At 40.5% G+C, this 131,804-nt stretch overlaps 11 protein-coding genes and 1 long non-coding RNA gene across 17 annotated transcripts; 6 read left to right on the top strand and 6 right to left on the bottom strand.

Moving 5' to 3' along the window:
• The first annotated feature begins 6,955 nt into the window (after positions 1-6,955).
• LOC140305089 (endoplasmic reticulum resident protein 27) lies at positions 6,956-13,856 on the top strand. The gene is made up of 7 exons (XM_072383854.1): positions 6,956-7,120; positions 9,635-9,720; positions 10,573-10,710; positions 10,839-10,955; positions 11,234-11,359; positions 11,481-11,678; positions 13,625-13,856. The coding sequence occupies exons 1-7, from the start codon at positions 7,063-7,065 to the stop codon at positions 13,664-13,666; spliced, it is 765 nt and encodes a 254-aa protein (XP_072239955.1). The 5' UTR covers positions 6,956-7,062; the 3' UTR covers positions 13,667-13,856.
• Positions 13,857-19,787: 5,931 nt separating this feature from the next.
• Positions 19,788-21,309, top strand: bglapl (bone gamma-carboxyglutamate (gla) protein, like). The gene is made up of 4 exons (XM_072383853.1): positions 19,788-19,929; positions 20,027-20,365; positions 20,449-20,545; positions 20,734-21,309. The coding sequence occupies exons 1-4, from the start codon at positions 19,869-19,871 to the stop codon at positions 20,834-20,836; spliced, it is 600 nt and encodes a 199-aa protein (XP_072239954.1). The 5' UTR covers positions 19,788-19,868; the 3' UTR covers positions 20,837-21,309.
• Positions 21,310-28,061: 6,752 nt separating this feature from the next.
• Positions 28,062-36,951, bottom strand: slc34a2a (solute carrier family 34 member 2a). Its single transcript, XM_072383852.1, has 13 exons — positions 36,928-36,951; positions 35,971-36,034; positions 35,762-35,872; positions 34,952-35,080; positions 34,553-34,696; positions 34,296-34,407; positions 32,908-33,100; positions 31,250-31,345; positions 31,033-31,153; positions 30,705-30,872; positions 30,503-30,619; positions 30,218-30,342; positions 28,062-28,628 (listed from the first exon to the last, which is right to left on the bottom strand). The coding sequence occupies exons 1-13, from the start codon at positions 36,949-36,951 to the stop codon at positions 28,062-28,064; spliced, it is 1,971 nt and encodes a 656-aa protein (XP_072239953.1).
• Positions 36,952-40,656: 3,705 nt separating this feature from the next.
• On the top strand, positions 40,657-44,879 carry LOC140304633 (OCIA domain-containing protein 1). Of its 2 annotated transcripts, none has more exons than XM_072383348.1 (8): positions 40,657-40,852; positions 42,822-42,906; positions 43,243-43,296; positions 43,393-43,440; positions 43,684-43,813; positions 43,970-44,142; positions 44,423-44,584; positions 44,705-44,879. In XM_072383348.1, the coding sequence occupies exons 1-8, from the start codon at positions 40,799-40,801 to the stop codon at positions 44,740-44,742; spliced, it is 744 nt and encodes a 247-aa protein (XP_072239449.1). In that variant the 5' UTR covers positions 40,657-40,798; the 3' UTR covers positions 44,743-44,879. The 2 variants fall into 2 exon arrangements, with proteins under 2 accessions (XP_072239449.1, XP_072239450.1); XM_072383349.1 differs by having other exon boundaries at positions 40,658-40,852; positions 43,976-44,142.
• Positions 44,880-45,103: 224 nt separating this feature from the next.
• rhbdd2 (rhomboid domain containing 2) lies at positions 45,104-46,932 on the bottom strand. The gene has a single exon (XM_072383851.1). It carries the CDS (start codon positions 46,660-46,662, stop codon positions 45,673-45,675), a length of 990 nt encoding a protein of 329 aa, XP_072239952.1. The 5' UTR covers positions 46,663-46,932; the 3' UTR covers positions 45,104-45,672.
• A 1,298-nt stretch (positions 46,933-48,230) lies between these two features.
• On the top strand, positions 48,231-53,170 carry chic2 (cysteine-rich hydrophobic domain 2). Its single transcript, XM_072383364.1, has 6 exons — positions 48,231-48,550; positions 49,612-49,666; positions 51,425-51,580; positions 51,668-51,724; positions 51,809-51,868; positions 52,649-53,170. The coding sequence occupies exons 1-6, from the start codon at positions 48,420-48,422 to the stop codon at positions 52,697-52,699; spliced, it is 510 nt and encodes a 169-aa protein (XP_072239465.1). The 5' UTR covers positions 48,231-48,419; the 3' UTR covers positions 52,700-53,170.
• A 4,490-nt stretch (positions 53,171-57,660) lies between these two features.
• On the bottom strand, positions 57,661-64,495 carry LOC140304640 (uncharacterized). Its single transcript, XM_072383362.1, has 6 exons — positions 64,335-64,495; positions 64,103-64,248; positions 63,939-64,000; positions 63,734-63,847; positions 58,404-58,502; positions 57,661-57,923 (listed from the first exon to the last, which is right to left on the bottom strand). The coding sequence occupies exons 1-6, from the start codon at positions 64,449-64,451 to the stop codon at positions 57,736-57,738; spliced, it is 726 nt and encodes a 241-aa protein (XP_072239463.1). The 5' UTR covers positions 64,452-64,495; the 3' UTR covers positions 57,661-57,735.
• Positions 64,496-64,985: 490 nt separating this feature from the next.
• On the top strand, positions 64,986-109,791 carry LOC140304644 (uncharacterized). The gene is made up of 2 exons (XR_011915280.1): positions 64,986-65,028; positions 108,718-109,791. It is a non-coding gene; the product is annotated as an uncharacterized lncRNA (long non-coding RNA).
• On the bottom strand, positions 68,956-71,670 carry LOC140304642 (uncharacterized). Its single transcript, XM_072383363.1, has 6 exons — positions 71,466-71,670; positions 70,584-70,726; positions 69,671-69,732; positions 69,458-69,571; positions 69,255-69,353; positions 68,956-69,160 (listed from the first exon to the last, which is right to left on the bottom strand). Exons 1-6 carry the CDS (start codon positions 71,571-71,573, stop codon positions 69,036-69,038), a joined length of 651 nt encoding a protein of 216 aa, XP_072239464.1. The 5' UTR covers positions 71,574-71,670; the 3' UTR covers positions 68,956-69,035.
• Positions 72,870-81,081, bottom strand: fip1l1b (FIP1 like 1b (S. cerevisiae)). 2 transcript variants are annotated; one of them, XM_072383347.1, is made up of 15 exons: positions 80,809-81,081; positions 80,393-80,447; positions 79,228-79,294; positions 78,976-79,088; positions 78,620-78,684; positions 78,394-78,501; positions 77,952-78,082; positions 77,667-77,782; positions 77,217-77,316; positions 76,891-77,047; positions 76,721-76,802; positions 75,282-75,337; positions 74,918-75,107; positions 74,542-74,688; positions 72,870-73,443 (listed from the first exon to the last, which is right to left on the bottom strand). In XM_072383347.1, exons 1-15 carry the CDS (start codon positions 80,885-80,887, stop codon positions 73,302-73,304), a joined length of 1,608 nt encoding a protein of 535 aa, XP_072239448.1. In that variant the 5' UTR covers positions 80,888-81,081; the 3' UTR covers positions 72,870-73,301. The 2 variants fall into 2 exon arrangements, with proteins under 2 accessions (XP_072239448.1, XP_072239447.1); XM_072383346.1 differs by having other exon boundaries at positions 72,871-73,446.
• Positions 92,681-109,791, top strand: kitb (KIT proto-oncogene, receptor tyrosine kinase b). Of its 3 annotated transcripts, none has more exons than XM_072383355.1 (21): positions 92,681-92,921; positions 94,521-94,796; positions 94,897-95,181; positions 96,353-96,492; positions 97,195-97,363; positions 97,762-97,951; positions 98,027-98,142; positions 98,618-98,732; positions 99,697-99,884; positions 100,582-100,688; positions 101,402-101,528; positions 101,638-101,742; positions 101,831-101,941; positions 102,601-102,739; positions 102,832-102,896; positions 103,009-103,100; positions 104,829-104,951; positions 105,328-105,439; positions 105,670-105,769; positions 108,214-108,319; positions 108,445-109,791. In XM_072383355.1, exons 1-21 carry the CDS (start codon positions 92,867-92,869, stop codon positions 108,586-108,588), a joined length of 2,865 nt encoding a protein of 954 aa, XP_072239456.1. In that variant the 5' UTR covers positions 92,681-92,866; the 3' UTR covers positions 108,589-109,791. The 3 variants fall into 3 exon arrangements, with proteins under 3 accessions (XP_072239456.1, XP_072239455.1, XP_072239457.1); XM_072383354.1 differs by having other exon boundaries at positions 102,829-102,896; XM_072383356.1 differs by lacking the exons at positions 108,214-108,319; positions 108,445-109,791 and having other exon boundaries at positions 102,829-102,896; positions 105,670-105,773.
• A 196-nt stretch (positions 109,792-109,987) lies between these two features.
• On the bottom strand, positions 109,988-127,947 carry clockb (clock circadian regulator b). 2 transcript variants are annotated; one of them, XM_072383344.1, is made up of 24 exons: positions 127,805-127,947; positions 125,602-125,686; positions 125,163-125,313; positions 123,534-123,622; positions 123,035-123,094; positions 122,790-122,938; positions 121,810-121,901; positions 121,441-121,530; positions 121,171-121,291; positions 120,667-120,780; positions 120,279-120,397; positions 120,083-120,165; positions 118,530-118,636; positions 118,291-118,438; positions 118,014-118,089; positions 117,556-117,700; positions 117,282-117,385; positions 116,455-116,544; positions 116,039-116,197; positions 115,439-115,639; positions 114,362-114,555; positions 114,092-114,224; positions 113,600-113,728; positions 109,988-113,368 (listed from the first exon to the last, which is right to left on the bottom strand). In XM_072383344.1, the coding sequence occupies exons 4-24, from the start codon at positions 123,548-123,550 to the stop codon at positions 113,024-113,026; spliced, it is 2,676 nt and encodes an 891-aa protein (XP_072239445.1). In that variant the 5' UTR covers positions 123,551-123,622; positions 125,163-125,313; positions 125,602-125,686; positions 127,805-127,947; the 3' UTR covers positions 109,988-113,023. The 2 variants fall into 2 exon arrangements, with proteins under 2 accessions (XP_072239445.1, XP_072239446.1); XM_072383345.1 differs by having other exon boundaries at positions 125,163-125,310.
• Between the last annotated feature and the right edge of the window lie 3,857 nt (positions 127,948-131,804).

Raw genomic sequence — 131,804 nt, 5'->3', positions numbered from 1 at the left:
CCATCACCATGAAGTTTGAGTGTGTATATTTTATTAAGCTTCAAGTGCAAAGATTCAGATGTGTGACACCATGTGTCTTAAGATATCTGCAGCAGTGCAGTGTCATATGATAGAGAGCACCAAATCATACCACACACAGCAACATGACTGTACAGGAATCACCCACAAAGTACAGTGTGTATAAGAACCCCCATTTATTCTTACGTGCAACATGAAGGGTGTATGCTTCTGTTTTTCATGTTTTATCTTATTGCATATATTCCTTTCGTACATTCCTTTTTAAGGTATGCAGGTTTGTTATTCAGAAAACTAGAGCAAGCTCAGTGCAGAAGCTAGACTGGCCCGGGAAAAGGATCAATGTTTGAGTTTTAACCTTGACCAGGGTCTACAAAGAGCTTTACATTTGGTTTCTGATTCACACCCATACAGTGTATGTGTATTATTGTATGTGTGCATTCTCAGATCAGCGGTGTGCTGTTTGTCACTTTGTTTTGGCATGAAGCCGTGACTCGTCACTCTGAAGCTGGCAGAGCTGGCAGCTTACAGGCTGTAATTGGATTAGGACCTGTCCACATGGGTCAGGGCAGACGGGCGTAGTGATTGCCAGTTTTGTGCTTTTTTATTTGATTCTGGTCTATTGCTTTTCACAGTCAAGCAGTTTTTACCATTCTTACAATGAAAACTTTATACCATCAAAACTAGAGGAAACCTTTGTTGTTTCAAATGTTTTCATGCATACCAGTACATAACTTATCTGTGATTAAACATGCAATCAAAGTTTCTCTTCATTTTCTTCTTTCAGCACTCCCCGTTTAATTCCCTTAATGTAAAACATAGACGCTTAAAATGATTTGTTCCTAGAACGGCATCAAATATCACAAATGAAATAAAATGTAGCAGTTACCATGCAGTAGATGCTCCCCAAATGTTACTATAGGCTACAACATAAGCTAAGACAAAAGCAAAAGGGACAAACGCTGACTTGTTAACTTTGCCTTTCCTTTACATGCTTTAATGAATTAAAATGTAAACAGCTACTGAAAATGTTCATATTGTGTCACACTAAAAGCATTATGTAGATGGAAGTGGTTACATATTTCCTGTTAAATGTTAGCCAGTTAGGTTGGTTCTGCTCTTCTTTACTGTAGCTGGATTTGAGCATGCTGTCATTATTTTGGGAGTATTGTCTGAATTATCTTCTTGAGCCTTTAGCTGTACAAGGTTAATTGTATCAATATGATTCACTGATACTCAAACAGACGAACAAACACTGAACCTGCAGGAAAGCTTTCTCTTACACTTAAACAGTGAGACTTTTGACTTTCCCCCTGTGATCTGTAGCATTCAGACCTAACAGCAATCTCCCCTGTCATCAAATCTTTGTTTGAAACTGAGACTGATAATGATGTTTGAAGTTACACACATACGTACAATTAGTTATTTGAGTTTCATTTTCGTTTTGCTGGGAACTTCTTCCATCATTTCACCCAAGTGATGGTCTATTTGCTGGGTTTTTAGTAGGTTTTTTTTCCGTTGTCTAACTAGAAAACAATTGAAGACATTTCACAACATTAGCTGGCAGATAACCTGACCAAAAACAGCCACAGCAAAGACACCCCTCAAAAAAATCCAGACACGTGTTCATTTAAATGATTTAGTAGATTTATTTTCACTGTATCGTGTTTGACAGAAGTGCTTTGCTTACACTGCATGGGTTGTTGTTGTCTTTAGGCTTTTGTTGCAGTTGTTTTTGTGTGAGTAAACCAGTCTTCAAATCTTCGCCTTGCTTCAATTGTAATCCATGTTCCCTTCTCTCACTTCTAATTAGCATTCTTTCTTTCTTTTTTTTTTACTGATCGCAAGCTAGAAATGACAATTTCCCATTTCTCAATAAATCCACCATTAGTACCCGAAACTGCCCTTAAAATAACAAACATTGGTGAAATCTTGGCCCTATAAACTGTAGTTCTTAAGGTTAGTCAGTAAATTCATCTATACTGTTACATTCCGCAGTGCATGTTTTAACAACTTGGGCTACTTGGGCTACAAGATTTTGAGGAAAAGACAGATTGGCAGCCTTCCAGCTGTCCATGGTGGAACTGTGTACGGAGGAAAGTATTTGAGAAAAAACTGCCTGTCAAATATTGTTTGGTTTGTGGTCTCGTGCTCCAAGAGTTCTACTACATTTCTCAAAAAAGGACAGACCTTGAGAAAGAGAGGGGTGGAGTGCAGTCATATGGGTAACTGCTCACCTTCACATGATCTTCTTGAATAGGTGTAAATTAATGGATGAAAAATAAGTTGTTGTTCTATTTTTCTGTGTTGACCAAAAATGTCACATCTATTGCGTGTAGACCTCGCGAAAATGTGTCAGCTTGTAAAAATAGGCTGTTTTATATATCTCCTTTAATTTTCTTATTATCTTCCTGCCAAATCTTCAGGGTCGTGTGTGCAGATTGCATAAGAGAGCCACCAACAGAGTCAGAAGAAGCTTGTCCATAATGGGACAGTGACGAAGCCTAACAGGGTTAAAACTTGTGTAACTGATGGTTGAGAAATAACCTGGCCATAGTCTTATTAGCAATAATCCATCAGCCTCAGGTTTACCTGGATTACATCACTGATCTTTCTGCTAAACTCTCCGTCTGTACGTATGTCAACCCTTGGTGTGACGGGACTGCACACGTATGTCTTCAGAGAACAAGATTAGAGTAAGAAAGCAAAAAGATATTATTCTTGCTTCTGTATTAAAGTCTGTGAAAGTTTACTGTGCATAATGTGTATTTCTGCTCATCTGTACATTAAACATTTGAAAGGAGACAAAAAAAACGTTATTATCTTGTTGTATCAAATAAAATGAAAGCTACATGTGAAATAGGTAAATTGCCTGTGCATTTATGTTGTGTAGAGGCTTAGGTGCATGTCTGTTGTACATCAAAAGAAGTCTTTCAGCATCAAATGTAACGCATGATCGTCGTGAAATAATTAATTAAATAGTGAAATAATTATGATATTATAATAGTTTATTTTTATATAAAATGAATTGGTATTTTAATGAATTAATGAGACATTTAAGTAATTATTTAATGATGTATTGATTTATTTAATTTACTCCTCCACAGTAGTCTGGTGATCATGTGACCTGTTTTGCATTCGTGTTCTGCAAAGAAGTAACAGATTGAGGACAACAAGCTTTCGTGTTTGTTTTTAATCCCTACAGGACTTTGGTTATTATCTAGAATAAAATGATCTTCTTGGTGTGTTAGTTATAATTTGGATCACACAAATTGATATAATTGTCTTGAGTTTATCAAATGTAACAGTTTTGTTGTGCAATGAGTTTATTTATGATCTATTTTAAAGTTAACTTGATGTGGGTCTTGTCTCATCATAAATCCCTGTAGGAAAACACAATGCCTGTGAAACAAAGCTGATGGGTTTTTTTCTCCTTTTTGTGTCCATCACTTCAGCTTTGTTCCTTTGAAGCACCAGCTATATGAGCCACTGGACCTCTAATTTCATCCTGAACTTGGACCTCTGTCAGCCTGTTGAACATTTAACACAAGTCCACAATGGGGAAATGACTGATTTATTCCTGTCCTCCCTTCTCTTTCCAGCTTGTCTGGCATGCTTTGTGTCAGGAATGTTACAAAAAGAAAATTTTTTGTGGAAAGTGTATGTGTCAGTGCTCTTGAAACTTTAAGATCGGAAAATGGCATTATTGCCTTGAAAGAAATACCACATGAGACATTTATGCAGAGCTAAACACAAGTAAGATGGTTAAATTAAACTCATGAGAAGGAATCACACATAAGGAAATGTGGAATACTTAAATCAAAGACACATTTATTTGATTTTCCTGCTTGGAGTCAGTAGAACATTTTATTTCTGTCATAATCTTCACATTAGTTATATTGTCAATTATTAAGATTCTAACACACAAGTTAAAGTGTAATTTGTACAATATTCGCACAACAAAATATTTCAGTATTCCATTTGAACAATTACAAAAAAAATGAATAAATAAATTGAACTTTATGAACGGGTTAGTCTGCATGGTTTGGAGATTTAAAATAATAAAAGAACCTGCAGAGGTTGTAATTCTCACTGATTGTGCATGAAATGTAAAGATTAGGTTAATCTGCTCTCAGTCTGATTTCCTCTGTTGTGATGTTTCAGGGCATGTTGCCATAACCAGGCTGACTCACATGCAAGGGTACTCACTCACATAGATGTACGTATGATGTACTGTTACACTGTTTGGTGCATGAGTAATTGTGTGTTTTCTCAAGTATTTTTGTGCAGTTCCTTCAGTAGTAACCTAAAGCGTTAACCTTGTGATGCACCACTTTGTTGTTTACATGACCTAGAATTGCTGGTAAATGTTTGTCATCTTTTTTTTTATATATATGTATCTTTGGCGATGTAGTACTGAGCACTTCCCAATGTGTGCATCCTGCATCAGACCAGCCTCGGAAGTCACAAAGCAACAAATACAGAAGTGGATATATTTGTCCTCAAACCCTTTTACTTATCGGTAAAGGGCAGAGTTCAGTGATGTAATGTCAAACTGAAACCATGTCCAATATCATCAATATTTAAGCCAAACCAAGTTTTTTTTTCATCCCCAACCCTAATTATCTACGTATTGATATCTGACCCTAACCAATTCATTTTTTTTATTGTTTTGGACATTTGCCACTCTTTAACATAAGACTAAATGTAATCTTGATTCAGTTTTCAAATGAAAATTCTGTAATGTAATGTTCTTTGGAGCTGTGAAAATTGTGTAAATTTGACTCATTTTAATCATACATGACACTTTCAGATCATGTGATAGTTAGACATTGTTCAGCTCTAAACAGCATGCATGGGTGTGTCAGAAAGTGCAGTTATTTCTTACGTTGTTGAGCCTTTATTTTAAATCCTTATCATGTAAATGTGCGCTGTGGACCGAAGTAGTTGTTACACATTCTGGAGACAGCATTGCTTAGACGTTTATAAAATCATACCAAATAATCTTTTTTTTTTCACTTTGAATAAAATATTAGCAGACCTTAAAATGTTGCTGCTAATTACACACACACAAATAAATACATATATATTTCCAAATATTATGGTGTTAATGAAAAGAATAACTATGCGATAGCTTTCAGTAACTGACAGTATTTCAAACTAATCTGACTTGGTTCATACACACACATTAAACAGGGGGTCAAGTGTTTATGAAGCTTTAATGTAGTGTGCCCTCCCGTGAGAACAGCTTCGTTCTCACCCTGCAGGTGTGAAGGCAGCTTTGAAGTGTTGCCCTAATCTGCAGAATTAGTGTCTCTCTGCTCCCTGCTCAGCCTCATGGGAACACACATCATACACTCCTGACCTGTAAATAACAAAAGACTATATGGAGCCGCGTGTTTAGAATACCTTTGAAAAGGGAAATGCCTTTCTTTCAGGATTTCAAACATATTTGCTGAACAAATGAGGAAATGTTCATATTTTGTGGAGTTTCTGCCATGCTACAGCCAAGCTACAGAGTTTAGTATTGTTCCTGCTCCCATACTGGTATAATCCTCTTGTGTTTTAGCTTGTTTCTGTTCTGATTATTTGGGCAGTTCGCATTCTGGTCTTTTTTCTTTGTATATCATATGGACTGCCTCCTTTCTTTTGTGGTATTTTGTCTTTTCTTAAACTACAGCAGTGTACGAGTGGACTTCCTCATCGCTGCATTCAAGTCCGCTTCTTACTTTTAGAAACACCCTTTAGAGTAACTCAAAGCAACAAACAGCAAAAATGGGATTTTATTGATATGAAAAAATAAAATAAAACAAGGTAATGAAATTCAAGCAAAACTATTTTGTCCTGTCTTGTATTTTTTGTTCCTTTGGTCGCTTTTTTTTTTGTGCAGCGCAGATGCCGTTTTAACAGTGTTGTTGACTCAAATATCCGACCTCACATAAATTGTTAGCTGAATTATTTATATAGTTTTGTTTGACAATTGCTCTGGTGCCTCTATGAATAAACCTGCATTTCAGAAGAATTTTTGTGGTTGTGGGAGCTGCTGTACAGTTGTGGGCTTTTTCCTGTTTCTCTGTTTAATCTGTTGACGATAAAGAAAAAAAAAACATGTTTACATCAGAGAGGGTTTGATGACATTATTATAAATTCTTCACAGCCCATCCACAGTCAAATCATACATTTTAAGACCTGACAATGACAAAGCATTACAGTCTATTTTAAAGATGATGAGCATACGTTACTTCAAACTGTAGGGGTGATGCGTACCTGAGAATTCTTAAGAAAGCCTGCTTTAAGCTGATTTTAGTATTAAGACACATTATTCAGTTGAAAAAAAACACATTTTAGTGCACTAAGATGAACTTTTCAGAATGGAAACATAACAATAGAAATGATGTGCAACAGAAATCAATGGTTTCATGTCATAAAACTGTAGCTCGTATCCCTCACATCACTGTTAGGTGCAAAATTGGCTTTGACAGTGAGTTGATGGATAAATAGGATTTGTGTCCCTCATGTGGTGACAATACAAAAGTACAGCCCAGTTAATCTCTGGTCCTCCACAGGTCACACAAGCCTCCTCACAAACCGCTTGCAGCCAGCCAGTACGTGTGTAAATCATTAGTATCAACCAACCTGTTCTGCCTACAGATTTATGTGACACGTTTAAAGACAAAGTTAAGACAATTATTCTAAGGAGACGTCAAGACACAAGAAAAAGTGTGTGATGCTGCTCAAAAGACTGACAGGACTAAATTTCTCAGATTACCATAGAGGTGACAAACACAGGCGTGTCCCCTGTGGCACAGTGACACGTAGTCCAACGTCCCTGCACCCCTAACTTATCAAGAGCACCTGGCTTTTTCCCACAAGGCTTCCAATCACAAACCACAAAAGTTGCAGCAGCCCCAGCCGGCTGCCATGTTGCGGCCATCACAGATAGAGCCAAGGTGACAAGCGTCTTTGTTAAAGGTCAAAAAGCCACAGAGTCTCCTGGGCTTTCCTCGATTTGTCATCTGTTTCTTCCTCCGTGTGGGTTAAAACAACATGCTGATCACTCTGGCTCTTACCCTCCTGGTGTGTTCTGTAACTGCCAAAGAGAAAGGTAACCTGTTTTATGTGTTCTCTGACCTCTCCGTAGTTGTTTTCTGTGATTCTTTTCAACTAATGTTCTGTACAATTTAGTGCACCTTCTCCAAAGAAGGTCTGCCTAGTGTGGCTTTCTTCACGTTGGAAAAATCTGAAAAAGTAAAGAAAAGATAATCATAACACTTTTTACAGGCATTCTCAAAGGACAATGTGATCAACTTTGGTGATCTGCAGATTTTCCCTTAAGCCTCAATGAGTGAAAAACATTGATGTATGTATATGTGACAGGTATACAGGTCAGAATTGTTTTATTTTTTTTAATCTCATATATGATCACCTCCTTGAAAAATTAAATATACTTCCACTAGTCTCAGTTTTTAAATTGAGCTCATATATATAAGCATACTAACAGGCAATGCAAGGATGGTCACTACTAATTTTATTGTAAAAATCCTTTAGTAGAGTAGAATTGTTTGCAAACCAGCACAAGTCTTGATTCTTCAAAGACTTTGTCATCATATCCCTGTCAAAATATGAAGTATTATTGTGTATTCATTAGCCATGCTATAAAGATGACTTTTAAGTTTGCTATGTAACTCACCTGCTGAAACTGTATCAGGCTTAAAGTTATGCCTAATTAAGATCTTGGCTGCTTTGAGTGACAGGGAATGCCAGGAATGCCACCAACATTAACCCTACCCAACCCAACGCATTATTTCTGTGAGTTCTCAGTGTGATCTCTCCCTTGCAAATGTTTTTTAGCTTCACATCTAAAATGGCAACAGCTTTCGAAACCGTTTTTCACAAACCAGTGGCTAACCAGAGTGTCTGTCCTCTGCAGTCTGTAGTTGTTGGTCCACCAATTTGTGTCAAACTGAAATATTTTAACATTTATTTGATACATTTTGTTAAAGGTTTGTACTGTCAAATTTGGCCCCAGAGGATAAATGCTACCAATACAACACATTCTTACTCAACCGGTTGCATACTGATTTAAATCAGGAGGGGAGCACATACATCAGTACGACACCCAGTAATCCCATTTTTCTAGGCCCATTGGCCTGACTGCCTATTGCTCCGACCAAAGTAATCTCTGTATTCCGACCAGAGCATCCAGAATTCGGATTTTAGAAAGGCTCGAGGCGAAGGAGACTCACAGTTTATGTGTTTGTTTGTTTCTTTTCTTTTTGTCACCAGCTTTACTGTTTGTGTTATTTTGTGGAGCAGTGGTAAATTTCTCTGCTGCTCTGCTCATGCCACTCTCACGCGCTCTCTGATAGACAGATCGTTGGGATTTTTGTGCGTATTATGGAGCCGTTTTGGTCCGTGTTTGTGAGCCTTTTTTTTCCTGGACTAAATTTTCTTAAATTGCAACATTTGGGGTCTTCTCGTTCAAGGCATCTCCTCCTTCTGATGCCGAGACTTTGTGTTTATTAATTAAGCTTTTATGTCTTCAAACATGAAAGGAAGAGGAACAGGAGCAGGATCCACGCGCTTTTGACTAGACTGTGGCGCCGTCAAAATACAGGAGATTAAGTTGATATCTCAGTCTATATCCTGCTTCTGGGCCGGACAAGTCGGCCTAATACACTGTCGTAATTACTGGGAGTCGGAACACATACTTAAATCACACTACCAGCCTATCGGTCGGAGAAATGGGAAGTCGAACTTCTGGGTAGTCGGAGAAATAGGAAGTCGGACAGACGCCATGCGCCCAAGTCTGGAGCCCTTGGCGTTATCTTTTCTGTTTCATCCGTTTTTATCATTTATATATTTGCAGGGTAAAGATCTACAGCAGCATCTGACTGTGCAAATATAAGGACACAAGACTTTCAAGCTTTCAAGGAGTTTTGTGTCTTGTGTGGGATATTATTAAAGCTTAAATGTATTTTTTTACCACGTAATAAATTTGCAACCAGAACTGTAACCCTTTGACAACGTCTACATTTACATTGACAAATATTTGGCCAGTCTGATTGAAATCATTCTGAATATAGACAAAACCAAAGGATTTACAACAACACACAATAAAGAGATACAAGCTATTTGTTCACATGCTCCAAAGCATTTAATCAGAAAGAAACTATGTGAAACATCTGCCATTTTGGTGGAAAATACAACAACAAAGAAGGATGAAACCTTTGTTTACTCAGACTATATTAATGAAAGTCAGAGAAGAAAAATCAAGTGAAAACAGTTACATTTCCTTGCTGATTAGAGTAGACCATGGAGTCTCCCATACAGCCACCATCCACACAAGATTTTTTGTTGTTTTTTCTTTTTCTATGAACACTTTAGTTTGAGATTATTATTCCTACGCGGTAGGACAGTGTTATGTTTCACGCGTTGTCTTGTGAGCGTGTATATCTATTCGCGTTAAGCCCAAACAATTGCTCTGTCTTCGAACTGCCTCAGTTTACTGTTAGCAGAACTGTGGACCAAGCTTCTCTGTTTTGTCAAAGACAGTAAAAAGCTAACAATCTGTGCTGGGTTGTGTGTGTGTTGTGTTTCTCATGGCTTTCTTTCTCAGATGGTGCCCTTCCCAGGCTTAATGACACAAAAGCTGTTGAAGCCTTCATTGACTCTGCTGAAGTGACGGTCATCGGATTCCTTGAGGTCAGTCGAGTAAATTGCACATAAAAGGAGGTTTCCTCTTTTAGCCTAAACGGCCTGCTAGATTAGTTACTTTATTGTGCATCATGAATGTGGCAAACCAGACATGAACAGACAAAGTAGCAAAGTGTGAGTGGTGAAAGCACTCATTTGCACCTTGATCTTGGTGATGCTGCTGTCACAAATAGATTTTGGAGAGGAATATATTTCCTGTGGCCACACCTTTGGCAGTGCCCGGGCTGCGAGGACAGAGTGGAGCTTGCTATTCCACGGAGGCAACTTCTTTGGCCAGACTTGTGCGGAGGAAGATGGCAGGCTTGACAGGAAGTACATACATATCTGAAGACTTGTGGGATTGGCTCAACTGACCCTCATGTAATCAAAGTTCAGGAGAGGAGAGTGGAGGAGAGAGAGAAAGAGAGCACATAAGGATAGCGCATAGCTGGACCGTGTTGCTGAAGACAACAACAGACCAAAATATTGGTGCTGTGACTCACTGAGAATGAACGCATAAAGGCTTCAAAATGGGGAAAATAAGACTGCCAGAGCTCATGAAACAGTCTCACAGAAATAGCTATGATTCACTGTTCTTTGAGGCAACCACATTCCTCCTCTTTCTATATTTCTAATTTTTTCCTTCCACCAAGAGTTTCTCGTGTTCCCTCCAAACAACAGGCTTGGTCAGGCTGCATAAGATTTATATAAGTTGTAAGAATAATTGCAATTTTTAAGGAAAAAGAGTAGACATTTTGCTGAAACAAATCATCACAAATGTTAGAGAATTTAATGTGCATGGGTTGACTACAGGCTTTCCCAAAGGAATGGCAGCTGAAACTATCTCACTCTCTGTTTCAGGGTGAAGAGAGTCAAGGCTATAAGGAGCTTGTGGCAGCTATGAAGCGAGTTCACTCGGTTCCTGCAGCCATTTGCACTGTGAAAGAGTTGTGGGCTGACTACAGCCTCTCCTCGGACACCATCAGCCTCTTCAGAAAAGTACTCTATGCCATCACCACCATGCAGGATTTTCTGTGCACGTTTTCAATAACATCAGTACTGAGTACTGATGGGAGGATGACTCGTGATGGTGACTATGATGATGATATGTGTGTTCTGTTATCCAGGCAGATAACCACCAGGAGAACCTTGTTCTCGCTGAGGTTAAGAAGATAGAGGCCGATGGATTTGTTTACTTCATCACCATCAACGAGGTCCGATACATCACAGAGTACAATCAAGTGGTAGGTGAAATGCTCTTATGGAAACAAGTGTCTGCTTCTCTCTTTTGTTAACTCTTGAGCATCTTTTTTATTCTCTATTTTTTCATTTAAATTGGAATATTAGCAGAAATCAAACAACAGTTAATAAGCACACAAAGCCAGTAGAAAGACTAAAAACATACTCCTGGACTATTTGAGGTGAGAGGTCTGAAAAGCAAGATCATTACAAGTGCGAACACTATTTCTGCCATTTTAACACTTTTTCTCTACTCTTTTTCTCTCTCTCCGTGTCTTCTCAGACAGCAGTGGGCCTGTTCAACTCAGAGGTGAAGTCACACCTTTTGCTCTTTGCCAACAGGGGGAGTAAAGAGTACACTGAACTCAAAAAGCTATTGGGCGCTCTAGCCCCTGACTTCACAGGAAAGGTGAAGATATTCAGAAACTAAATTCACCCACAGCAGTTTCAACAGTTGCAAATCAGTCTGCGCATTTTAGAGGTTGAGTTCAGTACGTGTTTAATTGATATCTATATCAATTGTGTTCCAGCTCTTATTCGTGCTGATTAATGGAGCTGTGAAGTCCAACTTCAAGTCACTCAACTACTTTGGCCTTAAGTCCACGGACCTCCCACGAGTTGGCATCTATGATGGAAATTCTGACATGAAGTGGCTCCTACCTGAAGGAGAGATTTCCACGGAGCGAGTGCAGGAGTTCTGTCAATCCTTCCTGCGAGGAGAACTGAAAGTGAGTAGCCATTACTGAAAAAAAGTCACTGGGTTTCCATCAATGTTTCACTATGCAGTGAAAAAGGGAAGAAAGAAAAGAAAAACTACATTTCATGAAAGCATTTTCACACTTGTCTTTTTTAGTTACTATAATTTTGACAAAGAATTCATGGGGAAACATCTCAGACATTTGTATCACATGACTGATGACATGAACTATCAGCTTCTCCACTGCCACAAAAATGAACATGACCAATACTCAATAACAGGTTCTACATTTACTATCAAAGGAAATCTGAAGCAATATTTTTAAAAGCCACAAAAAGGAAAGAAATTTGACACTTTCCCTTTGACTGTTTTGAAGCCAGGAAATTACGCAATGTAGTGTTGGTAGAGGCTACAAGCAACATATCCCACTCTGCAACCGACATAGTAGAAGGTGTCCTAACTGGAAACTGACCTCCAGGAAAAAAATACAACAATGTTTTTTGAATTTTTGCCAATTCAATTCATCTTTTTTTTGTTATATCTAATCAATAGAATTTTTTTTTTAAAAGCCTAGTTTATTTGCTTCAAACTGTTTTTGGAAACATGTCAGATTTCTACAACATCTCAGAACCTCAAACTTGTTTGACATTTGGACAGAAATACAGCTACAGCTGATTTGTGTACGTATTGCTTACATTGTAATCTGTCAAGTAAAACCACCTTTTACTACTACTAGTTTGAAATGTTTTGCCACAGGGCAAAAGTTTTCAATTTTATTATGAATTCGTGATTATGTACAATTTATTTTTACCTTTAAAAAAAACAAAAACAGTTACCTGAACATGAGCACTTAAAAATATAAATAAGCAACATAAAAAGATTTATCAAAAATACACATATTCTAATACCACTTGACGTTACAATACAGTAACAAAAGAGAAAAGATTTACAAGCAGTCATGCCTGTGACTGTGTTTGCACCAATGAAAATAGAGGAAACGCCTCACAGTTCTGTTAAACTCTGGAGCCAATAGATCTGAATTCAGATACATTATATTCTGCGGATAAGTGCAAATTAATAGTATTTAAGAAAGTATTTAGATATGTTACTTGAATTAAATCATTAAAAGAAAATAACCATCGCTCTTAAAAGCTTCTCTCGCAGGAACTTCTTTTTCATCAGTAACAGTCACATTATGTGACTGACAAACTCACTATGATCACAAACAATTCAACAAATAAGTGAATGAATTTTTCATTGTTTTGGTGAAGTCAGGTTTCCAAAAGCATGACCCTTTCTTAAACTTAAACCACGTAGTAATAACCTAACTTAGCAGCAGTTATAATTACACCCTTAAATAACACCGACTAGAGCAGCCATAAAGTCTACAAGTGACATACATAACACAAACCCTGGTCTACTCTGAAAAGCATGTCTTAGAAGGCTGCAGCCATTTGACATATTTCTATAAGACCCAGATTTCAAATGAATTGAAAAGCTTATAGAGTGATCATACATTTGACATGGAGGGGTCGTGGATCAGGACTCATCGTGTTCCACTTGCAAGATCGGTTTGAGAATGAGGGATCTCAAGGCCCCTAAAATCATTGATGGGTCATTTGGGAAGACTTGGCAGGAATCCCTCATTGCCTCTGATGTGCTCCCAGGCGAGTGATTGTGCAGAAAAAAGTGTTGCGTATCCCTTTAATTTCCTGCTCTTTCATTTAGATTCGAGCCCATTTTTCAGTGACTATATTATATCTTATTAAAAATTTGTGGTAGCAAACCTGCCAAAGCTATCTTTACTATTTGATTTCAGTATGTAATGCTAAAAGTGAGTACAGTATATCTCATGCAATTCATTTTCGCTTTTTCGACTTCATTTTGATCTTTTTGTCATGAAGTGCAAACCCAGAAAAACTTTGTGCAATGCTATTGTTTGCCGTCTTTAACCTGTCGAATTTCTGCATTTTTCAGGAGGTGAAGCAAGCTGGAGAACAGCCCAAAACAGAGCTTTAGGATTAAAAAAAACAAATGTAAATTAATTGTTTTACACTGAATAAAAATGGAAATAAATGGGGAAAAAAAGAAGCATCTGACTCTCTTGCAAGTTCGTCCTTCCAGCACAAGAAAAATTTGCAAAGTTCACACTACCAGCCTCACTTATGTCCCAGTGCATGTTAAGTTTTGTATGTTTACGCAAGTGTGAGCCCGTCTGTGGTCTTCTGAGCTGACCACAGGTCACTGGCCACAATTCCCAGTGATGTGGCGGAGTTTGTTAGTCTATCCACAAATGTTAGTGTCCAAACCACAACACACCAACCTCAGAGAGACTGACAGAAAGCAGAGGGGGAAGATGAGGATCGAAGCAGTCCGGACAGTAGTCGGGGCTCGTTTATCATATGATTCAGTCTGGATTAGAAAGAATGTAAAAATGACAATAAAACACTGAACATGCTTCACTGTCCGAATGTAGAATGTTAAGAAATTGTAGTTAGTACCCACAGTCAAAATTAGAGCATCTAATTTAAATTCTGCTCAATATTTTGACTCAAAGACTTATCTGGCTGGTTAAAAATGGACTAGAAGGGAGATTATTTAGCTGTAAAGGCTGTAAAAGCTCTATAAAAGAACAACAGATGGGTTGTAGACATCAAGAGAGAAAAAGTTTGGGCTTGTCCCAAAAACATTCCCTCAAGCAAGAAGGGAATTTCAAGGCCCAGACTGGGATCAGTATAATTAGTGGTGCAGCACTGCCAAGCGGATACATCCGGCGGAATTGGGAAAGCCTGGCAGGTGACTGTTTCTCAGGGAGCAGATGGAAATGTTCTGTAAGTGCCGCCTGCCATCTGAGCTTGTTTACAGCTGCAAGTGAGACGGCTGACAGATTAGACAGCACTGACTGAGGAGCTGATGGGGTCGAAGGGGGACAGAGTTGAAGGTGTGTTTTTAGTTTTATAACATCAGAAGGCAATGTTGAAATGCCCCCTAGCAGTTAGCTTCTATTTACATCTGATTTAAAATAATGGACCCAGAAACACGACGCAGGGAGGCAACAGTGATAAGCAATGACCTACATGCACCTTTAGCCATTTTCTAACATACAGTACATTGACATTTATAATGTTGTGACTCCTAATGTTTTGTGTTCATCCGTTTTTACTTTGAAACTTTCCAAATTCCAAATCAAAACAAAGAGAAAAAAACTTTACATTTATTAAGTGAGTATTTTTTCTGACTGTCATAACAGGAACACACATTTTTTGTGTACACACCTCAGTGAATGAGGAAGGTCACGGAGTGCTGTCAGATCACAGGAACTTTTTCATTGTCCCTCAGCTATTTGAGGACCTTTTTTTTTATGCCCACGCCTCAGGAACATAGGCTGTAGTTTCAAGAACCTGGTCTGTGGGGTCTGTTTTTACTTTTACCTCGGTGAAAGTCCTCTCCCAGCATTGGGGGAGCAATCTGTACGGTGACTGGTCCAGATGGGATTTTACCTTGACTGATGGAACACATAAATGTAGTATTGACGGCTCCCATTACAAAAACCATAAAAGCATCAGTAAGGTGTCGGCAGCACTTAAAGTGGACTTTAAAAAATTTAATGTAGAAATAGGCTGACAGTGAAGTCCAGGGTTGAGTTTGTTTGCTTTGTGAGAAATGCAACATCATTTTGATTTGTCACTGCACTACCAGCCAGCTGTTACATCACCTCAGCGTTCTCTTCAAAGGTGCAAATGCACAGGAAAAGACGAAAAAAAGCCTTGAAGGTTTGCTGTTGTAAATGGAGCTTGCAGCGCCCTGGGTGTTTATTATCGGTTTAAAAGTGCCCACATCCCCCAAAAAACACCCAGCCACTATTACACTTTTTCACGACATGCTCTGCTTGTTCAGGAGACATTTTGACCACAATGACTTTCAAAATCTTTTTGAAAGTTTTATATACTTTTAATACATAAATTATTTATTTATTCTTTTCTAGAAAGTATTCTTAATACATGTCACTTATTTGACTCAAAGCGTTTCACTCTACCAATTATGTAATGTAAAAATTCATAAAGTTTTATATTTTTGATACACTACTAGTTTCATTTTGGTTATCAGTGAAACAAAAGCAAAAGAATATGTTGATGAAGATTCTCAGTCACCCAGGTGATGGTAATCATCAGAGTTTGAACAGGGGCAACTGAGATCCAAGAAGCAGTCCAGTTGCTCTTATTCAAGCTATTATAAAACAGAAAAGAAAGTCACAAATCCTTTTTTCTATTTGAACTATTGGGAGTGGAGTTTATGGGTTACATCATAAAACTCTGATGTTTACGCTACTCTTTTACGGTTCACGAATGTAAAGAGCTATATTGGAACTTTTAGAGTTAAGAGAAGTTGAGTGATAATAATTTTTACCTCTGCATCTCACCTAATATCCAGACTCTGAGAGCGAGGCAGTGGTAAAAAAATATCTGAAGAGTAGGTTTTACTAACATCCTGAATTATTTTACCATCACGAAAGCCGTCTGCAGGCGATGCTATTTCAAACGTCTTCAAGTTCATCAACCCAAGGGCGGAGTGTTCATTGTTGCTAAATAAATGATAGAAAAGTAAAAAGCATTCATTGTTCAAAAAGAAAATTAGAGCAACGTGACTTGAATATATAGACTGAGTTGTCCCACTACAGTAACAGCAACAAATATATTTGAAGAAGCTTAAACCGGATGTGGGACATTGTAATTTAAATGGTATAGTTTGAAGTTTCACTGCTTCATGGAGGATGCTGACTGCTCTCTTTAGTTTAATCATAAAAAAGAGTGGTTTATGGAAAGGTCTAGTCAAAGTTCAGAGTCACATCCTGGAAAAAAAATGTTACTCTGAGCAGAAGTATTTTCAGCCAAATATTTCTGTACCAAATATTTTGCAAATGAGAATGTTTTTCTGTGAACTTTGGTTTCCCACATAATGTTCCATCTTGTGATATTTGTGTTCAATAAATGGTTGAAAAAGCCATTTCACTTGTGGTTGCATTAATTTACACCACCTTTATCTGTATGAAGTGTGTAAATGAAGTGTGTAATCTTTGCTTGTCAAAATATATATTTTTTTAAATTAAACTATCAACTTGACTGACTTTATAACATGCACAACTCCAGTTCCCTAAAAGGCTGGGACTTTGTAAAATGTAAATGACTTGCAAATACAGTACATAAAGCAATATTGTATTCACAATAAAAGCATATCAAATGTTGGAAACGGGACGATTTCATGAAAATGAATGGCTTGTCTCGCAATTTATGGCAACAGCACATCACAAAAAAGTTGGAAACAAAAAGCTGGCAATGTAGGTGGTGCGAAAAAAGAAACAGCTGGAGGAACATGTTGCAACAATTAGGCTAGTTACAGCCGAGTCTCACAAAAAAACAGAAAATAGGCCCAGCAAAGGAAAACTATGTATTTTATAAGAGCCTGTCCAGGGCGTACCATGCCTCTCGCCTGATGGCAGCTGGGATTGGCTCTGGCACTCTCACCCCTAACCCTGAATATGATAAAGCGGTGCGGGACATGAATGAATAATATCTGAAAAGATTTCTATTTACACGAGACACAGACGAGAATCAGCATCTGATATTGGTGATCTTTGGGCCCTCAGAAAGCACAGCGTAATCAAATAGCAGTTAGTGACATTTGCAACTTTACGTTTTCACGTATATTTTGCACAGCGTCCCAAACTGTTTGGAATTGAGGCTATATTTGGCTCAGAACAGTCAATTTATTTAACAAAATGATATCAGAGTTATTTTACAGGTTATTTTTATGACTGACTAAATATAACTTTACCTAGAATGAGTGATAAAATTAGGAGTAACTCTATCTGAGGCAAAACCATATTTCAAAATAGACTGAGACTCAAGGTTTGTAAATGCTGAGGAACTAATAACGTTAAACAAACTAAAAACAAAACCGTGAAAACAGTTTTAATACATTTGCATATTCAAATTAGTTATCTGACCCAATTTCAGATTTTGCTTATAAGACGGTTTGATAGATCCACTCATAGATCCACATAAATACCTCTTGAAAGGTTTTCTCATTGATTTTTTTGCTCTACGCTTTAGAACGACTAAAGAACTCAAGACAGAGAGTATGATGGACCTCAGGGAAAGTGAATCAAAAACAAGTGAGAATAGAGTCTTTCAAAAAGTGTGGAAAACTGGCACAGTCCATATGGCTTAGTTCAAATGGACAGCACTGACTCTGACTTTCCTGCCTCCTCTTCTTCCCCTTCATCCTCATCAGTCAGCCAGTGCTGAGGATATGTAGATGTTTGTTATCAGAAAATGTTAAGTAAAGTAGTTATGAAGGACAGAATTATTTTTCACCCACCAGGGTTACAGATCATATTATATAAAAGGAAAAAAGGATGTTCACCACTGAAAGAGAGCATTCATTGCCCAGCATCTAGGACATATAGTCAGTACAGTGGATAGGTCAGGGCCGATAGAAACCTGGAAAAACAGTCAAACAGAAACAGCATAATTCACTGGCGAGCAACAAAAACAGAACTCATCCAAAGCAGAAATTCCCTAGACGCTGTATTTCCTGCCTTCAGGGACGTTATGGCAATTGTTTTCTACTGCTGTGTCCCCCACACACTGAAATGCATCCACGAAAAGGGACACTGAACCAGACATTGAAATTACACGGCACATTGTCCAAAACAAATCACTGACACCAGGAATAACGCTAGACTATGATACATTGAGGACACAGAGGTCACTCTGCAGCAGGCTGAATCTCCCACTACATGACAGATGAGGCTGGTCGGAGGCCCTCGGAGGTATTTATATGTTAAGTGATACGAGTGCATAAACTGTTTCTAATCTAGACACTATTCAAGATGCACTATAGTTTGAGTCGGAGCTTCAAAGTCTACATTTCACTTTTTATCAAAAAACCGCAGCTAAAGCCACATTTGGACCGGATCGTACAAACAGAAAGCTGCAGCCAAACCCGCGTGCATAACGCTGTGCATCCAACTCATGGAGGTTGCCTAAATTTGCTTCCATATATGCTGAAATATCTCTAGAGAGGCTGTGTGCCGGGCCACCGGTTGGCGTTTGTAAGCTGTGGCCGTGTCCTGGATCTGTCCCGGACCTGGGCCGAAATGGATCTGTAAATAGCGACCGACTGCGGTTCAAGCGGGACTCTGCAACACTCTAATTAAGCTCTGTTGCATAATGAGGCTCTCTGCTCTTCCGTGTCACTCGATTAGTAGCTTGTGGTCATCCCAGGCTGTAGTTTGGGGTTTGTGGGGGTGGGAGATCACATCTGGGGCAAAGAGTATAGTAACACAACACAAGTGGCAACCTTGATGTTAAAAGACGCGGCCCTGCATTGGGTCTCGTAGATTAAAATCCAATTACATTTTAAGGGTATTTTATAGAAATCTTGTAACACCACCAATTTGGACTTTCAGGGTTTGTTGCATTATTTATACCTCAGCATTTAGGGGTGAGGATTGAAAGGAATTTGAAGGGGGGGGGGGGGGGGTGTACGGGATTGGCAAACAGGACGGGTATTAAAAATGATTGGTCTGACCACAGAAAATGATTGGCAGGGAAAATATGTCATTTTTGTTGAGGTAAATATGACAAGAAAATTGTTCATTTTACCCACAGTGTGAGAAAGAAAGTCATTTAAGCTGATGGTTTAGGGAAATAATTTTGACACTTATCTACAGCTCATATGACCTCTTAGAGGTTAAGAAGAGAAATATTTATTCTATTTTACTTTTTTTATTTTTTTAAAAAGCAAACTTGTGTATCATAGAGAGGGAGAATCTGCTGAGGAAAGAGTGAAGTTAATAACTCTCCTTTTTTACCCTTACAGTCAACTGAAAGTTTGCAAACATACATAAAGGATTACATGCCATACTATGTACTGTACCTACAATGTCAGGAATGCTTGTGGCTGAGCATAGACTCGGTGCCAGGGGATGCGTGGGTGTTTGTGGGAGCTTTCATGACAAGTGGAAGCGGAAACGTTGATATTTGATTCCCCAGCCAATCAGAGGGTTATCTCATTGTGTGGGTCTGGTCTGACAAAAGAGGTGGACTTCAGTATATATTGACCTGGACTTAGGGCAAAGAAACAGAACACACCACCGAAGCGAAGCAAAGAAATACAAGCAGAAACGAAAGCGTTGAGTCGCTAACTGCAAGTCAACATGAAGACTCTGGCTCTCCTCTCCATCTGCGCTCTTCTGTCAGTCTGCTGGTCCATGGGAGGTAAGAACAAACTCCTCTTCTTCTCTCTGCGTTATTTGGGGCAATGCAAGCTCCTCTGCAACGTTTAACAAATGTTTTTGCTTTCTGTGTTCATCAGCCGTGGAACCTGAGGTTGTCGTGGATCCTGCTGCTGACACAGCTGCTGAAGCTGCACCTGCTGACCCCACAGCTGCCGCCCCAGATTCATCCTCCTCTTCTTCTTCCGAGTCTGATTCAGCTTCATCCTCTGCATCGGACTCTTCCTCAGACTCTTCAGCATCTGATTCCAACTCTAGCTCAGACTCATCAGCCTCCGATTCAAGCTCAGAGTCCTCCTCCTCCTCATCTTCCTCTGAATCGTCCTCCTCTGAGTCTGACTCCTCAGCGTCCGACTCCACTTCCTCTGAGTCCTCTTCTTCATCTTCCTCGTCGTCATCAGAGTCAGCCAGTGTTGAAGGTGAGTCGCTGTTTGTTGCATGGTTTTGAAATTAAAGTTGTTTAACTATGACTGCAAAACAAAAAAACGTCTTGTTCCTTTAGCTTCTCAGGTGATTATGAAGAGAGACCTGGCCGCTGTTCTCCTGAGGAGTAGAAGAGCTGCTCCAGGAGGAAACCTCAGCCCTCTGCAGCTGGAAAGGTACAGTCAGTGGATAAAACAGGCTCAAAGAGCATGATCACCCATTGTACAGTCTTTGTTAGCTTTTGTTTTGCTTGACCTTTTTGACAATTAATTTAGGGGATCCTACCTTGTCAAATCAAAACATTTCTTTTTTAAATAAGTGTATCACATTTTGTCTGACCATCTTTCTTCCCTGTGTGCCCTAGCCTTAGAGAGGTGTGTGAGCTGAATATGGACTGCGATGAAATGGCTGACACTCAAGGCATCGTCGCTGCATACACCGCCTACTACGGACCCGTCCCTTTTTAAGTTAAAGGCTCCTCTTTCATCTGCATGCAGACAGTTTTTTTCTGTCTCTTGATAATGGTAACAATGCAACAATTCCCCCAAATCTAAACAAGGAGCTGGAAAGCAAAAGAATGGCACTGGCCCATCTTCTGGTGCTAAATGGATATCTTTATTTGCTGCAAATGAGTGCACTAGTGAAACACCAGCCTGTGAGCAACTTAGAAGCCCATATCAGTGTAAATTATTATTTTGTATTATACAATTATACAATGAATGGTGCTAAAAAAGCAAATGTATTGTATGTTATGTGTACTGATGTTTTATCGTGCCTTGGTTTTTACTTTAGTGGCAGTTCTAGTGAGTAGTGGATGTAGTAATGCGCTGATAGCGGTCCTGTACAGTATTTGTAAAACACATATCAGCTATCTGTAATGACTGTAACCACAAATTGCCTCTGGTTTTGGAAATAATAAATTATTTTTGTTTTGTCAAAACGTTGAATTGTCCTGAATGCAAGATGAATATGAATCTTTATTGCTTCAAACCTTTGAAGGTGCACATACAGGGAACATTTTTTGTGTGTGTTTTGAAAGGATTTTCAAAAAGCCCCCCAGACTTCTCAAGCATATGCTCACTAGAGAGACACAGACGTATTCTGGGGACTTTGTCTGCTGTTTTGTCCTCAGATTTATTATTAATTTTTATCCTGCAGCTGTTATAGTGAGAAGAAGAGCTCAAAGAACCTGCAGAAGAAGCAGGTGATGATTTTCATGAGGATTCACACCTCGTTGGCACCTTCCAAACTCAAGAAGTATACATATATATATATATATATATATATATACACAGGGAAGCCACATTAGCAGTGCTAGTTTTGATGTCCTGCAGGTGCAGTTAATGTTTTCATACAGAGACATGTCCAACATAAAGGTCACAAACTGTTCGTTTCTCACAATGACCATTAGATGGCAGTGTTGGTCAGCCAGGCAGATTTCTATCAGAATAGTATTTCACCAAAATACACACACATAAGAAAAAAAAAACATCTACAGCAGTTTTATTTGATGTACTAAAAGGCCAGATGAAAAAGCAAATGAAGTGTTGTAATGTTGCTGTGAGTCCATCAAGGTGAAATTATCGGCAGAGGCAAAGAGGCATTTTCTGCTGTTTATCTAGGACAGGTTTAACAGTCTGAGCTGAGATATTGCTCTCCCCAGCCACCTCATCCAGCTCTACCAAAGGGACTCTGAAGCTTTCCCAGTCCAGCTGAGAGATACACTATATTGCCAAAAGTATTCACTCATCTACCTTTACACGCATATGAACTTAAGTGACATCCCATTCTTAATCTATAGGGTTTAATATGACGTTGGCCCACCCTTTGCAGCTATAACAGCTTCAACTCTTCTGGATAAGCTTTCCACAAGGTTTAGAAGTGTGTTTATGGGAATTTTTTAACATTCTTTCAGAAGCGCACTCTGATCTAATTCATCCCTAAAGTGTTCTATCTGGTTGAGGTCAGGCCTAAAGTTCTTCCACACCAAACTCACTCACCCTTATCTTTATGGACCTTGCTTTGTGCACTGGTGCACAGTCATGTTGCAACAGGAAGGGGCCATCCCCAAACTGTTTCCACAAAGTTGGGAACATGAAATTGTCCAAAATCTCTTGGTATGCTGAAGCAATCAGAGTTCATTTCACTGGAACTAAGGGGCCAAGCCCAGCTCCTGAAAAACAACCCCACACCATAATCCCCCCTCCACCAAACTTTACACTTGCCAGGAGAACTTTTCGTTCACCAAACCCAGACTTGTCCATCAGATTGCCAGATGGAGAAGTGTGATTCGTCACTCCAGAGAACGGCTCTAGAGTCCAGTGGTGGTTTACACCACTGTATCTGACGCTTTGCATTGCACTTGGTGATGTATGGCCATGGAAACCCATTCCATGAAGCTCTCTATGCTGTTCTTGATCTAATCCACAGAGAGCTTGGAGGCCTGTAGTTGGCGATCTCTGCCCATTAGGCACCTCAGCATCCGCTGACCCTGCTCTGTCATTTTACATGGCCTTCCACCTCATGGCTGAATTGCTCCAAACACTTCCACTTTGTTATAATACCACTGACAGTTGACTGTTGAATATTTTGTAGCGAGGAAATTTCACGAGTGAACTTGCACAGGTGGCATCCTATCACGGTACCAAGCTGGAGTTCTTGAGGGCAACCCGTTCTTTCACAAATATTTGTAGACGCAGCCTGCATGCACAGGTGCTTGACTTTATACACCTATGACCATGGAAGGGATTGGAACACCTGAATTTAATTATTTGGATGGGTGACTGAATACTTTTGTCAATATAGTGTATGAGCTCACTGGCGCATGCTAGATCTGCCCTGAAGACTCCTCACAGGGAACATGTGTCTGAGTGTTGCTTTAAAACAAGTAGTTTATAATTCTTTGTTTTACACCTCAAATTCAGGGAATGTAGTCTATTAATGTAAAATCTTGTGATTGGGGCTGTGAATATGAATTATAGGTAAAGAAACTACAAATATGCTTGGTTGGGAAGAAGCATTTGGAAATGGAAATATGGATACTTCCGAAGTGAAGTTAAGCTGAAAACAAAAGCTTAAAGTGAAAACCTGGCATATATAATAATTCACACTTTACAATTATGCTAAAGCCCAGTCTTTGTGTGTCTAAGGGGAGGTGAATTTTTTCACACTCGACTCCCTAAACCCAGCGATATATATATTTGAAATGTAAAACAAAAGCCAATTAGGGTGTGAGCCTGATCTACAAGTGCGGATGTGTCACCTAATGACATTGATAGTGTTAAGGAAAACACACCCTGTCAAATGCTGATGTTGGATCGGTTCAATGTACAGCCACTTTGTCATTAACAGGAAGGGCAACCCACTCCCAATCCCGGCAGATAGATGTGCCAGCTTCTCCTTTTAATCTAATCTCAGTCTTAGTAACATCATGAAAGCCTAACTGTAAAAAAAAAAAAAAAAAATTCTCACATCCAGGTAAGTTGCAACTCATTTTTTACTGTTATATACTGTCAGTTGAGAATTGCCCATAGAAGCTTGGTCCACTTCACAAAGTGGGGCAGTTTAACAATAAAGAGCTCATAAAACTACCAAACCATCTGGGCTGCAAACATGCATACATGCCTATATTTTGCATTATGTGAAACTGGCAGTATACTCAAACATAGTAAAATGACTGCATTTTGAAGACTCCAAAAATGGAACAAATGGAATCAAGCACAACTGTAGCATACTCAGAGGCCTTTGTAATATTGAGGAGGTAGAAAGTGGTGAACAAATGTACATTGATGACTGTCATGCAAGAGATCCAAGGTTGAGAGTGCCCTAAAATCATCTAATAACTGTTTCCTTGTTTGACTTTCCTATGAGGACTTCACAGTGGTGTGGTAGTTAGCACTGTCACCTCACAGCAAAAGGGTTCTAAGTTCAAATCCCAGCTGGGGCCTTTCTGTGTGGAGTTTGTCATGTTCTCCCCATGTATGCATGGGTTCTCTCTGGGTACTCCGGCTTCCTCCCACCATCCAAAAACATGCATGTTAGGTTAGTTGGTGACTCTAAATTGTCCTTAGGAGTGAGTGTGAGCGTGCATGGTTGTGTGACCCTGTGATGGACTGGCAAACTGTCCAGGGTATTCCCCCTTGCCCCACCCCTGAGGACTGCTGGGATAGGCTCCAGCCCCTCCGTGACCCAACTGACAAATTAAGTGGGTATAGAAAATGGATGGACTTTGCTTTAAATCACTGCAGGTTGGGGTTTGGCTTAAATATTTTTTTTAAACAGGTTACAGGTTTGCATCGCATCACATCACCTGAATGCTTCCTCCTACAAAACAACAGGCAATAAAAAATGCTCCCATCTCACACTTCTGTTGTGTTCATTACTATGATGCTGCGATGTTTCCACCATGACAAAGTCTCTATTACTATGTTTTCGTGTTAGACTGGGTTAGTTTTCTTCATCCACAAATGTTCAGCCAGGTCTAGTTTGGTTTTACCATGGCCTGATTTTATTTTTGGATTGCTGTTATTTTTAAACTACCAACTTTACTGTAATTTAATTTTAGTTTAATAAAAGTTTATTTCTTCTTCATCCTCCTGCCTCACATCAATGTTTGGATCATCTCCTGACACGATGTTCCCAGGATCCTGTGTTCCTCAGTTCTATGCTAATCCAATCCAGAAACAGATTAACTCCAACATGAGCTGATGTGAGAACTCATTAAAGGGGCTCAGGTTATGGGCACCTTGTGATTTTGAGGAACACAGGGTTCAGGTAAGCAAAAATCAGAAATCTAATTAAAGTAAAACCCCTGGTTTTATCCTGTTCATATAGATGTTTTTGTTCCAGTGAATAATTTTCCACTGACTTTCGATATCTAAATATGTAAATATAAAATATATAATCACTTTAAAAAAATGATGGACATGTTTAATTTTTAATTTACCCTGCTAAAACTGTCATTTATGAGTTTGTCTAGTTTACATACTCAAGCTTTGTTTGTGTCACAAGATGTGTCCTAGAAAAGAGTTACAACACCTCTTAAATTAAACAAAAACTAATGGGGGGTTAAAGAGCTGCATGGTGGTGTTATGGTTGGCACAGTCGCCCCAACAGCAAGGGGGTCCTGGTTCAAATCCCAGCTAGAGCTTTTTCATTTGTTTGTTCTTCCCATGCATGTGTGGGTTTTCTCCAGGTGCTACAGCTTCCTCTCACCACCCAAAAACATGCATGTTGATTGATGAGTTTAAATGAACCCTATGAGTGTGGGAGTGCATGGTTGTTAGTCTCTGTGTGACCCTGTGATGGACTGGCAACACATCCAAGGTGTATCCTCCCCCTCGCACAATGACAGCTGGTATAAGCTCCAGCCCCCCTCCAACCCTGAATACGTTTAAGTGGGTATAGAAAATAGATGGGTGGATGATTGGATAGAGTTTAAAACACTAATATATTCACACAAATTTAATAAAATTGTGGATATGTGTGTCTGTATGGCACATGAGCACATTAGAGTGTCAGTGGAATACATAGAAACCATCTTGTGGCTGTTGTGTCATGCATAGTTGTGCATCTTCAATACTGGCATATTGATTATCTACTTCACAGTCTTTGTACATGGCTCAATGACATGTGACAGTTTTCAGCCCAACTATGTGCAGTTCCTGGTCATCAGCACTTTTTAACTGTCGCAAAATGTAAAGAAACAGCCTGTATCTAGAAAATGTCCTGATACAAAATCTGTAAAACAGTTATTTGATAACCACAAGGATTTTAATAACGTTTGTCACATGTTTTGATATAGAGCATGTCTAATTATCTGACCTTTTTACTGTCTTGATAACGTATCTGTTCACTCCCACCTTGCTTTCATTTACATAACACTGACAAGAGGGCAATAAACACAACTACAGAGTCAGGGTAATACTCAAAATGATGAGTGTAGTGATTTCTGCCAGGTGTCTTCCAAATGGACTCAGTCGGTCAAGTATATGGTTTATTTTTTAATTGCAATGAAATCCTTTTGAAGACACAATATACAATTTAAAAAGAAACAATAAATATATAAAACATTTTTATATGCTCATTCATCTCATGTTTAGACTACATATTCCTTGAATACAATTTCAAATTGCAAATTTTTTAATTACAAAATTATTGTACACCTTAAAACGATGCGTCAAGGTTCTCTGTAAGCATCTCTTACACAGTATAAAAAAAATACAATAGAGGAACCCTGATAGAAATGTGGCAACATGATCATTCTTTGTCCTTCGAACTCTCTACGGTTGGATTTGGGATCTCACCGAGTCTTAATCCCTTTAACACATGGCCCATTTTGGGATTATTTTCGGTTTGAATACGCAAAAACAAATAGAAGATAATTGGGTGAAAAACAAAACCACAAATTATACAGTAGTCATATGTGAACACCAAATTACACATACATAAAATGTATACATTTGTACACCACAGATAAAATAATTTTTGTTTTTTTTAAACCCGTAACCCATGTTCAAGTAAGACTTTAGTAAGTAAAGTCAGTCTTACTAATGCTAACACATTAACTGCTGACTGTCCTTAAACTGACTGAAGCCACTGACTTTGATGACCCCTGTTCTCTAAAGAGAGAAGCTGATTTCGTCTTTGTTTGGTCTCACTAAGAAAAATAACTTGTCAAATGCATCTAGTTAGTTATTTACAACTACCTGAACTTATTACGAAGCAACTACCTGCACTAGTCTAGATTAGCTGGATGGAATTTACTTTAAAAGGCAAGAATGAGTCAAGACAGAATTTATATTTGGCACTAAAACACCAGTCATAAAGTCACAGCGGTTTAAAGGTTGTTAGATTAAGTCACAAAGACGTTAAGCTCGTACCAACAGTTGGGTTTCCATGAACTTTTTGGAATTTGCATTGAGACTCGCCTGAATTTGTTTTTCCCCTTTTTTGGCGGGTTATGCCACATGAGAATTGAAACACCTCAAATCAACTCTGACATACTGAAGATGTTACTCATATGACATGAACAATCAGCTGTTTCTTCTTCTTGAGAAAAAAAAAGAAAATATACCAAAACACCCGCAAACATGATAGAATATGTGCAACATACCCAGTTAACAGGAATTCCTGAGGAATTATTTCCATCCTCTGCCGCCACTGCTTTTTGTTGGGTCTTCTTCAAAAGTTCTCAAGCCAATTAGCAAATGCTTGTCAGCCATATTATCAACACCACCACCGACACAGCCCGATTTAGTCATTCCAAACCAGTTATGGTAACGAGCCTGATATGTATGCCATCTTCTGTGAAGGAAGAAATTCCCTTCAAATTTGCTTGATCACTGAATGGAAACACAGCTACTGCTACACAAAAACAGTATTAATCCATTCATCCAGCATATGCTCTATTTCTTTACATCTTTGGCCAGGATAAACTGGGAGCTACAAAGAGGGTTGGGTCAGTAAGAAATAACTTAAAGACAAACAAACATGTTCTTGGTTTTGGTCTTTTCAAGGCATTTGTTGAAAACAACAAAGACTACAAATGACCCATACGGAATCTGCAATTTAAGGGTAACTTCTGTTAGCATCATTGTATTTTTGTTTTCTTTTTTTTTAATGTTACCATATTCAGCCATTTCTCTTTCATTGCACCATACATGGTTTCACACACGCAGTGAATATAGCATTCTAAAGCCGGGTCATTTTCAGGATATTTAGCTCTATCTTTATCTCATCTTCTACTTCTTTCTCTGCACTCATTGCAGGGTTGTCATACACAGTCATGTGCATCCTCTTGTCATTTTCCACAGATTCTTGTACTTCATGTTCTTGGTCATCAGATGTAATTTGGCAGCATTTACAGCAGCAACAGCATTTGGCTGTGATCACACCAACCACTTTATCCCAAGGATCCAGAGAGTGTGCCCAGAGAGGGAGAAAATCCCAGGAACGCAGTACTGCAGGCAAACACCCAGGTTTTCGTTTCTGAAGCGTGTTGATGACCACGATCACAATCAACATGACCAGCAGAGGCACACCCACGCCCACCAGTACCTGCCAGCCAGCTAGTGACAGGCTGAATACAAGCAGTGGTAAAATGAAAAAACACAACATTATGTAGACAGCAGCAAACCAGCGGTAGGAGGCGGTGATATTCCCCAAACTTTTAGCCATCCGGATGGGAAAGCGGGTGAAGGGGATTGGGTACCACAGAAGGATGCCAGAGATGTTGAATAGGAAGTGCACAAGGGCAATCTGTAGGGATCAGCAGAATACTTCATTGATTATCTTTATCATACAAATCATTACATGAATTAAGTCTGAGTTTAAGTGCTTGCACGTTTCAACTGAGGTGTGACACCAGCTAGAAAATTCATATTAGCTCTTAATTTTGCATCAGTTTTTCCACTGGATAGTCAATAACCCCTCATCTGGAAAACATCATGGTGATATTTGAGAGTTAAATAGCTTATTTGAATTGAAATGGACGTTCCCTTTGAAATAAATGACTATTTCATCCTAGTTTGTCCCAATTATATACCTGTTTCAAGAAACGTTTGAGAGTAAACATTACCATATTGAAACTGCGTAAAGTAAATGCTTGGATTTCACACTTATTGGTATCAGTTATGGCAGAGGCGTCTTAAAAGAGACAGATTTAATTACACTAAACAAAAATATATTTGCAACACTTTTGTTTTTGCTCCCATTTGTCATGAGCTGAACTCAAAGATCTAAAACATTTTCTACATACACAATAGACCTATGTCTCTCAAATAGTGTTCACAAATCTGTTTAAATCTGTGTCTGTGAGCGCTCCTCCTTTGCCGAGATAATCTGGTCAAAATCATCCCCCAAACTGGACTTTGGACATATTTAACTAATGGGTTAGCACACAGCTCAATACAGGGTATTAGTAGTTTTGTCATGTTCCATTTCAAAATCTGTCCATTTTTTATTTAAATCTGTTTCGTGCACTTTAGTTTAAGTTTGTTTCCAGGATGACTTAGTTTATTATACTCAGTGGGTCTACATGATGAGCACAGCACGCTCGATCCGATCCACTGTCGTCTACATGCACGTTTAGTGTACATTTGGATCAAAATATCTTAAGGTCTTAGTTCAATTGCGAGTAACCCGATCTGATCCGATTAGTTTTTTTGTCAGATTAAGGTGTCTACATGAAGTGAATAATTCAATCTTATTGTAATTTAGTCATTAATGCGATCCGATGGCACTCATATTACTGCACTAAATGACTAACATGTGTCACTCAAGACCACTTTTGGTCAAAATACAATCTGCAATTTTTGTAGCAATTTCTATCTTTATTAAACAATATGGCTCTAAAGTGTGACATCCCCTAACACATACGAAAGGTGAGCATAAAATACCCTCAGAGTAGAAAACAAAGTTAAAATATTTTCATTTTTGTTAGTTTGGTTTGTTTTTTGTTGTTTTTTTCAAAAATATTATTTTATTTGAGTCAACTAAAAGGTTTCGTCACACATAATTTCTTCATGTTGGTTTCGTTTTTAAATATTTACATTAACTTTGTTTCAAACACCATTCATTTGAAATCAGTAATTTAAACATTGAGATTTTGGTGATCCCAACTATGAAAGCAAACACAGGGAATGTGATCAAACTATATTCACTATGATAGTTACAATGATATTTAAACAAATATATATTAACAACAAACAGCATTATTCAGCTTTACAAATACCTGATCAATCCTAATAAATCAAAATATAACCCATTAAGGAAGCATCTTGAACAGTCACTCAGAAGACTGCAATCGCCACACATCAACAACAAGCATTTCTGTATTGATTACTCACTTGTAGAGCATCAGCCAGCGTTTCTCCTGGACTTGCCATGGCTGCCAGAATGGCTGTGGTGGTGGTGCCAATATTTGAACCCAAAGACAATGGGTATGCTCTCTCTATGCTGATGACACCAATACCTATTCACACAAAAGAGGCACTGGTTCAAACATATAAGCTCTTGTGCATTCCTGTTCTTTCAGAAACACAATTATTGGCTTAAAGTTTTTGATCATTAGAGAACATTTACGGAGATAATGAATGAAATGGCTGAACTGATGAATGGATGATAGGCCTCACCAACAAGCGGTGTAATAGCCGATGTGAACACCGAACTACTCTGTACAATGAAAGTCATTCCAGCACCGACCAAGATGGCAATGTAACCCGTGACCCAGCCGAATGGAAATGGGAAATCTGCACACATACACAAACATTAATGTTTTTCTAACCAATGCACCTCATTCAACTAATTGAATGTGCTGTGTGAAGTGACGCTCACCCGTATTGAGGATCTTCTTGATGACTGAAGCCACCTGTCCCTTCAGCATAGAGTTAAGCAACTTGACAATAAAGACCAGGCAGGAACAGAGAACCAGCAGAGAGAGAGTCAGCAGGATTAGACCCACTGCCAGGTCGGAAAGATTCACATTTACAAAGAGATGATTGCCTGCAGACACAGAAACAGACAAACAAAGATCCTTAAGTTCCATTAAATCATGTGTAAGACAGAGATTAGAATAGAACACTATTGCCTTATATACAAAATAGCATTTTTTTAATTCAATAAGACAAAAAGAGTGTATGAATTCTCTATATATTAGTCTTACATTTCAGTACGTTGTATGTCTCAGACACATTCATCAGTGTGACTGTGTTGTTGCCATCAACCCAGCAGAGAGATGGAGAGGTGCAGTTCTCCGGACCGGGAACTGTGACATTCGTTAAGGTCTGAAAGATAGTGGCAGTTTAACAGTAAATATTTTCTCATCAGTATTCTACATTATCAGATTTAGCATAGTTGACATGCATTGCTACCACTCTTACTGCGTTGGTGTAGGTTTGGCACCATTTCAAAATGAGACTCTTATTTTTGGCTTCTTCATCTCCGGTGGCAATTCCCCTAATGACAGAGTCATCCAGCTGAGTCAGAAGGAAAGAAAAACTGAGTACAATGACAGTAAAGATAACAACCTCATATATTTATATCTTATCTTGCTGATGAACTTGAGGTCATCAAAACAACACAATTCCAGGGATTGCAAGTATCACACTTTAGTGTCCATTTTACACAAAATTATTCATTACGCCCTGTGTGTGGTGGCCCTGAGGTGTAAAACAAAAACAACTAAACAAGAGAGGATATACAAGCCACTGCTGACTGCATGAGGTCAGCGACTTGTCTTTAAACTGTAATCCCACCACGCAGTCAGCAGGTGCTGACTCCAGGCGTCAGAAGGGTTCTGCACAATGTGTGTGTGAAGAAAGCATCTGATCCTGATTGTACTGATTAGCTGTCGGAGGCTTTCATCCACCGTCAATCTTTCTTCAGCCACTGAGCTCCTCAGAATCATAGCTGTATCTATATGACTAACCAAATAACTTTTATGACTATTATGGCACTTAAAGCAACCATCCAAGTGAGACAAGAAGCTAATGCTAAATGCATCAAGCCTGCTACTCTAGACCAGTATCAGTCCACCTATCAGGCAAATAAATCTTCAGAGGATCTGCTGTTTCACAGTACACTGGAACAGATCGTTGGGCCAAATGCTTTTATCAAAATGTTCTAATTGACTGTCTTTCAACACAGTAATCCCAAACACACCGAAGTCCAAACTCCACAGCCTAAAGAATCAAGAGTTGCATGTTAGTATGACTTTGATTTGTGTTGCGTTCATGTTTCAGTTGAACCGCACCAGAGTTAATTTGGTCGTGATGTGCACTAGTGAAGCAGTCACAACAAGGGTTTAGTTTAATTGAACTATTAAGTGTGGACACACCCTAATATTAGAAACCCTACTCGCCCCACACACACTGATCCCCGCCGACAGACGATAGGACTTCAGCCCCTTACTAGTAGCATTAAAATCTCTTTTGTTTCTTTGATTATTTTACTATTCTTGACATTCTTATCCTTGTGTCTGTTTTATATCTTGTCTGTTGTTTGCTTTTGTTGCCTGAGAACTCAGGGATGTCTTCCAGTTTTTGTTGTTTCTGCACAGTAGTACAATGACTATAATACTATACTATATAGGCTTGTTGACTGATTCTTGTGATTGTTCCCATAAAACCATTTCAAGGAACCCAACAAAACAGAGAAAAATCCAATATTACAGGAAACACAATAAGGAAATAGATTACACAACATTTCAACAGTATTGTTTTTATGAAAAATGGTTTTGTCATTATGCTTTATCAATTTTTGTGTTTTGCACCTTATGGACACTGTGCCATAGCTTTGTGTATCATATTTACCTATGAAACTAATTTTAGCATTGACATTCAGTATTTCCTACATTACTGATGCAACATTATCTCTTATACTATACCAGTGTGAACCAAATCTGTAATTCACAATTGCTGTACAGGTCTTTTGTCAAAGATACACATTCCATGTTGCTCTAGTTTCTAACACTTTACTTCAGACTTGAGAAAGAAAGACAGTCTGTAAAAGTAAAAATGATACAATCATGAGACCTTACCTTTATGATGGACTCGGTGAGGGGGTCAGTGATCACATTTAACAGGTCTGGGGCCTCTCCACTTTCAATTTGAAAGGAGTCAATGATAAGCTTGGTGACCTTGTACAAATAACCAGAGGCGACTTCCAGGGGCAGCAGAACCAGCACAGACAGCCAGTTAAAGAAGTCATGCACTGTGGCACCTGCAAAAGCCCTGGAAACATGGTGAAAAGAGGAAGATAAATGCAGAATAACCGAAGATATTATCCATTCATAAAGTGGCTGTTTGGGTAAAAACAAAGCGAATGGACTGCATTTATTGGAGCTTTTCTTGTGTTGTTGACCACTCACAGTGCTGTGTACCACAAGTTACAATCACAACTTCACACACATTCAAAAAAGCATTTTTCAGTCTGTACAAGCCTATGAAGTGCTTTTTCTCCATCATTCACACATGCACATATTGTGAACTTGGAAAGCCAGGAATCAAACCACTGACCTGCCAGTTTACAGGTGATCACTTTCACTTTGAGGCACCTCAGTGACAAGGGAAGTCTAATAATTATTGTTATAGACCAGTCTAACATGAAAATATCTATTAGGTTGTATTTGTATCTATTTGTTAACATGTCCAGCATGTAGTAAAATGTTACTAAAGGTCTGAAAATTGTGAGATGATAACGGTTTTCAATGTTTCAAGTTGTTTTATATAGGGAAGCTTTCCAAACCTTTTTTATTTCCAATACTTTCAATATTTCATCAACATGTCACCAAAAGCCCATATTTTTTATGTCCGGGCCTAACCAACCATGAGTGACAGCAAAAGTCAAAAAAAGAAAAGTTGTTGGATAATGTCGGTCAGTTAATGAATCTAGTGCCCTGGCTATGACAGTCCATGGTGCAACACCATCACTGAGCTGCCTCTGCCTCCACATGAGCATTTTTGAACATCTTGTAGTTCTGTAATATCACGCCTGTGATCGTTTCATTTTGAGCTTACATTAGGAAATGCTTTATTTTTCACGGCAGTTTGCAGTGTTTCCAGGTTGTCTAATCTGATGTTGCAGTATTTCATACAATGATGAGAAGCATAAATACAACACTGTAAAATCTTGCCACAATTCAGCCCCAAGTTCAAACAGGACTTTTTTCTGCAGTGTTGTGCTTCTACTGATGTTGGAATTTGTGACCAATTTACAAATGAACCAGAGCATCAAAACCAGAGCTCAAACCAGAGAATCAAAATGAATTAATTTATTCTAGCAAACAACGTGTATGTTATCCCTTTGGTGACAGATCAGTGTAGTGTACGTGCTGCATGACGTTCATAAGAAGAAAAGGTATTGCAACGTGGCGCTTCAGTGCCTTCTGCTTGAGAATGTCAGCAAGATGAAACAGACAATCATTACCTGCGAAAGGTACTGCGGTCACCAGCTTGCGTCATGGCCACGAGCGTGTTAGTTACAGATGTGCCAATGTTAGTGCCCATGATGATGGGAACAGCCACCGGGACCTTTAGCACTGTTGAAACGCACAGATCTTTTTTAACACTTCTCCCCCTCCTCCTGCAGACCCACAATCTCGTTCATCATTTCTCCATGTGCACTGTGTGCATGTGCCAGTGTGTGTGTTTGTGTGATGTTGTGATGTAGAGGCTCATACTCACACCCGGCGGAGACCATGCTGACAATTATTGAGGAGGAGGTGGATGAGCTCTGGACCAGGAGGGTGACTAAAACACCGATAACCAACCCAGCCAGTGGGTTGGACAAAACCGAGTTGTCCTGAAAGATTTCGCCTGCCGTTTTACCTGATCAAGGTGAACATCAAGGCGTGTGCACAGTCATAAACATGTTTTTGTAAACCATAGTGTCAGGAGAGTGTGTATTGATGTCACTGGAATATTACAGATTTTAAAAGGTAGAATTGATAAAGGCTGAAATCAATTTCAATTGCTCCAGTCGCTGTATCCCAGTGCTGTTCAGACAACTACATTGAGACTCTTGAGAACAGTTTGGTGTGATAAAAAGCCTGTAACATGGGTCCAGACAATAAGTGAATTTACCTCCAACAAGCTGAAAAGCTGAGCTGAGGATGTCGAGGGAACAGATGAACGTATAGAGGAGGCCCAGCAGCACAATCAGCTTCAACACTGACACCAGCACCCTCAGCACCTTCCCTTTGGTATCCAGAGCTGAAGCAAACAAGGACAATTAGTCTATGTGGGATCAAATACAGGTAAAAGGAATCAAAAGGGGAACGTGTTCATCATTTTGTAGATGTGTTAGAAATATAAAGAAATACTATTTTCTGTTTTTAGAGGTGACCCTTATAACCTGGGGCAGTAAAGGACAATTGGGACACACTCACCTCGCTAATCTTAACTTAGACTCACTGTCAGCGATACGTTGGCAAAGACTCTGGATCATAAAATGTTATCATATCTATGTTTTCTAAATAATCAGACCAACCATTGATTGCCCTGCAAATGGCATCACGATATCCTGGCAGATGTTTGCAGGATTTATCATATACTTTATTGAATCAGTTTAAACTAAATGTGACTTTTCTGGTGACAATAAACAGATTATTGCACTAAATGTTAATAGTTAAACAAATCTCTTCACAAAGTTAATTAATGACAAATTGAAGACCAAGAAAAAAAATGTTCATATGTGTATCTATGCACACACCTAAAAGTGGAATGTGTAGTTTGAGCTGATTTTTGCTGGATAATAATTAGTTGATGGATTTAATACCGACACACATTACTTAGTGTCTGTGTGTGCATCTTTACAGGACACATACAAATCATTTGTACAAACACGGATAAAACAATACTTATATGGAGCATAGGCACAGCGCAAATCTTTACCTGACCACGGGACCCCACTATCCTTCAGCTCTGGAAGGTCCCATGGGTCTATGCCCTCTGACTCATGCTCTATCAAACCCACAGTGGAGTGTGAAGGGCTCGCCATGACTTCTACAACAGACAAAAGGTGAACAGCTACATTCAAATGGTCAATTCAATGGTAGACCTCATGTGCGTGTAATACAGCTTTATGTAGTCTGTCAAAATACCTTTGCTTTTCTCTTCACATTTCTCATTGTGGTCTTCCTTATTCTTGCTTTGAGGAGCCATTGGCTGAAAAAAAAAGACAAACTATACGTGAGGATTTGTTTCATGGAGACAGTTTTTTTTTTATCAGTCAGTATTTACAAAGAACATTTTTTCTTGTGCTTTTAAAATGTTTCCCCTTTCGTCCAAATCCTTGTAAGTACCAACAAACCAGTAGGGATAGATGGGGATTTGCACAGATATTCTACCACTTATATAACAGTGTTTGGAGTCAGTTGTCAGTAAATATTACAGAAAACCTAAAGAACCACTGAATGTATTTTAGCTGATGGCCAACTCTAAGTAACAGGCATTAGTAAAACCACACACACACACACACTTTTGCTCACGTGCCAGGTTATTGATCTTTCTGTCACGTGCTGCGGTTGCAGTAAAATTCCATCCGTGCAACAGTATGACAGAAGGAAAGCTGAATCAATGTGTCAAAAGCATCAAACTTGCATTAAGATATTCATTGTTGCCTTTGAAATTTAGATGGAATCATTAAACTTTAAATAAAAAATTCACATACATAATAATGTTGTTTTTTCTATACATTTTACTATATTTCTATATTATTCTCTTCTGTGTATAATTTATCAAAGTCCTGAATTCTATATTTACTTGTCCATAGGAATATCTCGACACAGATTTTGCATCAGATCTATTTTCTGTTCCACATCTTGAGTGTCAGTGGCCCACAACCAATCCCTTTTTAAGCTAAATTCCTATGTGCACGATCATCATGCAATAAACATTACATCAATACTGATCATAATCCAATACATCACTTGAGTATCAAATCTCATGCAAACTCTGAGAACTTTCTGGTTTGTTTCCAAACTTGTCTGTTTCATTAGTAAAAATTGGAAGCATTGAAAGCAGTAATAAAGTATTAAGATTGGCATAGTTGTCCTCACCTGTGGCAGGCGCAGTGAGTCCATGAGTGCTGAGCTCACCTTTGCTTCAGACTTAGAAATGCTGCCTCCGTGCAGGTGGAGTGGAAAGTTTGGGAGGCATTAGAGGAGTGTGTTTCTTGTAGCTTTCAAACCACCAGGAACACTTCAGTCTTTTAGATAAGCAGAACACACCTTTCAAACCTTGATTAGTCTTACCTGACGTTGCTTTAACCTCTTCCCCTGATGTGTTGTAATCCTACTCACATTGTGCCTGATAATCACTTGAGTTTGTGGTGTCCACATATGCCTCCACTCTCACTGTTAAACTTTACAGCTCACCTCAACCTCTTGACAACTTCTGCGGTTTGTTTGTCCAATTTAAAAACATGTACATGCATTTCACACAACTCCTTTTTTGCCTGTGTCCAGTAACAAATACTCTGTTCTGTCTGTCGGACGCATCCTCAAAGTGACTTTGGCTCCAGCTGGTCGACCCGTCGATTAACCATGGGAGAGTGGAAGAGAGGTTGGTTCCCCTGGCAAACATTTATCCAGACCTCACGCGGTTGTTTGGGGTCAGAGAGGGGTGCGGGATGGGCCCAGTGTCACATGGGCCCAACTTGAGTTTGTGAATGCAGCTATGATCTATTTTTGGAGCATTTATTGTAAGATTCTATTGATTTTCTTAATATAGCAAGCCACTTGTCAATACTTCAGATTTTCAATTGCCTAAGTTCCGACCTATAAAACTGTTGATGGTGGTTTGAAGTCATCCTGGGCCAAACTGAGGTCCTGGCTTTCCATGGAGGCTGTAATCAGACAATGATGGGTGACGGGACGGGAATCCACCTCTGTCTCTGTATCAGTGGAACCCACGTCAACATTTCCCCACTGCAGAACAACATTCTTAGGTTTGGCTCCTTTTCTAATCTTGTTGCCAGCTTGTTAGGTGCATCTTGATAAAACAATTAGTCCTGCAATAAATCCAACCTTCACAAACAAATCCTGTACAGTTTAAGAGATAATGATTTAGCTTTGTGGACAGACAGTTAAACAAACAAACAGAACTGAACACAAAAGCCTAATAAATAATAAGGAACACCGCGGGCATGTGGAACAAGACTGCATTTGCTTTGATTTTTGTTTAATTGTTCCATACTTGATGCTGAGTTTGTTCATTTGGAGCAGTGACTTCGTAATCAAACCTAGTTTTATTTATTTTTTCAAATCTATGTAAACGTGAAAGGGGTTTCTGAGAAGGTCATTTTCCTTTATGTCTGAACATCTCACACCTGAGATACTTCAGAGGTCTATTTAAATGTGGTTCTGGTTTGCTCATTTCACTCTTCAGTGACCCAGTGACACCTGTGTCGTTACGGATCGTACTGGCTGCCCCAAAGTGCCAATGTGCAGTCCAATACACCGATGGACCCATCAGGTCGTCTGAAGGGCACAACTGCTCCCCAGGTGCAGCTGTGATTGGCCACTGTGGTTTGACCTCACCCCTGCAGTGGAGGTATCCCATCACACACACCAGCACAGTCAGACAGACAAAAATTATTTTTAGTCTATTCTCTCCTGTCATGCAGTTAAACTGGATGGATGATAAATGGAGAAACTGAATTTCGGGCTAACAGTAGATATTAGACTATGTATTGTTATGTAATCTATCTTTCCTCTGCCTTTCACTTTACAGAGCTGCACAGGAAAAACCTAGTCTTACCGTTTTTTTTTTAACTTAAATGTCAGTACACACAGAAATCCTCTGTTGTCATTAGCAGACAGTTTGTAGGTGCAACAGCACCACCTAGGCTCCATGCAGTGCTACTACAGCATCTACTTTTTGCAACCTCTTGGTGTCAAACGCGTACAACTGACCTAAGAAACATTTTCTTTCTTGACTCTTGCCTTGTGGTTAAAATAGAAATAGAAAAATAGAATTTTACTCTCTGGCCGTCACATGTCATGTCAAAACAATGTCAACACATTCAATGATTCATTATGCTGGATAAGTGTGGCAGGTATCTAACATATTCAAAGAATATCCTGCATCTTTGGAAGTTTACATTTCTGATGGTTGTATGCAATGTTTGGCCTTCTCAGTTAAGTGCATTTTTATCTGTTTTTTTCAGTACCCAACATTAATGCATGTAGACAGCAACAGGGAAAAGTAGAATAAATTTTGCACAAACACTGGATAAGTGGTGACAGTTTTCTGTCTAATTAATGAAAGAAGAAAGACAATAGGAAGATATATTCTGTAGGTCTGCAAATTAGACAATTGATGCTGCTCTTCAGTCTGGGAAGGGTTATAAGACCATTTTTAAAGCTATTTGTAGTCCATCATTCTATAGAGAGAAATATTATTTACAACTGGAAAACATTCAAGACAATTGCCAATCCTCCCAGGGGTAGACTTCCAGCAAGTTTACCAAAAGGTCAGACCTTACAATGCTCAGAAAAACTGTAGAATACGCCGAGAGCTGCAGCTCAGACTCTACAGGCTTCAGTTAGCATGCCAAATGTTAAAGTTCATGACAGTACAATTAGAATAAGGCTGAACAAGTATGGCTTGTTTGGAAAGTGCAACAATGGGAAAGTCTCTTCTCTCTAAAAAGAACATGACGGCGCAAATAGGTTTGCAAAGTTGCATTTGAACGGACACCAAGACTTCTGGAACAATGTCTTTTGGACAGACCAGATGTCTGGTCGAAATGCATCTCACCGTGTTTGGTGAAAACCAAACACAGCATGTTAGCACAAAAATCTCATAACAACTGTCAACCACAGTGGTGGAAGGGTGATGATTTGGACTTTTTTTGTTTTGTTTTGTTTTGTTTGCAACCACATGACCAGGACACCTTGCAGTCATTTAATCAACCATGAACGATTCTGTTTGCTAAAGTATTCCATAACCAAATGTGAAGCCATTTTCTCCAACAACCAAGCTTGGTCGTAAATGGGTTATGTAACAGGACAACAATCACACGCCACCAATAGCCACAACAGAATTGCTGAAAAATAAAAGAATCCAGGGTTTGCAAAGGTCTGGTCAAAGTCTAGACCTCAACCTGGTTGAAATACTATGGTGGGGCCTGTGAATTATTTCCCACAGACTTAAACAAACTGAAGCAACATTGTAAAGAGGAGAGAGCCTGAATAGACTACATCATTTCTGCCAAATGTTGTTCTCCAAACGCATCCTTCTTCCCTATTTTGGCTTAGTTTTATTAGTTAGATAAATAATGACACAGTGTAAAATGTTATATGTTATTGCTCATCATTGTAATGTTTTTATAGATTGTATTTCCTCATTTTAAGATCTGGTAGGGACTTTTTAATCTCTTTTTTCTTATCATGTCCTCAATGCATAAAACTTTATAAATTAAAAAGTGTGAACTTTCTTTTACACATGTCATATACTGTTGAACAACAAACTTAATGTCAGAAAGCCAATGAGTCCATTGTTATGAATGGTATGATTTGGTTTAGTTGTTTTTACACCAGTGACTATGTGAATAATATTGTATATATCAGTGAAAGGCAAACAGTAGGGAGGAAGTGATTCACAAGCTTTTAATTTTCAAAATAAAATAAGCCGTTAAGCTCTTGTACGCGGATCAAACAGGACTGTATCATCATTTCATAAGAATAGTTTGGCTCAAATTGTTCTCCGTGACTGTTCACTTCTGGGCAATAATAATGACGAGAACACATCCTTTAGAGTTAAGTAGCACACAAATGTGTGTTTTGTTTCTACTTCCGGGTTATACAAGTGTAGCAGAAGCAATGACATTGTACCAAACATTAAATAAGTCAGTCTGTCGAGTGGCAAACACTTTTATAATCTACATGCTTTTAAACCTCAGTGAGCACTGGCATTGCCGTTAACATGTCGTCTACCGGTACAAGTTTCTCGGAGGAGCAGCAGCGCCAAGCAGCACAGGTAAACACCTCGATAAATGTGCTTAATCTGAGGTGCTAACGTGTTAGCTAACGTTAGCCAGCGTTGACTTTGGATGAAGCCCAGATACAAAAAGACTCACTACACCCTCTGTTTAAAATCTTATCAGTCTGAGGGTGGGACTGTTTACATTGGTTAAGTTATCTGGTGCCAGTTGACTAACGAAAAGTTACATATTTCAGCCAGTTCTTGAGTTTCTTCATTATATATAAAGCTCCGAGCACACGTTTTTGTTGTGAATCAACGTTATATAAATTAAATCAAGTTAAGTGAACCCTCTCTGATGATAGCGTGAATGTTATGGGGGAAAACTGAACACGTTCATGGCACCTAGATTAAATTCAGCCGTCAGTTATCGTAGTTTAACCCTCGGAACCCAATTATGTAGCCAAATAATGGTCCACCTCGTGAAAATAACTGTGGGGAGAAAACATGAGGAACATTTTAAATTGTAATGCTGGCCAGTACCCCACCACCACTTATTATGATGGCCACTGTGGCCAACTATAAACGTTTAGTAGAATTGTCACCTTTGCGAAAGAGCGAGCAAGTAGAAAAGTATCATTTGAGGCAAAGATTATGTATTTGAATGCATGAGATTTCATAAGTGGAATTGATAAAGATACAGGTGATTTAAGGAATAATTCTGAGAAGGAAAATCTTGAAGTCAGCATCTGATCGAGTAGACTAAAAACCAATAAATGTAGCACTGCAGTGAATGAGAAGCAGTATTAAAATGTACTCTCAAAAGATGAATAAATAAATTGGGGTGATGGTTTTTATATATGAACTCCATATAAAGCCCTTTTTGTATTATGTGTGACAAGTCTGCATACTAAGTAGGCATTTTCTGATATCTCAGAGTTTATGTGACGTTAACACAACTTTCACATCAGCTTTTGAAGATCAGAGGAGCAGTGTGTGGCAGTTAGTGACATCTGAAGCTGCAGATTGTAACCAGCAGAGTACAGAGACGAGGACTGCTAAAAACTAAAACCTGAGACTACAGGATTCTTGGAGCCAATATCCATCCATCCATCCATCCATCCATCATCTGCCGCTTATCCGGGGGTCGGGTCGCAGGGGCAGCAGCTTGAGCAGAGAAACCCAGATGTTCCTTTCCCCGGCCACTTCCTCCAGCTCTTCCGGGGGGACCCCGAGGCGTTCCCAGGCCAGCCGAGAGACATAGTCTCTCCAACGTGTCCTGGGTCTCCCCCGGGGTCTCCTCCCAGTGGGACGTGCCCGGAACACCTCCCCAGGGAGGCATCCAGGAGGCATCCTAACCAGATGCCCGAGCCACCTCATCTGACTCCTCTCAATGCGGAGAAGCAGCGGTTCTACTCCGAGCCCCTCCCGGATGACTGAGCTTCTCACCCTATCTCTAAGGGAGAGCCCAGACACCCTGCGGAGGAAACCCATTTCGGCCGCTTGTATTCGCGATCTCGTTCTTAGTCTCGTTCCATAGTCTCGGAGCCAATATGGTATTATTTTATATAGATGTATCTTGATGAAGGAACGTTGTGAGGATCATTGTTTATTAAGTCTCCAGCGATGTGTTTCCTTAGCAACAGTATAAACAATTGAATCTGAGCTGATCTACTGGATGGCACCGTTGCTGGATTACTTTAAGGCGCTTTTTATCTGCATTGTGTTCTGTTGTATAAATTTATTGTGCTTGATTGATATTTGCTAATCAGATATTGTCAAAAAAGTCAAATTGGCCTCTCAAAAGCCAGCGTTTGATTTATCTTTTATGTGCTACTGTACAAACATGTGGGAGTGACAAGTAAAAAAAACAATAGTTTTGTATTTTTACATAATTGTACACAGATGAAAATATGGCTTTTAATATTTTATAGCATCTCTACTAATAGATCCACTTTAAATCCTACACACTACAGCTTTCAAGACTTTTCACTCCAGTAGATAACTGTTTATGTGTTATCTGCAGATGCCAATGGGTGCGGACTACGTCCCCACAGAGGAAGAGAAGGGGGTGTTGAGAGAGTGCAACCAGGAGAGCTTCTTTTACAGATGTAAGTTTTTTGTCTCGCACACACGGGTCAAGGTGAATACTAAGTTCAATCCAAAACATACAGTCCCTTAGTGGCAATAGACAAAGAAATTTAGCACTTCGAGGCCAAGTTTTACAACATTAAGCAAACAAATGACTATTTTTGTGACAAGTGAAGCTCGGTTGTGTTGACTCTTTGTATTTATTCTTACTTCCTGCGCAAAAATAAACTAAAAGATGCAAACAAAATAGCTTAAATGTCCAAGCAAGTTGTGTCTTGTCCACTCATGGCCACTAAAAGATTCTGTAAATTCTAAAGAATAAGTTGCAGTCTTATAATGGTTTGCTTTCTTCACAGCGGTGCCCTTCTCCATGGTCACCATGGCTATAACTCAAGCCCTTGTTGCCAGAGGTAACATCTATTGTTGAGCAATCAACAACCTATTTGTAGCTTGAATTTTGACAGTTTTTGAGCTTTAAACGGATACATATCTGTTTCAATTTTTAGGGGCTCTGTCCGCATCTCCAAGGTTTGGATCTCTACCTAAAGTGGCCTGTAAGTTCATGATTTTATATCTGAGAAATATATATATATATTTTAAACTGCAGCCTCTAGAACATTTTACAAATGTTTTATCTGTCTCACACCAGTTTGGTAAAACCTTATAGCATATTTTATGAGTTGGAGTTAGTGCAGGACCTTTTGGCAGTATTAGTTCAAAGTAAGTTGAGTTGTTTTTTGTTTTTTTCTGAACACTCTGTATTGAAAAGTCATTTTTGAATCCATTTGACCCTACAGTTGCTGGTTTCTGTGGTTACCTGGCTGGGAAATTGTCATACATGAAGACATGTCAGGAGAAGTTCAAGAGGCTGGAGAACTCCCCTCTGGGAGAATTTCTCAGACAGAGGGCAGGAATGCCTCCGCATTAGTGAGTCGCGCACACACCAGAAATCGGTTCAGTTTTCTGTGTGTACTGGCCTGTTGTTACACACTGTGTTTGTTTGGCAAACCTTTGGATGATTGTCTCTGTCAGCCACAGTCCCTTTAGCCATATGCTGTTTGTTTGCTTGCTTTCCCCTCCTAGTTCCAGTGCTGCCCAGTCAGAGCTTAGTGACCCAAACGCCCAGTCGTTTGACTCCATGTTCCAGTCCGAAAAAGGCCGGAGCTCCATGTCCAGCAACAGCAAAGATGATGGATTTGGCTATAATCCTGAGTCGCCGATCCAAATGGGCAGGACAGATGACTTCAGTGCCCCAGGTACCACATAGAGACATGTACTCACAGTGACTACAGCTCTCGACAGTAGGTCACCACTCACTTTAACTGAACCATAGGACACTAATATTATCTGTGTGTTTTTTAAATGACAATTGGAGTGATATAAGCACGGGCTATACAAGTTCTAAGGCTTTCAAGTGGGCGTGAGGTGAAGATCGAGATTTAGCTATTGGCCTAAATGATAGTAACAGCTGAGAGATATATTTTTTTAACCTATTCTGAGCCATACCGAATAATCTCCTGTCTCTGCCATCGTCAGCCCAGTCATATATGGATGACGAGGAGCCCAAAAGGAAGGGCACCCTCTATGAAGACCTTAGGCTGAAAAACAGGGAGAACTACGAGGTTACGCTCATTCAGAAGGCCGACACAATGATCAAAGCAACACCGCAGAGAGAGCCAGAAAGGCCCAAGAAAGACGGTAAGCTGCTGCTGCGGAGATGGTTGAGGAAAAGTAAAGAGGGAAATATTCAAGTTAATTCATTGTTTTTTAAATGAAATCTGTAAAAGACTTTTATTTCCACTCTTTCTTATGTTGCAGTTAAGAAGAACGTCTACGGAGATGCGTGGGAAGAATGAGTCCTTATTAATTGAAGACGTGATGTGTGCTCTGGTGTCACTGATGACGTGGAACAAAGGGGTCTCAGTGACTGCTTTTCATGTAGCTGTGTGAGATTCTATCCATGTGAATAAAACCAAACTGCTTGATAACTGAAGTGTTGTTGCTTAGACACTAATTTGAATGTACAATCCCTCCTAAACTTTCCTCATGGCATTGATTAAACCCAGTAAAACCTCAGTGATCTATTTATAAAAAAAAATAAAAATTTAAATCTTTAATCCATGAAGTAATCACTCTGCCTTAAAATGGCTTAGTTTTGTTTACCTTTAATTATACATGAATTGATGAATGCGCAAATGAGCCCTGATAATTCTACTCATGTTTTGTCTTATATGGCATTTAACAAACTCATAGACGTGTTAAGAAGGTAAAAATCTTCATTTTAATGGAAATCACAACACTAAAGTCAGCAAACTAGAAAACAACATTTAAGCAAAATTTTACCCCACTAAGAACACAGATTTAAGCATTCAAGATAGTTTTCTTGCTGTTTGTGTTAACCCTTTTGATACCATGACATAAGCAAAACTGAAGAACTATTTACTTGACAACAGCTGAACTTACTGATATTGTGGAATGAAAAATATCAAAAGTCTGTGTTTTAGGGGCATACGATCCAACTGGATTTATGAATTAACTGGACTTACTTGTCTTTTACTACAGTACAAATACAATTTTTTAAAAAAGGTAGAATTTTTCAGTGTATAAAAGGCAGCCATAACACTATGACACTTAGAAAAAAAAATCCTCATTACGAAAGTAACCAAATATTCCTTCACTTTAAATATGGCAAAATTCATATGATAAGACACTACAAAAGCCCACAGGTGTTTCATAACAGTAATATAGAGAAGTCTGGAAGGTTATCCAACAAATGACCACAGCTACTATTGCTGGCCGTGACTGTGACTGTGACTGTGGTTGCAGCTGTGGCTAAAACTCTGCTCTGTAAAATGTCCGTGAGTGTGGCCAAAGTTATGAGCTGAGAGATGCCCGTGTAGATTGTGAGGTGGTGTGTAACTGGACAAAGAGCTGCTCACGTTTGGCCAGCCTTCATATGTCACGGCGGTGGTATCAGCAGTGTTAACGCTGGAAACTGGAGCATAAGCTTGGACTGGGTAAGACCCAGGTGTGGGATTTATTTGTGGAAGCAGGGTCTTCCTCCTCTCTTCTGCAGAGGCAGGGATAAACATGCCACCACTGATGCTCCTCAACAACCTGAATGGCATCATCTTCTCCAGAACTCCAGCCCTGGCCTCAGACACTTCGACAAGGGAGAACCATCCTTTCCCACACATCCAACCAAACAGGATCCCAATGACATTGCAGGGCAGCACGCTGTGAGGGATGAGGGCAGTGCAGATTATGAGGAGTACCCAAGGGAGGACAATGGTAGGGAAGCTGACTCCACACAGAAAAGCTTTGGTCGTCTTTGTGTGCAAGGTCGTCAGAGCCACACAGGCCAGAGTCACAGGAAGCAAACCCTCGGCGCGACTCTGCATGCCGACATCCTGCAAGACATCCAAGAAACTGTAAAACAAGCCTGTTGCGGAGGACAGCAGGAGGAACAGGAACACGAAGCGCACCGTGCCAACACCTTTCTCCACACTGCCACACAAAAACAGCACGGCTGTGATGTTCAGGAGAAGCTGAGCCAAAGTCTGGTGGTAGAAGGGATACAGAAAGAGCCTGTGGATATGTCCATTTTGAAAAACATTCGCACCTATGCTCAGGATGCCTTGAGTGAAGTTAAAATATGTGTGGATACCAAACACAACACAAGACAGTAGGGCCACTCCAACAACCCCGCTCGTGAGAACAGGAGTAACGTCTTTGAAAACAAAAAAGATTTTCTTCAGGTGTTCAGTCGACATCATCTTGAGAAACAACTTGTAACGTCCAGGGATTGCAAGGTAGGACACAAGGTTAATAAGTTTTACCAAACTGAATCATCTGCGTCCATACTTCCGGAAGTATTCCCATCTTCAGACCGCTTTGAGCCGATAGCTACTGTTAGCCTCTCGGATTGAAGGAGTTCTAAAGAGCAACATAAAGGATTTATAGGCAACAGTGTAATAATGACATAATAACTCTTAACTATTGTTGAACTGACTTCCTTAGCAGAACCGGGAAATTTAGCTTTCGATGTTAAAAGAAACTTCCCGTTAAAAGTTTCAAAATAACACTTTTTGACGGAGACTTGTGAAATATTGGTTGGAATTTATTCATACTAGTGTATCAAATACTCGTATATACATATATATGCTCCATTTAAATCAGAAACGGTCAAATCCATATATATATATATATACACGGCAAGATTAAGAGGAAGGCTTAATAAGACTTTCACTAACAACGCTATTTTATTTTGAAGGAAGTGTTACCAAACATCCGTTTTTCTTCTTCTACGGTTCACATCCTGCTCATATGACAAAACTTTTGCTAAAATTAGGTTAGATTGTATATCCATTTGTTCTTCTTCTCGTCCTTTTCACTTGTTTCTTCCTTTACCACTGCTTGTAATTAAGTTAAAGTAGTTGATTTGTGAATATTAGAGAACATCGTGTATTGATTGAACTCCTCAGTAATTCAGTCCTTTTTTTATATTAAACTGCACGTGGACAAATAGTTTTTTTTTATTTTAAATACTACAAACACTCCCTGAAGTAGGTGACATAAAAGCCTTGATTTGGTAGTAAGAGGAACATCGTTTGTTGTTTTTAATATTAGACAAATTAAATATATTTACCCAAGGTTACATTTGTAAATAAATATTGTGCAAATGAATAATTAAGGATTGCTTTCAATTTTACAACCCCTTCAAAATACACCAACAACGATCAAATTTTTTTAAAAAAAACAAAGGTCTGTAAGGAATATTTGATAATTTAATCCGAGTTTTGGGGACAGAAAGTATAGTAATGGATATAAAACGTTTTTTAACTGCTTCTATTTTAAGGTGCAATATTTCAACAGTTACTTTTGAACTCATCAAAAATTAGATGACATCTTTTATTTTCTTCACAAACTGACTTTACTTTAAAACTCTTATCTCCACTTGGATCAGTATATTTTCATTACCACTCAGATTAGGCCATACAGTAGGTTTTTATTAATTTAGATTTTTGTCAATCAAGCCTACGATTATTATGAGCTATTACCATCTCCTTTTATTTGCAAATGCATTAAGGGCCAAAAATGAGCACTATATAGATGAAAATGACAACAGATTTACGACAAACAAACAAGATGCTGACAAATAAAACTGTGAAGAAGCTTTAGTTTTAGAGAACAGATCTTTTTATCATTGCATTATAATATTTGATAATATATATGTTTAATTATAAATGAAATATTATTAATAATAAAAAATTGTAAAAAAGATTTTATTAAAAAATAGAGCACGTAAGTGCGTCTGTCCCCCTTCCGGTGTCGTACGGTTACTGCGGCGGATGTTGATGTTTTGTTTCGGCGCTTGTAGGATGATGTGAACTAGCTGGTCTTTTTTTTCTTGTGGTCATCCGCTCCATTCTGTCTGTTTGTCTGTCTTATTTTTCTCGGTAAGGTTTGACTGTTCAACGGCATCGTGTCTCTCCCGGTGTCTCTGCCGGGAAGCGCGAGACCGAGTCGTGCGATGATGGAGGACTTTGATGAGATCTACGAAGAGGAGGAGGAAGAAGAGGACGAAGACAGGGCCGCGGAAGAACAGCTACTCAAATACGCTCCGGATCCGGTGGTGGTGAGAGGGTCCGGCCACGTCACTGTGTAAGCACACGGGGGGGCTTGTGGGGATATGGAGAGAAGTTTGTCTTTGTCGAGGAAAGAGTAGCAGCCGCGGTCACTGTGGAAAAGCGGCTGCTAACTGTTTTAGCCGCCGCCTGGTGACCTAGCGAAGTCAGCTAGCTGCTAACTTAACATTAGGCTAAGTGAGCGAGCAAATGGCCCTTTAAAGTGGCCGGATACAAACTGACCTGTTGTGAATCTACCACGTAATGCGTAATGTTGTTATTTTTGCCACTGTCAAGTCCAGGTAGGAAGACACTAGGTATCTGGAAGCACTAATTCCAGACTACATTACAAACCCACACGCGCGCACAAACGCACGCATAGGAGTGTGTGGGTGCGCGCACGCGCGTGGTATAGAAGCTAAAGACAGATACTGTTTGGAAATGAAGCAATGAAACTGAAAGCATTTGACACTTTGTAGTAAGAGTTTATTAGGCTCGCGTCGTTCAGTTGAACATAGACTTTGTTCCGATTATTAAGTCTCTAATAACTGATTGATCGATGAAAAAGAGCATCTGTTCAGAGGGGACCGACTAACTTTGGTATTCAAAATGCAGTAGTGACTGTCATAGGAGGAATGATTTGAGAGTGGCAACATAATATAGGGTTCTGGAAAGGCTGCTACCTCTATTCATGCAATTCAAGAAGGTGCCAGATCAGGGTGTTGTAAAATCCAAGTGTCTGCCAAGGACTGATTTGATTTTTATTTGTTTATTTTTGAATGCAGCATTTAAATGAAATGAATTCATTGTCTCAGAAAATGTTATTATTTGGTTCCCTGTGTAGATGGGTGCTAGCAGTTCAAATTAATCTCTTTCCTGATTCGATTTGATTTCTTCATAATTCTGGCTGCGTTGTAGTTACAGATGTGTCTAACAGGACTGTGTTGAGGCCATCTGATGCAATTGTACATCTCAGAAATGTCTGTACTGATGGATATTAACTCTAAGCAACAATAATATGTCTTGAATGCTGGTGGGGTTTGCAGTTGTATCTGTGATTCAATGGAGTGAAATGTTTTGTTTCTTTTTACCCCACAGGTTTGGACTTAGTAACAAATTTGAGTCCGAATTTCCTTCAGCACTTACAGGAAAGGTGAGTTTTGTTCCTCTACAGAGCAAATGAACAGATACAAAATGAGCTATGTCTGCTTGAAAATAAGATGCGATTTTTAATGCATAGACACTGCTGTAGCTACTTTTATTTGGAGAGTGAAACCTGTGGGATTTCTATAAAAACTCCTCAGAGGCCCAGGAGACACGAGGGCCTAATATGTTGTTTGATCGTTAGGCCGCCAACCTCCGAAAGCTTGAAAATAAGCACTTTCTCTAACTTTATCTGGCACACGATAGGAGAAAACCCCTGCATGTCATCCTGTCTTCCGGCTTTACTCTTGGCTCATCTCTCAGCACTTCCCAATGCATTTGTGCACTTGCAGGCTTTCCTCAGTAAAGATTTGAAAAGTTTCAGATTGAAATTCCCCTTCATGCTCACTCCTAATTGAATAAACAGTTTATTTTTACATTCTGCTACTTTTTATGAAATTAGAAAAGGAGGTGTATTGTAATCGTAGAATTTAGCAAAAGTCACATTTCTCACGTTGTCACAGGTGGATAGACTGAGGATAATGTATTGATCCCATGGCTGTTGGAGCATCTGTAGCTGCTTCGATTCCATTCTTCTTCGACTCCGCTTGTTCAAGTGTCCTTGAGCAAGACACTTCACCTCACATTTCCTCTGATGCAATCATTGGTGTGTGAATGTGTGTAACAGAGAAAAGAGCGCCGTGCAGCCTGAAACGCTTGATAGACTGAGCCGTGCTGTACGTGTGTGTGTGTGAATGTGGGTGTGTGTGGCATGTGTTGTAAAAGTGCTTTGAGTGCTCAACTAGACTGGAAAAGTTCTTTGTAAGTACGTTCATCATGAAATAGTCACGGCAGGTTAATCTGACCACAGTTAGCCAAAGTTTGTCAGCCGATCGTGGACAAACTGTAACACCGTATCGAGACTGTGGTCTGTGTTGACGGGTCTTGAGTTTAAGTGGTTTACAGAAAACATTGTACAAGAACCACGATGAAGAAATTCTTTCCGGATGTCTTGTATTGCAGGCACTCTCTGTCCTTGCCACACACACACACACACACACATTTTTTATCTGCTGCGCCTTCTCTGAGGTATTTTTATAACAATGTAATTGCTATCTCTGGCATGTCTCCTGTTTATGGCAGGTTTAACAAATAACAAGCTAGTTTGTTGCTATAGCTTGCTTCCAGCATAGCCAAATGCTGTCCTGTGTTGCATTTGAGAAGCCCTAAGTCGGTTTCTTATTTCTTTTCATCATCTACAAAAAGATCAAGTCCACAGGAGGATTTTTAAAAAGACTCTCCAAACTATATCGACTCTGACTTGGTTTAGTAAAACGCTGACTGGTGGCCAGGGGGAGTGATTGGGAATGCTGTGAGTTGTCTGTTTCTGGGTTGGTTTGCAATAACATAGCTTTACTTCTCAGAAAATCACCAAACATTCTGTTTATATCCTGTCTGAGTTCAGTATCTGTACCGTTTGTGACATTTTTATACTAGCTTGATAAATACATATTTGAAAATGAAAAATGCTTATTTCAGCCACTAAACAGTACGTGGCACATCCAGTTTAGTCTAATGAGAGCTGAAGCCTCCTACACAGCACACACGTGCAGAAACACACACGTCACATTCGCTTTTCACCAGTTAATTTTTTGTGACACCTGTTGCATTTTCTTTTTTCTCTGTAAAGAACACAAAAGAAAACCACATAAATGTGAAGTTAAAGCTGAAACTGTGTTGGAGTTGTAAGACTGTGGGCTTCCTTCAGGTGGCACCAGAGGAATTCAAAGCCAGTATCAACCGTGTGAACAGCTGCCTGAGGAAGACGCTCCCGGTGAACGTGCGCTGGCTCCTGTGCGGCTGCCTCTGCTGCTGCTGCACTTTGGGATTCAGCTTGTGGCCCGTCATCTGCCTCAGCAAAAGAGTGAGAAAACCCAGCACACTGTCCTGCGTCCCAGACTGAATACTGGTTCAATAACAATAGAAACTGACATAAGTTTTTGCCTTCCAGACGAGAAGATCGATAGAGAAGCTTTTGGAGTGGGAAAACGGTAGACTTTACCACAAGGTGAGCGGATATGCAGTGATTGATTGTGAACCTTGTTGAGATTAACTCAGCGTTTGCCTGATCGTTATCGCCCTCTCTTTGCAGCTGTGTTTACATTGGAAACTTAGCAAAAGAAAGTGCGAATCCAACAACATGATGGAATATGTAAGTATAAGTCGTGAGCTCTGTATGTTGTGTTGGAACCTCAAACAAACAACCAAATTAGTTCTTATACATTATGCTGTATATAATGTGGTTAATAATTCAGTGTTTCCTCTCACATTCACTGACACACAACATAGGTGGTATTACGTGTTAAAAGTATGAAATAAATTGATTTTTATTAACTAATCAAGTAAATAAGTCCAGTTTCTTTATAAAGCACAGCTGATACTGAACCATATAGATGGCTACAAAAAGATGAAACGTGTGTGTATGTTTTTCTTTTGTGGTTTAAAATCTCATTTTCTCCTTGACTTCGACCACAGCTTGATGAAAGAGGCATCTTTTATCTGCCAGAACGAGAAGTCTGACCATAGTTACACTGTCAGACTTCTCTGTCTGTTTTAGGACGAGGCAGCGGTCATAATCCTGGAAATTGAGGCATTGAAGTTTGTAAAAAGTGAGCCAAATAAGCCCAACGTGAAATTAAATTCGATTCTAAATCAATTAATCCCAGAAGGAACATAAAAGTTTAACTTTGTTTTTTATTCCTTTTATGTTTAAAATAAAGTGATAACTTGTTTTTGGTCATTTCATTGTCTTTTTAATAAGGAAACTAAACGTACATTGAAATCAAAAGGGAAAAATCTGATTTACAGCTTTGCCCACGGTGGCCATTGTTGGAACAATCTGCACCACTTGAAAGTGTGTCCTGCACCATGTAGCATTGAAACACTATTCCCTGACTTCACACTAAGAGTCTGTTTCTTTTCCCACTTGCAGGTAATCCTAATAGAATTCTTACCTAAGATCCCCATCTTCAGACCGGATTAGCCCGACCGCAGCTGAGCTCAGACTTCGCTGCTGCTCGGCTCTGTCGCAGAATCCTGGTGGCTGAGTAACCGCTCCCCTTGAAATATTCCAATGTTGGTGTTTACATTGGTCCTCCCTCTTTTTTCTTTGACTCTTGCCCTCACACAGACCTTATATACATCTTTGTTTACAAACTGAAATGTCCCACGCAGTGTTTTTGGAGTGGATTCGATGTCGACTGGTGCGCCATGAACCTGCTGCTGTCTTGCACCAGTTCATGGGATGTAAGGGGAGAAGCAGCCGTGGGCAGTGTTATGGATTTAGGAACGAACACGTAAGACTGGACACTCCCACTGAGTTATGTGTGAGAAACAACTGGAATATATTGTCACCTTTATGTTCCGTGACCTAAGCACATGGCACAGACAGACCATGATAAAACAAACACTTTCATATATCACATCCTGTCGACTTCACCTGCAAAAAAAAATACACCCCAGTGCTTTCTGAACAGTTGGAATGGTGCTCTGGATCCGTACAAGAGGCCGCGGAAGCAACACGAGATGGAACAAAGGAGCCTTCATCCAAATCAACATTGTAGCGGACCGACTCGTCCTACCGCAGCACGCCGGGCCTGTGGCCAGAACGGCTGAACTCTGATGTCGCTCTCCAGCCAGCAAACAGTGACAATCGAAGGCTCTGACTGCACTCTCCTGTGTGTGAATGGCTGTTTGTGCCACACACTTCACCTTATGGGGGTCCAGGTGATGGACTGGCTGCCTGGAAAGCATTTTGAGCTGCGGTGGAGCAACCAAGTTGAGAAGACAGCCACACGAAGAGAGAAATTATTATTATTATTTTTAATAATCCAGATTTTTTTTTACCGTCTTGGTGAAAGAGACTGTTTTTGTTTGCAGTACGGTGTGTGTTTGTGTGGGCGTCACACAGAGAAACAAATGAAAAAGAAAAGAACAGACAAATCGTACATGAAGACAAACTCTCTTTAGTCTGTAAAGCAGGGGTTCTTTGGGATATTTCTTTGCCATAACTTCTTTTTTAAAAAGAAATTCCATGATTGTTTAGTTTTCAGCTGCGGTCACGTGTCAACCTGAAGCACACAATTACTACGTCCTTCACTCCTTTACACGGCCCGCCTCGTTTAACTGCTGACCTCGGATCACTCATGAGTGAGGACGTTCGTCAGGAGAAACCCATTTTCTCTTTATGCGCACGGCTTTGGGTTCTCTAAGAGAATGAAGTGGTCTCTGTACCACGACGCAGGATTACAAAAGTTAGCCCAGAACCAGACTCCGACAGCAGGAGCTCTGGGTGCAAAGTTGCACAAATCAGTGTCAACGACCGCTTTTTCTGCTCAGGCCTGTTGCCAACTTTTCCTTCTTTTAGTCTGACAGGAAAGCTGCTTTAACAGTAAAACGCTCGTTAACAGACTAGCTGCTGAGTGAAGAACCAGAGAACAGAGCAGTTAGCAGCTCGCTGGTGAACAAGCAGCACGGAGCTTCTGAAGATGGAGGCTTCTCCATCAGCAGTCTGCGGACCGACAACAGAACAAGCTGGACACAGAGTTAAAAGATATCAGGCTAATTCATGGAGTGAAAAGAGTTGTCATTGAAGTTTCCTAGCCAATAGCCTTGCTTCATGATCAGGATTAGGTGTTTTTTTTTTTTATTTGTTTTGTTTTAAAGGCTGCTTCCACGTTGTAAATGTGTCATTTTGATTTGATACATTTAACATTTTAAAGGAACAGAGACGCCTTTGTGGAGTAAGGTCTACGTTCAGTTTCTTCCTACTCTGTCTGCACGCCTGTGTCCGAACATCCAAATACGGAGACTTTTTAGGTTATGCGAGTTAAGAATTTTAAAAAAAGCCATCTTGTTTCGGGTCACTCGGCTCAGGTGATTGCGTGGGTGGCACTCAGGGGAGATAGACGACAAAATGTAGCGTTGCAGAAACCTCACCGCCAGGTATGTTCCAAAGTTACACCAGGGTGTCGAGTGGAATTCACAAATCACACATTGTTTGAATAGTTGGAAAAAAGGATGCGTTTGGTGCAGAAAAGTCAGCGCCACTCTTTCCCACGCGTCTGTTCAGACAGCGATGGAAGCACACGGACCCACACAGACAGATGTAGTGTTAGTTTGTGCGTTAAAAGACCCAACGTCACTCCATTGACGCTGATTTGCCTTTTGGTTCCTCTGTCACTTTTCTACGTATCGGATGGGGCTCTGCTCTGTGTGGACCACAGCATGAGGCCGTGTGCATTTACTTGTGGTATGTTTGCGTGTGTCTGTGCACGATGTGTGCAGAACGCTCTTCTAAAATCTGACTGTGATTAAATCCTGTACAGAAAATGAATCTTTTTTTTTTTTTGAGTGTTCTGTATGTGCAAGTGTGTGTGTGTGTGTGTGTGTGTGTGTGTGTGAGGGAGAGAAATGTGTAGATGAGTCACGAGCAGATGTATGTACAATAATAAACTATCAATAAACAAGGTTATGGGCAGCCTCCTTTGTGCCGCTGTATCCTTTTTAGTTTGACTGTTCTGCTTTTCTTCTCATTAGTAAAAGGTGTCAAAAGACTTTGAATCACTGTTGTGTACCAAAGACTTTTAGGTTTGCTGTTCGCCACAGAAGCTTAAATGCTGTTTGTTTTTTTTAAATTCCTTACCGGGGAGTTCTGTACTTGAGTATGAGGGCAGGTGACAACGTTGAATTTTTTGTTAACAAAATGCACCTCCCAACAGGCCACATCAAACACAGTCCACGGTTGCAAGAATTATCCAAACTCGTATGTCTAAATGTTCTCTTGTATGAAATAAAAACTACGCTGAACACACAAAATAATCATTAGATTAGTGTCCCTTACTTCTTTGCAGTCGTTTGAAGTATCACCTTTTTTTTTTCCCCCAGACTCTGACTCTTCCACCTTTAACACCATCTGTTCAGTGTTTTTCTCAGACCAGAACTAAGATTCTTTCCGGACTCAGATGTACCAAACACACCATTCAGTACAAGACAGGGACTGCTGTCTTTGAATGTGAAACAGCTGCATGTTCTATAACACCGATGAAAGGTCAGCAAAGGGACCCAACACTGTGTGCCTCTCCCCTGTCTGTGGCCTGATGTTTTCTCTGCTAATTCGAGTGACCCGACTGCCGAGCAAATACACCACACCTCATATGCAGCAGCGGGGGAAGTGACACTTCTTAACTGAGCCAAAGACAACAAATTAAGGGAAAACTTTTCTGATTCGGCAGATCTGTCAATATGTAAACAACCAGAATGGTATTAAACAAGCCGGTCATTCATTGAATATTCAGCCAAGAGGGGTTTTTTTTGTTTGTTTGTTTTTTTTTTTATATATGTGATTTATATGGATATTTAAATTCGGTTCTTTAGTTTTGCAGTTCATAAACAATATAACAGAGCAGCCTGCCTAATATGGAGAAAGAGAACAAAACAACTTTGTGGAATCGCAAAGTTTAAAGAGACGTGACTCAGCGGTTAGTCTGGGCCAACAAACAAAGTTTTCCCAGATGTATCATTTCCCAGTTATTCCCGGAGATTCAAGTAAATTTCTCTGTTTTCTTCATGTAGATGCCCACTGCAATTGTTGTTTTTTCTTACTTCTTGATCTTTAAGTACTTATTTTACTTAATTATAGTCTCTTGCGTCGTTGCCTGCACTGCTGCCATATGGTGGCGCTACACAGCCTGTGGAATTGTGTCTGTTTCAGTTTCTTTTTGGCAACTTTTCAAATAGAAACCAGGTAACTGAGCCCAACGTCAAACCATTATTTTCTGCAATAACTTTACAAAATATTTATTATTCCAGCACGTGAGTGCTACTAAACTAGTTCTGATAAAAACACACAGACAGACACACACAGCTTGATTTGATTTTGTTGCAAAGCATTGAGAAAATATTTACAGGATGGGGTTGTACCAGGATTTCTACGAAAATTTCTACGGAAATCCTGGTACATGGGACAGGTAGCAGATAATGCAGGGCCTCAGAAATAAGCGATCATCAATGACATTGTGTTTTGTGAATATGGGGAAAATGATTTAGTGCTGTTCCACGAACTAAACCACATCCTTACTTTGGAGAAGTTTTAGAGAGTTTCAGTAGAGGACCAGTTTCAGCCGGCAGCTGTGCCTGTGTGTCATATGAGCCAGAAACAGAACAGTCACACGCACACGCACACGCACACACACACACACACACACACACACACACACACACACACACACTTTATTGTTTTAAAAAGGGTCTAAACTGTGTTTCTTCGGGAGGGGGAGCCCTTGTCGAATGAGGCCAGGGTCACATACTAGTGCCATTGAAATCTGTACATATTGTTAATATTATTGTTAACTAAACGCTTTAGATGTTTACTTGGATTTGTCATCATTCTTAGTATCTAGCTGAAACCTTCCCGCCTTACACAGGGAAACGTGTCTTTGCAATAACAGTTTGACAAATGGACTTTTTCTTTTCTTTACTTAAGTGATGATGCAAATTCTCTACTTGCAGGATGCATTTCATATAAATACTGCCTTAAAACTAAAAACCAACTGTAGTCATTGCCCTTACAAAATGCAAAGAGAACTCTATGTGATGGCCACAGCTATTAGATAAATCTATAAAGTCTGCACCACAAACTCCTAGCAGGTCATTTCAATTTATAAGTGAACTGTTTCTGTTGTAAAGCTTGTCTCGTTCTGCCCTAAAAAGGTTAATCTGCCCACGAGGGGATTCAAAGCTTAGATCTATACGTGCACAGGCACTGCCTGTAAATATATATTCGAACAGCACATTTTCAAAACAATAACAAACTGTCTGACCTAATTTATCAAGAATTGCTGTCTTTCCCTGGTGCCTTCATAATGAAACAAAAATGTTAGATGATGATGAAATTAAGTTAATTAGGCCATCGACATGACATAAAACAGAAGTACAACATATTGCTTCTTTTACATCGTGCATCTTTATTTTAGTGCAACAGTCTTTGCAGACGCTCATGGGATTTCTTACGTGGCATTATTAGTTTTTCATCACTTTTGCTGTACTGCCGAAGAAGGTGTTGAGTGTGTCGACAAGCATCATGACGCCTTTTCCACTTCTGAACATCTTGTCCATTTGGTTCAAATCGTCAGAGTCAATGCTGTTGAAGCTACTGGTTAGATCAAAAGTAGTTCCTTCTTGGGAAAGAGATGGATCCGGGCAAAAACCTGAGAAATGGAGAACTGAGTGTTCTGTCTTTTTGATTGGAATAACAGTGAAGCATGACCCCATGAACTATTGTGTTTTTTAGGAAAAGAGGATGGAATAAGCATCGATAACGGACTTTGTTTCAGTGTTATCACAGGTACGTTTTAGGAAGTGTGTGAAAAGCTTTACCTTTTTGATGCTTGTGTAAAATTGATATGATTTGTTATATTGATATTCTATATTCAAAATGTAATTTGCTTTCTTTGCTCCAAACAACAGCATAAACTCAAACTATTTGTGCAGCTGCTGCTCAAACGAAAAAACACTGTCCTCACTGGCTTCCTCACTGTAAAACTTCAGGTATATCTCCTTTACATACACACATTAAAAACATGTCATAAACATTTCACATCATGAGAAAAAGAGAAAACTGCATATTTACTGTACAACCTAAAGGAATGGGATTTTTTTAGCCTTGCAACCTGATTAAGAGCTTGTACCTTTTTCTGGATCAAGGACGGTAGCTGATGGTAAGTTCAGACACTCCAACTGCTTAGAAAACTCTTCCAGTTCAGCAGCAGACACCTTGGGTCTCCGACCTGAAAGGCAAAACAAGGACTCATGCAGGGACCTACGGGTGATTTAAGTGCTGAAAATACAAAGACCTTACTGATGCTGGAGGCATAGCAATTGGGACGGTGATGTTGATCTGTCCACGTTTTGACTTAGTTGATCATCAGTATGTGTGAGCACCTCTCTAAAAGAAGTTTTGGCACTTTGCTGGCCTGGAGCATTCAGGTGTGTTGTTGCGGCCCAATAATTGTTGCTGCCCACCAATCTGGGAGGGGTTATAAAGCCACTTTTAAAAACATTTGGAGTTCATCATTTAACAGCGAGAAGGATTATTCACAAGTTGTCATTCCTCCCAGGAGTGGACGTCCTGGCAAGTTCAGCCCAAAGTCAGACTGTGCAGTGTTCAGAGAAACTGCAAAAAACCCAAGAGATACATCTCAGACTCGACGGGCCTCAGTTAGCATTTTAAATATTAAGGTTCCCAACAGTACAATTAGAAAAAGACCGAACAAGTATGGCATGATTGGAAGAGTTGTGGTAAGAAAGTCTATTCTCTCTAAAAGAAAATATATGGCAGCACAGTTTAGGTTTGCAACGTTGCATCTAAGCAACCCACAAGACTTCTGGTACAATGTCCTTTGGACAGATGAGACCAAAGTGGAGATGACTGGTCATAATGTACGTATCACTTTTGGTGGAAACCAAACACAGCATATCAGCACAAACACCTCATACCAGTTGTCCAGCCCTGTGGTGGAGGCATGATGATCTGGGCTTGTTTTGCAGCCACCAAACCTGGAAACTTTGCAGTCATTTAATCAACCATGAACTCCTCTGTATACCAAAGTATTCTAGAGTTAAATGTGAGGCCATCTGTCTGCCAGATGAAGCTCGGCTGTGATTGGTTCATGCAACAGGACACCAAGCAAAGTTGCACAGAACTATGCCTGAATTTCTGAAAAAGAAAATAATCAAGGTGTTGCAATGGTCCAGCCAAAGTCCAGACCTCAACCTGATTGTAACTCTGTAGCGAGACTTTAAGAGATCTGTGTATGAACTAATGCCTGCAAACTACAATGAACTCAGTTGTTGTAAAGAACAGTTAGCCAAAATTCTGACACAATGATGTGAGACTGACGACATCATAGAAAAATACTTCGAGTTATTGATGTTTAAGGTGGCTTTACAAGATAATCATGGGGTGTACTTATTTTTTCACACTAATTCTGGATTTTGGCTTGGTTCTAAGAACATAAGAAATGGCACAGCATCATATCACATGTGTTGTTGGTTGAAGTTCTGAGTCAAGTCCAAAAGGCTTTGGAGCCGCTAGTTAAATTTTAAATTTTTTTGTTATTCTCAGCTCAGTTTAACCAAATAGAAAATAACTTTAGCAGAGAAGAAGCATAAAGTCGAGCAAAAACAAAAATTTGAATACCTCAATACCTCAGGATGCAGAGTTGTAGTCTTACACACTTCTCTGCGGCTTCCCACCTGATGCTGCCCCCCCCCTCAATCAAAAAACACAAAAGGAGCAAATCCTCTTGTGCAAAAAAAATTTAAAACAAAAACTTTAACTGAACAAAAACATCAAACTATTAAATGTGGTTTGCTGAATATTAGATCTCTCCCTTTGAAGTCTCTGTTAGTGCATGATTTGATTTGTGATCATCATATTGATATATTTTGTCTTACAGAAACCTGGCTGCAGCAGGAGGATCATGTTAGCAGTAATGAATCAACTCCCTCTGACTATTTAAATGTTCACGTTCCTAGAACCACAGGTAGAGGAGGAGGAGTGGCAGCTATCTTCAGATCAGGGTTACTAATCAGTCCTAGACCCAAGATTAGTTTTAGCTCTTTTGAATCTCTGATTCTCAGTTTTTCCCACCCAAAGTGGAAATCACAAAAACCTCTTGTGTTTGTTGTTGTGTATCGTCCACCTGGCCCTTATTCTGAGTTTCTCTCTGAATTCTCAGAGTTTTTATCCCAGTTAGTGCTGAGTACAGATAAAGTCATTGTAGTGGGTGACTTTAATATTCATGTAGATGTTGAAAATGACAGCCTAAATATTAACTTTAATTCTATATTAGACTCTATTGGATTTTCTCAAAGTGTTCACAGACCTACTCACTGCCTTAATCATACCCTTGACCTTGTGCTGACTTATGGCATTGAGAGTGAACAGTTAACAGTGTTCCCTCATAACCCTGTCTTGTCTGACCATTTTTTAATAACTTTTGAATTTACATTATTTGACTATACGGCTTCTGAGAAGAATTCTACATATAGAAGGTGTCTGTCAGAGAATGCTGTAACCAGATTTAAAGAGTTGATTTCATCATCCTTTTCTTCACTGCCATGTGCTGATATGACACAGGATGGCTACCTAAATTTTACTCCAGTAGAACTTGACTCTCTTGTTGACAGCACTACAGCTTCAATGCGTACAACACTGGACAATGTTGCCCCTCTGAAAAGGAAGGTAATCAGTCAGAAGAGGTTGGCTCCTTGGTATAATTCACAGCTGCGTGCGTTAAAGCAGACTGCAAGAAAGCTGGAGAGACAGTGGCGTTCCTCTAATTTAGAAGAGTCTCAATTAGTCTGGAAAGATAGTTTAATAACGTATAAGAAAGCACTTCGTAAAGCTAGAACTGCTTATTATTCATTATTGATAGAAGAGAATAAGAATAATCCCAGGTTTCTTTTCAGCACTGTTGCCAGGCTGACAAAGAGTCCGAGCTCTGTTGAGCCATGTATTCCTTTAACTCTCAGCAGTGATGATTTCATGAGATTCTTCATCAATAAAATTGTTTCTATCAGAGAGAAGATTAATGGAATCCTTCCCATTATTATCACTGATGTATCATCAAGTAGAGCAGCTTTAGAAGTATCTTTCGAACCTGAATTGTATTTAGACAGCTTCTGTCCAGTTGATCTTTCTGAGCTAACAACAGCAATAGTCTCTTCTAAACCATCAACTTGTATGTTAGACCCAATCCCAACCAGACTGTTCAAGGAGGTTTTCCCCTTAATTGACACTTCCATATTGGATTTGATCAATCGGTCTTTGTTGATAGGATATGTACCTCAGACTTTTAAGGTTGCTGTAATTAAACCTTTACTTAAAAAACCTACTCTTGATTCAGAAGTGTTGGCTAATTATCGACCTATATCCAATCTCCCTTTTTTGTCCAAAGTTCTTGAAAAAATAGTTGCAGTTCAACTTTGTGATCATTTACATAGAAATAATCTGTTTGAAGAGTTTCAGTCAGGATTCAGAGTGCATCATAGCACAGAAACGGCACTGGTGAAAGTTACCAATGATCTCCTGTTAGCTTCTGATAGCGGACTTGTTTCTGTGCTTGTCCTGTTGGATCTCAGTGCTGCATTTGATACGATCGATCACAGCATTCTGTTACAGAGACTTGAACATGTTATTGGGATTAAAGGAACTGCATTAGGCTGGTTTAAGTCATATTTATCTGATAGATTCCAGTTTGTTCTTGTAAATGAAGAATCTTCCTCACACGTTGGAGTAAGTCATGGAGTTCCTCAGGGTTCTGTGCTTGGACCGATTCTTTTTACTTTATACATGCTTCCATTAGGTAACATTATCAGACAGCATGGCATAAATTTCCATTGTTATGCTGATGATACTCAGCTGTACTTATCTATGAAACCAGATGAAACCTACAGGTTGGTCAGGCTACAAGCCTGTCTTAAAGACATAAAGACCTGGATGACTCAGAACTGTCTGCTTTTAAATTCAGACAAAACTGAAGTTGTTCTCTTTGGACCTGAGCGCTTCAGGGAGAAATTGTCTAGTTATATAGTTACTCTAGATGGTATTTCCTTGGCTTCTAGTTCTACAGTGAGGAACCTTGGAGTTATTTTTGACCAGAATTTATCATTTGACGCACATATAAAACTGGTTTCTAGGACTGCCTTCTTTCACCTTCGTAATATTGCTAAAATCAGGAACATCCTGTCTCAAGGTGATGCAGAGAAACTAGTTCATGCATTTGTTACTTCAAGATTGGACTACTGTAATTCCTTATTATTGGGCTGTCCCACATATTCTCTGAAAAGCCTCCAGCTGATCCAAAATGCTGCAGCCAGAGTTCTGATGAGAACTAACAGGAGAGATCATGTTTCTCCAGTTTTAGCTTCTCTTCATTGGCTCCCTGTTAAATTCAGAATAGAATTTAAGATTCTTCTTCTCACATATAAAGTTCTTAATGACCGAGCTCCATCATATCTTAAAGATTTAATTGTAAGATATTTTCCTAACAGAGCACTTCACTCCAAAACTGCAGGTTTACTTGTTGTTCCCAGAGTTTCTAAAAGTAGAATGGGAGGCAGAGCCTTCAGTTATCAGGCCCCTCTCTTGTGGAATAAGCTGCCAGTAAATGTCCGGGAAGCAGACACCCTTTCCACTTTTAAGATTAGGCTTAAAACTTTCCTTTTCGATAAAGCTTATAGTTAGGGATGGCTCAGGTAATCCTGAAACATCCCATAGTTAAGCTGCTATAGGCTTAGACTGCTGGGGGACCTCATCTGTCACACCTTTCCTCACTTTGCTCTCTTTTTCCCCCTGTTTAATTTCAAAATTGATTTTATGTACATGTGACATTATTGTGGTTATTAACCTATGTTTCCCTGTTCCAACAGATATCCTTTGAATGGCGTTATGGTGTTTTTCCCCCCTCTTTTCCCTCTTTTCTGTCTTCTCAAACCCCAGCTGGTCGAGGCGGATGGCCACCCTTCCTGAGTCTGGTTCTGCCAGAGGTTTCTTCCTGTTAAAAGGGAGTCGTTCCTTTCCACAGTTGCCACAGGCACGCTCAGGACGGGAGATTGGACTGAAGACACATTTCGGTGCAATCTGTTGGTTTCCTTAGCTAGGATATTAATTTTTTGAATTGGCTCTATATGAATTAATTGGATTATGATTACAATGAATTGAATTCCAATTGGCTTGAATTGAACTATATTACTTAAGTGCCTTGAGATGACAATTGTTGTAATCTGGCGCTATATAAATAAAATTGAATTGAATTGAATTGAACACCGAGCTGAGTAGTATTAGTATTTCCAAACTAAATTACTTTCCACTGCTGCCAAAACACAGCAAGGTAGCCTAATATCTGCCAAGGGGCTTTTTTGATTTGACAGGTAATCACGTTACTGACCTAGATGAAAAGGAATAAGGATTTTCTTTAATTTGTGTGAGCAGTCTTGGTTAGTTTGTTCTTACTTAGGAGCTGTAGACCGTAGTAGGAGTTTCTTCCAAGAGTGTAGTTTGAGTACAAAACCATGCAGTCAGGACAGCCAGTATTCAGCAGAGCAGCAATGGATTGGAAGGGTTTCTCTGGAGATACATGTATACATACACAATATATTCAAAAGACAAAAAGTTCAAATCTGTTAGTGTAGTTAAATGGTCAGCAATGGTCTCTCACCCATCTGAAGAGTGTTGCTTTCCAGACTCATGTTGGATGTAAGACTGAAGCAAAGGCCCATCCTTCAACAAGAAAAAAGAAGAACTGGTCTTTTACTTCTTTTATCCATCAGTTAGCATCCATAGGTTAAGAAATAACTTTAAGAACTGTTGGTTTGAAATTACATTTTAACACTCTGAAAGCTCGTGAGGACATTTATCTGGTCAGCAGCAGTGATGTTCCACCAGCTGGTTTCTGCAAACATCTTTGTCAGTATTTTGGATCCGGGCAGATCTGTGCTCTCTGCTATGTACGTCCATTTTCCAAGCAGCTGAAATAGATGGTGTGTTTCTCAGTCCAATGAGACGTCATATCGATGATTGTCTTAAAAAAAACAATGAGTGAAGAATGTCTTACCTGATCCCTTCCTTGGACTTCAAGACGTTGGGTTAGACTTTCACAATTGGTCACAGGAGCAGTCTGTCCAAGAGACAGAAGACTGAACACAGCAAGAGCGACGGGAACAAACTCCATGGTGGCTCGCCTGCTGATTGCGTATACCCGGGGTTCACGGTTGGTGCTTTAGAGCAACACGGTTCAACCCACATGAGCTGACAGACCTTGACTTTGGTTGTTTACTTTGGTGTTGCAATGCTCACGGAGAATTTAAAAAAAAAATATATATAAGACAAAAAAATTATCCCACATCCTCCTGACACTGGCATGAGCCCGTCTCCCACTTCTTTTAGGTGGATAACATTTTCAAATTTTGAAACTGGAGTAAAAAGGTCAAGTCTGGCTCAACATGGACCAGCATCCATTTCTCTCTGCATCCTTACACATCATGAAGTATAATCACACATCGAAATATAATTCAATACTGTTAAACAAAGTGAATCTTTACATCTTTACTTTGGTGACAATGTAACCCTTTAAATGGCCTTGGCAGTAGAGAAAAGCAAGACCAGTGAAAGGCCTGTTCAGTATGTTTCTGTGGAGGACCAGTTTCAGCCTGCAGCTGTGCCTGTGTGTCATATGAGCCAGAAACAGAACAGTGACACACACACACACACACACACACACACACACACACACACACACACACGTTATTGTTTTGAAAAGGGTCCAAACTGGATTTCTTCAAGAGGGGGAGCCCTTGTCAAATGAGGTCAGGGTCACATTCTAGTTCTTGAGAAGAACACAGTTCCATTGAAATCTTTACATATTTCTTAAAATGTCCATTGTCCAGACAGTTTTGGAAAGAAATATCACAGTTGAATTTTCAAAATGCTTCAGATGTTTGCTTGGTGTTGTCATCATTATTAGTATCTGACTGACAGTTCAGGAAACATGAACCTTCCTGCCATACACACGGAGATGTGTGTATCGAAAGCATCTGCACTAACATGCTGATTCAGCTAAATCAACTTTTGTTTTCCATTCTGAATTATCTGCTGCTTTATTTTGTATTCTTATTAGATAACCTCATAGTTACAGTCAAACCAGTCGTGTAAATATTCCTGAATGCCTTCATTATTTACACGGATTAAAATAATTGTATTTTTACTTTAAAAAAATATATTACTGGTCAATCTTTTGTTTTGCACAGTTTTTTCATACTGGATATCTTGAATAATGCTTGTCCCAAATGGAGTGTGGATATCTAAAAGTGTGAGTTCAGTGCCCCCACTGCCAAAGCCCCTCTGTCAAAAAAAAACAAACAACCAAGCACAGCTGAGTCACTGAGCTGGAGGGGATGTGAAAGCTTAGTCAAAAAACAAAGAGGACATGCACATACTTTCTTACAGAGAATGACAGTGATTTGGTGGTGAACTATTCAGATTTGTAATTTGGGTGAAGCAGAGAGTGAGGAAATTTGGCATAAATAACTCGTCTTCATGCAGCATTGTGACGTAATAATTTGGCATATGGACTTTTCTTTTATATAATAAAGAGGCAATGCAAATTATTTACTTAAGACGCTTCACCTATAGCAATTGCCTCAAAACTGAAAACCAACTGCACTCATTCCCCTTACAAAATGCAGATCTCTGCAAAAAAATTTCTAGATCCAACATAATGTCAAACAAATATGACACAGAACTACAACAGTCGTGCTTCTATTTCACCCTGCATCTTTACTTTAATGGAACTATCTTTCCAGACTCTCACATGACTATGTTAATATTCAGTCAATTCGTGTATGTCAGGTGTGACGAGCATGTCGGGCAGTTTGAAAAAGGGCTTCATAACCATTTGAACCATTGTGGGTTTTTTTTTTATAAAAAAAGAATGGAATAAGCATTAATAGTTAATTTTGTTTTATGGTTATTCACATGTTGCCATCCATCCATTTTCTATACCAGTCTAAACCAATTTAGGGTCGCAGGTGGGCTGGAGCCTATCCCAGCTGTCATTGGACGAGAGGCGGGGTACACCCTGGACAGGTCACCAGTCCATCACACAACCATCAACACTCATACTCACGCCTAGGGACAATTTAGAGTTACCAATTAACCTAACGTGCATGTTTTTGGGTGGTGGGAGGAAGCCAGAGTACCCGGACAGAACCCATGCAAACTCCACACAGAAATCCCCAGCTGGAAAACAAACCCAGAAGCCTGTTGCTGTGAGGCGACAGTGCTAACCACCACATCAACGTGCAACCCTATTCACAGGTTACCAGTGCTGTAATACAGCAAAGACAACACAGCAAAAACACTACAAACAACTCATGTCACGGTCAGACCATGATGAAGCATTTCTGCTTCTGGGGTTCTGAAACAGTTATTGATGATAAAAAAACATATCTGCCGCCTCTGGGGCCTTTCAGAAAAGCTGTATTTATACTGACAAATGTTAGAAAAATGATATAGTTATACTATGAGAAAAGCTGCAAGAATAAGAGTTTCTGTGATGGGGGGAGGCCTCCTCCTGTCTTTTGGTTCTCATAATACTATGTAGCAAGCAAAAGTGTTTTGACTGTCTGAACTCGTCTTCCCATAACATTAAATGGCTAGTAATGCCTTTTCCCATAACATTGAATGTCCCTTTCCCGTAACATTGTGTGGCCAGCAAACATAAACAATATAAATAGCAATACTACCATTTTGTGAGTCAGACAACTCTGAGCCAGCTTCCTGACAGGTTGTGCGGACTTGTCTCTTTCTTGCAAGAAATAACTGTTTTGTGTTAATCGTATCCAGCGACTCTGAGCCTAATTTTGAGATAATTTTTCTGACATATTGGTCCTTCGAACCAAATCCTAAAAATTCCTAATTCTACAAACTGAATTGCATCATTATTATTATTTTTATTGTTTGACTATTCCTGATTATTAATTTTTTCCATTTAATATCCATTTCATATTATTCATTAATTGCATTTAATCATATCTTAATTTATTATTCATTATTCTTATTTTCATTTCATTCATTTTTTGTTTGTGTATTCATTTTGTGTTTGCTAATCACAAAATGCCATTCATTGGAATCAACTGTTCGGAGTGCGACCTTTGATACTGAGTGAGTGGTTAAGCGGTCAGTCGCCAGGGGGAGAATGGGGCCATAGGAGAATTTTCCCATAAATACAACAAATGGGTTTTTCGCTCCTATGCACTGCGAACAGTGGAAAATTTCAATGTTAATGATTTTGAATTATTCAATGTTAATTGTACAAGATGCAGAGTTTTAACGGTGTTTAATCCCTTTCTCCTCATAGCATAAACAGGAGGGAAATATTAGAAAAAGGATATAGTTATAGTATGAGAAAAGCTGCAAGAATAAGAGTTTCTGTGATGGGGGGGAGGCATCCTCCTGTCTTTTGGTTCTCATAATACTATGTAGCATGCAAAATTGTTTTGACTGTCTGAACTCATCTTCCCATAACATTAAATGGATAGTAATGCAACACTTTAATTGAAGTTACAAAAAACAATGAACAGGTAAAGACTCTGTAATCAGTAAGAAATCAATGTGACTATTTGATAATCTTGATATGATGATGTAATACAGGGCTACCAGTCTTTTCTCTTATATATTCAGAATATCTACCCTATGGTCCTACTTTGGGAATTATTAAAGAGGTATTAAGAAATACCTAATTATCAACTATCCAGATGTTCCTGATTAGTTGTTGCATTTTTTTAAGTGATTAATGAAAATTCTGCATATCTTATTGTGAGGCATTAGATGCCCCTAATGTTTCTGGTGTGTGTTTATATTTAATCCCTATAAGCTTGTTTTTAGCCACAGTCAATATTAACTTGAGCAGGAATACTTATTTGAGGATCATTGGATGGTATGAATTGATCCCCGGCTCTATACCAACAGATTGGTAAAACCACAAAGTGAAGGTCATGGCAATGAAAGCATCCTGAACAACATTGGAAAAGTCTATAAAGCCTTAGGGCATGATGCATGTCCCACCTCTCGCCCCAAACAGCCAGCTGTGCATGAACCAGGAAACAAATCCAGCCAGTCATATTGTTTCACCAACGTTTGTACATAGTTGAGATTCCCAACAGTTTCAGCTGTAAGGTGGCAGGAATCAGACTTATTTTTTTGTGATTAATCAAGATATTATAGAAATCATGATATCATGCAGCACTGCCAGAACAGACCTGAGATAAGTATAAGAGATGTTGAAGTAGACAGAAAAAAGCCTAATACCAGCTCTCTGAAAAAGACCTGAGCGGGTGAGGCAGGGAATACAGACCACAGCTAACTTCAGAGGCCCTGATATGACTTCTGTAAATTACAGCTACCCAACTGGCAGAGGAGCTGAACTGTTTCTTTGCATTTGCACGCTTTGAGGCAACGCAGCAGTCCTCAGTCAGACCACCTCAGCTGGAATCTGTTCCCAGCAGCCACACTCTCACTTTAAAGGAGGACAAAGTCAGAACAGTGTTCGGGTAGGTGAACCCCAGGAAAGAGACTAGCCCAGATGGAGCTCAGTAGCTCAGGAGGAAGAACAGTTGTCTGCTAATCATAGGGTTCGACTTCCAGCTGCTACAACTAATTATCATGAAAATAATGCATTCTCCGTGTTCACTTTATTACAACTTTTCCTTACAAAACCTCCCAAAAGCATTTTGCACATGTCAAAACTAATCAAAAATCAGTTCACAAACATGTCGAAAAAGGAATCCAGAAGTCTTGCGACCCGATGTCCCATCTTGGCCTCGAATAAGGAGTTTAGGGCGCTGAGCCCCTCCAGTGGCGTGATGTCGTCTGGGCAGATTTCTGTGTACATACAAAGATAAGAAATATAACAACCAACTGTGGAGGCACCGCGCCATATGTGGACAGACATGAAGAAAAGCTTTCGCATTCTCACCATAGTCTGTGTCCATTATTATCGGTGGTGGCATCTGAAGACATTCTGCTTGTTTCTTTAACAATGCCAATGCAGCAGGTGAGACGGTCCTGCTCCTGCCTAAAAGTACAGATTTTCAATTTCAACGTGAATCACAAACAAACACACAGATACTACTGTTGCCATCAGAAATGTGACTTTGCCTTCCACTGTGTGTTTCTTACTAAACATGAGAAGACTTTTAAAAGAATCTCTCCCAGAGACAATGTCTTCATTGGCCACCAGACAGTCGGGGCAGTCGTTTGACAGGTAGACCTCTTTGAGGTAGAAAGGTTCCTCTGCACGGAACACACAACACAAACAGCAGAGCGGAATGAATAACATAATGTTGGTGTCCATCATAAAATGATCTCCCTGTCTGGCTCCTCCTGACTCACCGATTAACATTGTGCTGTTCTCAAAGAGCACATCGTATGCATAGCTGGAACATCTGCCATATCTGTGAGGATGAAGATAGCAGAGAATGATGTCATTTCAGGTTAGTTCGACATCTAAATTTCTGATGTGTATATCATCAACTGATCAAACGTAAGTTATATGTAAAAGGAGTTTTTTTTAACTTTGTTATATCAAATGCATGTTTTCAGTTAATTTGTTTCCTCTACACTCGAGTTGCCTAAAATCTGCAGCTTTAAATGTACAGTGGATGTGCTTGAATGTACATAACTGTCACAGTTTATGTTCAGGTCACAGTTTATGTTTTAATAGTCATGTTTTTCCTCTGCCACCTAGTTTCACTCACGCCACCTGCGTCATTGTTCACAGCTGCACCTCATTCACTAATCACTCCCTCCACAGTATTTAGTCTCCTGGTTTCCTTTCACCCATCGCAGAATCCTCATCAACCCCTCATGCCTCAGTCACCGAAGATAAGTTTGGGTTCCTGCCTCATAGTCCTGTTCGTAGTTATTTATTCATAGTCTTGTTATCATAGTCTTGTCACAGTCTTGTTTTGTATTTCATAGTCTTGATTTTTGTTCCACGTTTAAGTACTTCTTTCTGTTCTTGCCTTTCACTCCCTGTTTTTTGGAATAAACCTGTTTTTGAATTCGAAGAACTGCCTCTGGGTCCTACCTCTCCACAGTCTCTGACAATAACATTAGGAGGTAAACAATATGCACTATTTGTGGCACGTTCATAATCAAAATACAGTTGGTCAAATAAATCTAAGTTAGTCAAAGGCTTCCAAATATGAAATCATGCAGTTTCTGTGATGCTTCTGTACTGGAAATGCATTTAGAAAATGCAGCAGTCAGTCCTGTGGTGCAATGGTGTGAGAGCCAATCTTACATTCTGTGAGTCTGGACGAGATTGTGGACGTTGCTCCGGGAGGTTTCAGTCAAGTCCACCCAGGCGCTGGTCATAAGGTGGGCGAGGGAGCGGCTTCCTGGGATGTTAGAGCTCCCCCCGATGTAAAGCCACCTACCCAAAATCTGGAGCAGAAAGGCACAACTCACAGTGAACTGTTTTTGTCAGCGTCTCTGAAATTCATGTTGATGTATACTGGAGCACTGACAGAGGCTTAATACAGTGCATAACAATGGTTTTGTACAAGTAGAGCTCCCATCACACTCATGTCGGGCATCCGTCCACCTATCTGGACGTGATCATGATGTTTTGCTTTAAAAAAAAAAAAAAGGTCGATGGACACCTCAAAATTCAAACTGATTTCATCAAGGGTTTTATGCCAGTAACATTTGAATAAACATTTTAGTGATGCCACACACTAAAGCTTTGCTTTACACACTCTCTGTGTATATAAGGTAGTTTAATTTACAGCAAATTTTACAGCAAGACGGAAGGAAAAGCAGGTCAGCTGAGAATGCAAAACAAAAATTTAAATTTACCAACAGATAAACAATCAGTGAGAATTCTTAAAGTGTGTCAAAATCCCATCATTTCTGAGAAGTACCCCATGCTCCGCCTTAAAGTGAAGGCGCAGTAAGACAACCTGTTGAGGTGATTTATATGATCCACAGAGATTATTTAAAAGAACTCGTGGTATTTAGTGTACATTTAATTTAACAATATCTTTGATCTCCTGATCTTACTTTGCTGAGATTCCTGACTTTTTTCCCTGGTCTTGTAGGCTTTGTGTTCAGTCAACAACAACCTCTAAAGAAGCCTGTGGCACGGCGCTTATGATGCAAAGCAAAGCAGGCGATAACTTACTTCTTCGTTGCTGATGGTTATTGGTTTCAGCAGGGTGTCACAGTCGCTCAAAGGAGCGCAGTTTCCCAGCGAGAGAAGACTCAGCAGCACCACAGCAACACGATTCATCGTCTCAATGGCAGTTTTATTCTTCTCCTCAAAATTTTCCTTCTGCGACTCCCTGTTGGTCTCCACTCTCTGTCCACTTCACTCTCTGTCCGTCAGCGTTTCCTCTGGATGCATATATTCATGAGTCTGAGCTGATGTAACCAAAGTAAACAGCCCAGGGGAAGAGAGAGGGCAGACTTTGGCCAATGTTTTTAGGAGGGTTGATCCCATCACATGGAACTGGGAGGCTCATAGAGGGAGTCATATATAATATTTGTGTCAATCACATCAATATAAACCCAAAGCATAATTGTTCTCTATAATAGACACTTTAATGTTCAGTGATTTGCAGGTTTTTCCATTTTCAGTACACAATGATTTACTTAGTAAAAACTAGTGAAGCCTCAAAGCGTGTCCCTCATGGGAAGTATTGTGAAAGTACCTCCTGTAGCTCCTGTTCAGCAATGCACAGCAGCACAATCAGCTGTTCCGTGTTTGTTATTGTAAAAAACTGACTCCTACAGACAAGAAGGCCAGAAGTATTATTAAATACTGTATCAAGCAAAACGTCCTTATAACTTGGTCATGGTGCTGATGTCGAGATTCCATTTGGTTAAAAACCTTTTATCAAATGTTATTAATGTAAAACAAAGGGATTAGATTTGAGTGCAACGAGAATAATAAAAGCACAGAATTACAAGCCGCAACTACTGCAAACTTCTCCATTTTGTTAAAGGCCGACGTGTCATCAACCTCGGGTGCTTTGCAGCGGAAGAAAAAGAGAAGCTTGAACATAGTTAAAAGCAAGCTGCTTTCAAAAGGAAAAAAAAAAAAAAAATGGAAGCAGTATTTTTATTTTGCACAGACATAAAGTGGAGAAACTGAGAAGCCCTCAGCTGGAGCAAAGACTTTAGAAGCATTGAGGTACTGAAGTCAAACCCTTCCAGCAAAATATTTCGATGTGTGCCGTTACATAATCAGAGCTCATCTGAACTCTGTACTCGTCTGTTGATAATCACAGCTGTGCTCTGCGGATTGAAGCCTTGAAAATACGACCGGAGCTGGAAAAGCACATACGAGATGCAATGAAGGAAATGCACTCTCCTGCAGTAAGAAGGTCTTTCTCCCATCTAAAGGCATACTCGGCTTGGAAGAATCAATTCCACAATGAAAGAAGAAAAAAAAAAAAAAAGAGGTTGAATAATGTGTAGACCACATGGGTATTAAGCACCTCCGATAAACAAATTCGTGTGATATTTAAACTATTTATTCCAAAAAAAATAAAATCACAAAAAGACATCGTATGAATGTTTTTTTAATCAAACTTAACCGACAGCTTTCTATAAATGTCTTCATACGGAACAATCAAACAAACAATAAAGACAACAAAAAAAGAAGAGCGCAATGGGCTGATCATCCCGACGAGTCAGTGAAATCTGAGTGGGACCTAATTATCACTGACGGAAGGGTTGGGAGAGGATGGGTGTGGCTGGAGACAGACCGAAGCTCAGCCTGACGTGAACTACTGATGGAAACAGGGATGAGGACCAACACCCCTCCATCAACTCTGAGGCCATGGTGAGGATGAGTGACAGGGGGATGGGAGGGAATGCAGATCGATGGAGAGGAGGGTGACATGATGCGTCGACGACTCTGGCGTTCCGGTTCTGTTGGTCTCTTGCTCATTTCTTCCCCTCCCCCCGATCAGTATGAAGACAAATGAAGAGGAGAGACAGGAGGTGGCCGTCACTACTCCATGGCCTCCTGGTTCTCCTGGTCTGCACCGATATCCTCACTGGCCTCTTTGCCCTCTTTGCTCCTCTTGCTCTTTTTGTGTTTGTGCCGTCGGTGGCTGTCACCCTCCTCACTGTCGTGCCTCCTCCGGCTGCTGCTGCTGAGGGAAAGGAGAAAGAGGAGGGTGTGACAACGGCCGAGGGGGTGAGGAGCGGTGAGATCATAAATCAGCAGGAGAGCAAAGGGCAGATGTGGGGAGAAGAGATAGAGGGTGAGAACCAGAAAGAAATAAAGATAGATGGGAAGATCAATAGGAAAAAGGGGCAAAGAATGACAATAAGGTGGCAGGAAGGGTATTTGGAAATGGAGGAGGGTGGGAGGAAGGAGAAGACAAAGGGTGACAGAAAGAAAAATACATGATGCGAATTCATGACTTTAAGCCCTTTATACTTTATAAAGAAAGCAGCTGCTGTCACTCTGTCTTTCCTTTCCATTCTAAAGCCACAGCGGCAGACTGACGACTCAACACTCGATCACTATTTTCCACCAGCAGAAAGCGGTCACCGCTCAGAAATGAACGAAGCAACCCAGCCAACCTCAGGGGTTTGCTGAAAACACAGTGTCCAGCTGAAGAAATCTTTTCTGAAATCCGTGTGACGTCTTTCCAGGATGTCGCACTCAAACACTCAAAGGAAGGACGTCTCATGGTAAAAATAAAGTAAATCTGCATCATCACCAGCTGATCGTCCATGTAAAAGAGACAGAACTGGCCCCGTTTAATCTGACAGCTCCTTCAAATTCACTGATCATAATTATTCTTACTATTATTGGCTCATTAGATGATGCATTTTCAAACAAAACTGAAGCTAATGATCTGTGATCATGTCCAACACATAAGTTTATTTCTCCTGTGGTCATGGGCTCTCTTCTTCCTTTTATATCACACCACAGAAAAGTCGAGTATATCTGAGTTAATTAGCCCGGCTTTACTTTCTTTGTTGTGATGACAATTCATTCAGTCCAATGATGTAATTCAAGCTTTCTTTTATTTCATTTTTTTATTACAGCTGTGAGAACCAGCTGGTGTGTCAAAGAAATGGCTGTGGTTTCAACCCAGTAAGGATCAATAAAGAGTCGTGAACACTAGAAATGTGGCGAGTAAACAGCACGGCCCTGCAAACACTTGTTTCTGCAGTACGAGAGGATGTTTTTATTTAGAAGAAATTAACTAAAATGACAGAGTGTGTTCGTATACCTGCGAGAGGACTTGTGGCGTCCCTCCTCTTTCTCTCTGTGTCGCCTCTCTCTGTGTCTTTCCTCTTTCTCTCGGCTCGACCGGTCACGATGGCGCTCTCCGTAACCTCGCTCCTGGTACTCGCGGTAACGATACCGCTCTTCGTCGCTATGGAAACAGACCGGACACGCGCTTTTGCTTCATTGAGTTGTCTTTGCATGCAGACCAATCGACCCGTATGAGGGTACAGCACAACACAAACAGTCTGGAACTGCACAACACATTCAGTATGGCTGCTTTCAGACTTCGTGGCTGCAGTCCTGAAATGTTCAACAGATGTTCCAGCAGGGGAACATCTGCAGTATAAACCACATATCGTTGAGTTTGGGCCTCTGACCTGGTGTAGCTCATAGCTGAAGGGCTGTGCTCTCTCTCTCGCTCCCGCTCATGTGTCCTCTCTCTGGGTCTTTCTCTGTCTTTCTCTCTTTTGTCCTCTCGACGGGAATAGTAGTCCCAGGATTTGGTGTTGTCCATCATCGGGGGCCAAGGAGGAGGAACACCTCCAGCCATGGGTGGAGGGTAAGCACCTGGAAATATACAGAAGTGTGACGTGAATAGACAAGAATGTACTTTTTCTTTTAAGTTGTTATAAGCACATATCATGGAACCCTTTATTGCTCCATCTCTCCTTATATTTAGCTGCAGCATTTGTGATGTAACTGATGCTGGAAAAGAAGGCCGTGCTGTGGAGATTTCTCTACCTTGAGGGAATGGATACGGAGGGACAGAGCGGCCATCATAACCTCCAGAGTGGCCACTGTGGAAACAGAGGAAGAACACCGTGTTAAACTGTTTAACTGCTTAACAAAAGCATTACTGTGACACTACAGTGTTAAATCATGTCAAATGTATTGAAGAAAAAACCATAATACCAAGAACTTTCTTTTAAGATTGGAAATACAGCTATTGGCTCAAGCCCTGGATAAGAATAAAACAAAAGCACGAGGACGTGTATCCCCTTACACGTGAACTCTGGAGTTCCAAAGTAAACTTATATTATGTAACGCTGAAGAGTGAGTAAAACTTTAAACCCCAGCCAGGGGTCAGAACCAAATTAATTGCAGCAAAAAGGGAAACATTCTACAACAGAATCCAAATCTTGATTGTTATAAAAATAATATTTTCATACATCTAAAGAAAAACAAGCCCAGACAAGAACATACAGCGTATAAATAAATAAATACATTTTAGGAAAACAGCACTACTGAGAGGAATAATATGAAAGTGACATGATGGGAGCTGGGGGTGAGGCGCTGAAGTGAGGAGGCCAGACGGCAGAAAGGCCCCCATATTCTCTCAAATCTATCCTGAGTGTTGGAATCACAGCTTCTCCATCTGTATTACAGACGAGCCAGAGAACACAGCAGGGCGTAGTGAGAGACTTCCAAATCAAAAGTGCACAAAAGCCTCTGAAGAGCGTGTAAAAATGACCCGGTTAGTGACCGATTTAAAAACAAATATATGTTAAAAAGCTCCTGTGACCCCTGCCAGCGTTCGACATTTATCTGGGAAATGATGGAGGACTCAAACTACCATAATCTGAAATAAATACAAACATGAAGGTCAGTAAGACGTTGGTACGATGAGAAATACGACTGAAATTAAGTTAAAAAGAAGACGTGTGTGATAATGAATGCAGACAGTGTGACATAAGTTAACTGCTGTAACTTTGCTTTTAATCTTGCGTTTGTCTTTTAATCTTCAGTGTCATTTACTCAGATGGCTGCTCCTGATTCATCTCATCCCATCATTCTTTACTTTTTCTTGCTCTGTTTATTCCGTCCAAACAATTCACTTCCGTATTCGAGCATTTTGTATTCATTTTACAATAAATATCTTAATTTAGCTCATCACTTCTTTCAAAATCTATAGGATTAGTTTTATACACTTTACTTCTTCTTCACCTTTTTTCCTGCTAAAGGGGAAATAGAAAAATAAAAGCAAAAAAAAAAACAAACTACATTTATAGAGCTTTTGATATATTCTGTATTTATTTCTAATGACAGCGGTTACACCGATTCCCACATGGGAAAAGTGTGCGTTTCTGAGGTGTTTTCAACCCTTTTGAAGGTTTTTTTTGGTTTTGTTTTGTGTTTTTTATGCAAAGGTGTGGTCGCACGTGTGTTCATACGCGTCTTACCTGTCCATAGTAGGGATTATAGAAGGAGGAGGACCACTTGTTGGAGGAGGAAAACCAGGAGGAGGGACAGTGATGGGTAACCCTGCGAGGTAGAAGAAAAGGGAGAATAAACGCACAGAGAAGAATACAAAGTAAAATAGATTAAGCATTAGAGAAGGAACTCCACTCACTGGGTGGGGGTATGAGTGGAGGTGCAGTGCTGACGCTTGGAGGAGGAGGGAGAAACGGAGGTGGGGGTATGTTTGGAGGAATTGGTCCAGGAGGGAAGAAAGTGGGAATCTTAGCTGGAGCTGGTTCAGCATCTGAAGTCGAGTGCTCAGAAATCACCTGCACAACAGACAGGAGAACAGAGGAGAACAGAGAGGACACCGTGACCACGGCGGTCTTTAAGAGCAGCAGCAGTACGAGCGAAACCCCCCAAAGTCAAAGCAGAGTATCGATTTTTTTTTTTTAATATATACACGTTCACAGTGACTGTTCCTTTTGCTTCTTATACCTGGATATTGTTGCCATCAAGATTGTGTCTGCGTCGCCCTTCAACCCTGCTGATTGTGGCCGTCTGTCCACCAATCACATCTATGGTACCACTCACCTTCCTAGAAAAAGAATATCAAAAACAAAAATCATGGCCCCACCTATCAATTTGTCACCTCTGAGTATCTGTTAAAAAACACAACAAAAGGACCATCAGCCAAAGCAACAGTCCAGCTGAAAAATCACATCCAAGTTTTACCGAAGGCCGTTACATCAAGCTTTCAGAGCTAAGAGACTAAAGCAAAATCCCTGTAAAACGGTGACCTGGCAGAGGAGGGCAACATAAAAGGACTACGTGATGCATTAGCTGATTTCAGAGAAAATGTGTTTCTAAACTTAAAACATTTTTCTGAGCTTTTTTTTCCTCACCCGAGATAGCCGATAAGTGATAACAAAAAAAAGGGAGTGTTACCTGGCAACCTGATTGGCAACAGACTTGTACAGGCTGACAGGAGATGTGAAGTCTGTCTTGGTATGGATTGGCAAACTGGAGAGATCCTTATCATTCCCCGTCCTTCCCTGCTGAACCTAAGGGGAGAAAGAAAAGAAACGTGGGCTTTGTCAGATTCGGTAGCGAGTGTTCACCTTTCAATTGACACGGCCAAAGAATGAGGGTTTAAGGGCGTGTTTAAGAAGAAGGTGAACGGTAGGATGAGCTGAGAGAAAGCCAGAAACACGGGGAGAAGTTGCATCTTACGCTGATCTTGCTCGTCACTGATCCCACTGTGGAGACCTCCAGACCCATTCGCAGTCTCTTCTGTTTCTCACAATAAGCCTTCCAGGTGTCTTCATTGAAACCGTAGTTGAAGTAGTCAGACAGATCCGCTCCTGCAAACACAAACACCTTCTGTCAAACACTCAATGAGGAGCCAAACAGACGTTTACAGGCTTCTACTCAGTGTAACGTTCAGCTGTAAAGGGGATCCATTATATTCACAAAGCTCTGTGTAAAAACTAGAATAGATCAACTACAGCTGTGATTGTGGGGATTTATATTTTTGATCAGGGTTTGACATAACCCCGATGGTCAGAGTGAATAAAAAAAAAAAGTCCTGCAAAAAGCTACAGCTGCAGCGTCTGAAATAACCCAATTTGTTCGTTTCATTTTATTTTAGCTCCACACACAGACATACACACACCTGGCTTCCTCCAGGGTTTCTCTTCAAAGGACTCCATGTCCACCTCCAGCACTGGAACCCCATTAATGTTTCCAGGTGCATCAAGATCCACTCCTTTCAGCTTTGCGGCTATTGAAACAAACAAAACATGATCGTGAATACTTTGACAAAAAAGGAAAAAAGGCTGAATTGGTTTATTTCCAGCCAGACCGCTATGACAGCAGGTTTAAATAACAGGGAGTGCTACCTTGTCCATACGGTCTGGAGCCTGTTGTTTTTATGTTGAGGTTGACAGGTGGAGCTCCATAAGCCCTGTGGAAAGAAAATGACAAATGCTGTTCACTTATTTTGTAAGTTCACTCAAAGATTTCAGCACCCTCAGTTGCCAAAGACTAAAGTCATCATGGACCCATATAAAGTGATGTTTGAGGGCGAGTCTGGCGGTTTAATAAAGCTGTGAGATTGTTTATATCACATCTTTTAAGTGATGTGACATGTCAGAAAAAACACACAAGCTCACTCACACACCAGCGTAAATCAACGCATTAAATCAAATAACTCATCAGGTCAAAAGTAAACCTCCACAGTTTGACTGAAACCTACGTGTACTGTGGGGCTCCAGTTTTAATGTCGCCAATGGTGACACGAACATCATCGTCGTCGTCATCACTGTCGCTGTCACTGTCAGCATCCTCACCGGCAGCTTCACCGGTGGCCTAAAAGTAGGGAAATTAGTTTAGTTTTTTTTAAAAAGGATGCACAAAACACCAATGTTCAGAAGGACAGAAATCAAAAGAGACAAGGAGGCAAAACAAGGGCGAACAAAGCATATAATATTAAATAAGGACGACCAACCTCGGAGGCCACTCCATTTCCTGTAGCGTGAGCAGCAGCGTCATCTGCTGAAGTATCAGCGAGCGCACTGCAGACCGAACACACTGTTAAACACTGGCAACACATTTCTCTAATTCCTCATTCGCAGATAGGAAAAAATACTCTACATGTCCACCAAGAGAAGGGAAATAACGGTTTAAGTGGAGCGTGTACAAAAACTAAACTTATCCTCTGAGGATATATTTCTATAGGAAACATTTAGAACATACCGCCGAATCACATTCATTTATTCCCCACACAAAAGCATTTCCCCCATTTTTCCCAAGCAATGCAATTCAAAAGGACAAAAATGTTCAAAGAGCGGGCACCTGATAAGGCCTGACAGGAAGTAGTTTTACAAACTAAACGTAATTTTCCTTTATCTTTTTCCATACTCTCTCTTCTTATCCTCTCTATAATTTTGAGGAGCTTTTCTTCTACACTCTCTGGCTCCTATAAGGTGTCCATAAGTTTGAAATGCTTTTTTTAAACAATTTTTTCAAGTAAACAGTCAGCTCCTGCAAGTGAAAATACACCAAGTAAGAATTTCTCTTTGTGTGAGGATCAGATCAGGTCTGAATTACAATTACCATGACTTTCCCCTTTGAAGAAATCACATAACTGGCCCCAAAATCTTTCTTTGTATGTATCTTTTCTGTAATGTTGTCAGAAACAATAAGTCTGAGCCTGCATTTTAGTACTGCTAAATACAATTGCTCTTGAACATTGATTTGCTGCTGCCTAGCCATATCTTATTCCCAAATCTGAGGGAAAATAAGACCAAGGCAGGAAATTAACTGAAATGTCCTTTAAGAATGCCTTTATAAACTTTAATGTACTTTCTGCTATAGTGAATAATGTTTCTGATTCCTAGATTTGTTGAAGGATTGTTGTATAAATCGTATTACCTTTAACTAAAAGGGCCACATTAACTGACAGCGTGCTTTGAGTAAATATTCCTGGAATTTCGATGCCAAAGTAGAGTGTTAATGCTGTATTTTTTTACCTGGATGTGCATCAAAACGATCAGTTCTTAATCATATCACATCTGATGTTTGTGTATTTTCATGTCATACGTTTTTTAAGTAATTCTCGGTGTGTAAATGATTTTCACAAAGTTAATCGTGGCGGTTAGAGTATAGGTTACCCGACAGCAGCGTTCAGTTTGGCTTCTTCGTCCTCCTCTTTACTTTCAGACTCATCTGAAACAGAAAAAGACGAAACTGTTGTCCCAGCTTTTTCAATTCACATAAGTTACTAGATCTGAATATTTAACCAATGTTCATATCTAACTGTATATATTCTGAGTGCCAAATAAATAATATTCAATTACAATAACACACAAAGGCCCTTTTAAAGCTTTGCTTGAACTCATACTGTTGCTAAAGGCCGTCAACAGTAAACGGGCGTTGTTAGCTTAGCTTCCCGGCTAACGCCTCAATATTTTAATCCCAAACACTGATACTTGTTGGTTGGCCCGTCAATAGCGGAGCAGCTGACACATATGTTCACGCCTGTGTCGACAAGAAGTTGTGTCTGTGGTGAGTATGTGGCTGTATTTACCTCCATACAGCCATTCCTCCTCCTCATCTCCAGCGCTGGCATCAGTGGTGGTCGTTTTGTCTGCTTCCTCCGCTGACATGTTTAGCTAACACGGAGACCTAAAACCACCAGCGGCTTCAACAGCTACAACAACAAGCTTCAACAGAACGTAGAAATGCAAAAATATGCGCACACTATCTCCCTGTAGCGGGGGAATGTAGTTTTGCACATAAATTATGACTTCATAGATTCATATTCAACCTCTGCGAGGCGGTGTGAACCCGGAAGAAAAGGCAGCTGGCGTCCCGCTAAGGTCAAAGTGTTGTGGCAGAAAAAAACAGCGCCCCCAGCCGGACAAGATGAACCAGTGTGTCATTTGAAATACTGGATGTTGGTCGTATGGCAACTGAAAACCAACTGCATTTCGGAAAACCTTTGAAAGAGTTTTTGTTAAATTTCTTTTCACTATATATTGTGCATCTTATGAAAATAAATGGAAATACACTATGGCTTCTTTTTTCTGTGTGCCACCCACACAAAAGGATTTCTGGTCTGTGTGTAACCTCATTTCTTTCGTTTTCTCTTTTCCATACATCATTTAGCACTAGTTTTGTGTTTGTAAATGTAGAATGACTCAGAAAGACTCAACTTATGTTTCTGTTTATGTCCTTTCTTTTAGAAAAAGGAAGTACAAGAGGGATATGCTGTGTTGTTTACTCATCTCAGCCAATTTGGATTTCATCCAATAGCAATATGTCAAAATGTACTCAGACAGTCACATAGCCCAAAAAAGCTCGGGATGAAGTGACAAACAACATTTGTTGCTAGTCAAAATATCACAAATAGGCATAAGACATTGACAACAGGAAACAGAATAACCCAGAGCAGCATGAAAACACACTTAAAGATTTATAAAATAACTAAAAACAGACTGGAAATTAACACAAGCAGCTCTTAGTCTCCTTCAGCTTTGGTGTCTCTATAAGCACGAGGGGGACTTTTATTAGTCCCCAGGGGCCTGTTGGCTCATACACATCCGTCTGCTTTCTTCCCCTCATAATATAGTTATTCTAGATGGCATTTCCTTTGCTTCTAGTACTACAGTGAGGAACCTTGGAGTTATTTTTACTTTCTTTTCTTTGACTCATAGACAAAACAGGTTTCTAGGACTGCCTTCTTTCACCTTGGTAACATTGCCAAAATTAGGAACATCACATTAGAGTGATGCAGAAAAACTGGTCTTTGTATTTGTTACGTCATAATTGGTCTGCTGTAATTCCCAATAATTCTCTGAAAAGCCTCCAGCTGATCCAAAATGCTGCAGCCAGAGTTCTGATGAGATCTAACAGGAGTTTTAGCTTCTCTTCATTGGCTCCCTGTTAAATCCATAATTTAACTCGTAGTGGAGTATTTTGCCAACAGAGCACTTCTTCACAGACTGTAGGTTTACTTGTGGTTCCATGAGTTTCTAAAAGTATTATGGGAGGCAGAGCCTTCGGTTATCAGTGGAATCAGCTGCCAGTTTGGGTTCAAGGAAAAGACCTCTACCTTTAAGATTAGGCTTAAAATGTTCCTTTTTGATAAAGCTGATAGTTGAGGATGGCTCAGGTGACCCTGAAACATCCCAGTTATGCTGCTATAGGCCTAGGCTGCTGGAAGACCTCCCATGATGCATCTGTCCTCCCTATGCTCTCTTTCACTCTCCATGTACATATGACATAATTGTTGTCATTGATTTTTGTTTCTCTTTCTCAGCAGGTTTCCCTGGCCAGGTTTCATGGTGCTTTTTGTCCCCTCTTTCCTGTCCTTTCAAACCCTTCCTGAGTCTGGTTCTGACAGAGATTTCTTCCTCTTAAAACAGAGCTTTTTTCCCCTGTCACCTTGTGCTCGCTCAGGACAGAAAATTGGATTGAAGAGAAATTTTGATGCTATCTGTTGGTTTCCTTTACAAAGCATTTTTTTATTGGCTTTATATAAATTTGGACTAATTTGGAATTTGATGGATTGGATTTGATTACAATTGTATCATAATCAATTGGATTATTGTCACATTTGTCGTGATTTGATGCTATATAGACAAAAACTGAATTGAATTGCTTCTCCTGTAGATTTGTGAGAATTGATGCCTAATGCATCAATGCTACACTTGCTATAAAGGCTTGCTAAGAGTACTAAGATTAGAGTCAGCATGACTGACACCAAACGAACCGATTCATCACATCCAGGGGACATACATGCATAATGAAAATCTATAAAATCAACTTACATTTAACCATGAATCTTACAGAGCAATAGTCAAGCAAATGCTTAATATTTGTAAACTATCCAGTGGTAACTAAACATATTTAGAGGCACCCTTGCAATAATGCATAAACCTAATGCATTAAATATTTTTCACCCTCACATAATCGTATATTAGCTTCGTATATTAGAGCAAGTTTTGGTATTGTTATTTGGTATTGATCCAGGCTTTTGGATTATTTTTTTGTAGCAGGTTCACTCATTTATCCTTTCTGCAGGGATTAGTAGCAAGGGCAGGGAAAGCTGGAGGAGCTTTGCTGTGTCCTTGTGTAAACTACTTTTTTCTCACAACAGACACTTTAGCACAGCAGGAGAAGATCAGCTATAACTGATAATGTGACAACCAACTGTGCTCCATTTAAGTGAAAAATTCCAGGGTTCTCATTTTGTGCCTGCAGGCTCACTGTCATAGATTACTTTGTAGAAATTAGTTTCACGCATGCTTCTTTCCTGCTGGGACGGATCTAAATGCTTGCTGTGAGAATATCTAGAGAGCTAAGGCTGAGCCATAAGGCGGCACAGTCAGCAGCAAGAGGCACATTTTGTACCCGATGTGTAAAAAGCCCCTGCCACTTGTTCAGTTTAATGTCCTTAGCTTCCTTTTTTTTTAAGCGCATATCTCTACCTACTTGTTCTGAATACTTTTATGTTTGTGTTCACAGTACTTCTGAAAGAATCCTTTGACTCTTCAACAATGAATATAAATATTCGTCACCTGGGCGTATCTGACTAGTGATCCAAAGGCACACAATCTCCAGAATGTGGACATGAGACATGTACCTCGATCACTACAAAGTGACATTACAAAATGAGTATGATTGAAATGTTTTCATATCACCCTTTCCACAAGATTTTAGTACCCATTCAGCTGAGAGCAAACCTGGATGTTGGATGGCCATATTAATTCTGACAGGCCCAAACACCCACCATGGCTTGCTTGATTGATGGCAAATGTCTCAATATGCTAAACTGCATTACTAGCTGGATCAAGTTTTGTTGTTAACAGCCAGGCCAACGGCTCTTTCAGTTCTAATGTTTGCATATATTAAAACAATTCTCTGAACCTTACCAGGTCTAAAAATGAGGTAAAAATACTTTCTCAGATGAACAACAACACATGACATGTTACCATCATCTGTCTAAGAAAAACTCAACCAAAATGCAAAATCAATGTGTGAAAAACTAAGTACCCCTTTGATTGCCTATACAAGGTAAGAGGCGGGGTACACCCTGGACAGGTCGCCAGCCCATCACAGGGCCACACAGAGACAAACAACCACACACATTCCTAGAGACAATTTTAGAGACACCAAGTAACAGCATGCATGTTTTTGGACGGTGGGAGGAAGCCAGAGTACCCGGAGAGAACGCACGCATACATGAGGAGAACATGCATTTCACAAAAATTTCCTAAATGTGTCTTTTTCAAAAAGGCAACAGCACTTTGAGGTTTTGGTTACAAATCCAGACTTTACAACCTGTGAGGGAAGCTTCTCCGCTGACCTTAGACTGTACCCTGCAATGTATTGGCTAAGTCGGTCTTGGAGCTTGTTGTTGAAGCCAGTTCCTTTAATACCTTTAAAGGGATTCTCAGTTACTTTTGAGAAATTTTGAGAAAACAAACTTTTCACACGTAATCTTTTCCAGCATTTATTGTACACACAGATCAGCACACCAAATCCTACCATTACAACATCGTCAGGTCAAGCCAATGCTTTGTTTTTGAAGCACTTCTTCATCCCCTAACTAAAGCTTTCTTTAAATATGACGACAAAACATGTGCTGTAATGTTTAACGATCTTAGTTTTAAATGATGATTTTCCATATTACTCTTGTGCCCAGAAAGCTACAATAAACCATTTTATGACATTGAGCTGAAGCTCTGGGCTCATCCTCAGTAAACCGACTCATAATTGCTGTTGTGCTTCCACAAGAAGTTGCCTATAAATGCAAAGAGCACCGTTAATGCATTTAGGGCCCTTGACCAGTTAAGTGAGGCCTCTTTAGCTTTTCAGTAAATGACATGGAAATCTGTGGATTTTCTCACCCCTGCTTTTCACTCAGAGGCACAAACAACGTTCACACATACGCCGATCTGTGTGGTGCTGAGATGAAAATCACAAGGAAGCATGCGTAGTACATACTGAGAGATAAAAGAGAAGGTAGTAATATTATAGTTATGAGTACATTGATTTTTCTCTTCACAGGGGGGTTCATATCATGATCATCTTCTGTATCACATCATACGTGTGAGATTTGTGTGTGTGTTTGTGAGTTCACAGTACACACACACACACACACACACACAGTTAAACACACACACATGCGCTCTGAGGGACGTCAGACAGAGAGGCTAATGGTCTCACAGTTAAACTGATCATGGAAATTGCATTTATTTTATTCACTCTGTCTCCCTCAAACTCATCTCTCTTCCAGTCTCTGTTATTCCTCTCTGTTTTTCCATCACTTTTGCCCCCATTTGAAACCCCTCTCTTTCATCTCTCTCTTTGTTACCCCTTCTTTCTGTCTTCCCTGCAGTGCACTTGAGACATTTAGAATCAGATTAGATTTTCTGACATTACCAAATTAAAGCTGCAGTTCTGCATCTTATTCCGCTTCATAGTATCAGACCGTTACACTCCAGGTGACTCTGGATGAGAGCATGTGTTGCTACATTTGGCTGATGTGCGGTCACTTAGTGTAAATAATCATTTTGGTGTATTGCCGGTGTGTTCCACACAGTGCAGCAACTCTATGTGTGGTCTTCATGTGCAGGAGTACCCCGGTGTGTTTGGGGATGTCCTCTTGAGCTGCAGTGTTTGCTGACAGTTTCTTGCAGTGCCATGTGACTAATCTAAATTGCACTTAAGTAAAGTTGTTGGACATTCAAGAGATTCTGTGACACTGTGGTGGCTTAAGAAACCTTGTCTGCCACCTGTTGCTTCATTAGGCGGCTGCAGTGTTGGAGCGCCTTTGTGTAGCCTCCTTGGTCTGTAGCTGCTGCACCATGTGTTTTAATTCTAAGCACACATGAACACAATTTCTAGAAAATGTACTGCAGCCTTTCTTGGTCACTGCTCTTCAGACATGCACTTCACAGCAGGAGATTCTCCTCGACAGTTGAGCTCATCTCAAGAAATACTCTGGAGTACTATCTGGGTAGAACGCACAAGAGGGAGGAAATGATGCAAAAAAACAGCACACTGTGGATATTGCTGTGTTTTCCTATACAGAGAATGCTCTGTATAGGAAGATGAAGTCTTCTACCTGTTTTGCGTTGATGTCAATATCACATACAGTATATTTCAGAATATTCACAGTATCAGTGGGCAAGTGGAAAACAAAGCCTGTAACTACGGAAACATGAAGGGATGGCATTACACCGTATCCTGCTGGCTGTGTTAGACAACAATATCTAATAAGCATGACTTTCTGAGGTAATTAGACGAGTTTCCTGCACAGTGGGACTGAGAGCAAGCTGCCAACTATCTTCCACAAGGGTAAAATCAATCTTTTTGCTCTCAAGTTGTTGCTGTCAGTGTCAGAGCCTCCGTGTGAGTCTTTACAGTTAGTAATCGTGCGTTTCTGTAAAGAAAACGTGAGCTGTGCCCACAGAGTGCAGCACTCTCATTGAAAATCAACCTGTGTACCCAGGTATTGTCCTCCCATCAATGATGAGCAGAACTGAAGAATGAAACACTTTCCTTATCTGCTCAAAAGCCTGATGTTTGTGGGTGTAAAGTCAGTGTAAAAAAAAGACAGCAAAATGACTTTGTGTCATAGAACCCATAACATGCTAATTTACAGCTCCACTGCAATGAGTTTACATCCTGCAATGAGCAAAATACATTATTTCTTCATATTGTACATTTTTGCCTCAGAACCAATGTTCCAAAGCCAAGATAGGGTGTTTACATGCCACAGTATCCTGACTTGTATTCAAGTGTACTCTGCAACATTTCCATGTTTCTCAAAACAAGGATCAGACCATATTGAGGTTAATAGGACATTGACACCACACACTTTGTACCTATGTTAAAATGTTAACATATAGTGAAAGAAAACACATTTTCAACATACAATCAAATAAAAGAAGCAAGAAGCCACTGGTTGTACTTCACGGTTAGTATTGCAGAGAAATAATGAAAATGCTGTGTTGTGATCCCTGCTGATGTATTTGACGTTTCTCTTTGTCTATTTTTCCATGACGGTTCGTTCATTCTCTCCCTCTCCTCCTCTCTCTTTTGTTTACCTCATTACTTGTCATTCTAATGTACCCTGTTTGTCTTTTTGTCTCTTTTGTGAGTGTACCCCCCCTATTTGTCTCTCTCTCTCTGTTCTTCCACACTCCCTCCTTGCGTCCATCCCTCTCTCCTTACGGTGGCTTAGGACGGCTTACAGCCTAGTCGATGCTAATCAGGTTTATCCAGACAGAGGGCGATCATTGGGCTATCAGTAATTACATGCGCTGATATTAGCTTCCACAGATATGTGCGCTGGCACATTTTCAATCCACATCATCTCTTTGGATCAAACATATGGTTATCTCAGCAGAGTGATGCCATAACAGCTTATCCTGACTGTTTTTCCTCCTTTGTTTTGATCCATCTGTTTGGAGAATGTTTATTTCAAGCTTTGGTGTTAGAATCTGAGGTAATTGTTGCAAATATGGTTAGAATATTATTATATTGGGTTGAAATTCAGATTTAAGAATAGACAAATCTTTTTTTCTTCTGTTGTTTTTCCCCAGAACTTCACTGCAAAACATCAATTTATTCACACACAATTAGCAAGTAAAAAAGTGACATTTTGAGAAGTTGGCTTACTTCCTTTCTTGAAGTGCGTCAGATAAGTAGATTGATACTAGTTCTATGAATGCCTGATAGATACAAAGTTACAGTCAGAAGCAACTCAGCTTAGCTTAGCACAAAGACTGGAAACAGCCAGCTCGGCTCTGTCCAGGGGCAACAGAAGCATCAACTCTATAGCTTCCTACCATGACGCAGTATTTTACGCAGACAGCAAAAGCAACTGCAGCTTCCACAAATATGTGCCTTATCAACCTGCGTTAGGAGGCTGAATGGATGGAGGTATAACAGTTTGGCTGCAGACTCAGTTTCAACTCCCAACACTTTATTACTTACTATCGTTTCACCTTGGACACCTCGATTCCACTGCCAAGGACGTTACCTCATTTGTTCTGCTTGTTTGTCTGTCTGATATGTCTCAAAACGTTATAGATCAATTTGCATTGATATTTTTAGCAGAGGGGGTCACGTCCCACCCTCGTCATACTGCCTTCCCAAGCCACCACCCTCCCACAACCTCTCACCACAACATGGAAAGCTTTCCTGATACAGTGAGAATATATGCATCCAAAACATAAAACGCCAGAATTGCATGTAGAAAAATAAGCTGCAATGTACTATTTAACTTAGATAAAACATTTTCCACTTTCATAGCTTTCCTTTAAGATGAAAGATAATCTGCAGTGTCATCGCATCAGTGTATCTAATCAAAGTAAAGGCCTTACTTTGCTCCTCCAAAAGAAAAACATATGTTGGGTTTTTTTCGCTCTTTGACCCGTAGCTTTTAGTCGACTCTGTTCCATGGGTCATAACTTAAATGTGAAGCACCACAACTGAACCACGGATGGACACTTAACAACCACACAAAGCGAATAGTAAAAAAATAAAAAAACATCTCCTGGTCTGACTGTATTGAAGGAGAAGACAAATGGATACAGATATCAGGTTTTTAATGCCCAGTCAGCAGACAGAGAGAAGAGTTGGATTGCATTAGAAAAAAGGTTGCACTGAGCATTTAGCCAATCATCAAAACCAGGAATGATGAGGTGCTGTTTGAGCTGTGTGCAGGTTTTTCTGTCCATCTTTGTGTGTCTAAGAAGGTGTGCGTCCCCTCCGCCTGAGGGTGTGAAGATAAGCTCCATTTGTAGGCGATTGAGTTAGGATACGTGTGTGCCTGTGTGTGTGCGTCACTGAAGAGGAGAAAGGAGGGGGGGAGAGGGGAGAAGGGGGAAGGTGAAAGAGAACAAGAGGGCGGGGAGGCAGAGGAGAAGGAGGAATGTTTTTTATTACGTAATCTAATCTAAGTGGCCATTTTTCTTGTATAAAACCTCTGTTGCCCTCAGTGAGACTGCTGTCCTCATCTGTCTAAAAGCACCGAGTGAGTCACGCTGCGGATCCACACACACACACACACAAAGTCACAGTGAGTCAGCCCAGATCTGCCGTAGACGCTCACCTCGATAATGAATAATGTAATAGGGTAGGCATATAAACTGCTCAAATGACATGTGAACTCGGTGGACAGTAGACATATGGATGATCCTGTTGGACGCACACTTGCACACAAACACAGCACCTGACGTCTTAATAGAGCATATGGACAGCTGGACTACAAGCAGGTGAACAGGTGGATAGTACTTTGACACCTCAAGGTGCAGCTTGCCTTTGTCTAAAGGGCAAAATATTCAACAGAAAGTCTCAAGCCACAACTGCATAATAAAAAGTTAAATACACTCACAGCTAAAATGAAAGTTTTGAACTTTGTTAGCATGTCCATAACATGATATATCATGAGCAACATCAGCCATCCTTGCTATGGCTGAGGATTTCTGCTTTGAAGAGGCGCCAATTTCGGTCTCAGACAGGTGAGGTCAGACAGTCTGTATATTCCAAGAAGAAGATCGTAGGAGCTACTACTAGTGGAGTGGGAGTTTTGACAGCTATTTTGCATGTGCTGTGAGGAACTAATGAAATGGGATGCTAACACAAGCTCAGAGGGCATGTAAGCTGGAGGCTAGTTGGGCTATCAGCGGCTCCTCAGGCTGTGTTAGCAGGCGTGAGCTGCTGACCTCCACGGCTACGGCCAATCAGGCGGTCAGTAGCTGCTAGTACCCACTTGCATGGCCGCAAGTGCCTGGGGAGCAGTCACTAACTTCTGGTTAAAGTCAGTTCCCTCATAACTCGCACAAGCCTACCATTTCATGGTGGGACCAAACTTAACATTCTCATAAATCCTCATTCACTGCATGAGGAGAAAGGTTTAGAATCCCACCCAAGCCATTTTAGGGCCATAAGAGTTTTTTTTCCATGACAAAAACTTTAAAGTTGACCATTTTGAGAACCACAAGCCTGTAGGCTTGTTCGCTTTTTGGTCGAGGGTTGGTTTATTAACTAAATGCGAGAATAATTTATTTTACCACAAACACTAGAATTTGCAGGAATCCACTGGCTGATCTTTGCACGAATGCCTTAAAAAGTACCAAATAAACACATTATGTATTGCACATTGATACGTTTTACAAGCACTTTCATTTTTAGGCACCACAGTCATCAAAAGCATCTCTCTCAATCACACATTCCTAAAACGGTGTACATTTTAAATTGAGCATTTGGCTTCAAACATCAAACGTCTTTAGGCAAAGGTTGCACGAACTGTTGCTCCACTTGTCTGCACTAAAGAGCAAACTGTTGGTCCTTTTTTGCATAATCATCAGGAAAACAGCCTGAGCAAGACTTCTACTCATTAGCCTTGGAAAGGGAATATTTAACTGTAACCATCGTCACGAGTCACATTTTTTCCAGATAATTACACAAATAACACAGCAAATAATGGCTAGGGGAAAGAAAGAAAAAAACGCATGAGAGCAATCTTCTGCGTCTGTTCCAGTTTGCTTAGCCTCATTCTGCCATCATGTGCTGAGAGAGGCATGAGCAGCTGTAGGGCAAAGCAGTGAGGTCTATCTGCGTAAGAAAAAAAAAAAAACACAACAATCTCAGTGTCCTCTCACATATTCTTCCAAAGCAACACAACAAAGAACACACGCAGACTAAAAGATTAAAAAAAAAACGCCAATCAAACTCACACAAAGCCAGCACATAACAACACACACTTAAACATGCAGGGCCACCCCAAGGCATGCAAGTCAATTATGCTCTGACTTAGGCTCTCTCAGCTATTAGAAGGTTCTAAAACAGAATTCAAACAAACTACAGATTCCTTTTAAGGTTTTTGGGGTAATAATATCTTTCTTGTAATCGGTGGGTGAATACGTGTGTCTTATCTCCACATAGGAAATGTGATGATATCAGACAGAGATCTGATATGGCATTGGTAGACCTGGAATGTTTTTGGCCCTTACTGTAAAAAACAAAACAAAAAGAACAGCTGACTTATTAAAGGATCTGTAAGAAAACTAATGGTCTTTATTAGTTCATGACATCTTGGATGAATGAGAGAGCAGAAGTCAAAAGAAAAAGAAAATCTATTGCCTTTCAACAAAATGAGAAAGATACTAAATCAAATTATAAACAAGAATTAAAAAAGAAAACATGAGTAAAGGCTTTTTTCTCATTTTTTGTCATTGTGGGGCAACCAGCAAAATGGCTTCCACGAAGGTGATGTCCTGTTGCAAAAAGAAGGTATTTTAGGCCTAGCCATCACCCTGACCAAGTAATGTTACTGACCAAATCCAACCAGGAAGTGGCAAAAGTGTTTTATCAAAGTGTTATCGTGTTATTCCCGAAATAGGGCATCCCTATGGATCTTATTTAAAGGTTTGAACAAGCCAGTTATATTGGTTGGCTGACTTGTGGCCAGTAGAGCAACTTTATTGTCCTCTGAAGCCGCAGTTTGGGATGAAGACATGTCCAAAATCCTGCTTATTAGCATTTTCTGCATTTATTATATAGATTTATTTATTATTTATTATAGAGTGTGACACAAAAAACTACTATAGCTGTCATAATGTAGTAAAAGAGAGAGAAATTGGGGTTTGGTGGGCAGTTGCAAGCAACTTTGATGACTGAATCATTGTATTCTTTAATTTGAATGCTCGTATTTACTGACATTGGGCTTTATATCAGACAGTGATTGAAAACAAAGTGCTTCCATAAAATACTTGTTAACACTTGTTATTGCATGAATAACAAGAAGCCAAATCTGCTTTTTTTTTGTTTATGTGGGCATCTGCCTAAAGTTTCAAGGCTTTTCCATTCACCCGGTTCACCTAACAAATTGTTGCACGTCACTACACCACATTAGGGTTCATTCTTGACTCCTACGAGACTGATCAAATCAGGGAAAAGCGAGAAGCTATAATGTTGATTAGAGCTTGGAAATGTGAGCCCATGAAGTGAATCTTAAACTGAAAGAACTCCTGCAGGGTGACTCCTGCCAACAAGTGGGAGCTGTCATCATTACCACGGGACACTGGCCCTGTCCAGGAAGTTTGTGAAGGGATGCTGCCATTTCATTAAAACTAATTCATGTCTGTGATGGACATGAACAGTTATCATGTTTAACCAAACTGTTTTTCCTGATTATCAGTCGGCAGTAGCATTAATTCAGAATTAGTTTGCTTATATATATATCTATACATATATATATATATTTATATAATATATGTAAATATTTTCGCCTCCAATGTCAAAAGGCTGGCATGGAAACTCTTTTTTTCCGGGTAATAACCGACTCACCACCTTGGCCCGTGTCCAGCCAATGCGGGACAAACAGAAAGGAGTGGCTGTTCGTCCTGAGGGGGGAGGAGATGAGATGAGAGGAACAGCACTGTTGCTTTAAGCGTCAGAGGGATCCATCAGAAGGAGTCGGAGCCTGCGGAATCATTGTGTTCGAGCGACTTGTTCTGTGTTAGTCCGGTCGATGGGCTCTGCGGTTTGTCAGCACGGGATGGTTATTTCAGCGCAGGAAACGCATGGAATAGAGTAAAAAAAAGCTCGTAAACCGCCTAAAAATGAGGTGCCACTGGGGTTTATTTGTCTCGTGTTTTATTTTGCTGCCTCTAACAGGTAAGAAAAACACTTGTCATGTTGTTTATATATTGTGTTGTCAAAATGGACTTTTAAATTTTTTATTTTTTTTATCGCTACCCCTGTCTTTACATCAGTTGGCCCTGGAGTTATGTTATTCTATTTGACTGAGAGTTTGTACTTACCGTATTTTTATGTATCCCACTGTTTATTACATTTTGTAATTCTACATAATGTATAGTTTAGTAAATCTTCTCGCACTTATATCAAACTCAGTTTCCAGTCTCCCAGTTGCATCCCATGTTTTGCTGGCGGCTAAACGTTTTTTGTCCTTTATTTAAGACAAACACAGGCGAGAAGCAGCATGTATGAATGCGCATGTTTAGCGCTGCGTTTCCCCCTTGGCAGAGTTTAAACAGGCAACGGTTTCCACGCAGTTCCTCCAACGGTCAACTCCTGTTAACCTGTCAGGTCGTATCAGGGCTCATTTGCATACCTGGACTGTTGGTTTGTGGTGCGGGCGCGCGAGCTTTTGTCGTTGCTGCTAGTTCATATGGGCAACAGGTGTATGCGTGCGTTAGCGTACGCGTGCGCTCTGTTCACGCGCACGCACGCCATACAGAAAGTCTTCGTGTTAGTGTGTGTGTACGCCTGCGTGTGTTTTTGGGAAATGATTAATTATTTACCTAAGCCAAAAGGAAGTCTTTAGGTTGGATTGGAACACAGAAGAGAGAAAAGGCGCTCACGGTTTTTTCTTCTTCTCTCCTTTCTCTCTCTCTCTCTTTTTTTTAACACAAACTCCCTCTGCAACTGACATCTAACAGCTTTTTGTGTTTTTGTGAGTGCGTAGTTTTTGAGTCACAGAACAGCCTCGGGTTTTATGTGAAACCTTTAGCTTGTTTAGTATCAGCTGCATACTCTTACCGAACATCAGCTTGCAGACATGCGCCCACCGCCTGCACAAACACTGACGGTCTATTGATGTTTTGGAGAGGGAGCATCCAGATGCCTCTTGATCTCTGAGCTCTACTCGAGCCCGAAGGCATAAATAGTCACATGAAAAAGCCTGTTCTTCAAATGGTGCTTATCATGTGGAAATCTTGTTTGCGGGGCTGGCTGCTGGGGGTCAAATTGAAACTAAAACGTTAGTTCAGTTTACTCATCTTAAGGGAATGGATTTAGGGGACTTAATGCATGATTACTCAGGCAGGACTGCTCATAATTATTGATTGTTCAATTGAGCTGTGGTGGTTAGAAAGCAGTCTGTCCTGAGGGGCTCTGTGCCAATGATAACATCCTATTTAACCATCGCATTAGGCCCTTGATTGTGTTTGGTTTTGCTCTGTTCCAGAACCGACATGATGAATAAATCAAATTTTGATTTCTTGGGTGTTCAAGCAGAAATACCAACACATTTCTTTGCAGCTTTTCAAGCACACTGCCATTGTCATCTTGGATTTTTAAAAATGTTTTCTCATTGTCTGACAGCTAATCTAAATACACATCTCTTTTCTGGAAAATAATCTCTATTTGTCCTTTAGATTTGGTTGTTCACTCAAACTGAATCCAGCACAGCTTTTAAAAAATAACATCTGAGTCCTCTACACATCGAGCATACTTTTTGCCCTCTGTTTCCAGTGTGGTCTGAGCCAATCATCTCCCCCAGCGGGCCTCACATAGTGGTTCCCAAAAGGGGGAAGCTGGAGCTGCGTTGCCATGACAATGCCACAACATCTGGCACCCCATCTAAGTTGAGGTGGCAGAGAGAGAAGACCCGGAGGATTGAGGGGGAAGTGGAAGAGGGTGGAGTGGCTTCTGTCAGGTTATCAGCGGTGCAGCTCTACCACATGGGCCGTTACATGTGTGTCAACAACAGCACGCTGGAACACAGCTCCATCTACGTTTATGTTAAAGGTGGGCGTTTGGTGTAAGGTCAGAGGTTTGTGACTGCACATGTACGTCCACTGCGATTTCAGTTATTTACCCAAATTCCCTCTGCCCGCCGTCTTCTTAGACCCACAGAATGCCTTCCAGCGCACCATGGTGAATAACATTCTGGTGCGAGCGGGTGAGAACTGCATCATCCCATGTCTTGTGACCGACCCTGAGGTCACCAACCTGGCTTTGGAGACCTGTGATGGACAACCTTTGCCCTCTGGTATGAGTTACCACAGCAACCTGCAGCGAGGCGTCATCATCAGCAGTGCCAGAAAGGATTATGAGGGCTGTTACGTTTGTGTGGGACAGCTTGGTGGACTTAAAGTAACATCGAGCCGGTACACTGTGGATGTTCGACTCGGTGAGTAAGAGGTGTTCAGCTGAGAAAAGTGTAATGTGTTGTCCATGTCCGCGAGAGGGTTACATACCAGTGTCCCATGTGGCAGAGCTTCACTAGAATTGTCTCATGGGTGCGAATGATGCTGAAAATGGAGGGAGAGAGGACACAGAGCAAATACTCCATGGGTTGACAGAAAAGAGATAATCCTTAAAGAAAACATTTGAAATAAGAAGAGAATATCTACAGCTTTATTTCAGTTGGGATCTACTTTTTCAGCCGAAAAAACATGCGTCCATCTTGTAACTGGAAGGAAAGCTAAAGCGTTATCAGATCACTTTAATTATTCCAAACAGTGCTGTAGAAAACATGGATGTTTGCGCCTCCTTTGTGTATTGTATTTGTAAATGAATATGCAGCTTCTGCTGGAAAGGAAGAAGGTTTAGGTACAAGGAGCTTTCTGGTTCCTCATTTCTCACACTTGAGGACAGCAAAGGAGGTGGAATGCATAAGCTAAAATGCAATCGCAAAGCTTTTGGGACTATATATCTCCCCTATCTGGAGGGGAAGTGTTGGGGTTATAGCAGTGACTGATGGGGAAAAGGAGAGGAAACATGTGGGAGGGAGGAGCCAAGAGATCTGAACCCGGCACAGAAAAACTATGCAGTGGAGCATGAAGGCTGTGTTTGTGTTAAATGGAATTACAGCAGAACAAACACAGCAAGTGACGTGACCTCTGCGGGCATTTAATGTCAGAACTGGATCATGTCATTAATGTGTCTGTATATGCACAATTGAGCTTTTGTGCACTGTCATGTGAATATAAGCCACTGGTCACACACCCTTGAGGCTCATTTCTCTTGGTGTGTAAATATGAAATCTTTTTGTTGTTGTTGTGTTTTTCTGTTAATGAGAAGTGACGTTGTGCATCAACTGCATTTTGGAGAAAAAATAAATACTCGTTGACACAAACGTGCATTCACGATTTAGACATGAAGAATGCCCTCTAATGCAAAATTATTACAATGACATACAGTGACTACAGAAGTGGCATGGAATGAGAAGCGCACGTTGCAATTCGTTGGAAAATTGACATAAGGCAAACAGGGGAGAGTTGTGATGACAGTGGGCTGGATTAAACAACCTCACTAAATATACAGGTATGATAATGTTGCTTTTGTGTCCTTTAATCCAGTACCAGAGTTGCGCCCAGTGATTACTTTGTCCCAGAAAGACACCGTCATCCTAAAGAAAGGAGAGCAGTTTGAGCTTACTTGTAGCTCCACCAATGTCAACCCGGACTTCAGTCTTAAGTGGGACTACCCTTCATCAGCGGTGAGATTGATGTTAGGAAACTGTTTTGCATCTTAAAGCCTGCATGATTGATTGCCTGGTTGTTAAACTCTCTCCTCTGCCTCCCGATACAAACAATATTTAGAGTTTTCTCACCAGCAGTGTTCATTTTCATGCAGAGACACAGCCCTCTGCTGGTATTTACTTCTTATTTAACTGAATTTGCAGCATTTTGGCAATGAAATCTTTGCGTAAAGGATGCAGCTTACAGAAGGCAGGATTAAAAACAGCACTGAGCACAACATTCTGTCACACACATACACTTTGGTCAGCAGAAAGTTGGCTTTCACCCTAAAATCAAACAGTGTGGCAGCCTCTCGGTTGTTGTGAAGAGGTTTAGACGTCTCATATCAGCTGTGAGACAACTGCATTTTATTTTTACTGATTTAATGCTTTGTTCATTTTACCAATTCCACACAGTGTCCCACTGATATGATGCATTCAGTGGCCACCGGGAACTCAGAGTTTCTGATGTCAAACTAGAAAAAAAATAGAAGACAATCCTACAAGAGGTCATACTTTCTATTAGTGAACTCTGGTAAGCTTTCCTCAAAAGGAGGCTCTCACAGGAAACAGAAGCTTTTTTGTTTATCTTTATCTTGACAAGAACAATTGTGGAATTTTTGAGTTACAAAATGATGTTATACCTGTTGACATTGCATGTTTGCCACTGATTCTTTGCAGCATCCTAAGGAATTCCAGACCTCACACATCGTGTCTGGTTCCCGTGATTATCAATGTTCCACTTCGCTGTTGATCGCACATGTCAGCCAGTCAGACTCAGGCACTTACCGCTGCCACGCCCTAAATGAAAGAGGCAGCAGCAACGCATCACTGCAGCTGGACGTCCGCAGTAAGTTTTAAGGCTGGTTTGTTTGTTTATATGTGGTTCTCACCTCAGGAACACCTTCGCTTTGTTCATACAAATGTTCACCGTTGGTCATAACTGAAAAATAACACAAAAAACCTGAACCCTGCTGAAGCTTTCATGGTCAAACCAATTTAAAACTACAAAAACTGAATGTTTTTACGGGTGCTGTCATTCCTCATTTGCATACCATGCAAATTTCAACTGAGTGCCTCAGGGAACCATGCATCATTATTATGTAATTACATTGAACATGACACATCAACATGACACAAGTCAGGTGATTGTCACTACGGTAACAGAAAGCTTCAGCAGAGGAGTATCTCAAAGTCTGTATAAACATTTGTTTCTCTCCAGCAATCCAGCATATCTCTGTTCTTCAGATCAGGGATTCATAACCATGTTCGGAGATCCAGGTCCCATCCAGGCGAATGTTAAAGAAGGGGAGAGCCTGAGCCTCAGAGTAGAATTCGAGGCCCATCCTTCACTGCGCTCCCTGTCCTGGTCTTACAATGGCAAACGTCTCCTCAACACCACGGAGCATGTTATCACTGTCCACCGCCGTAAATACAGGTACACTGAGTTCACAGTATGCCAGAACTGCAACGTGTGACACATTTTTAAAGCCACGTTTGTATGTTTCATCAGATACATCAGTGAGCTGAGACTAGTTAGGGTTCTCGGCTCGGAGGGTGGGATCTACAAGTTCTCAGCCAGCCATGAAGACACATCTGCTGATCATTCATTTCACGTGTATGTCACCAGTAAGTAACGCACACATTTGTTACAATGTGTTTGAACTTGATTTCTTAAAGCTTGTATGTCAAAGTAACCCTTAAGACACCCTTTTCTCATGTGTCTAAGCATGAAATTTGCACGGTATCTTTTAATATATCTAAACTGTTGCTTGTTTTCTAATAATTTTGATTTCATTTGAATGATTTTACTTCTTTCTCTTTGTATTCTTTTATGTATTTTTAATGCTTCTTCCACCCCCCGCTGCAATGCTTTTATTTTATGTGAAGCACTTTGAATTGTTTCGTACATGAAATGTGCTTTTCAGATAAACTTGACTTGACTTAAGATCCTTATTTTGGTGTTCAGTTCAGTTGAAGCCAATGTGTGTCCATAATACATGAAATGAAGACTACCCGAGGTCACCAGCATTTATAAACAGAGGCTTACTGTGTACATTTTATTTATTTTCTAAGTGTGTGTCTGTCATTTTCTCTCTTTAAGGTAAGCCTGTCATCATTGCCCAGGAGGGGCAAGTTGATGGACAGGTACGGTGCATTGCTACGGGTTATCCAGTCCCTAAAATCAGGTGGTTCTTCTGTGAGCTGCCCCACACAAGGTACGCCAAAAATGTACTGCACTCATGTGATCTCACGATTTGTGATTTAGCTCCCATCAGACAGAAAAAGATGATGAAATAGAACAAGAAACGACTGACATGTTTTGCTTTATTGCTTCACCACCATTAGTCCGTCCTACTGGTTTGTTTTGGGTTTTTTCAGTGTGGAATTATAAGTATTACTATTTTTTCCATTGTTGCTACCTGACATCAGACCACTTGTGCTGCTTCAATATCAAACATGGCTCTATTTCTGGTTTCTTTGGCTGTTTCTCTGAGACAAGGGAATGCTCAAAGGAGCTGCACAAATGGATTAACAGCTTAATGTCCCCAGCTTTTACTCAAACGCTTTTTTATATAATGAACCAAAACACACAATGAGAGGTAGCGAAATAGAATTTTGATTTATTTCTAAAACAATGACATCATATTAGCTGATTAGCACAGAAGGACTTTGCTTTGCATAGTTTCATGAATCTCAGAAGTATTAAAAACTAGAGTTCAAGATTTTGAATATTGAGGTTTAATATGTTGTCAGTTTAGGAAGAAATTCTGGAATAATTCTGTTATCAAGGAAACAAAACATTTAGTTTTTTTCAGAGATGCATCTCTGCTATGCGTCCACATGATGATACGTGTATGTAAGACAGGATTCAGGGGAGTCTAGACCAAATGATTTGATTGTAATTAAATACAGAAACAACTTCCAGCAACTGGCTGGTACCTTTGACAAGAAGAGATAGAAACGAATGAAAAAAAAGCATTAAATTCATCCAGATAAGATTATTCTCCTTGAATCTTGGTATGATGGAAATTATTTATCTCCTTTCCTCTTTTATTTTTTTTGTACTGTAATCTGTCAGTTGTATTTAAATCCTAAAACTTGCCATTAGACAGATAGGATGAGAAAATGTTAGCGAAGAAGGTAAAACAGGCATCTTAACCAATTCTGACCGCTCAACAGGTGCTCACGCCTGCCTAATGCCACCCAATGGGAGACCCCAGAGGTCGCCATTTTGACAGAGTCAGCCTTTGGCAGGAGTGTGGTGGAGAGCCGACTGAATGTCAGCAAAGAGCACACTCAGTACCACACTCTGGAGTGTGTGGCCTCTACGGAGGAAGAAGAGGCGTACACACTTTTCTCCATCAGTGGTATGACATGCACACACACACACACACACACACACACATGCCATCCACTGTTCAGTTTATATAGAGTCTGCACACAGAGCTGATACAGCAGGGGCACCACTGTCTGGGCTGGGGCTGGGGCTGGGGGTGGGGGTTTATCTCGTATGTACCTCAACGACATTGTAGAAATATGCATGCAGACGCACAAACCCATCGACCCTGCGTGTGCAGAGGCCAGGTGTGTGGTTACTGGCTACAGATTGAATGAGATTAGTGTATGCTGACTGTGCAGGCTGGGATTATATGGCGTAGACTCACTAATCCTTGTCACACAAACAAACACCACTGCTGCAGCTGTCTGTCGTAACGGTGGAGGAAGAGGATGTGGCTGTGCTTGTTGGTGTATGTGTGTGTGTGTGTGTGGGGGCTTGTTTTATTATATTCATGGCATCGGAAACCTATACCTCTAGGGCCTGAAAGCTTTAGGAATGAAAAATGCTGAAGTCCACACGTTTAGATGTGTTTGTGTGTCAACAATTGGATTTAGGGTAAGACACAGAATTGGCTTCAGTAAGATTAATGCATTACGTCTACGGTTGAAACCCACATATCCAGTATGTTTGTGTAGCTGCCAGTAAAAGCTGCCAGTAAAACTTTGTATATATTTGAATGCGATCCATGAGATTTCTGATTGTGTTGGATGTTTGTTTATTCTCAGAACGCATCGTCCCCCATAAGCTCTTCACTCCTCTTCTAACTGGCATGGTGGCTACTGGCATCTTTCTAAGCCTCATTCTTGTGGTGCTACTCTATAAATACATGCAGGTAAGAAAAGAAAGAAGTATGCATACCATAGTACTATTGCAAGTGTAATTTGATTAATAGGGTCATAAATTTCACTTTGGTTGCCATCAATCCTGTCTTAACTTACAAATCAGTTATAGATATCAGCGTTGAATCAAGGCATTGATATACAGTTTGCATCACAGAAAAAAGAAATGGCTTCAGTAGCTTCTGGCAAAGGGCCCATTCTCATTTACTAATAAGGCTTGTCTCCATGCCGTGTGGAGCATGTTGAAGTTAGAAGCATCAGTTTTTCTGCCCTTGGTGATGTAATTCTGCAGGGAGTAAAAATCATGTGCTTTTAATCAGCATGAATGTATCCTGATGAATTTGAACAGAGTTCATCACCCATTCACAGTGCGTACATGCTGCAGTTGAAGGATTTTTTGACACTCTAAGCGCGCCTCGAGACATTAATTCCCCCCCCCCCCGAGCATGCTGCTTTTATTGCACTCAGATGAGTCAGACTCCTTGAGCACCAGCTTCTACGATGGGATCCTAAAGTTAAAGTCTAGACACAAGCTGTCAAATAAAGTAGATTGAGCTATCAAAACTTGGATAAAAGAGCGATGAGAGAAGGCCATAGATATGAGCAATATCTGGACAATCACAGTACAAGCGATCTCAGGGAGCTGCTCTGACATCAGTTTTCTTTTTATAAATTCATGGCTTCTCTTCTCTCTAAACTTCAACAGAAACCAAAGTTCCAAATCCAGTGGAAGGTCATTGAGAGCATCAATGGAAACAACTACATATATATAGACCCTCTCCAGCTGCCATATGATGTCAAATGGGAGTTTCCCCGGCAGAAGCTTCGCTTTGGTATGACGACATCCATCTTTATGTTGCTACAGTGTGTATGTTGCTGTTGATGGAAGTGCATGCAAGTGTCATTGCTTAAGTAAAATGCTAAAGGCTTGTGTACTTCAAGGTAAAACCTTGGGCTCGGGAGCTTTTGGAAAGGTGGTAAGGGCCACAGCATACGGACTGTGCTCCGCAGATACTGTTACAACCGTCGCTGTTAAGATGCTAAAACGTAAGTCTTTCCTGGTGTTCATGCTGTCACGACATATTTTAACACGAAGACTACATTTACTCAAGAACTTGTGATGATATCATCTTAGCTAACCCCCATTCCACGGAGAAGGAGGCGCTGATGTCAGAGCTGAAGGTTCTCAGTTACCTTGGAAACCATGTGAACATAGTTAACCTGTTGGGAGCCTGCACTGTCGGAGGTGAGAGGAGCCTCTATGAACAAACTTTCAGTTAGCAAGATGTCATATTTTTGGTTAAACCTGCTCTGACTTTCATTGGATGTGGACTCTGAACCTCTTGCACCTGCTTGATTGTTGTTGTTATTATTGTTATTATCATTACTTATTTATCGACTGTTTTTATGGTTGCTAGTATGTTTGGAAGTTTGCCTTAAAAGCTTTTACACATGCTTTATGCTTATGTGCTGACTCGCTGAGCACCCAATTACTGATTAAAAATTCTATACCATCCAGCTCCAATATGAGGACGTGATGCAGCTTGACTTGTCACGAATTTGCTCTCGATCGATATCATTTACCTTTCCACCTAGACCTCAATATTGATTACAATGCAGCATTTTCATTGGATTCCATTCAAGTGTGCTCAAGTATGTTACCGGGATGTGCAGATTGAACACTTGATGGATGCCAGGGTGCAAAAAGTTTCTCATTTTAAGTTAACCAATACTGACACAAATTTGTCGTGTCCTTCCATGTGTCAAAAGTAGTCATTATTAAAATGACTAACCCAGCACTGCAAATACAGAACCATTATCTTTTGTCTAATTTCCATTGTCTAAGCGCTGTCATGGTTTTACGAGCGGTGATTGTTAATTTTTTAAATCTCTGCATGTTGCCAGGCCCAATTTTAGTGATCACAGAGTACTGTTGCTATGGCGACCTCCTCAACTTCCTGCGAAGAAAAAGACAGTCCTTCCTAAACTCCCAGGTCAGGGATGGTTACTATCGCAACATCTCGAACCAGACGGAGCCAACAAGGTGTTTATGTGTGCAAATTCTTCACTGTCTTCTTACAACATAAATGGATTTATTTTAATGTGGAAATGTGTGTGTCTGTGTGTGTACAGCAGAGATGCAACTGGTACAGGATATATGCCCATGCGTCCTTCTGATAAAGAAAGGTCCTCCCAGCCAGGTAAGTCTCTCACGCTTCATTTCCAATTACAACAGACTGCATAAAACACAAAGCAATGTCTGTATAAACTCTCGATTCATGCACTGAAGCTGACTGTAACATCTCTGTCTAGATGACATAGACGAGCTGTCCCTGGATGCTGAAGATCTCCTCAGCTTTTCCTACCAGGTTGCCAAAGGAATGGAGTACATTACCTCCAAGAATGTAAGGTGTTAGCATACTGTTTTCATATTTATTGAATAGTTACAGAGGGATTTAAAAGAGCTGCCACTAGTTAATAAATCATGATATGGATTGGTGCCAACATTCATGCAGAAAGCTTGATGTCAACTTGTGGTATATTTACAATGAGAATTACAGTGTTGCTGCCTTCGCTGTAGCTCTTAAATTGCACATAAATTAAGTCAGCTTCCTCATGATGATATTGCACTGTTTAGTATGTTTATTTAAATAATGGCATGAATTACAATTGTTGTGATGAACCTCACCCAACTCTGCAGTACTCAGCTTTTATCAGGGCATTGTTGTGGGTTAGTGGCCCATAACTATATTGTTTTCACCCACTCCTTTCGCCTCAAAATGCTCTGATAAACCCACTGTAGAGGCATCCATCATCAAGGCCAAAGCTTTGTTTTCACCTTTAAAGAAAGTGATCAGGAACCGTAACAAACTAACAAGTTGTCCTTTTGGGCATACTCCCCTCTCAAGTTTCATTAAATTTGGCCCCGTAGTTTTTGTTTCGTCCTCTATGGCACAGTAAAAGGGTTCAAATTAAGACAACAAGGAAGCCAATGATAAGCTGGCTCTGATAACTTAACAGGTCAGCGGTGAGAAATGAGAAGTCTACATCTCATGTGTCAAACCCAGCAGCCCCCTCTGAAATGGCAGCAAACAAAAAGCAATAATCACATAATGATCGCATCATGCAGCCGATGATCAGTATACCCAGTATATCATATGATTCCACTCAGCAACATTAGTCATTGTGCAACCCTGATTGGTATAAGTACTGGTACTACATTACTGAAAAAATATGGCTAAAGGTGAAACATGATTCCAAATGAGGGATGACACATTACACACAAACACTGTACACCACTTGACTTTTATTGTGAAAGATTATCATATCATTGTCATTGTTGTCTTCTCAAAGGTGAAATAAAGCAGGTAAATCTAAAATGGGAATAGCACTGAAACTGTGGGCTGATTGCGCAGTCGTATCCTGCGGAAAGCACAGGACAAGATTCAGTCATGTTGAGTAGGATTCCAGTCTGTAGGGATCAGAAACACTCGGTTCAAAGTAACCGTGAACTGTGAAAGAACTGGACAAGATAGCAAAGTGGCATTTATTTTGTTAGTTGTCACATATTTATGATCTGATATGAGATATGAACTCTTTTAGTACAAATACTATTTTTATTGTTGTTTTTTGTAATCAGCTGTGGTACCTCCTCTTACTTATTCAGTGTAAAGTTTTATCGTCCTGGTACGCTCCCAAATGATTTGATATGACCTCTATAGGGCTGGTAAACAGCTGATGAAGGTTGCTGCTGATAAAGAGGGTTTTTACTGGTTAATTTCACTTACTTTTTTAGGCCACAGTGGGCCAGATGATTCTGTGTCAATAAAGACATGAAAAGTGATTGTTTTTAGTGAAGTGCGATTGTTCTTGTCTGGACTTGTGACTTTGATGAAGGTCAGACAGCATTTTATGAGTAATTGATTCGGCTAACTCCAACACTTTCACAGATATTTTTACCCAGCTGTGATTGTCCTGCTTTTCTGTTGGGAACATCACAGTTTCCCCTTTTGTGTTTGAGAGCTCAGCAAGAAGCTTTACCAGCCTTGCCTCATTTGTATTTATTATATGGTCTCTGTGTAGAAACCGCTTGCGGGGTCAGTGCTCATTTACGTGTTTGTTTGTGTGTGCAGTGTATCCACAGGGATCTCGCAGCCAGAAACATTCTGCTGACTCACGGCAGGGTGGCTAAGATCTGCGACTTCGGCTTGGCTCGAGATATCACTACTGACGCCAGTTATGTGCTCCGGGGAAACGTGAGTCTGTCTTTCAGTTGTTCCCTTCCTTCCCATTCATCCATCATCGTTCCCTCCTTGCTTCTCTGTCTCTTTGTTCCTTCTCCGCCAAACAAAAAAAAAACCCACGCAGGCTTCTTTTCACTCACTGAAACAATGCACACACTGTTTAGATGTGACCAAATGCAGGGCTGCCACTGATTATTTATTTAATTACGATTCAAATTAATCAATCACTATCAGTTGTTTACCTTAATCAAAATATTTGCTGGTTATTTTGACTGCTGAGAAGAAGCTACTCTTCAAAACACTGAATGGAAAATTTCGATCTTTAAGAGAGGAGATACTGTATGTTTTTATGATGGAAAAAAATTAATTATGACTCTCCCTCCTGCAGGCTCGTCTGCCCGTTAAATGGATGTCTCCCGAGAGTATTTTTGACTGCGTCTACACCTTTGAGAGCGATGTGTGGTCCTATGGCATCCTGCTCTGGGAAATCTTCTCTCTGGGTAACATTTCCAGTCAAAGCTGTGCTATTGCATCTGTTTGATAATGCCCGGGCCATCATTATCATCAATTTGCGCTAACTGAGGCCTGATTAGAGGCTGTGATGATGCTTTCTAAGATGCAACATCACTTAGAGGAGTCAATAATGTAATCAAGTCATATTGACTAAGAAACCATTGTATAAATCTATCATTTTTGTTAAGGGTCTGTGTATTGCATGTTGGTGTTGCAGGAAATAGCCCGTACCCTGGGATGCAGGTGGGATCCGCATTTTACAGGATGATTCAAGAAGGGCACAGGATGAACAGGCCTGAATTTGCTCCCACTGAGATGTAAGTGAGAATCATGTTCTTATAAACGAAAAGTTACAGTTAGGAATACAACTGGAAAGCAGTTTCATGGACAATGTATGATGATTGCTTTATTACGTCTTATTAGGTAAAAAAAAAAAAAAAAACTACCGTGAAAATAATCATTTTAAAAAGTATGTTTCAAACTGTGAGCACCCAAAATTTAAATAGACATTGCTGGAAAGTAAGCCTATTCAGAAAAATGCAAATGTGGAGGAAGCAATAGCTTCTGTTTATCAGGAACTACATCACAGTGAACAGTCATACTGACGGTGCTGTTTACATCAACCAACTGGTTCCAGTCAGATTTGTGCTTCACAGCAGGACACAACACAACACATGCTGTTGCATTTCCTCACCAACATTCTCTGTTTAATGCTGGTCTGAATTGTGTGATTACATTTTTCGTTGTGGCATAAACAGAATTTTTATAATTAAAATTATGGTAATAAAGAGAAAGGGTTTTTTTGGTAAATCTTGACATCTCACTATCAGTGCTATTTGACATGGGAATCTCAGGCATGGCACACTCTTGGTTTGAATTGTACCTCATTGTCATGGCAAAGACAAATGCTCACATCCCAGCACCTCACTAAAAGGTTTGGTACTAGGACTCCTTCTTTTTGCAGTATACACCACCTCCTTGGGCTGGCTCATCCACTTACATGGCTTCTTATAATCACTACTATGCAGATTATACTCAACTGTATTCATCATTCCAACAGCTAGCCTCACATTTATAGCATGATTCTTAGCTTGTCTCTATGACATGTCCAAATGGATGACGGCACACCACCTTCGACTTAACATCTCTAAGACTGATTTATTGGTCACCCCAGTTAATCGGTTCACTAAACTCAATATCAACCTAAAGAGCACCTCTTCAACTGTCTATACAACAAAGGTTGCAGAAAGCCTGGGTGTCATGACTGATGACCGGCTGTCCTTCTGTAACCACGTTGCATCTGTCTCTTGATCATGTCGCTTTGTACTCTACAACAAAAGAGAAATCGTGCTACAAGCCATGGTTATCTCCCTCCACGACTGCTGCAGTGCCTTTCTAGCTGGTCTCTCTGCTTGCACAGTGAGGCCCCCACAAATGGCCCAGCGTTCTGCAGCACATCTAGCGTTTGATCAAGCAAAAAGGACACAGGTTACCCCATTTCTTGCTGAACTAAACTGACTATCCATGGCTAACCAGTGAGTTCAGTTTGATTAAAAAATTAATTAAGTCAACTGAATTACTGCAGAGTGACTGCAGGGTCAACATCCAGCTATTGAAACGCAGTAATTGTGGTTTTAGGCTTCTTCTCAACTACTCTTTTCCCCCGTTCCCAGAGCACCGTTTGGTGTCCCTACATCCCTACTCTTTTGAGCCAACCACACAGACACAGACTATTGAAGCCACACATTTGAGCCCAAAGACTACATAAAGTCAAATACGTTTTGATGATATTATATATAGATGTAGATTTATTTGATCTATGGTGTCAAATAGCACTTATTAAATCAAAATGTATTCAGACAGTAGCTAGCTAACTGGTAAACCAGATATGCTAAATTTAAACCAGCGAGCACCATTTCATTAAAGAGGCTTTCGTATCATGGTGCTAGCCACCTCGAATGTGATGTTGTTTCTGCTGCCTCCTGCTTTACAGGTTTCTGTAAGCATAAAATGTCAAATATTTTAAGGACCATTCCCTTTTCTTAGCTAGCTGTCTAAATATCTGTGCATTGCACTCGTGTGTTTTTAAATGTTTGATCTTATTCAACAGAAAACTACCAGCTAACGTTGATGGAAAGTCTTTGTGTATGTGTAAATGATCCAGTTTGTACTATTTTTCAAAATTCCTAAACCAAAGTTCCCTTGGAAATTTTCTAGAAATTTAGCAGGAATTTTCCACCCCTTTGCAACCCTAATGAAGACTCATCTCAGAAAACACTGAGAACACCCTAATACAGCTAGCCTGCACTTATTTGCTCTACTTGTACTCTGTCATTTAGATACATTTCTATTGATTTTGCACCCTAATAGCCCAGGCTTTCTTACTGCACTGAAGCTTTATGGTGGTTTCCTCACTTGTAATCACTTTGTATAAAAGCGCCTGCTAAATGACTAAATGTGAATGTGTGTATTCAGTCAGGATTGCTGAAGATCTGCTGGATTCATGTGTTTTGTTTTGCTTTAATTAATGTAAATCATATTACACAAATGGATGACATACAGACAACAATCAAGACAAAAAAGATACAATGTATAATTCTAGATCATTAATATAATGGAATTATTAGTTTGCTTTGGTAAACAAATTTAAGTCACTGGCTGAAATCTTTATCCACTTGTTGGGTTTGTTGGTTGGTTGTATCTGTGTGGGTCTTACATGTGGATCCAGATTCAGAAACTAATGGCAGTCTCACAACTGTAGGTATGACATGATGCTGTCCTGCTGGAACCACGATCCTTTGAAAAGGCCCTCCTTCAGAAAACTGGTGGAGAGAACTGAACTGCTGCTGTCAGAAAATACCAAGAATGTAAGCAGCAATGATAACAGAGCAGCCCGTGGCTCTTATTCGTTTTTTGGGTTTTTATTTTCAGTTACGTGGTATTTCTTTAATGCACCAACGTATCATCAGAATTTCCCTGACTTACTCCTCAGGTGTACCTGACGCTGAACAACGCGCCAGTGGCTCCAGAGCAACAGAGGGCGCCATCACGAAGGCTGAGCTCAGTCTGCAGCACAACAGCCCCGACCCAGCCTCTGCTGCAGAGCACAGCCGATGTCTTCCTGGACTATGTCTGAAACACACACATGTACACCTTGTTCATTCCTTCCCACTACCACACCAACATTGCTCCGCTCGGAACAACACGTATTTTCAAACTAATTCTCCAATGCCTGCACTCCTGCACCTCACACTCACACACACAGCCTGCGCAGGGCTTTCAGCCTCGATGTAATCTCCCCATTGTTGTATTGATCTTTGTGGTAGGTATTTCAGGTGCATGTCTATATAAAGCAGACTCCAGCACTAACTGACCATCAGATACAACATGACCCATCAGCTGTGGGAGGAGTTTTGGCTCACATTCAGCCTTAGATTACATCTTAAGATGCTTTTGGAAAAACAAAGACTGTAAGTACATGTACATATGTTAGCTGGGAGGGATGATGTGGATTGAATAAGCAGTGCTGGTGATATGTGACTACTAGGCTATGAGATCATTTGATGTCAGATTTGTTTGCCATTTTACTGGAATGTTGTTGTTTTTTTTTTCTTTGATATTTTAGGAACTTCCCATTTTCTTGTTGAGATAGATGAGAAGAATGATACCAGGGAAGTGAACTATCAGAACACGTGGAAACAGCTGGCCGGGCTCTGTCTTTAGCTACATTGCGGCACAGCTCCGGCTTCCGATTGAAAGGATAGACGTCAAAGTGTTATCGTCTTCTCATCTCTTTCTCAGCTGAAATACTGGCACATCATTTGGTCGTTGTCACTGGGTTTGTGAAAGGTTGTTGTTTTTGATAGGCCTTTGAATAAACACGCTGTCATGCCTTGGTCATCTCCGTTAGGACCCGTGTCCCTAAAGAGAACCTAATCAGTCATAGAAAGTGATGATGAAGAATGAAAATAAGATAAAGCCATAAGTTACGTAAACACCAACCCTCATCTGTGTGTTGTAGCTTTGAATACTGTGACTAACTGGTATGTTACTCTATGTATTTTACGGATAACAATTTCTTCAGCAAAGCCACTGAGGCCAGGGTTTTAGGACTGATTGTGTGCTTTTTATTGTCAACAATGTATGCAATGTAAATACGATAGAGATGTGCCTTTAGATTCTTTCTTTTTCTTTTCTAAGTATTTGATGCATTTGTTTGTGACAGTGTTGAGAAATGGCGAGCAGAAGAGAGCTTCTGCACTCTGCTTTTGAGGTTCTTGCAGTTTTGATACAGTTGGTCGACTTGTAATAATAAAGTACCTGTGATGGTGGAACCAAACGTGCAGTGCCAGCTTTCTTCCTCATGTTACTGCTCCTGTGAAGTGACGAGTGCTGGAAGCTCTTCTGATGCAGTCAAAGAATGCCGCTGCATCACTAAAGTTAGTCTTTCAGCGTGGACCGAAGTGTTGGAGAAAAATCTCTTTGGACTATTCCACGAATATGGCCAAAAACAAACCAGAACCCAAAAGGTGGCCCGTTTAATATTTGCAACTCTTTTTATTTTCAAATTGACAGGGTGGGCTATCATAATTGCAAACATTTTTGCTTCAAAATATTATTTTTTTACATTAGACTTTGGGGTATAGGGGAGCACAGTTCAAGAGCAGAAGAAGGGATATACATACATACAGTACAGGTAAGCATAGCACCATTTTACACTGAATACTGGTGTTCTTAGCTTTGTGTATGTGTACAGTATTATACTAGAACTAGACTCTTTAGAACAAAACTGTGGTAGAAAAGTGGTCCGTGTGAAAGGGTGGGGTGGGGGAGCTTGCTGTCTCGTGAATGCGCTTCAGCCTATTCTTCCATTTCCAACAGCTTCTGAACCCTTTTTCCAACTTGATGTCGAACACATATCACAAGAACTAAACATTTGTAATAGCGAAACGTTCAGTTTCTTTAACGATGCATAATCTGTAAAAAAAAGAAAAAAAAATGAGATTGTAAATGTGGAATCTTGTGGAAAGAATAGTCTTCTATGACACCCCCCATTTCCTTCATAACAAAGCCAGACAAAACTTCTCCATATTGAACAGTTACAACATCCATTAGTCTCTTTTAAAACACCTTTACATTCTTTGGGCTGGGTATCAGTGATACAACCTATAAACATTTCAGTACTACCCTTTGAGGGATACCTTAAACACAGACTGCTTTATTGAGGTTTTGCTATGTGATGAGTGAAAGACCCGACTCAAACTGTTAAAAAGCTCTCTACGACACCTTACTTGAGGACATACTCACAAATAAAATTCCCTATTTAATAAAAAATTTAGTTTTTTTTCCTTTTCCCAGGAGGGTTAGTATTAGAGACTTGGCTGATGCGTAGTTATTGTGATAAGTTAGCGTTTAGCAATCTGTTGTTGTTGAACGATAACAGTCTCTATCTTCTTCATAGCCAGACACGTGACCAGTGCTCTGCATCGCATCACATCCATCCTTTTCTACTCACACACCGGTATCCGTATGAAAATATAATGGGTTACAGTGACGGCTTCCATGCACACAGTCTCTCCCGTCTCTCACACAAACACGTACTCAAGCTGAGCTGTCCCACACACAGACTTGTACAATACTGAGCCCAACCAGAGAGGACGTTTCTTGACAATTACTTCTTTATACTGCAACGCGAGAACTGATTGGCTATCGCCAGGGGTAACCAATACTGACCCCCAAGTGATAAAAGAAGTAGGATCGAGGAAAGGAGATGCTATATTCACACAAACGCACACGCAACCACCCACACACACCAGCTTTCCTACACTCAGACAAAACAACACATTCAAAACGCTCCTCTGCCAACCATTACACTCCTCCAGTCCAAGGCTTTTCTGTTTGATATGGCTTATCACTAGGACATAGACTGAGCCAAAATCCATTTCAGTCTTTAGAAATGGACCTGGGCCCGGTACTGCTTTCAACTGCTGTTTGAAAAGTGAGACAAGTGAACCGAACTGCATGAGGTTTTCTGAGGCTAAGAAGGAGAAAGAAGGATGAAACACTGATGATACAAAAGACCATGAGACAGTCAGGACAAATCCAGACTGAACAATACTATGAAGTCCATTTTTTACCCCTCTCTTTGGAATCTACCCCCTCCATTTCTAAATCGACAAGGAAACAGGGACGGCTTTTTGTAATCTGGGATTCAACCCCCCCCCGACAGCGTTTCCTCTGGTCTTTTGCAGCATCACTGTCTAATCCTTCCTGGTCTGGTTCCAGACTGAGGCAGAAGCAAAAAAAAAAAAAAAAAAAACTGTCCACATTCCTGAGAGAACAAGTACCATATCCAGCAACTTCAAAACCATTACTAAGTCAAAACGTTGTAAGACACAATGGGGCAACAAAAAAACCAAAAACACAGAGCAACCACAGACACGCCCATGCTCACTCATGCACACGAGGATTGTATTCTCAAAAACAAAAAAAACACACTCATTAGCTCACAGAATCACACCACGGATTACAAACAACTAGGTCTCAACAGTGATTTACTGTACACAACCACATCAAGTGCTAACGTTTTCAGGAGGTTGAGGATATACTGTTTGTTACGTATAGGGCTCTCCGACTGTTAAAAAATAATCCCTACTATATACACACGCATGTACTTTATTAGGGGTAATATCTTGTTGGAAAATATATATATACGCCTTTGAATAGTTTTTTTTTTGAAAAAAGAAAAAAAACAAAACTAATTGTCTATGTTATTGGCACTTGGAATCACTAAACCCGTTATACGCACAGTAATCATCCTGCAAATAATTCAGTTAAACTGGAATCTAGCTTTTTTTTCTCGTCAAACATAATTCGCAATTAAAAAGTTCAAAGATTTTTTGTCTCAGAGACACAGTGTTTAAAAGCAACTCCCGCAGATACACCCCAGCCCGACCGATCTTTTAAAACACGTGGACAAATCTTTCAAGCCTCGTTCTGGACTTCTTTTTTTTTTTTTTTAGAGAAGGAGGGGGGAGGGGAGGGAGTCTTTGAAAGCACACCTTTGCTCCGTCTTTGACTGATAAACACTTAAAAGTAAAAACTCGTTTTTCAAAAGCGACTAATAAAAGCTTACACAGTTATTCTTTCCATGCAATCATATAAAATACTACATTTCTGTTTTCTGTTAGGCTATATTGAATATTTACATGTTTTTTTTTGTTTTTGTTTGAAATCATACAGTAAATCTGTACATGGTCAGTCTGCTTTGAGATGCCTTCTGAAGGAGTCCATGTGTGTTTTCAGGTTTTCACAAAGACTGAATCTCCCTCACGATTCCACCTCTGGAGAGGACACAGGTATTTTATCCATCCTGTTGCCATGGTGAGAGTCTCTGGCGAGTTCCTTCCGGACTCACAGCCTTTCCTCTTTCCTATGATAAATTTATTTTAGGAGGGGAGGAGAGAAATGGAAGATCGCGGCAGCCACGCAACCAAAACAACCACATGTGGCGTTTGCTTAGGAGTTTAAATTCACCCGCTTTTCTCCCTTAACGCAACTTCCTCCAGGCTTCACTGTGGTTGGTTGTTGACGCTGTCAGTCCTGTGTGATGACGAGGCTTTCTGCTGTTTCTGGGGATGAGATTTCGCCTGCTGCTGGTGCCTCTGATGGTGAGATTGTTGCTGCTGCTGCTGTTGCCTTTGCTGCTGCTGTTGTTGTTGCTGTTGTTGTTGCTGTTGTTGTTGCTGTTGTTGTTGTTGTTGCTGTTGCTGTTGTTGTTGCTGTTGCTGCTGCTGCTGCTGCTGCTGCTGCTGCTGCGAATGTGTTGCCTGGGAGAAAGTTCCCTGTTGTTGAAGTGGAAAAGCTGCCTGCAGAATCAGCTGGGTGGACTGGTTGCTATGCAGAAGTCGCGTGCCCTGGAAGCAAATCAGAAAAATAATTTTAGGAATCGAAGCGGCTATTTCTCCGTTTTTCCCTCATTCTTTAATATCATTAAAAGTCTTCTTTCTCTTGTCAAACACTGGCTGTTTTAATATTTAACAATCACTCAGTGTAGCGCAAAGACAACACATTGTTTAGCTGAATAAAACACATGGATAATGTCTAAAAGATACTTCATCATAGTTTCACTTGCTTTCCTCTGGTACCTGTAAGAATTGCTGTTGCTGCCCCTGCTGGCTGCTCTGTGCCACTACAGCCGTCTGGTTCTGGTTGTCGGGCTGCCCTTGGGGCGGCTGGGCCGGCTGCAGAGTCAGGGTCTGGGCCTGCCCCCCTTGCTGAAGTAACACAGAGTGTTGACAAAAGGATACAGTCAAAGAATGGCGTGAATTAACCTTTTCATCTGTTCTATTTCAAATAAAGTCAGTTGCTACTTTGAGACTGACTCGTATAATAAACATCTTTAAAATCTAATACTTTGCTCTTGATGAACAGTTAGCTGTTTAATTTATTTAATTTAAACAAAAGTTTCCAAGGATGACTTTAAGGGCTAATAAGCTGATGTTACGTGTAATCTGACATGTTCGGCCACGGGCACCACATTTATCAGCACCGGTTAACTGGGCCGGACTTTATACGCCCAGTGTTAAATATGTGACCATGTATGGAGTACAATCTATCTGAAATGTCTGTGCATTTACCTGTTGACCGCCAAAAGGGTTGTACGCAGTCACCACCTGCCCCATGAACATAGAGGTGGGCACCATGACAGCGCCACAGGCATGCATTGGAGTCGTCACCAGCTTGGTCACCAGCTGCTGCCCTGCTGGGAATCTGGAAGGTATTAAAGTGAGAAAGAAAAATTATATTAGTCTCGATGTATAATACTGTGCGTTTACGATTAAAATTCTAATGAACAGTTTGGACATGAGTTGTGGTGTAAAGGGATTAAAGTTCCATGGTCTTCTTACCGGATCTGTCGGTCCTGTGTGAAGGTGGCCACAGCTGTGCCTTGCGGCGTGTTGCTTTGTGGCAGGCTGGTGCTGATCTGCAGCACGTTTGGCTGCCCTGGCTGGGAAATCATCATGGTGTTGTATAGCTGAGTGGACACAGAGCCCTGGTTCTGGGGCTGAGCCTGGGCGGATTGCTGAGGCTGACGCTGGGGCTACAAACAGGCAGCAGAGGAGGACATTCATGACACTTCATTTTCTAATATCCATCAAATTTAGACTCAAAAAAACATTCTTTATTCATGACCTTGGATGTATAAGGTGGTGATAAAGGAAATATAGTGGATTGAAAGGTTGCATTCATGTCACTTTTAAAGATTCTTGTATTTTCAGACACACAATGTGTGCTAGGCTGTTCTTAAAGGTCTTCAAACATGACACCTAACAAAAAAAAAAACATTTCACAAGAGCTGTGTGGAGAATTTCTGTTCTTTACACAAAATATACTTGCTGCTATGACAATGTTTCACTATCATTGTGAGGACTCACTCAAACTCCTCATGATACAAAGATAAAAAAGTCAATCAGTGCTCTTATTGACAGACATGAAATAAATGACTGGTCACTGCAACAATCAGCAGCTTCTGCTTCAAGAGAATAAACGTCCCTGCATGAAAACCGGAGAGTTCAGAGGGCAATCGGAAGCTTTTGATCTAAAAACAATCAACATAATATACCCAAATCTCTTGTATATGCCTAAAACCACTGGTCTTGTTTTTGCTTTCCCGTTAGTGACGACTTCACAGCGTTACTGCAGTAACGTAGCCTGCGTGACCATCCGACGACACCACACGGCCTAGTTTTTTTTCACTCCAAACCAAGTACAGGAGTTGAGCTACGAGGCATCGTTTCAACATTTCGCTTCACACGTGGACGGAAACACTTTCGCATCAATGCAATCAATACTGTTCACACGATGAATAGAGAAGGCTGTTGCTACGTGGTGATCCCAGATGAGATCTCATCTTATCTTCTGATCTGAACTTTCACTAACACGGTAGCTTTGTCAGAAGGTGTGTCTGTGTGAATGTATCCCACCTGTGTGAGAGTGTTGGTCTGCTGCTGTAAGCTCTGTTGAGTGGGAGGAGCCTGCTGCTGAATGGTGAGTTGCATAGTTCCTGGATGGACGGGGTTAATCGTTGTTTGCTGGACCTGATGGGTCAAAGCAGCCGTTTGCTGGACTGAGCCCACCTGTGGGAGCTGTACATTCATAGCTCCACCCTGCTGCTGCAGCAACATCTGTCCGGAGACATTAAATGTCAGTCCATAGCGGTCAGGGTGTCTCGATTGACACTGGATGACATTTCTCTTTTTTATTTGTTAGTGTTTAATTAGTGTAATGTGTTTTTTTCTTTTTTTATGGCAACATAAGAGTGATCTACAGACTCTGTAGGACACATATTCAGGCAGCGAGGGTCTGCTATTGCCGTTTACTTTTTACAGAAGAAGAATATAGATTCCATGATTTTAATAATGGTATATGTTGAAAGGCAAAAAACGAAGCATGATAAGCCAAAAAAAAACACATTTAAAAAAAAACCCAATGAGGACAATAAGTTTTGTATAAAAGTGACCTCAATGAAAACACCGACAATAATAAAAGGCTGCCGGCTTGAGTGAGATCTTGTGCAGACTCACCTGTATGCCCTGTCCCTGGACTCTTTGCAGCTGCTCCTGGATGTGTCGGAGCTCGTCCTGCTGCCGCTGGATGTTGGCCTGGATCAGTCTGGTCCTCTGCTCAAGCTGATCTTTAAGGTGCTGCATGGCGTTCACCTGCGCCGTGAACTCCATCGCCGGCTGATGGCAGAAAGAAAGAGGGACTAACGTTTATCAAGAAAAAACAAGTCATAATCCAAATCCACATATGGTTGCAGCCACACATCATTTTTCACCCATCAGTTTCATCATTGATTGATCAGTAGCATTTGATTTGAGAACAAAACGCAAAGAAAACCAAGAATAAATCTACTACTTATACACTTTGAGCGTTTTATTGAGGAAAGACAAATGTTTGAGTGATCACAAAGACCCAGATGTAGTTCCACAGTCCTCACCTGTACATTTGTCTGAAGCTGCTGTGATTGTTGCTGCTGAGTGATCATGTCTGGATTTACGCTCTGCCCCGTGGTCTGAGAGCTCATAGACTGCAAATATACATAAGATAAACGAGAATTGTGACGAATGAAGTGCATACATTTCACGAGGACACCTCCACGCATCACACCGCACAGCCTGCGCTGTGGACCAACGCATGCTGAGCTGTCATCAAACTGCTCCCCCATTTCCACAATTAACCTTCTGCCACCAATCTTCTCTTCTGGCTTGCTGACACCTGTGATAACACTCCATTCAAGGCTCAGGAGAAAATGCAGTGACCCACAAGTTTGATTCATATCTAGGTGATGAGATGAGATTAGAAGGAAAACATTTGTTCCAACTGTCTGTTGCCCACAACTCAAATGGATGTAACTGTCCAGATTTTCAGTCGGTTGTATGTTTTCTGGCAGCATCACAAAATGACTGTGTGGTTGCTGCAGCCCGTTTCATGTGGTGCCCAAAAGCAACTGGACAGATACGTATAAAGAGAGCGCAGTCATTTAATGAGAATAGAAAATCCAGATGATGTTCCACGAACCTGGCAGTCAGATTGACAGTTTCACAAAGAATGTAAAGAATAGTAATGCAAAAGCCATGAAAGAACCACAATTAGCTGTTATTTAACCATTTTCTCCTTCTATCATTTGTCCATACTGACAGAGGCTCGTTCCATCTGTTCACAGAACTTTGCTTCACTAAAAGTCCACTTAAGCGACCGAAACTCCTTCTCCATTAAAGACACAATCATCTAGAAATGTGTGACATTTGGCCAATCGTGTCCCACCTTGCTGCTGATGGATGAAGGACGCTGTGGTGTCATATCCATGGTGGACGCCAGCGACTGCCGAGGAGGTGTGGCCGTGTCCATGTGCAGCTTGGGAGCTGTTGCTGCAGAAGAGACAGAATTATTGATGAACAAGAGTCGTCTTCAGATCCCGATGGCAACATCGCATCTATACTGCATGGCTTGGTCATCCTCTGAACTGCACTCACTCCCCTTTATAGCATATGTTAACTGACATTATACACAAGCATCGCGTGTCCATTTGTGTCCTTACAGGTGCAAGTGTTGTCAGAGACATGCGACGAGGACTTGCGGGAACTCCTCGAAGAGGTTGAGGGTGTTCGGCTGCGGTCGAATCTCTCCAGAGCCTCCTTCAGGCTGGATGTATTAAGCTGTGACTCTGACTCTGAGTCCTGACTCTAGAGAAGCAATAACAGACACGAGAAGGTAAATACATATGCATGTGGTAGTCAAATCTCACTCAACTAAAGTCTACATATTGTACAGTATGTAAACATCCCTTAGCCCATCATATAAATACACACCGATAGCTGTTACATGGTCGAGCAGAAAAAACAAATAGCAGAATAATGTGTGAATTTCACCGATTTATTATTATATAATTCTCTTAATGAGTCTTGTCATGTTTAATCAATCAGGTGATCAAAGTTTAATTACTGTGACTATGTGAAACATCTAAATGTGGTCCTTTTCAGCTAATTTCCGTCTCACCTTATCAACAGTGGCCTCTGGATTAGACTCCTCGATGCCCAGCTCTCTGCGTTGTTCCGCCCTCACCTCTGCATAGCTGCAGTTTTGACATAAAAAAGTATTCCAGATCAACGGAGACGCAAGAATTAAGATTGCATAAGAGAGGTGATTATCAGGAAGGAGTTTTGTAATGGAAGTTGATATTTGAAGGGGGAAAAAAACTAAATATTTGACAACCCCACTCTCAGTAAAATGCAAAGGAAAGAGAGAAGATGAGACAGCGTTAAACTGGCTGTACCTGACTACTGTGTGTGTGCAGACTATGAACTCTGGTCGAGAGTTCCACTGATGGTAGGTGATGTAGTAGTGTGTCTGCAGCCAAATCCACTGTTGACCTTTCGTTAGGAAGCGGTAGTAGCATGACTTCCCTTTACCGTACTGCATCACTGCATCAAAGAGAGGGCCAGACGCAGGAGAGAGCAAGCACGTTACAGACGACAAGAATCTTCGTTGAATGACAAAATGTGAATGACTCACGGTGCTCGTGACATTTGGCCAGTGTCTCCAGGTCATCCACATGGTAATAGTCATACCCTGATGTTCCCAGAACCTCAAAAGGCAGGTAGCCTATGATTGGTGGAGCTCTGAAAAGAGGAAGAGGGATGTCACTCACTGAACTGCTGATGGGAGAATCTGCTGAGGAGGTCATAATGGTAGAAAGAGGCAGCGCATTCTCATTTTCTCATTGTTACATACATTCACTGTTTGTTAGTAACACCATTTGGACTATATTAGTACTTAAAATGCAGCAATTTACCAGTGAAACAGGCTGGTCTGCATGCATGTTTGATGAATTGCTTGCGCTGCCTACATTACAGACAGGTTTTTTTCATGCTTGATCCATGTACACTGGTGTAAGCGGCGAGACTTTGAATACATCTGTGGCCGTCGATCCCTTTCGTTGACGTTTTTTTGTGGACTTTTCTCCAAACTCTGTTCTTTCGCATAAAATCAAATCTCAATAAGATGGATTTGATGGTGCACTGTAAACCGTGTCCGCTCTGGCTGTCGAACACTGTGCTTATTATTAGCTCACAAACAGCGATGGTGAGCATACATGCCACTTTAATTGCTTTCACTACGAATCTGACGTCCGTGGAGCCGTCTGACACACCGTTTAATTGGTGTGCAGTCTTTGTTCGGTCTGTGAACTGCTGGGGTATTAATGGTGCAGACCCACTCGTATGTTTACAGAGTCTCGCCATGACTCTGACAGATCTGCCTTAAAACCTTAAGTCAACAGGACTTTTAACTGAGCCGCCAACCGGTTTGTGGTACAGTTTATTTGATCCTGGGGTTCGAATGCTGATGTAATTATATTTCAAACGACAAAATCAGATTCAGATTCAAGTCAGTTAATCGCTACACTCGTAATAGCTACAGCTGGGCGCTGCAGCAGACAGTGGGCAGTGGCGTTGGAACCGAGGGTTGTTAACAACAGGCAAGCTGTGAAGCCAACGAAGCAGCAGTGAACGACCTCTGGGTCACACTTCTGAATGTGAAGGAGGTCAAGTTCTTTGCCAGCTTTAAGATCAAATGAGCAGATCAGGGGCAGAGAGTCAGCAGAGCTCTGATTGTCTAAGTGGATGTTCATGTAACCGAAGATGAATAGAGAGGGTTTTTTTGTAATGGAAAACAACAAAGTGGCAGCCTTTCAGTCTCACACAGGTAGACTCAGTGATCTTTTTATGGGATAGATCACAATCAGCAGATTACGCAGCAATAAAGCACAATCATCCCACTTAGACCTGCTTAACATATCGGCACTTTTTATCTTTCAAGCTTGCAAGCACATCCACAAGCACCGCATTATCATTTAAAACACACAAGGATTTGATTTGGTATATATCAAATTTATGGGAAAAGTCAGTCATTTACAATACAAAAGAAAAATCAGGACAAAAGATGCTCGTTCCCCAGACTAACTAACGCCAGGAAGGTGTTTGTGTATCTGCCCAACAAGGACTTTAGACAGATTATATTGGCAGCTTACAGAGCGTGACACAAATAATGTGTATCCGTGTGTTTACCTATGGTCTAAGAAGAGGAATTTCCATTCTAGACTGTGCCTCGAGGTGAATTCTTCATTGGGCTCCTCTACTGTACACATTTCCTACGAATACAAAAGAAAGAACATAATCAAATATGAGATCTAGAGAAGAGGTATTTCAAATAAAAATGACAAATCAAAGACTTGAGTGAGTCTTTGTCGTGTCTTGACAATACCTTGATAAACTGAGGTTTGGCCAGTCGAACGGTGGCCACGAAGCACACCTGGTCATCGAAGGCAGGCTGTAGCGACCGCTGTAACACCCCCGCCAGGCCGTTCCTCGCTATGTTGGGAACTGTCCAACAAAACAGACAGATGTTTATTCAAGTCAAGCGATGTAGAGCACAGCTTTGAGTACAGCTCCAGACCATATAATGATTACTGTCAGTTAGTGCATGCCTGATGGAGCTTTAAAAAACGAACGTGTCACGTGTATCATTTGAACAGAATATAGTTCTAACATTTTCCACATGAAATGGGTTTAACAGAGTTCAATACTCTCTTTCATTGGTTCAACTGTAAAAAAGCTCCCATAAAAATGACTGCGTAACCATAGTGACGTACCATTATTAAGAGACTTGAAGTTGCCGATGAACTTAACGTACTCATAGACAGGGGGCTCTTTGGGGTCGATGGCCCCTCGCAGCATATGACAGCAGAACTCCAAGTGATTCTTAGCTGGAGACAAATGACATAAAAAATATTCAAAAAATCCAAGAAACTTGCATTTGTTCACTGGAAAAACAAAACGATTTGTGTTGTGTTGCTAAGAATGAACTGCGTAGCCGTTCCAGACTGAGAGGCAACAACTAAAGATGAAATTAATCGTTTTCCCCAGTTTCTATGGTTTTCAAAAATATAATTTAACTAATTTCATTGAACTTATATGTTTTTTTTTAGGTTGTCTTACTTTCTATTTTGCTTTGAATATAAAGGCTTAACACCCAAAATAATACATTCTAAGAAGGCAAGTGTATGACCACTTCACCACAGGCCACACACCACCGTACAGTATTAGTGGATCACTTGATACAAGCTGGAAGTACAAAATGACTGTGTGTTACTGACATTTCAGGTAATCAGTACTAAGGCTCTCTAGCTCAGTGGGGTGTGTGGACAAAGCCTTGTACACTTCGGAGTGTTCTCCAACTGGCAGGAAGTTTAGCATGTTCTGGTCCACCAAGTCCGCCTGGGAAAAACACACACATTCGGCCATGAAAATACAAAACAAAAAGCACATCCTGACACGTTTAACCTGAACCACTAACACACTCGTGCTGTGTCGCAAAGCAGAGGACTAATACGTAACGAGGAACAGAAAGAACCTGCGTTACTTACCGGTAGGTGTTCTAATAATGATGTGACACTTTCAGAGACATAAAGGATGTTCCCATCAGTCATTATCGCTATAAAGAACCCATCCAAAGCCTGATAAAAGAGGCAACGAGAACAGCGTGAAATGTTGCTTTATGGCAAAAACAAAGCTGTCATGATGGGTTGGTCTTGGCCTATCAGAGCAAATTATGAATTCTAATTCAACCCAGAAACTATATCAAACAGCTATACATGACAGCTTTCTTAATCACAAAACATCTAAGCATATGTGTACTTTCTGATGAAGACCAATCCACAGCATCAACATAACAGTCAGTATAACACCCGAGTTAAAACAGACAGAATTACAGCACAAAATATGAGACTTCTGACCTCCAGCATGAGCTGGGTGAATTCCTCGTTGCTAAGAAATGGAGGCTTCCAGTCCTGTCTGATCTCACTGGACTCGGATTGGGCTGCGATTTCTGACGAAGGAGAGAGGATATATCAGAATTTGTGGAACAAAATAAAGGCTCTTTCAGGAGAATGGTGAGAGAGGAAAAACAGGATGTGGCGAGACAACACAAACGACACGGGGGTTACACAAAGCAAACCTTTTTTCAAACAAAAAGCCCACAGCAAAAAAATAAGACAATTAAACAGCACAGCAGATAACACAGAGCACCAGCTCAGTGCCAGCTGTTTCTTCACTAACTTGTGCACCAAGGCATATTAGCCCATATACAGCACTTCTAAGCAAAGCGAAATCTCACCATATTAAAAAAAAAAAACAGTTCAAGTCACATGAATAATTAAGAGGAAAACACCCAGTCAAAAGATTAAAAATAGCTACAAATTAGTTTACAGTTCACATCTCCAGTTTCAAGGTGCACCGGGGCTTTAAAAAGTCCGCCACACCGTCCTGTGGCCTGAAGACAGTCAGCGGAGGGATTCCAGGCTGTGTGCTGTGGAAAAAGACACCCCCCCCTCTGCTTAGAGCCAGCTTTCAATCAGCTGTGTATGGTGGCAAAATGTCTAGGTTGGCTGTCTGGGAAACTTTTTGGATACCATAAAAGAAAAATGGAGACGGAGGACAATTTGTAACAGAATGAATATCAGTTGATGATCATTCTTGGTGTTTTTGTGCTTTTACTGAAATCAACGAGGTTATGGAATTCATTGCTTGAGCTTATTTCAAAATAACAACACTTGCAATATCTCAATACCGGGAAGCCATCCGAATCTCATACGTGCCCATGCCTTCCCATGTGAAATAAAACAGCAGTGACCACATGCAGAACAAGGAATATCCACCCAGTGAGGTGTTCCACATGAAAACAGGAAGTGAGGTGAGGACGATAGAAAGCCCAGACCTTTGTGTTTACACAGGAAGTCAATGCTTTTCTGTAGGATGGTGGACTTGTCCATCTTCCTGGTGTTGCCTGGTAGCATCGTGCCAAGTTCTTTGATGAGGACATTGAACTGGTCTCTCCGCTTCTTCTCCGACTTGTTACGGGACACGCTGCAATCCAGAAAACAACGATTAGATTCCACAGCTCGTGGGATCTTAGCCTTCGGTTAATATCTTGTAAAAAAGTTCAGTAGCCAGTCTGCTTACCGTTTCGCCTTGTCCTTCTCATCTTCTTCCATCAACCCATCAAAGATGCTACAATCATCCCTACAGGTAGAGAACAATATTTAACAGTCAAAGCGTTACCAGCTTGTTGGCAGCCTGAAAACAGATATGCATTGTTAATAATAGCAGATGACGGCTAATGAGAGGATTCTACAACACATTCCAGGAGCGGGTTTATTTTTGGGTCACACACACACACACACAAAAAAAAGAGTGACCGAGGGAAGGAAACGGAATAGGTTGTGCTTGCCAAGAACATTAAGCACATTGGTCAGACAAGCCCACAGAGGTTATGGGCTTGTCTGAGTTTCAATTAGGAACAGTAACGATACTTTCTTTTCCATGGACAGTAGAGTTTATGTGTAGCTTCATATTAGAACATAAGCAAAAAGAAGGATACCAAAATATTTTAATGTGTATGTGGAAATTCCCATGTCTACGAATGTATAGAGTGCATAACATGGGCGACATTGTGCTTTACCCTATACTTGATGTCATGGTGGCTGCTGATCAGGGCTGTGGCTGCAGTGATTTCTTCTTTAGGCGTGAGGTAGGCATTTGGAAGAGCACCTGGAGAAGCAAAATAACAGAACAAATAAGTCTCATACAGCCATTCAGTAGATTAACAGCATCCAAGTGGTCACTCAATGCAATGCAAAAGGGGCGTGAAAATGGTGTTCCTGTGCCATGTCAGCATTTGTTCTGAACCACGTTGTCACATTCTCAAGAGCTCAACAAGATCACCATTTGTAACTGCAGATCTTTTTTTTTAAGGGGGGGGGCAGAGGGTATTTTTCCAACTAAAGGGGATCATACTTCTCGGCCTCTATGGCACTATGGTATGGTGGTGGAGAGAAAAGTACAGCTGATGGACGGACCTTGGATTCAGGGGGAGCAATGCAGGTTTTTTTGCCTGGACGTGGAACACTGGACCAGATCTTTACCTACACGAGGTTGCTGAAGAGTTTGCCCAACCAGTCTTCTCGTTTTGTTGACTAGGACAAGGCTTAGAACAGTGGTGTCCTCTGGGAGGTGCTTCTGGAGTGTGGGATATCGGTCCTTTGCTACAGGCTATTTTCGTTCTCATTACATCTGGAGAAAGAGCCTCGTTCCCATTGTCCATAGTAGGTCGGACTCACTTCTGTTGGGTGTTGGACTCTGCCAGGGCAGCACTTTGTCACCAATTTTGTTCACAGCCGTAATGGACAGGATTTTTAGGTACAGCCAGGGAACAGAGGTGATCTGCTTGGCTTCAGTGAGACTTCCAGCTGGCACTGGTGAGGTTTGGAGCGGAGTGTGAATCAGCTGAGATGAGAACAAGGGTGAGGAGCTCAGTCATTCAGGAGGATTCAGAGTAGAGTAGCTACTCCTTCACATCTAAAGGAGTCAGTTCACTCAATTAGGACATCTAGTCAGGCTGGATTCTGGACTGTTCACGCAGGAGGTGTTTTGGCCTCGGGAGAGACCCAGGAGACGCTGGAGAGATTACATCTCTCGACTGGCTTGGGAACGCCTCAGAGTTCCTCAGGAATAGCTGGACGAGGTGGTGGGGAGAAGAAGGTCTCGAGATCTCTGCTAAGACACTTGCCCCTAAGAACTGGTAAGCAGCAGGAAATTCATGCACGCATGTGCAAATAAACATTATTCCTTCCAATCAGAACAGATCGGGTCAAAAGAACTGTGAGTAGATCACAAAGTCTTGGCTGATATACGCAAAAAGAAAAATATATAGACAAATCCTGTATTCACTGGTTAGTGTAATCATGCCCCTCCCTGGCATCAGGAACAATTTCTGCAAACAAACAAACTTTTGCAAAGCAGCCATTTTTAAATTACATAATAGGTAACTACAGGTGGTACTGATGTGATTACCAATGGTTGGATTCTATTTAAGTGATAAGCCATCAAGTCGCTTCATGCCAAAATATCTGGTCTGAAAAGAGTTTATTCATTGTTCTTTATGGTCAGTAAAACCTTCCAACCATACTGCAATATCTGCTATGGAACATGCAGATTACAACCGATTTCCTCACTTAAAACAACAATCTGTAAAACTAATTCAGACGTACTGCAGCAGAGCTACAATTGTGCCCGTTTCATTGCTTCTCACCCCACTGCAGCTTTTGCACGAGTCTCGTCTCAGGTGTTGTAGAAAGGGTTTGGGGTTGAAGCTGACTCTATGGTCAAAAGTGGTGTTGAGGTCATTGAGGACACGGGAAGGCAACAAACCACGGGAAACCCATGGTGGCCAACCAAACCTGCTGGAGAAATCACAGCACAAGACAACAGGTCAGTCTGGAGACAGAATTTAGTCCATTTCCATCTTCGTGGTTCCCCCGGGGACAGTAAGGAAAATTCTGTCTGTCTGAACTGTCCGTTCATTTCTAAATAGCCGCCAATTTACCTAATCAAAGTCTCTGATTTTACAAATTAAAGGTTCTACAATCTCAGTATAATGCACCATAACATCATTTAAGTGTCACCAATGAATATGAATGCAACAAAAAGAACATGAAACAAATGTTTCAGCGACTCCTTCTTCAACTTACCCTCCGGAATGTCTTTTACGCTCAAAACTAGCTGTTGTGGATCGTGGCCTTCCAGGCAGTGACAAATCTTCACATCACACCCAATCTGTAACACACACAAAAAAAGCCCTGAATCACTCTTTAAAGCGCCAGGCCATGTAAGCCGTCAAGGTAAACCAGTAATGTAAATATTATACATAAAAAGGAAATGTTTGTGCATGAGTAGGAGTAACATTTGGGCAGCACCAGCAGAGTACACGTCACATATATATATAATACATATATAATATAATGCTCTATACAAGAGCAGTGGGTCGATGACGTCCACGGATGTCAAATTTCTAAGAAGTTTGTGAAAGCCATTGCGGAATTTTTTTCTTTTTCTTTCTGTATCAGAATTGGCATCTATATTAAACATTAATGTCGGCACCATCTCAAAAATCCAGTACGGCCCTGTGTTCAGTCCTGGCACTCGTGCTAGAATCACAGAGGATTGCACATCATGCCATTGGGAAAAAACGGTAATTACGTTACCTTTAGGTCTGACTAACAGTCCAAATATTCCCATTTTACAGAGATTCGAAACACAGACAAGCAGAATATCCCCACAATCAAGAAGTTGGGGCTAATAAAAGGTTTTACATTAAAACCTGACTCACATTACAAAGGTATGTTGGCGTTTGGCTTTAAATGACACGATCATTTGCATTACAATAATTACAGCATGTAAACTGTCACAGAATGGTTGGAAATACTTGTTTATAAACTTATCAAATAGTCCCATCATCAACTACAGGGGATCACAGCCCTGAATGAGATGGTGCCTCTGAATGACTCTGATTTGAATTTGGCCACAAACATGACTGTAGGCAGGAAGGTCACAGGGGCAACAAAAAGGCATAAAGACCAACAGGTGACATTACTATCTCACACCTAAGATTAAGATCAGATTTATTTGTCATACACACAAAATTTGCCCTCTGCTTTTAACCCATCCAGGTTGGCGCCTGTTGACACACACATGCACAGGGTCATGCACAGGGTCACACACTCATAGAGACAGATGCCATACACTGGAGTGGTGGGCAGTCATTCACAGCTAAGGTATGGTGCCTTGCTCAAGGGCATTCAACCAAGACAAGGAGGTGAACTTCCACCTCTCCAGTTGTCAGTTCACCAATCTTTTTTTGAGCAGTGAGAGTGGGGATTGAACCGCCAACCTTCAGGATTATTGGAGGACCCACTCTCACCACTGAGCCACTGCCACCCGTTTCAATATTCCAATGAACAGCCTTAATGAACACATCTGGTGTCCTCTGAACTCTAATTCTAGATGCTGACCCATGTTCATGAGCTGCTGATGGCCAATAAGTGAAGCCTCGTTAAACTGAGGCTTTTTCTCTGAGTAAAGAACATGCCGTGCGAGATCACGAATGAATAGACTTTGGCATTGGCAATATGGCCGCACACTTCGTAGTGTTGTCGACCAAGAAAATCTGTTAGCTTGGGAACATTTAACATACATTTTTATGCCACGAGTGTTGTTATACAACCGAGACAGCAACCCATAAAGCTAGCGAGCGAGCTAACTAAGCTGGCTACCGAAAACTGCCCATTTAACTCAGACATTTAATGCTCTTACTGTCCCCGTTTGCTCGTGCCACACTCGCAAATATTGAATGACACAGTTATGACAGTTACAGCGTTTCACGTTTAGTGTAATAAGCAGGAAAATGAGTCTCAATCATGGCAAGCTGGCGACGAGCCTTGAGCTGTCACGCAACAATTGACATTGAACACAAAATAATCTCCAAAATATAAGCTTTGGTCCACAAATACCGCGAGAGAACGAACCTAAACATTCGCACGGTGCAACGTCCTCGGACAAGCCGACAAAAACATAAACATCAGCGGCTGAGAAATGCCCAAGACCTGGGATGGTGGAAACATTTTCGCGGCAGATGTATGTACACACATACATGGTCACACGTACACACACATTATCGAAGATATGCGCACGCGCTCGCCCACTCGTACACACAGATACTGGCTGCTCAGAATGTGGGTCACTGGGCCTTGCTCTCCCTCAAGCGTGCGGAAACAGTCCTGAAGCCTGCTCTGCAGTCCGACCGCTTCCGCACGCCAAAAAAACACCGTTTACAAACAACAACGGCCGTGCTATTTCTCAACACGCTTGGTTTTTATGAGAAATAAAAACCTTTACCTTCACGAATAGTCGACAGCTGCCTCCGTGTTTGGCTTACTTGAGCGTTGCATCGAGGCGGTGGGGGCCAGGAGGACTTCGGGTTGGGGAGAAAAACAGGAGGCCTACTTCATATTACGGCGTACAGACATGCGCAGTAGAGACAGTAGGGCGCACTATTTTGCAAGTACAGTAGCAGCAAAACGGAGGGAACCGCTGACTGATCTTCGAAGGGGAAATGACTCCGCGTTTTCGTGGCTTCTCCCACCAGACTGGTCCACCGCCAGTACAAACATGACTTTGTCATAACAGAATAAATGCTCAGACTCGCGATTCTGCACTCTGGCTGGCAATTAAAAACATTTTGTATCCGTAACGATAGTCAGAACTTAAGAGGATTTGATACATGGCCCTAACGTGTAAAACATTGACCTATTTGAGACATGTTTGTAATATAGAAATACATTTCTCAGTATACTGTAAGGGAAAACAGTGAGTGGACTGTGAATGTGACATTGGGCGGCCGCCAGCAGGGAGCAGGGAAGGGTTAGGGATGGCCCGGCCTGAGAGTAAGGGGTTTCCCCTTTTATCGAGATCCAATCACAAGCGCCGCACGCCATGACGTTGACCCAAAATAATGTCGAGGTTCCCCTAACTTTCTGCTTTGGTGCATTTGAATATGAAAAAGATTTGATTGAACGACTTATTTATTGACAACACGCTTCCTCCAAGTGGCCAATTCCAAGTTTAAGAACTAGTTTTGTGGATAGAACTGCATTAGAAATGTGTTATTATCGAGAAAAGAGATTTGCTCATGTAAGGGCTGCAGTAAGCATATATACTGTTTGCAGGTATTGCTACACATGCTGCACATGTAGTTGCACATTGTCCTCAGGTTTTAATGGATGCTCAGTAACTTTGGGAGTGAATTTGAGGATGTCTTTCAAGTGAACATTTCAAAGTATAGATCTTGACATGAATTGCCACATTAACTGTGAAAATACTGGTATATATGTACCTATGTGAATGCAACACTAAAAAAAACTGAAGTGAAGACACAGCTCTTTTGCTGTTGTGTTTGTGTTTTCACATGAGGCTCATTGCATTTCTCTAACTTGTGCCCCCTCTTCTCCTCCGAGTTCATTTGGGGAATTGAGTTGTCCTTCAAAATATTTGAATCGGAACAATTTCCAGGTCACAGGCAGGAGGATGCAGACAATATGAGAGGAGGAGGCACAAAATAGCCTCCATGATGTCTGACAAGGGCATGACAAGTTAATCCTACACTATAAACTGAATTAAAAGTCAGCATGTACATCGTCTCAAACACATTTAATGCTCATCTGACAGAAACAATGTAATGCAGCTGTATCCAGCTGTGTCGCATATCATATTCAATCAAGATGATGGCTCTGAAGTAAGGATATCTCATTTTACCTCCCCTCTCCTAGTGTCTTGAAGTGGCACAGATGCAAGGAGATGAGGAGTGGGGCTTAGGGGAAGAATGGAAAGTGCATATTTTGAAACTGGATCATGGAATGGATGATACAACAACCCCTGTTGTTGTTTCTCTTATTCCACTACAACACTGCCCTCTTCAGGGAAGCATCTAATGTGACAAAAACATATTCACATAAATATCTGTAAGACTGGAGTGAGCTTTTCTATTTTGAATCATAAACAGTGAAACAGGATATCTTTACATTGCATGTTTTAGACCCGATTATTTTATTTTGCATGATGTTGTGAAAACCTTAAGGCCTGACTTTTCATCAGCTATAATTAAAGAGAGATTACTTGCCCAGGGGATCTCTTATTCCTGAAATCAGTTTCCTCCCATTGTGTGAATTCCATTTATTCCTTCATTCTTCTTCCTCTATAAGCCGTTGTTTTCTGCTCTCTTGCGGTTTGTTCAGATCAATCCTCATCTGCTGCTGAGGGATTCTTCTTTTCCTTTATCCATCTTTCCTTCGCTCAATACCCCTTCCTGCATGACGTTCATTCCTAATTTCATCTCCATAACCCAGTTTCTCTTTTATGTCCGCCTGCTGCGTTCAGGTCCTCTGCCAGGTCTTCCCGTCTTTGCTCTTCATGTTTCTCCCTCTAACCATGTGCCCTTAGGTCGACCCCATACCATCATGCTTGGCTTTGACTTGTGCACTGACAACAAGCTGAGTGGTCCCTCATTTTGTAGCCCAGAGGCTATGACATTCATTATTTCTCCAAAAAAGGTTTTTGCAATCTCATTTCGTCAGAGCTCAGTGTAGTTCATAGGCTGGGGCTCAGTGAGGGTGGCAGTGATTCTGGATCTTTTCATTTGCAAGGAAAAATTGTTGCTTCCGTTTTTGCATGCAGTGACAAACTGTGTTTACTGACAATGGTTTTCCCCAAATTGTTCCTGGGCCCAAACAATGATTTCCACCACAGATTATTTTCTGCTTTTAATGCAGCCACCTGAGAGCCAGAAGATCACAGCCATTCAGTATCGGTGTGAGCCATGTCCCCTGAGTACAGAAAGATTCTTTGCAATACCCAACATGGCATTCTTAAAATTTTGAGCTTTTTGCTCACATGATCTCTCAAAAAGTCTTAACCTTCTGTATGTTGTCTTCATTCTACTACCAAATAAAGAGTTTAAATGAATGTAGATCAGTTTTTATTGTTTCTCTGTTTTTATTGGCATTGTAGGCAAATAAAAAAATTTGGGAAATGTCTTTGCATTGTAATTGTTGCGTATTCCGAATGACATTCGCTGACACGCACATACATTTGTGAGTTTTCACCATCATCTATTTCATGAATCCAAATATAGACTGTAACAACACTCACATTAAACACAAACAGGAAATCATTGCAGCTTCTATTCTCATGCATGCCAGCAAACACTTCAAAAGCCACTCTCTGAAATTATACTTTGATAGAGAGATGAGAGGTAAGGGAAGGCAAGACAAGGCAATTTTATTTATATAGCACCATTCATACACAAGGCAATTCAATGTGCTTTACAAGAGAAATACATTATAGGGACAAAAGATCATTAAAAACAAAAGCTAAAAGCAAGAAAAACAGTGCAGAAAATAAATGCAATTAAAAAGCAAACATGAAGCAAAAGCAGCAGGAGACAAATATAAAAACAATAGCTACAGATAATCCTACAATATCTGGTTCACTGGTAAGCTGTAGTAAATAGTAATGTTTTAAGCCCTGATTTAAATGAGATGACAGTTTCAGCCGACCTCAGATATTCTGGAAGTTTATTCCTCAGGCGGGAAGCAAAGAAACTAAAGGCTGCTTCACCTTGTTGTGGACAGGTAAGTAGAGTAAGCCTCGTGGGTTATTCATAGGTTCCAACACTTGTATGTTTTCTTTCCGCCCTGCTTCCTGCCCATCCACTTGTCTCTCCATCTGGGAGACATAAAGTCTTTTGAGTGAACACCCCCCAAAAACCATCAACAACAACAAGAAAAATAAAGCACTTAGCAGTGAAATGGCCCATCATTGTTTTCACAAATGTGACAAATCCAATGGAGCCACACTCTCTCCTGCTAACAAATCAAATCAGCATTTTGGTATGGTTTAAGCAGACAATCCTCTCACAAAATGAAATCTATAAAGAATTAAAAAGCTACAACTCAAAAGCATCATGTGGTGCTCTATGTGCCTGCAGGCGTGTCCTGTAGATTATCTTGTGGAGCCACGATCGCTGAAGAAGTCGAGCATCATTTGTGCGCTTGTGAAACCCCCCTCCCCACCCACCCATATAAGTGCTTCACCTTACTTGTACATATTCGTATATTGAATTAGTACAGGGTAATGGAAACCATGTAGAGTGCTGTGGGACATCCTTTTCCCACACAACAGCCGTTTAATCAGAGACACGCTACGGGCACTGTGCCACAGCAAATATCAATGTCTGTATGTGAGTGAGAGGAGGAGACACAGAGACCACAAAAAGAAAGATAGAGACTTTTTGGTGGGGGCTGCAAGGGAACAAAGAACTACATGAGGCCATTGTCAAGAG

This window comes from Leuresthes tenuis, unplaced genomic scaffold (genome assembly GCF_036924035.1).
Source record: "Leuresthes tenuis unplaced genomic scaffold, fLeuTen1.0.hap1 SCAF_4, whole genome shotgun sequence".
NCBI classification, from domain to species: Eukaryota; Metazoa; Chordata; class Actinopteri; order Atheriniformes; family Atherinopsidae; genus Leuresthes; species Leuresthes tenuis.
Note: the sequence above shows the minus strand (reverse complement) of the source record. Positions and strands in the feature narration are given on the sequence as shown.

Bases quoted from the DNA above. Each gene is read 5' to 3' on its own strand.
- LOC140305089 (XM_072383854.1), top strand. From the start codon at position 7,063: ATGCTGATCACTCTGGCTCTTACCCTCCTGGTGTGTTCTGTAACTGCC. The intron at 7,121-9,634 runs GTAACCTGTTTT...TTTCTTTCTCAG, and splicing joins TGTAACTGCCAAAGAGAAAG to ATGGTGCCCTTCCCAGGCTT. The intron at 11,679-13,624 runs GTGAGTAGCCAT...TGCATTTTTCAG, and splicing joins TCCTGCGAGGAGAACTGAAA to GAGGTGAAGCAAGCTGGAGA.
- bglapl (XM_072383853.1), top strand. From the start codon at position 19,869: ATGAAGACTCTGGCTCTCCTCTCCATCTGCGCTCTTCTGTCAGTCTGC. The intron at 20,366-20,448 runs GTGAGTCGCTGT...TTGTTCCTTTAG, and splicing joins AGAGTCAGCCAGTGTTGAAG to CTTCTCAGGTGATTATGAAG. The intron at 20,546-20,733 runs GTACAGTCAGTG...TGTGTGCCCTAG, and splicing joins AGCCCTCTGCAGCTGGAAAG to CCTTAGAGAGGTGTGTGAGC.
- LOC140304642 (XM_072383363.1), bottom strand. From the start codon at position 71,573: ATGAATCGTGTTGCTGTGGTGCTGCTGAGTCTTCTCTCGCTGGGAAAC. The intron at 70,727-71,465 runs GTAAGTTATCGC...TTTCTGCTCCAG, and splicing joins TAACCATCAGCAACGAAGAA to ATTTTGGGTAGGTGGCTTTA. The intron at 69,161-69,254 runs GTGAGAATGCGA...GTATGTACACAG, and splicing joins AATAATGGACACAGACTATG to AAATCTGCCCAGACGACATC.
- fip1l1b (XM_072383346.1), bottom strand. From the start codon at position 80,887: ATGTCAGCGGAGGAAGCAGACAAAACGACCACCACTGATGCCAGCGCT. The intron at 78,502-78,619 runs GTAGCACTCCCT...TTGTTTCAATAG, and splicing joins CTCCAGACCGTATGGACAAG to CCGCAAAGCTGAAAGGAGTG. The intron at 77,783-77,951 runs GTAAGATGCAAC...TTCTCCCCTTAG, and splicing joins CAGTGACGAGCAAGATCAGC to GTTCAGCAGGGAAGGACGGG.
- LOC140304633 (XM_072383348.1), top strand. From the start codon at position 40,799: ATGTCGTCTACCGGTACAAGTTTCTCGGAGGAGCAGCAGCGCCAAGCA. The intron at 42,907-43,242 runs GTAAGTTTTTTG...CTTTCTTCACAG, and splicing joins GGAGAGCTTCTTTTACAGAT to CGGTGCCCTTCTCCATGGTC. The intron at 44,143-44,422 runs GTACCACATAGA...TGCCATCGTCAG, and splicing joins AGATGACTTCAGTGCCCCAG to CCCAGTCATATATGGATGAC.
- rhbdd2 (XM_072383851.1), bottom strand. From the start codon at position 46,662: ATGATGTCGACTGAACACCTGAAGAAAATCTTTTTTGTTTTCAAAGAC.
- chic2 (XM_072383364.1), top strand. From the start codon at position 48,420: ATGATGGAGGACTTTGATGAGATCTACGAAGAGGAGGAGGAAGAAGAG. The intron at 49,667-51,424 runs GTGAGTTTTGTT...GGCTTCCTTCAG, and splicing joins CTTCAGCACTTACAGGAAAG to GTGGCACCAGAGGAATTCAA. The intron at 51,581-51,667 runs GTGAGAAAACCC...TTTGCCTTCCAG, and splicing joins TCATCTGCCTCAGCAAAAGA to ACGAGAAGATCGATAGAGAA.
- kitb (XM_072383354.1), top strand. From the start codon at position 92,867: ATGAGGTGCCACTGGGGTTTATTTGTCTCGTGTTTTATTTTGCTGCCT. The intron at 95,182-96,352 runs GTGAGTAAGAGG...CCTTTAATCCAG, and splicing joins CACTGTGGATGTTCGACTCG to TACCAGAGTTGCGCCCAGTG. The intron at 97,364-97,761 runs GTAAGTTTTAAG...TCTGTTCTTCAG, and splicing joins ACTGCAGCTGGACGTCCGCA to ATCAGGGATTCATAACCATG.
- LOC140304640 (XM_072383362.1), bottom strand. From the start codon at position 64,451: ATGGAGTTTGTTCCCGTCGCTCTTGCTGTGTTCAGTCTTCTGTCTCTT. The intron at 64,001-64,102 runs GTAATTTCAAAC...TTCTTGTTGAAG, and splicing joins AGCTTTCAGAGTGTTAAAAT to GATGGGCCTTTGCTTCAGTC. The intron at 63,848-63,938 runs GTGAGAGACCAT...ATGTATCTCCAG, and splicing joins AAGCAACACTCTTCAGATGG to AGAAACCCTTCCAATCCATT.
- clockb (XM_072383344.1), bottom strand. The intron at 121,902-122,789 runs GTCTGGGCTTTC...CTCCTTCGTCAG, and splicing joins CTTCCTGTGTAAACACAAAG to AAATCGCAGCCCAATCCGAG. The intron at 116,198-116,454 runs GTGAGGACTGTG...TTCTGCCATCAG, and splicing joins AGCTTCAGACAAATGTACAG to CCGGCGATGGAGTTCACGGC.
- slc34a2a (XM_072383852.1), bottom strand. From the start codon at position 36,951: ATGGACTCACTGCGCCTGCCACAG. The intron at 36,035-36,927 runs GTGAGGACAACT...TTTTTTTTTCAG, and splicing joins ACTCACTGCGCCTGCCACAG to CCAATGGCTCCTCAAAGCAA. The intron at 35,081-35,761 runs GTAAAGATTTGC...TGTTTGCTTCAG, and splicing joins TAGTGGGGTCCCGTGGTCAG to CTCTGGATACCAAAGGGAAG.